We start from the raw sequence: 138,391 nt of genomic DNA on the forward strand, positions 1-138,391 counted from the left end.
TTTTCATCCGTGTTTGCCTCTTGTCCTTGAGTTGGGCCATGAGTCTAAGAGATTCACTGAGGCCCGTCTCCTGCGTCTCCTCAGGCTGACCCATGCAGGCCGAGGAAGCCCGAGCTTGTGCCAAGCTAGAAACACACTACGGGCAGGGCAGAGGGAGTCCAGGTGGAAGGAGGCCAAGCTACCTTTTGGGCCGGGCACTGTACATGTTCTTATTTAAAATCTAACCATCCCCCCATGCAAGTTGCAGGACCCCCGGTTAACAGCTGGGGGAGACTGAGGCTCAGGGAAGTCCAGCAGAGTGCCCTTGATCACAGAGCTTAGAAGTGCAGGCCGTGGGCACTCGAGTCTGAGTCCAGCCACTCTGAGGGCCTCGTCTGTGCCGGCCTGGCCTCGCCCAGATGCCTGGCACAGAAGGGAGATGGAAGGAGAGAGAAGCCTTCACTGACCCCAACAACCCCCCATCCAAGTGACCTTCTGTGAAGCCTCCAGATGCAAGCGTGTCTGACAGCGGGGCGGTGGGGGAGGGACACATTGACTGTCATTTCGCCTGTATGGAAGGTCATGGGGGCCTTGTGTCTGAGCTGACACAAGATTTATTATTTATTATTTAAAGATTTATTTATTTATTTGAGAGAGAGAGCAAGAAGGGGGAGCAGAGGGAGAGAGAGAAGCAGACTTCCCACTGAGCCCGACACGGGGCTCAATCCCAGGACCCTGGGACCGTGACCTGAGCCAAAGGCAGACGCTGAACTGACCCTACCAGCCAGGTGTCCCTAAGCTGACACTTAAAAGGACATTCCTGGGGCAAGGTTTCTAGCTGTCTGAGTACAAGAAGCCCAGATCCCTAACAAAATGGTGCATAAAGGGGGCTCCTAGAGAGGGAGACGCTCAGCCCCTCCTCACTCCCACCTCTGGTGCCCAGGAGAGGCCCGCCCCCTGGCCCAAGGGGAGGGGTGTCCAAGGGGCCGACGCAGGGCTAGCCTCATCCCACACAGAGAGCCCCTGGGCCACCAACCAGGGAGGGCCTCCAGCTTCCAGCCTCCCAAGGGGCCGGTACGGGGGACCTCCTGTCATCTAAGGCAGCACATTCCTGCTAGATTTCTGGAGCCTCAGTAAGATGAGGGCACCCTATGTGGGCTCCGTGGCCTGAGTCTGGGGAAGGACACCCCCCCCCTGCCACCATGCTGGCAGCAGCAGGAGAGCAAGAGGCTCTCCTTTGCCCCCCTCTCTTTTGTTGTGGGCTCTTGTCCGGGTCCCCCTCCTGCCGGCTCCACCCCCTCCCCTGCTCCCCTGCCCAGGCCCGGTAATTGCTGAGTGAGTGGCTTTGAGGAGCTGTTAAGAGGCCCGGAGCCGGAGCAGTCGCCTGATTGCCTGGCGGCCTGGTGGGGCTGCCCGTGAAAGGTCCCCTTTGTGCTGGGCCGGTTACTGGGAAGCTGCATTCAATTACCGAGGCCCGCGTGAGAGCTGAAAGCCAGAATGGGCGCCCCGGGTCCCCCCTCGCCTGCTTTCTTCCCTTCTCACCCCACCCCCACGCAGAAAAGAAACAGATGTTCGAGGAGGTGGAGGAAGAAGAGCAGTCGCTGAGGCAGACGCCCCCCTTCTGGCTTCAGAGAGCAGGGGGTGGGGCAGGCCCACCTCTAACCCCCCCCCCCCCCACGCTCCTCCTGCTGCAGCTCTGCCTCTGGGGCTCCCAGCTCTTCCTTCCATGGCTTTTCCAGGCCCATCCGGAAAGCCACCCCACAGTGTCCAGCACACAGTAGGTGCTCAGCAGTTGGTAACCGTCAGACGGTGATGATGTGCGTGAATGGGCTTTGGGGTCTGGACCCCCTGGGAGGGCCAGAGAGGCCCATCCCCACTCTCTTGATGCTTTACTTTGGGGGCAGAGCTGACCGTCCTTCCCCTTTCCCAGCCGCCTGAACAGAGTCACCCTCCGTGACCCCAGCTCCTTCTGCGGCCCTCCTGGGGTGGGGGCTTCCAGTAGTTTTCCACCCTGTGAACTGCAGACATCTACCCATTTTACAGACAGGGATGCTGAGGCTGGTGGTGGCCAGGTGATGGGTCTGAACTTCACCTAGCTAGCCAGGGACGGAGTGGGGATTTGGCCGCACCACAGGAAGTGACCTAAATGCTCATTCACTCTGGGATGGGGCCGCGGTGATGGACTCGCCTGCAGGGCTAGCCGAAGTTCTAGAACCTTTAGCAACGATGCTAGCAACCCTTCAGGCCAGTTGGTGGAGGCCCTTCTGGAAAGACCTGACCCTAGGCAGAACTGTGGGGTGGCCCTCTCCCACGCCTCGCACTTACAGATCCTCACTGCTCCGGGACCAGCCTCCCCCCAGCCCCGGCCCCTTGCCGCATGGCTCCCATCACAGCCTGCTCAGACTTCCTCTGCCTCTGGGCCGCCCCCGTGCAGCCCCAGGCCTCAGGTGCCCAGCCCTCAGCCCCCTCCCCACTCTTGGCATATGGAGCCCCTGTTTGTAGGGCCCCTTTGTTCGCTCCTGGGCCGGCAGCTGGGCAGTAGCAAAGAGAGGGGCTCGCATTGTGCTGCTCTGCGTCAGGGGGAGAGCTAGGGACTTTCCATTGTCTCCGGCTGCCAAGAGGACTGAGGTCCTGGGAGGGTGTGCAGGGAGGTGGTAAGGAGAGCAGCCAGGACTGTGGAGGGGTGAGGCGGAGGAGGGGAGGGGCCAGACAGAAATTTGCAGATCGAGGAGGGAGTATGTAATCCCAGCTGGGAGAGTAGAAGGGCTCTTGTTCCCAACTCCCGGCAGGAAGGGGGTCGTTCAGAGCATGTGTGGGCTTTGGAAAATCCGCAGATCCAAACCCCCCAGCTCTTTGTGTCTCGGGGCGAGCTGTCACCCTCTCCACACTGGGGTTCCCAGCACTCACAGAGCGGTAGCGTCCACAGCACCGAGGTGTGAAAGTTAACAACAGTCTCCTGCCGCCTGGCAAAGTGCCTGTTCCCCCGCTGGCAGTGCTGGAGCTCAGTACCTTGGGGCTCTTTCCCAAGAGGGGCTAGATGCCCTATGGGTCTCTGGGCTCCTGGGGCAGGTGCACCTTGCACTCCCCTGTAGCTCAGACACTTTGCAGCAAGGTCACCAACTCTCTGTTCGCCCTCCCTGCCGAGCGGGACACAGCTGATCATTGCAAACGAACGTGTCTGCACTGGGCTCACTGGGTTTTCTTGCTGCGGTTTTTATCCCAAGTAGTTTGACCAAATGTACTGACTCCCGTCAATTCGGGTGGGGACGCCGTAACCAAAGTGAGGCATTTATTCGGGTGGGGACGCCGTAACCAAAGTGAGGCATTTAGAGCTGCGTTGCACTGAGAGTGTACTGCTCACTCAAATCAGAGCATGTCTCTTCCAGAGCGTTCTAAGGGTGCTCCCATCTGTCCTCTTCTTGGTTCTCAAAACAGTGCTGGGAGCTGGGCATGGGGGAGGGGCGCACAATATTTTTAGCTCGACGACTCAGATCCAAACCAACGAGCGAATGCTGCTTTACTTCACAACCCAGCCTAACTCTTGTCTCCTGCTGATTCCCCCATGGGCAGATGAAGCAACGGTGGGACACCGAAGTAGCGACAATTTTAGGAATAATTTAATATTTTGCATTTACGAGAAAAAGCCACAGGGCCACTGTCGTGTGAAATTCAGACCTTCTGTTGATATTTTTCTCATGCTTCTTTATAACTGAGTGTCGCCTTTATTCTGGGTCACGCGTGGGTGGGCACCATCATCCCCTTTCGGTGCCAGGAGCCTCCGCAGGTCTGGCCCTGGCCCCGTCCCCAGTCACACCGTAAGTCAGAGATAGACCAAGGCTGGAACTTGGTATGTCAGGCGGGAACATTCTGCTCTAAAATGTAGGTTTTGCTACGATCCGGGTATGGCCAGGCCAGTGGATCAGGGGATGACTGCCCTTGAAAAATGGAATTACTCACAGTTCTCAAGAAGAAGGGGACGCATCACACCATACAGGGCCGTTTCGGGGAAGCACCAGGGTCCCCGGGAATGGTTCCCTGTGCCCAGGAGGGACACGTAGGGAGGAGCCTTCATTGTGGGAGCAAGCTGGGGTTTATTTGCATAAATTCAGTGAGCCCTGGGGTGGAGGGGCTGTCCCTGGTTGTCTGGTACCCAGCCCTAGGGTGACGAGGGACAGGAGAGAGTGAGGCAGCGTGATAGGAAAAGGCATCACTAGCTGCAAGGATTGACCTGCCCTGGGAGCCCGTCACCACTCGGAGTCAGTGAGGCCCCAGGGGTCCGAGCATCAGAACTACAACAGATGGAAAGGCAGGATGAAGTCAGCCTCGAAAACATGCTAAGTGAAGGAAGCCAGCGCCCCACGCCCCCTTTTCTGTGGCCCTCCCTGTATGGTAGGTAGATCCACAGAAACAGCAGGTCGGTGGTCGCTCGCAGTGGGGGCGGGGGAGGGAACGGGGAACGGCCACGGGGGTGGGGGGAACGACAGAAAAAAAAAGAAAAAAAGGATTAGAACTCAGGTCTTCCGAGTTCCAGTTCGCTCCAGGTGCCCACAGGCTGTGTGCCAGCCCCACGGTGGGCGCTCCGTCCCCACGATCTGCTCCGACGGCCGGGGAGGTGGGCATCATGACCGGGCGGCGGGCCCCCTTGGTGGTGAGTGGGGGCGTGGCGGTGGCCCCCCGTCCGGGGCTTGGGAGCTTCAGACCGGGTCACCTGCCGCCTTCCAGCCTCCAAGCACGCGGACCTGGCCCCCGGGGGCCCCTGACTCCCCGATTCTCCGTCCTCCCAGGGAAGCGACAGCGAGTACGAGGCCGACCAGACCCACCAGAAGGCCCACTCTTTTGTCAACCACTACATCAGCGACCCCACGTACTACAACTCGTGGCGGCGGCAGCAGAAAGGCATCTCGCGGGCCCAGGCGTACAGCTACACGGAGAGCGACTCAGGCGAGCCGGACCACGGCCCCGGGGCCAACAGCGGCAGCGCCCCGCAGGGCAGCCTCTTCCGGCCCAAGGCCAGTCGGACCCCAACGCCCCAGAACCCCCCAAACCCCCCGAGTCAGCAGAGCACCCTCTACCGCCCCCCCAGCAGCCTCACCCCCGGCTCCCGGGCTCCTATAGCAGGATTTTCCTCGTTCGTTTGACGTCGGAAGGGGGCAAAGAGAAAAAAAAAACCGGCACCAAATTCCCCGTCCGCCCCTCCCCGCACTGCCTGCCAGAAAACAAAAACACCAAGAAACCAAGTCAACTTTTCACCTCCTGAGTTTATTTTTCCAGAGATTCCAGGGCCAGCAAAACCGGTGTTGAGAAGGAAGAAAAGGAAGCCGTGAGGGGGGCCGTGCGGGGCCGGCGGTGGGGCGGCTCCAGACTGTGGGGTCCGCCGCTCCCTTTGCAGACTGTGTTCCGAGTCGGGGCTGCTGGGCCGGGCCTGAGAGAGGTGGGGGCTGCGAGAAAGCTGAGGCCTGGAGAGTTGTAGGGCAGCGTGCCATGCTGAGGGGATGAGAATCTTCTGGAAGTCCTGACAGCTGCCCCTTCTGCGTGTGCTGGGGCCACTGCTGGCCGCTGGTGTGCAAGGCTGCCGCGCAAGGGTACACCGCCCCGGGGGGCAAAGCTCACCTTCTCTATCGGCACCCGCCCATCCCTACCAGTGCGTCGCTGGCAGGCCTCGGACGGAAGGACGGATGGATGGACAGACGGTCTGGTCCCCTGGCCTGCTCATCACACTTTGCTCTCCCCTCCCTGGCTCAACGTCTCCACCAAGCATTGGGTTTCTTTAGAAAAAGGAAAATAACGGAGGGCTGAGAGTCTGCCTAGCTGGCTCTTTGTTTCTTATACATTCTTTTTATGGTGAATCCAAGGAAGAGGGGGGGCCCCTAGGGCCCCACAGCACCGCTGAACCCAGCCATGGCTTTACTTGAATTCATTTTCCCGGGCACAGACCAGGAGAGGTGAACCGGGGGGGGGCAGAGGGACAGCGCACTAGCCAGGCATCACTGGGGTGATAAGGCAGGAAATCAGAACGTAAAAAAGAAGCTTGACTTCTCTCCTTCTTCTCTCCTGATAGGAAGCTGCTTAGACAAGAAAGTTCAGGGGGAACAGAACTGGGGAGCTCAGCAGGGCGAGGAATGACGGTCGAGGCAGACACACCCCGTCCCTGGATAGACCTCTTCCTCCTGAGACACACGCACAAGTCCCCCATGCACTTGCAAGGAAGGTTCAGCCAAGTGGGGGCCTCTCCCCTGCCCCAGGGGTCTAGAGAGCCTCTCCAAGACAAATCCCTTTGGGTCCTTGCCAGACGGGACACTCACTCCCAGATACGTGGTGCCTCTCACTCTCAAGCCAGAGCGAGCCACATCTAAAACACGTCCCTCCCACACACACCCCCGGGCAAGCACAGGGGTACAGAAGCCCAGACGGGTGAGCCAAGCCCCTAGTCCAGAAGCCGGAGCTCCCAGAATCTGCCAGGTCAGCCCAGCCCCACGTTTACAAAGACTCAGAGACCCAACCCCCAGTCATGTGTTCGCTGGCCAGGGCTCGGAGCAAGGTGGGGGGGCCCCGTCCGAACTGGACCCGGCTCCGAGATGCGCGGCCAGGCTGGAGGCACAGGTCAGATGGGACCAAGGCCCAGAATAGCTGATGGGAAGCAAAGGTTTACACACAATCTGCTCCAAGGAATGTGCTTTAAAGAAGCCACTTGTGGTAGCCTGAAGCTTCCCGTCAGCCCCCGGATGAAGGGATTGAGGGTCGAATTCCCCTAGTGCCCCGGGGTCGGGCCAGCCCCATGGGTCTGGGTGGACTTTTTCAGTTCAGAGGAGCCCCTTCGTGAGTCGGGGCTTTCTGGGGGTGCCGCACACAGGCCCCATCTCCGGGGTGCAGGAACAGTTAGGGGATGCCTGAGAGAGGGATTTGGGGAGCAAGCCAAGGAAAGTGAAGGTCTGCAAGGAGCCCCACGGGGGTCCCCCGGCATCCCTGGTGGGGGATGGGAGCCCGGCCAGGAGTCTGCGGGAAGGACGCAGCTCCCCCAGCCCTCAGCCCCTCCGGGATGCCGGCATAGGTCTCCACAGCCAGACCCAGACATCGGCTTCTCCGCGAGGGGCTCTGGGGGAGATGCACACTGGCCCTGGCCGTGAGGACACGGGCCCCAGTCCTGCCCTGTACACAGCTGGTGTCTCCTTAGCAGCCCGTCTGCCGGAGGCCTCCTGTAGTCTCCCGCACCCTCCTCCCTTTTCATCTCTTTTTTTTTTTTAACACCCTCATCCTTTCCTTGTCGGCAGTGTGTGTAGCCGTTTATGGAAGCTCCCAGCTTGCGTTAGGGAATGAGTCGAGCCCAGCGCAGGGAGGGCTCTGGGTGTGTGTGGGGAGGGGGGGAGTGCGGGACGTGTGAGGCCGTGTGTGCGTGTGCGCACACGTGTGTACGGCACGTGAGGCCGGATTTCCTTTGCCTTTCGTGAACCGCCTGGGGCACTGCCCCTGCACGCCCCCGCGGACACACCCATGCACACTTGGCACGGTGCCCGTGCACGCCGGGGCTCACGCACACACATGCACACGTATGCGCAGAACACGCATCCGGGTGTGTATTCGCAGAGAGGCTTCTGGTTCCTTCTGATGGCCAAAGCTGGCTGTCCCCCGTGAGGCCCGGGCAGCCGGGGTCCCTCTCACCGGAAGGCAGTTGGGATCTGTTGTCTCAGGGGCAAGGATACTGCACCAGCCGGAAGGCGGGCGGGGCCCAAGGTGAAAGTTCAGCCCTTAGTCAATATCCACCCACCCCTGCCCCAACCTCATCTGGAAGACCAGGTGTCCAGCCATGGAGCTCTAGGTTTCTTAGAGGACACCCCTGCCCTCGTTTACATATCTGCTGGGGCAGTGGGGGCTCCCGGCCCCCCACACAGACTCCCAGCCGCATTAGAATGATCTGCTGGGCACTGCCTGTGGGTAACGGGGAATCTCCCTGGGCCAGTGATGCAGGGGCCTGTCTGCGTGATCACCTGAAGCCGGTTCGTAGCAGGACACCTCTGTGTCCTTTGGCTCTGCTTCATGGTGCCCCGGGGAAATCTGGTGTTGCACCCAAAGGCCTGTGCTTGGCACCCCAGCACTGCCCAACCCCCCGCGGCCACGCCTCCGGCGTGCACAGCAGCTCGGCACCCAGACTGCCAAGACGAACCAAAAAGTGGCTCTGGTCCCAGGGCCCCAGGTAGCTTGCAAACCCAGGCTTCCCTTCCCATCCTCTCACCTGACACTGCCGTGACTCAGAAGAAACAAGGACACTTCTGGCTGCCCCTCCCAGAGCACCGCTGCCTCGAGGCCTTCTGTCTCTGCCCGCACCTCCCTGGGCAGAGCTTCTAAAGGTGCCAGAGCCTCCCAGAGCCCACTTTGGGCAGGGGCTCCCCTCACCTTCCCATGGTGCCCATGGCGTGAGGGGCCGGAGGGCAGGAAGGGGGACCACCCCCCACTCCCCCGAGCAGCAGCCGCCGCCCAATCCGAGTGCCTCTGTATGGTCCTGCCCAGTGGCAAACCTGGCCACCCACCCCGGAGCACAGATGACCTCTCTTGGGACCACTCCCTTCTCTTTGTTTCTGTAAGAATAACCAAAAGCATTCAAATGTGTTACCTTTCTTTACACATAGAGACTCCAAAAACAAAAACCAACACAAATCTTTATTTTTTGATTTAAAAGATATAATGAAAAATTATGAGGAGAGTATTCATTGTGGCAGGTGTCTATCTATGAGAAAAAAAATATATCTATATGTCCTATAGCTTGTTAGCAGGTTTATTTTTTAAATGAAAGGTAAGAAAGAAATTGATTTGAAATATATACCACGAGATGTCCCATGGCCTGTCAAACTTGTCAGTATTTTATAAATAAACTTTTTTTTTTTTTTGGAGTTCTGAAACGACATTTTTTTCTTCTCCTCCCTGGAAGGTAAGTGGGGACCGCTACCCTCGCATCAGGCTGAAGCCATCTTCTCCTCCAACATCCATTGTCAGCCAGGCTGTGTCCTTGCAGCGACAAAAGTCCCACTCACTTGCCTTCTTAATTCATCGGTGAGTGGACGTCCGTGCCTTCAAGGGAAGTGCGCTATTTTACTTTATGCTTTTAGGGTAAGAGTCACTCAGATGACCCCAAATTAGAGGCAAAATGGCCCTGATTCGTAACGATGGCTCACACGTGTGCTGTTTACCCGCGGCCAGATGCTGTTCTCACCACTTTACGTTCATTAACTCGGGGAGTCCTGCGAGAACACCTTCAGGAGGGAAACTGAATTGGGGAGCATTTAAGTGGCATGCCGTTCGACGGCTGGAAAAGCCGGGGTTTGTACCAAAGCGGCCTGGCTCCAGAGATGTGCGCTGCCTCTGCGATGTTTTGAGGCACGTTCCTCGCCCGTGTTCATCTTCATTCCTTCCAAGCCAGCCCCGCTGACCTTAGTGTGGGTCGGGTAAGAGGCACCGCGGTGCTTGGTGGAACTAATCTAGCTCGTCCTCCCGGGCGAGAGGGAGGGCTTGGATGGCTGAGTTTATGAGGACCGTGGTGTGGCAGGATCCCACATTTCTCCCGCGTGCAGTCAGATTCAAACAGGAAAGGAGCAAAGAACAAATGACGTGGGCAGCCCACGGAAGACCACTCGATGAGCACCTTTACTCTACAAAGTCAATGGTGTAATGTATATCAGACACTCCTACGGGGGCTACTCAACTAATCCAAACAATGAAAGCAGGGGATTTTTAAAAATCTACATACATAAACCCTTATATACTATTTTTTTCTTAAAACACACATGTAAATTCATTCGCCAATCTGTTCATGTTGGGCCATAGCTTTTTTTCTTTTCCCAAGAATGGGCTCTGTGGATACAGTCTTTGTTGCTTTTCTTGCATAAATCACCTCTGTCATGGGTTGTCAGTGAGTTCTAGTCTATTTCTTTAAAATAAAGCAAAAATGTGTAGAAATCATGGATCGAGGACTTGCAGTGTCCAGTTAGGTCTACGTGCAGCGTGCTTGGAAGCGCCCACTCCGTCTTCACCAGTGAAAAGTCCAGCAAACTAAAGAAGCAACAGCAATTCACAGATCCATGAGAGACGGGAAGTCACGGGGCACCTGAGTGGCTCCATCAGTGAAGCGTCTGCATTGGGCTCAGGTTGGGATCCCGGGGTCCTGGGATCGAGCCCCAAGTCAGGCTCTTTGCTCAGTGGGGAGCCTGCTACCCCCTCTCCCTCTGTGGCTCCCCCTGCCTGTGTGCTCTTGCTCTCTTGCCCTCTCTGTCAAATAAATAAATAAAATCTTTATTTAAAAAAAAAAAAAAGGGAGCGAGAGAGAGACAGGATCTCATAGGGCAAACTGCTGTGCCCAAAACACATGGGCACCTATGGAGAATCTATGGTAGAAACTGGATTGCTGTAACAGCAGAATCCTGTATTTTATTATTTCCCTAATTTTTCTACAGGGCTCGTCCATGACCAATACAACATGCCCTTTCATTTTTGCCACTCATTGATCGAAGCATTCAGTGGAATTTTCAAAAAAATATTCTTTTGCACTCTTACCCATGACATCATATTGAATTAAATTATGTAATTACTATAAAGAGTACAACTGGCAAAAGCAAGTTTGGGAACAGTGATAATTGAATCTTTATAAACATACAACTTGATTCAGTAGAGCAGAAATAATACGGGCCTCAGAAAGCAGCCCGTTACTAGCCTTCAGGATTCAGGAGACTACGGACAGCTTCACGGTTGCAGAGAAAATACAGAGAAGCATTAAGGCTGGTGGGCTGAGCGGAAGTCAGAGGAGAGGGCTTCCGTGCACGTGACAGTACAAACCGTGCATCCTGAACTTGACTGATTTTCAAGGTGATGAGGGGGTTTTCAAGGGTAATTTGAACAATACTTAGTCTTTATCTCACACCGAATTTGGAGCCCAACCCCCACATTACATGCAACTCCACTCCAACTGATTGGAGAATGCTGGGGTGCCGGGTCCTAACCCAGAAGGTACTCTAGAAACTGGATTCAGAAGAGTGGGCTCGGGTTCTAGAACAGGCACTTGCAAACTAAGTGCTTCTTAGCTTTCTCAGGGGGAACGAGATCTACCAGCAATTTGATCAATGAAAAGATCAAAGAAAATAATGGGACTTGAAAGGTTTTGAACACTGAAAGGCGTATCTTTCTGGTGGAACGTTTGTTCTACACCCAGGAGACGTCTCATTGTAATTTTTTTTTTTTTTTTCCATTGTCATCTTTAATTCCAAAGTTCTTCCTCATTCCTTTCTAATCCCAGACTGGCTCCTCCCCTCACTGCAGCTGGCGACCAAGGACTTGGGCGGCCTCCAGCTCCATTACCCGAAACAGTGTCTGCCCCTCCAAAATGAGAAAAGTGAATCTGCTAAGAAAGAAGGGAGGACAGGAGGGAAGACGCTCTCCAAAGCTGAGGAGGCGTGGTGGGAGGGCATATTCTGGTTTGGATTAGACACAGCACTCTTTCCTAGGTAACCTCACCTGGAAAACACCAGGAAAAGCCTCTCAGAATCCAGTGACCCTCCTTTCCTTAAACTTCCCAGAGTGACTAACTGGGAAAAGCACTCTGGATCGGGGAGGGTCACCGAAGAGAGCACGAGTTCCACAGACCTCGGTTCTCACAAATTTCCGCTTACCCTGGAACTTGAACTCAACCTTTACCAGCCTCTGCTACCTCATCTGTGGAATGGTATGGTACAACTTCTGCCTCTTCCGACATCAGACTCCTGCAACGAAGTGTAGGGAAATAACCTGTTCAAGAGAGGGGACCTCCAGAGAAACCCCCACCCCCACCAACCTTCCACTCCCAACCAGCCCCCCAGCCCTGCTCCTCTGTCCCGAACTATCACAGGAACTTCTTTTTTTGATTTCCCCATCTTGCTGGCAAAAGCCCTTTGGCCATGAGGCTTGGCTACAGTCAGCAGGTGGAGAAAGTAGCTACTCTTTTTCTTTCCAGCATTCTAGTGTCTGTCAGGGAAGAGGTACTGAAGCCTGGAGGTTACGGGCTGGGAAGTGGGTTCTGTTAAGGCGCAGCGCAGGAAGGTAGGAGGGAAAAGAGACTTGGGTCAGCCTAAGCCGACTGGCTCCATCCGACCCAAGATGGGCTGCTGCACCACCTATCCCAAGCCTCCCACCACCTGTCACAACCGCCTTTCTCCAGCGCTGGCCCTGACGGGCTCCAGGAAACCCGGGAGACCTTACCAATTCCCGCTTGGGGGCTGTGGGGCTCTAGCGAGCCAACTGCTCGGAAGCCAAGCAGTGACACGGGACAGACAATCATGTTTCCTCCCGACATTGACCATCCAAGTCAACCAGGCTCTTTGCGTTGGGGTTTATCACTACTCAGCTAGAGCTGCCACCAGGGCCAGAGTTACCCCAGATAACACAGGGTTCAAACCCAAAAAAACATGATCCCTTGCTTTAAGGGGATCTGGATGCCGTGGCATCCTCAGTATGACCCTTCTGGAATTTGCTATCCTGGATGCTGGTTGCACGAACATGGGCCCAGTATAGCACCAGCCTGACTCTGGACTGACCAAGGAGGCTTCTGCTCATGGCCTTCATTTCACACGCAGCTCGGGCCGTGGGACTGCAAGGTCGTGGGGGGCTTCTCGCTGCCCCTTCCCCTCTCCTCCACCTGCTCTCAGCAACATGGCCTTGAAAGGGTTGGGAGCAGCTCCTGTGGGGCCCAGATAAAGGGGCTGATCCATAGGGTCACCCTAGGTCCTGTTTTACACATATTGTCCTGATGTGATTACTAGTAATGCCCCCCTTTCACTTCGTTTCTTAGTCATCTGTCCTCCCCCGACCTCCCATTGATGAGTGATACTGGACAGCTGGGCAGGGTCTAGCCTCCAGCCCCTCCAACAGTTGGGCCCTTGGACTGCCAAGTTGAAGGTCTGGGAGAACAGAAGGGACCATCTCCTGGACACGAGCTGGGTTTTGGGATGAGGGAGATGGCACTGAAAACCAGCGAGTCGGGTTTCCTCCGGGGCTGTATCTCCTGCTCAGTTCCACCGCACCCAGGATGGGACACTGTGACCCCAGATTCAGAGGGAATCTCATCCCTCCTGTTGTCTCAGACCCTATGTCCTGACTCTTGAAGGTCTGTGCTGTCCTCTCTCCGGATCTCCCAACCTTGGCTCTGGGACACAGGCATTGATGTCTGGGGGACACGGCTCTGCCTAGATTGTTCTGACCCAGCAGTCTTGCCAACAGTTGCCTAAGAGACAAGAAACACATCCTCCTTGGATAGGGCCCTCCCCACCATCTCTACTCCCACTCCCCCAGCCTGACGGATGATTTGTGACATTGGGTAGGGCCGCTGGATAGAGGGCAACCCCCCAGATTTGTTTTTATCCCATGCAACATTATTTGTTGTGACCTGAACTTCCAAGTTAACTGGGCGTCCTCTATTTTTATTTGCTATGTCACCCACCTGGCTCAAATCCTGACTCCATACCAGAGGCAGGTACTCATACAAAATTTTAGAACCTCAGTGTCCTTTTCCAGAAAGTGGGAGATGCCAGAAATGGCTCTGTCTTCCCCACTGGAAGGTGTGTGGGTATTAGAAGTAGGATTACATGGGAACCTAATTTGTAAGCTGTACACCACTCAACACATGTAAGAGATCACTGCTATTGTTCACAGATAACATGACACTCGTGGGGAATCATCCAAGAGCTTCTGGCTTTGGGCACAATTCCGGCTCAATCTGTCGTGACTTCCAATCCCTTAACAAACCGTGTTCTACCTGCCTCAGGACCCATCCTAGCTGGAAATCGCATCCATAGAAAACTCCTGAATTGTGGACATAGGGTAGAGGCGGGTGTCCCTGGGAGGAGAGTGAAGCCCGCCTTTCAGAGTGTTATCAGTCGTGCTGGAAACCAAGAGTACACTAAAATTAGGACTGTTTAAGGAAAATGTCACAAAGTTGCAGCAGAGGAGCTCGAGGAAACCCATGAGACCCAAAGTTAAGAACTCCGGGTGCTATTACCCGCCCAAGCCTGCTGAGGACGGAAGAGGAAGTTACTGGAACCGGCAAACAGAGGAGGCTGGATGGAGAGAGAGATGCCACCCAGGGGCCGTTTCCCAGTCTGGGCCTGGCTCTCCTTCTGTCTGTCCTCCAGTCTCCTGTCCAGGCTTCTTATGATCCAAATTCAGCAGGAACTCGGCACTGGGATGCAGTCCGTGCGGGCCGGCCTCCCCCGGGGGGCCCAGAGCAAGGTGGACAGGAATGTCACACGGGGGCTGGTGGGCCCACAGCAGCGCTTCTGGGTGTCTCCCGACTGCTGATGTCCCCGTGGAAAGTTCTAGGCTTCCACCCAATTCTTTTACTTTTTCTTGAAGTTGATGAAGAGTGGAATTAGACCTGAATAGGCTTGCTGGGAGCTTCTGCCAGAGTAGGTGGGATTTTCTGGTGCATTCGGGAATTGAAAAGGTCTTTGACGTTCAGTTGGTTGCAGTCCCCTGTGCCAGCCGGGGCAGCAGGACAATGACAGTAGCTGACCTTTGCTGACCACATACCACACCCGGCACTGTGCTGAAGGTCCCTTTCTGCCCTTCGCTGATGCTCACAGCGGCCCCATGACGCAGGAATTCGCCTCTGCCCTTTTACCAGGGAAGGACACCCAGACGGGGAAGCCAGGTAAGTGCGAGAGCCAGGACTGGACCCCAGGCCTGGCTGGCTTCACTGTGCACGACACCCCCCACCCCCACCCCCACCACTGCCCCTTAACCACCAAGCTTCCTCCAGCCAGGGGTCAGACCCTGCTCAACCTGGACTTGTGAGGAGGCCTCCGCATTCTGGATGGATCCAGGCCAGGCAGGAAACATTGTTTCAGGATAGCGACATTCACAGGGGTGAACATTCACGTTTTTCCTAAAGGGCCAAGTGGTCAATATTTCAGGCTTTTCCAGCCCCGTAGTCCCTGTCCTAGCAAGGAAGCAGCCACAGATGATATATAGTGAATGGGTAGCTATATTCTGATCAAGTTTTATTTAGGGACATGGAAATTGGAATTTTCTATACTTCTGACGTGTACTGCCATATCATTCTGGTTTGTATTTTTTCTGAATCATTTAAAAATGTAAAAATTCTTAGCGCACGGGTCATATAAAAACAAGTGGAGTTTGCTGACCCCAGCTCTAAAGTAGCTTCCGGTCAAGTTCATGTTTGCTAGAACCTCTATGGCGTGACCCCCAGGTAAGGGAGTCAAAGGTGCTATAGTAGGTTGACTCATGTCCCCCTGAAATCCACGTCCACCCGGAACCTCAGAATGTGACCTTATCTGGAAGTAGGGTCTTTGCAAATACAATTATTTAAGGTGAGGTCACACCGGAGTAGGGTGGGCCTTAAATCCAATGACGGGTGTCCTTATAAGAGGAGCGGACACAGAGAGACACACAACGCAGGAAAGGCCATGTGAACACAGGTGGGAATGGCACTTCTGCAAACCAAGAACGCCAAGGACTACAGGAGCCACCAGAAGCTGGAGGAAGCCAGGAAGGAGCCTCCCCTAGAAACTTCGGAGCGAGTGTGGTCCTGTGGACACCTTGATTTTGGACCTCCAGCCATCAGAACAGGAGAGAATAAAATTGTGTTGGTCTCAGCCACCCCCCCATCTATAGTCCTTTGTTACCATGGCCCCAGGGAACGTGCCATCGGCTCTCCTTGGAGCTCCAATGTGTGTCTTTTATCTTGGAGGGTTTAGGTTCAACAGACTTGCACAGGCAGCCTGGCCTCCTTCCCAGGACCAGGCACTTCCCAGACCTCACGCCTCCCTCCTGCTCCCTCCCCCGGCTGTCTTAGCTTTCTGTACAAAAGCACCAGCCAGCCCTGAATGAAATTGGCAACTATGGGATGCTTGTTTTCCTGTTTCTCCCCAACCTCCCCCTTCTTAAATTGTTTCCACCTCTCAGTAAGAGCCAAATAATAGTCATTCCCTGAGGTCAGGAAAAACCCTCACCCACCACCAATCTGCAAAATATTAATCACAGATGCCCGTGACCAGAACTCAGGCAGTGGGGGGAGGCCCTCTCTCCCTCTGTGGCCATTGCTAAGTGCAGAGGGAGTGGCCGGACCTACCTGGTTGTTTGGGTCTGGCACAGTGCCTGGTACATGGGGACACCTCACAGCCTCACAAAGCAAGGCTCCACATTCCCCATCTTTTGCTAGAACACAACAGTACATCACTAGATGGAAGACACCCAGGTGCGGTCAAGGACATGGGTACACAGGAGCAAGAGCTCACCCTTGGCCGAATGCTTTCCTAGCCGCTTTGCATAAATTAACTCATTTTTTCTCACAAAGGCAGGAACTGAAACACAGAGAGGCCAAGGAACCTGCCTGAAGTACAGGGCCTGGGTCCTCAGGGATACCCCCGATGCCTGGGGACTGCCCCAGCCAAAATACCCCGGGTTCCAGCTAGGAGAGAGCTCCTGGGGGTGAAGGGAGCTGCCTGAGACCCTGAGACACTCCTGCCTGAGACACTCCTGCCTGACACCCAGAGCTGGAGCCTCTCCTCTGACTCCCAGTGCTGGACTGCTTCCCATCCGAGGTCTCTCCTGCCAAGAAAATTACTGCTCTAGTTCAAGGCTCCCAGGATGACATTGAACTACAGCTGGCAATCTTGGATTGTTTACTTTAGTGGCATGAGTTGTAAAGGGGTTTGGCCAATAGCAGGGAACATCCGGAGGGTTCTAGAAAACGGATGGGAATGGTGGGAAGTCAGAGAAGCCATCTCAGAAGTGGCCCCCACGTCACTTCTTGGAAGGAAATAGGCGGGGGCGGGGCCGACCTTGGGGGCGGGGCCGGCCCTAGGGGCGGGGCCGGAGGGAATATGACCACATCTGTTTGCAGTTTTCCAGCTCACCTCCCCACTCCTCCTCACCCTGCCCTCTGTAATCAGCCAGCCGTCTGAGCTTGTCCAGCCTTGTCCTCCTGTCTAGACCCGTCCTGCATACACTGGGCCCTGAATCAGAAGCCGGCTCCTTTCCGTGGCCCTCTTGTCAGCTCTTGGGGTGGGGGGGCAGTGGTTTCTGTCATGACACCGGCCGCTTCTCCTGAGGGGGCAGTTCTTGGGGTCCTGCCCCAGGGAGCTTCCTCTGCACAGCCTGGACCATTGAACAGGACACCCTCCACTGCCCCGGGAGTGGGCCGCAAGGCCATACAGGAGAGAAGCAGGCTGAGTGTAAGGGACGCACAGCGATGCACAGTGACGAGATGACAGCTGACACTGGGCCTCAGAGAAGGGAGCTCAGGAAGCGGGTCAAGCTGAAGAAACCGCTGCCTCCTGAAAGGGGCAGCTCTCCCTGACTGCTGCTACTGGGAGGGGGGGAGGCAGGGTGAGAGCCCCATGTTCCAGGCTTTTCTGATTCTTCAAGACCCAGAAACCCATATTTTATGTAAATCTCCTTAAGCCTAAATGTTAGCAACCACATACATAAATATATATATATATATATAGAGAGAGAGAGAGAGAGAGAGAGAGCAAGCTTTGTTGTGGCAGATCATATCTTCCCCAAATGATTGTAGTAGGTCTCCCATCACATGTGCTCTTCTTATAATGTAACTCTGATACCCTTCTCCCCAAAGGTGGAGCCCAGGTCCCTCCCCTTGAACCTGGGTGGGAAGGGCATAGGACTACAGTAGAAGTGAGGCTATTTGAACTTTTAAAAAATATTTTATTTATTTATTTGACTGAGAGAGAGCGAGAGAGAGCAAGCGAGCGCACAAGCAGGGGGAGCAGCAGGCAGAGGGAGAGGGAGAAGCAGACTCCCCCCTGAGCAGAGAGCCTGATGTGGGACCAGGACCCTGAGAGCATGACCTGAGCCAAAGGCAGACGCTTAACCAACTGAGCCACCCAGGCGTCCTGCTATGTGACTTGGAAGATCATTGTCATGGGATGAGCTGTGACACCCCGAAAGATGTCCAAGTCCTAACCCACAGGACCCGTGAATGTGACCTTCTTTTAAAATAGAGTCTTTATAGATCATCAGGTTAAGAGGAGGTAGGTTCTGATCCAAGATGATAGGCATCCTTATAAAAAGGGGAAACTGGACACAGAGACAGATAGGCACCGAAGGAAGACAGTGTGGAGATGCAGGAAGAGGGCCAAGGGAAGACAGAGGATTAGGATGACGGGTCTACAAGCCAAGGGATGCCCAAGTCCACCAGAAGCTGAGAGGGAGCATGGAGCAGCTTCTCCCTTGTAGCCTCAGAAGAAACCAACTGAGTTGATAGCTTGATTTTGAACTTGATTTTGATTTTGAATTCTCTATGAGAATTAATTTCTGTTAAGTCACCACACTGTATAGTTTGTTATGACAGCCCTAAGAGACCAATACAGTCATAAAAGATCATATAGTTTCTGCCCGGTTCTCTTAGGATGCTTGAGCTGGACACTTGGCCGCCATCTTGTGAGGAAGCCCAAACCACCCCATGTGGAAAAGCCATAGGGAGGAGTTCTGGCTGACAGCCAGGAGTAACCACCGGAGTGAAGGTGAGCCAGTCTGAGTCCAGCCCCCAACCACTGAGTCACACCACCCACACCCACCCACTTCTACCTGCCCGCCTCCAACCCTGTCTTCATTCAGTCTTCCCAGCGGAGACCGCTTACATCATGAAACAGAGACAAGCCATTCATTCTGTCCTTAGTCTCCATTCCTAGGACCCATAGACTCTAGAAGCATGATGAAATGACTGCATGGAAGGAGTCTGTTTTGCAGTGATAGTAACCAGAACAGCTGTGCATGCAAATGGACTACATCTTCAGGTGCATCCAACCCACAGGCCACTAGTTTGCCTTTGGATCAGATCACACGGTTGTCGTGGGCTCTGCAAGCCTACAGAGTTGCCCGAGCTGGAGCCATGCCTTCTCCACACCTGTGGGGAGAGGGGGCCATGACATGACATGAAAATGGGAAGGAAAGACAGGAATGAGCTGGGTTGCTAGGACAGGATCGTCCACGTGGGGACAGAGTGCATGTGTGCAAGAAATCACCCTCAACTAACAACGATCCCATGTCAAGATCCCAGTTTCCGAGAGATGCTGCCTGCCAGGATGTGTAGAAGACAGAGCTCTGCAAAGCACCTGCAGCCCCCATCAGGGTACCCGCTCACAGGGCTTTCTGGAGATCCAACGATCTAATATACGCAAAAGCCCCAGAGAAGTGCCTGCAACCTTGTGGAAACGGAGCTGTCCTGAGGGCTTACTATCGTTAGGACTGATGGTGTAAATTTCAGTGTCCCAATGCCTTGGGATCTCCCAGAAGACCTTCCAGAGCTAAAGCAGGTGGGGCTCTGGGAGCCTCACCCCACTGCAAATTCAGTAGGAGGACCACCTTGATCTGTTTTAGATCATGTACAGTTTCACTTGAGGTGTAGAGAGAAGGAGTCCCTACTTAAGAAAATAAAATCTTTGGGGCACCTGGGTGGCTCAGTGGGTTAAAGCCTCTGCCTTCGGCTCAGGTCATGGTCCCAGTGTCCTGGGATCGAGCCCCACATCGGGCTCTCTGCTCTGTAGGGAGCCTGCTTCCACTTCTCTCTCTATCTGTCTGCCTCTCTGCCTACTTGTGATCTCCGTCTGTCAAATAAATAAATAAAATCTTTAAAAAAAAAAAAGAAAGAAAGAAAAGAAAATCTTTGAAAACTACCCATGCAGCAGGACAAGTGCTGGCCCAGGGTTAGAAGAACTCATGTATCCCCCCAGGTTCTGCTATTAGAGGGCTGTGTGACCTTAGAAAATTCACTTCACCTCTCTGGATTTTATTTTCTGTTCTGTAAAGTGGGAGGCCTGGGTGATTGCTAGCGTTCTAACCATTAGCCCTAAGCAGCCAAACTACGTACTGGGGTAGAAGGGGAAAATATTCTCTCGTGCAAATTTCCATGCAATTAATTTATTATAGATTTAATTATAAAGCTCGTATGCCTCCTCATCCTGCTCTCTCTTTCTGTTGTCTTCGGGCGCCCCTCCATGAGCAAAGTTTGCTTTTCTAGAGGAATCCCTGCTTACCACTCAGACAAGACTTTATCCGTTACCCAGAAACTCCACTGGTCTGGGCCTGGGCAATCAGCAGCTTGAAACTGAGTCCTCATTGCTGGCTTACCTAACCTGTCCGCTGTCTTCAGCCACAGCTGGCTTGTGAAGGGGACAGAGGACTTGGGGAGAGGAGAAAGCTAGCGTCCTGTGGCATCAAGTCATCAAGCCAGGAAGTGTAAATTAGCCTTGACATCAGGCTGAGTTATTGTTATGACTCAAAGGTTTTGCAGGACCCGAGGAAGGACACACACACGCACACATGCACGTGCAAACACACAGAGACATGCACACACAAACACACACACACACACACACACACACATGCAAGACAATACTTACAGGAAACAGAAAACTCTAGAGAAAACCAACCCTGTAGACACAACGAGGGACTTTGACAATTACACCCAGCCTAGAAACACGTTTCCCGGCACCTCTGCCTTATTCTCCCCACAAGAGTAAGGGACACCGAAATGCCAGACCCTTTCCCATCCTTGTGGCTTCTTTGCAGTCACTGGCTGAAGACACAATCACATCGGCTTGAATGTGGGAAGAGACTGCAGAGGAGAGACAGATGTCTCTTAGAACCTGTTTGTTCTAGAGGAACCTCCCTCTGGGTGCCCAGCGGGGCTAGGAAAGCATAGGGAAATCCTGGCGTCAGACAGAAGTACCCAGGCCTTAGGTCAGCCCAAGGATCTGGGATCTGGGGGCCTCAGTGCAAAGGGAGGGAAGGAGGTAAGAGTGATCCCAAACGAAAGGCACAGGCACAAAGACCTCCTGATTTGAGGGGGTTGTTCCTTTAAGCCCTTGGAACATGTGGGTCCATGTGTCACAGCACATTGGGACAGAGAGGATGGTGAGTGATGCCTTTGGCTTTAAGCACCCTCCTCTTCACCCCTGGGCCATGTGCTGAGCTCCAGGAAGGAATTTAACTGGAGTGTTTGGTGTGGGCTGGTAGAGACAGGGTGATAGAAGGGAGGAGGACAGGTGTAGGTTCCCTAAGAACTGCCTGGAGGCAGGGTGCGTAAGTCCTCCTTTAACTTGTAGAACCCTCCTGGGCTTGATAAGGTCGTGTGTCTGCTTGATAGGATGGGTGTCCAGTCTCCCCTAGCAACTTTCCCTTGCCTACCGTGGCCAAGTATAGAAACAAGATCATTCATGCTTCAGCTGGAATCAGTTTCCTTTCCTGCCATCTTGTGGTTTTGTGGCTGGGACCGTGGGCTCCAAGGCTTGATGGCTCTGGCTTTTTTTCAGTCCAGGATCTGGACTTGCTAGCCGTGGAATCTTGGGCAGGGTACTTAGCCTTTTCTGTCTTTAATCTGGTACCTGGGAGTAAAAGCAACTGGAACAGAGAGTAAAGTATTTTCAACAGCTGACAGCGGCCTCGCCTTCTCCAAGTGCCCCTTTTAGGCCAATATACCTCTGATTTGGGCTTTTGGGGAGGAAACAAGCCTTTTCCGGGTGTGGACAAAAGCTCTTTCTTTCCCCCTGGTTGCTTTTCTTTCCATCTTTTCGGGGGCCCAGGAGTGTTTCTGGTTATCAAGGGCTGCCTCCAGCAGAGCTGGGTGTCTGCCCACCCCTCTCCAGAGACAATGGCAGAAGGCTCTGGGCGAGCCCCCTCCAGGGCCACCTGGAGCCCAACAGACTCCTTTATCAGAAGTCCAAGACTGCCTCTTACAGATAATGGCATTTGTTCTTTTTCTGTTAGCTCGATTCGGGGAAACACCGATGAGAATGGGCCCCCTCTCTGCCCAAGTGGGGGGATGCTCAGGAACAAACGTGTTCCCAGAGGTCTAATGTGAGCCCTTCATTCAGAGACCAGCCGGCGACCACATCAGGAGCCCTCGTGGGGCCCCAGCCTGAGGCTGAAGGCTGGCCTGCGTTTTCTACCAACCTCCCCCCACCTCCGTGAGGTAGGGACCCACGTGCCCTCCATTTACTGATGAGCACACTGAGCCCCCCCCCACCCCCCGCCAGGAACCCAAGTGACTTCTTTCAGGCCATACAGTGACAGTTGGGATCTGAACCCAGATTGGCCTCAGGCATCTGAGTTCTCAATGGAGAGCGGCAGGCCCTTGGAGCACCAAGAGGAGCCCAGAGCTGGGCTTTCTTGCTTTTCCCCAGTGTGTATGTGTGTGTGTGTGTGGGGGGGGTGGTCACTTGGTGGTTGAAGCTTGGGGCTTCAGAAATCTGGACACCACATGAAACATTCCTTCCAGAATCCATGTTTCTGAGACTCACTATCTTTAGCTGAAGTCTATGCTAATTTTCTGAGGAACCCAGAACCCTGACTGTATCTTTTCCTCCCATCCTTTTCTCCCTCCCAGATAAACAAGGTTTTTCATACCATCTCCCACCTCCCTGGAAATGTCCCAGCTCAGTGGTCAGGAGAAGCATGTTAATAATGGGACAATGCACAGTGACCCAGAACCTCTAGTTGGTGGGGGCAGGGGGCGGGGTGTCTGTCTTTTCCCCTGGCAGAAGGATAGAGGAGGGAACCCAGAAGCTAAAGTCTGACTTAACAATGATAACAGAAACCAGAAACCTTACTTTGGACTTGACAGTTCACAAAACAAGGTCACGTGCTTTATCTCCTTCCATCCTCCTGATAACCTCCTAAGGTTGTTTGTTACTGTCCCCTTCTTACAGATATGACTCAAAGAGACTGAGTGACTCCCCCAAGGTCACACAGCCCAGATGTTCTGACCCCACATCTGGACTCATTTCTAGTAAATTCCATGGCCTCTCTGTTCTGTCTGCCAGCCCTTGACCCACCTTATCACCTTCTTTGGGTCCTGCTCAAGCTGACTGCTTACCTCCTGTCTCCAGAGAACCCCAGCCTGGTGAGCAGCCTGTCTCCCTTGCCAAGGAGGGCCAGGGGGCCTCTGAGACACAGCGCCTCCCTCAGCCCCTTGAGAGCCTTGGGACCTGCCATCCTGGGAGGATCCCTAACCCTGTAGATGGCCCAGCAAGGTCACTGTCACCAGACAGAGCTCAGTTTGACGCTGGAGCTACAAGTAGGAGAAGAGGGTGTACAGGGCTCTGGACTTTGCTCATTCATTCATCTGCTCAATGCACGTATGCCGGCGCACACTGGAGACTCCAGTGCCCATCAGACATCGTCCCGTCCCCAAGAGCCTGTGGGGATGAACTGCTGTTTTACTCTCTGGGTTCACTGGCTGTCCCAATGCCCTGATGTGGGTTAAATCCCTCAGAAGCAAAAGAGCCCCCACCCCAGAGGTGGACTTTCCCCCATGGTGGGGGGCCTTGCCCTGGGGATCTTCCCAGGGTGCCCAGCAGAGCTTCCCTCTGCCCTGTGAAAGGGCTCCAGGTGGTTCCCTAGAGTGGGGAGCAAACAGGAAAGAGCGCACAGGGTGGGCAAGAATAGCCAGGGGCGGGGGCAGGGCCTCAGATCACCAAGGCTCCAGGCTGTGCAGACTTCAGGCCCTGGTGATGTGCTGAGGTTTCCATCCTGGACCACCTTGGCTAACCCCGGGGCGGGGAGGGATGGTGAAGGGACTCAGAATAGATGGGAAGCCATAGGTCAGGTCCCTCCAGAAAGTAAAATGACCTGCCCAGAGTCCTACTTGATGGCAAACCTGGTTATAGCAACTTACTGGAGTGGGCTCTCTACACAGACACAGGATTAAGCCACCCACTGTCATGGACCGCCTTCAAGCTGGGGCAAAACAATAGGAACTAAGACGCCCAGAACCCAATGTTAACAAAGGAGGAAGGTGTGTGTTTGGGATGGGTGGGGGCCTTGGGAAGCAGGGGGTGGGGCAGTTTAAGGATCAAATAAACCCAAACCCTCAGGGCAGGCCCCAGCAGCTCCAACAGGCGGAGACACACGCCCAGGCCTAAAAGCTTATAGGTCAAGTTACAGCAGAGGTGCCGTTAAGACCTCAAATCCCTCTCCAACGTCAGGGGCTTAGAGCTTGCCAGAAATTTCAAGGTAGCTCTTCGAGCTTCAAGTTCCTCATTTTGTTAACTTCCTCTGATCATCTGTAGACAGGTCTGAAAATTCGGAGCAAAACTTACCCAGAGTAGATACGTAGGAGGCAAAGGTCCCTAGAAATTCACAGGTCTGGGATTCCAAACATCAGGGACAAGTGACACTGTCTTTCAATGAAGCCTCCCCACCAGGGTCCTAGCAGTGCCATGGGGACCAGTGTCCAGCATCACCTACTGAGCTCCCTGGGGAGCCAGCCGCGGTGCACCTCCTGAAGGCAGGGTTGAGTTTTACACATCTTTGCCCCAAAGGCAAACCATAATGAATGGAGCCTCCCTCGCAGAGCCCTGAATTCGGATAAGGAGCGGCAGAATTACACAGGGGTGAAGACTTTGTCCTGGAGGTATGCTTAATTGCTGTGTAATCTAACTGGGAAGGCCAAGCCCCAGACACCTGTAAAAAGGAGAACAAACTGCTGAACAGCTGGCCCTAAAAGACAAAATCATGCGTTAAAAATGGAGGCAAGGAGGGAGCGTAGGCAGCGCCCCAGCCAATCAGGTAAGTTTTCACGGGACCGTTAAGACTAAGCTGTGGTTTCAGGACCGCCAGTAATGGGGGGAAGAGCTTCCAGCTGGCAGCAAAGTGGGGTAAAGCACCAGCCCAAAGGGACCTCCTGTAGGGTCCCACAAAAAGCCACCTGCGTTGGAACACACACCATCTCCAGGCTTTATTTTTATTTTTTTTTTAAGATTTTATTTGTTTGATTTTATTTATTTGTTTGACAGAGAGAGACACAGCGAGAGAGGGAACACAAGCAGGGGGAGGGGGAGAGGGAAAAGCAGACCAGGCCTGTTCCTCTGGGGCTTGGGAGTTCATCGTCCCAGAGGTTCACTCGGAGCAGAACTTGAACGTAGTCTCCGCGGATACTTAAGCGGCACAGGACTCGGGCCTCCGGAAAGCTGGCCGATCAAAGCCAGGTCACCCCGCCCAAACCCCCCTCTTGCGCCCGCTCGGGGCTGGCCTCGCTCCGGCCCCTCCCCGCCCCTCTCGATCCCAGGAAGGGTCCGGGACGGAATCCACTGGCCTAGCAGCGCAGACCCACGGGCTCCCGTCTCCCGTGGGTGCCGGGCCGGGAGGCAGGGGTCCGGGAATATTGGTTCCTGGACACCGCCGGGGCTCCCCGGGACCCCAGCGCCCCAGCTCCCGGCCGGCCTCCCCACATGGAGCTCCGACGGTCTCACACCGGCAGATTTGAACCGAGGAGGCCAAGCGGCCGGGCGGGGGTTCGCAGCCGCCATTGGCTGCGGCGGCGCCGTGACTTCAGCGCGGAGGGCGCGGGCGGGAGGGCGCGGGAGGAGCCTGGAAGGGGAGTGTCCGGGAGGCTCGCCGCCCAGAAAGCCGGAGAGCCAGAGGGAAACCGACGCCGGCGCTGACATGGGCCTCCAGCCCCGGTGCCGCTCGGAGCCCACGGAGGGGACAGCGCAGCCACGCCGGCCCGGCGCTCGCGTCTCTGGGGACCCAGGTAGGCGACAGCCGCCTGCGCCCTGCGAGGCCTGGGTGGGCTCGAGGCCCCCAGAGGGGCGGAGAGGATGGAAAACGCCTGGAGAGGATGCCGAGGGGCGGGGAGGAGGGCCCAGAGACCCCCACTCCTGTGCCCGCCCCCGGGTGGAAGGGCTGGGCCGGGGCGCGTGCGGGGCGGCCCGGGTGTTGGGACCCGGAGCCGCGCACCCGCTGTCCGAGCCGATCGGGCTTTGGGGAGGAGGGGCGGCCGAGAGCCGGGGAAGCCGCGCTCCGCCTCGATTTCCTTTCCCCAGACTGGGATTCGGCGTCCGGCCCAGGGCGCTGCTGGGGCGGGGGAGACGGGGGTTCCCGGCTTTAAAGGTCCATCCGCGGGCGGGGAAGTGGGGCGTGCGCCGGAGCGGGCAGGGGCACCACAACCGCCGCGCGCTGCCCGCCGTCTCCGCGAGGGGGCGTGTGTGCGCCCGGAGTTCTCCGTGGACAAGAGCCGAATTCTTCGCCTGTAGTGGCGGAGGCGTGCACACACGCGCTCGCTCTCGTACACACACTGCAGCACACGCCACCCAGTGTCCCCGGGCCGGGGAGGAAAGAGGGAAGGAGCTGCCTAGAAGGGACCGGCCGGGGAAACAAACACTGCTCTCCCCAACCCCCGCCGGGCTCCCGCCCCGCCCCGCCCGCCGCCTCAGAAGACCTGGAGGCCGCGGCGGGGGAGGCCCGGGCGGGAGAGGCCGCGGCGCCTCCGGGCGGGGTGGGGCACAGCCGAGCCCGCGGCCCCGCGGAGGAACTACGCGCGGGGTCGGAGCGCCGAGTGCGCCCCGGGCCAAGCGCTGCTGGCGGGGCCGACGGCCGCCAGCGCTCGGTTAATAATTTAATCACCCGCTTGGGGCGGTGGAGCCGCGGTCGCAGCCGTCGGTGGCTCCGCCCCCTCCCCGGAGCGCCCCCAGCCGGCGGGTACAAAACTGTCCCTGTCGCCGGTGCGTACCCCGTCAGCTGCCCTGCGGGCTGGGCCGCCGCGGGTGAGTTCGGGACTGGGGGAGCCGGGCGAGAAGCGGGAGCCGGGGCTGGAGGGCTGTAGCTGGGCGGGTTCCTGGGAGAGGACTGAGCGGGAGCACTATGAGCGTGTGTGTGTGTGTGTGTGTGTGCGCGCGCGCGTGTGGCTTGGGGGGGAGGGGTGCTCTGCTAACTCAAACCAGATTCCTGGTGTTTCCCGTAGAGATACTGCAGCCCGGGCTTTGGAAGTTTTCTTTCTGTCGCTAGGAGAATGGAGGGGAAATACAATGCTTTCTCTTTTCTTGTCGCCCTTTGCAATCTGACTGGCTCCCACGCCCTCCGCTGCGGCCGCGGCGCCTATTCTTGGCCGGTGTGTATCCGCGCGGTTGTATGGGGAAAGGGTCCCCTAGCCGCTGCAGCCTCCTGCTTCTCTCTAGAGGGTTTGTGGTGCTGGAGGGAGGCTCTCCCTCATCCTCACCCCCGGCGGCCATCTGGACCAGGGGGAGCTTTCCCCCTGCAGCCAGCGTAAACAATGAGGGACCCCGGCGCAGGAGGGCCCCCTTGTAATGCAACTTCTTGGAACAGTCAGGGTTTCTAATAACTCCCCGCCGCCTCCGCCCCCTTTCCGAGGCTGGGGTGGAGGAGGGGACCACCAGCAGGACGGACTGAATTTTAAGAGAACAAAGAACAGGGCACAAAGGAAGGGGAAGCCGAGCTGTGGGTTTCCCCCAGAAATGGGGAGTTTGCTGGCCCAAGGCTGGGCCCATCCAGGCCTCTAGGTGGCTCCCAGGCTCCCGGAGCTGTAATGGGCCGTTCTCTGGAGTCTTGGGAGGCTCGCTGCCTGTGAGGTAGCTAGGACCCACCAGTGTGGGGGTGCCATGTGGTCTTCGGTTTTCACCAGTTGGCCTGTGTGAGCTGCCCATGTGACTGATTAGGGTGTTTATCTCCTCCAAGTGTGGACTTCGCCCCTCTCCTCCTTGAGTACAGCTGCTACTTCCCACAATGGGGGCTTCCGTGAACCTAGGGGAGATAGCCCAGTGGGTTCTGGTCTTCCCACCCGGGTCCTGGCAACCCACGCAGGGACTGGGAGCGGGCTGGTGTGATCAGGTGTGTCTTTTCCCAAGAGGTGGCAGTTTGGGGTGAATCCCAGCCCTTCTGATGTCTCTCTCCTGAGCTCACAGACCCCTGCTCATTGTCGAGCCAGGGTTCATATAAAACCCTTCGCTCAGGCCTCCGCTTGGAACATTCCGTTATCTGGGGTTTCTGCCATTTTTTCTCTTGACCCCTCTTTTTCGCTTTCATTGCTGTCTTACACATGCCCACCCACCAGTGCTCATCCCAGTCAGGTGTGCGGACCCCAACTGACTTCTGTTCTCCTGCCCCTTAGATACTGACTGTCCAGCCTTCCCAGGACTGGAGTCCACCGAGTCCTAAGCGAAGGAGAGTCTTAATTACAAAGTGGGCCGGCTCTCCCACCCCCAGCCCCAGCAGATGTTGACCTGGGAGAGGAATCTTAGACCCTTCTTGATAAGTCAGGCGCTTTCCCGGAAGGGCCCCAGATTGGCTCTGGTTCAAGGATTCCAGCCCCCTCCACCTTTGGAGCGGCTGATTGATTTCTGTGGCTGGGACAGGCTGTGCCCAGGTGTGGCAGGCAAGGTGTTTGATATTGGCCAGGCTCGCGCGTCAGCTTTCTCTTTCTCCCTCTCCCCCCTCCCACACTCTCCCACCCTATCTTTCTTCCCTTATCTGGTTTGGGTCGGTGGGAGTGGAGAGCCAACAACTCCTGCTGGGCAGTGTCTCCAGCTTGGTTCTGCTGGGCTGGACGTCCCACAGGCTCAGAGCAGCTTGGCCCTAGGTGGGGAGGGAGGAGTCTGTCCCTCGGAGGAACAGGATCTGGGTTGATGCCAGAGATAAGGCCTGGGGGCGGAGGGATGGGGCTTACGCAATCTTGCCCTGGATGCTGAGAGAGGGCTGACCCAAGCTTAGGTCTTCTGACCTACGTCCTGGAGGCTTTTCCTCAACCTTGGGAAAAGGAACCAAACTCTGGAGCCAGCTGGCAGAGTCCTGAAGGCCTGCTCTGGAGAGGACTTCTGGGGTGCTCAGGGGAGGGCAGACCCGTGCCAGCCTTCTCCAGACAGGGAGGTGGATGGTGGCTCCGGGAGGGACTGGTATGGGGCTGGATGTGGCACTTGTCTGTTCGCCGTGCGTGACAAAGGAAGTTGAAGCTATTAGTTTCCCACATTCCCACTTGGCGTGTCCTCGAAGCTCAGGTTTAAAATACGCTGCTTGTGGAGCCTTGGGCTCCCTTCCAGAAACGTACATCAGCGTCTCCCCCAGGCACTGCCAGCTTGCAGCTTGGGGCTCCGTGCCAGGGTGGCAAGCCCTGGCATCCAGACCCCTCCACCTTCTCCAGGAACGGGGGCACTGGAAATCTCTACTCAGCCTCCCAGGCTGAGGAACGGGCTCCCTTTTGGGCCCGGCAAGGGCAGTGTGGGGCGTGTTCATGGAGGCAGGCTTAGGGAGCGGCAGGGAGGGGGTGGGGGGGCACATCTGCAAGACAGCAGTGTCAGGCAAGAACCATCCCTGAGTGTGTACTCAGGAACAGCCTCTCTTGCTCACCCCTGTTGGCTCAGGCTGCTGTCTTCTGCCCTGGCCATGGGGGGCTGGAGGGACCTGGGAGAGCCTCCAGGTTCTCCATACACCCGTGTCTGTGCCGTTCTTGGGGTGACTGAAGGTGAGCTGCCGACCCCAGCTTCAATCTTCCCGGAGTGGCTGCGCAGCCAGGATCTGCGCTCCACCTTCTGCTCTTGCCCCTCCTTCATACCCTCAGACCCGCTCCCTGCAACCCTTCTTTATTCCTTACAGCATTGCCCTTGACCCTGAAGCAGCAGAAGGGGACTAGTGCCCTTGGCCCCGGAGGACACAAAAGGAGCCTTTTCTGGGCTCCACTGTAGCCTCTACATGTCTGTTGAGAGCTGGATTAGGTCCTATGGACCAAGCAGTGTTTTATTGGGGGGAGGGGTGGAGAGTGTGGAGGGTTTGCGCCTTATCAGTTGCTGGTAGCCCCCAGAGCGCCCCCAGATTCCTGAGTTATCCAGCCCTCATCCTAGAGAGTAAGGGCAGGGAGCTATTTTATCCCACCTTTGTCTCATCTCTCCCCACCCCCCATCAAGCTGAAATCAGAAAGAGTGTTAAGTCCTGTCTGAGAAGCCAGGCTCTTCCCTCCTGCAACACGAAAGATCGGGAAGGTGGAAATCAGGTGGGCAGGGAAACCAGGTGTCAGGTTGCTGGATCTGTGGCTGGGGGAAACTAGAGTCCCCCACGCCGGGCCTCAGAAGCTTGGAGTTTCCGTCTCGCTGCAATGCCTCATCCCGGGGACCCTCCAAGGACTTCGAAAAGGGTCAGCCCTGGAGCCTTTTGGATGGGGTATTGTCAGATGACACTGAGGTAGGTGTCCCGGGTTCATCACGTGTCCTTCTGAACTTGGCCAGAGCGTCGGTCACTGGGGGTGCTGGAGTTTTCCTCCTGCTTCTCCAGATACAGACACGGGGTATGCACTGAGAGGGAGAGAGAACACGTCACAGCACCTCCACGGCACACAGGTGAGCGCTCACCTCCTCGGCGGTGACACTGGGAGGTCCGTGCTGTCATGGATCAGATCACTTGGAAAGCTATAAGCTAGTGCGGAGCAGGCGCCCCATGTGGCCAGGCCGGGAGGCACCTGGCTCCCGGGTCCATGCTCTTTGCCTCTACCCTGCACGCACCCTGGCAAGGCCAAGACCCATTCGCAGCCTGCTCTGGAGCGAGTATAGATCCATTTGTCCCCTCCAAGAGCCAAGAGCCGGGAGTGTTCTCTCCATTGTCCCCACTCCTCCGCTGAGCACTGTACACTCAGGAGAAGGGAAGTGAAACCGAACAGGGCTTGGCATATTTGATTTCAAGCCCAGCCGCGTTCTTTCTGAGGCAGGAGCTCTGGGCGGGAGGGAGGAGCAAGGGGGCCCCTCCCAGGTGAGGGAGACCTGCCCTGCGCTGGGGCTGCTGATCCGGAGCCCCCCACCACCCCCCTGGCACCTCTTCCTCTCTCCCAGCTCTTCCTCTGTGATGGCAACCCGGTGCTTGTATCCATCCGTCTGTCCCGGGACAGGCTGGGGGAAACACATCTCCAGGAAGAGCGCCTCCACTAGCCGAGTTGCTGAATGCCCTTGAGTCACTGGCTCTTCATCTTGACTCCCTTGTAGCTTCCTGTCCACCCCCGCCAAGGGGTCATGGGTCATGCCTTCTCTTTTTTTCCAGAGCTGTTTTAACTCCCAGGTGGTGAGGAGGCTTTCTCCCTCCCGCTCCCAGTGCCTTCCCTGCCTCCCTCCCCTGGCCCAGATTAGGAGGGAGTTGGATACAGGGATAAAGGTGAAGGAGCTGGAGGGCAGAGTGGCTTGTTCCCAGCCCTGCAGGAGCAGGGCAAGGCTTCTGGTAGCTGGCTGTGGTCTGTGTTTCCCAGGATTTATCTGCACTTTTCCCTGGAGTGGCGTGCCCAGACTAGAGACATTTTAACCTGAAATGCTGTGTAGCACTATGTATCCTGGGACACCTGGGTGGCTTGGGTGGTTAAGCGACTGTCTTTGGCTCAGGTCATGATCTGGCTCAGTGGGGAGTTTGCTTCTCCCGCTCCTTCCGCCTCTCCCTCCTCCTGCTCGTGATCTCTCTCTCTCTGTCAAATGAATAAATAAATTTTTCTAAAAATGCGTATCCTGTGGGTGTTCGTGCATCCAGAACCTTCAGGGGCCCCAGCATGGCTTCTGACCCGCCCTGGTGCCCCTTCTGGTGGAGGGGGGAAAGCCCAGGGTTCAAAATCAGGCAGATCTCAAGACCCTTCTCTCTGCTCTGTCCCTAGCAAGTGTCTGTGGCCTGGGGACTCAAGGCAATCTCTTAGCCTCAGTTTTCTTATCTGCGAAATGGGGTGGTGATAACTCAATGGGATTGTGGGAAAGAAAACAGGATGGTGTTATTACTTTTATTTATTATTATTATTATTATTATTTTGAAGATTTTATTTATTTACTTGACAGAGATCACAAGTAGGCAGAGAGGCAGGCAGAGAGAGAGAGAGGAGGAAGCAGGCTCCATGCTGAGCAGAGAGCCTGATGTGAGGCTTGATCCCAGGACCCTGGGATCATGACCTGAGCCGAAGGCAGAGGCTTTAACCCACTGAGCCACCCAGGCGCACCTATTTATTATTTTTTTTAAAGGCAGTGTGTAGTCAGGATAAAGCAGCTGCTTGGTGCGGAATGAAAGCTCAGGGAATGTGATTTCTGTTTCTCGTATTTGCGGTGACCCATGGTCCAGGAAGGGCCTATCTATCTGAGATCCACAGGTCGGGGCTAGGATATCCCTGCCCAGAGTGGCTTCCTAGGCACCGGCCTGAGAGCCGCCACAGGCCAGTCTGGGAAATGTTATTCCACAGTTCCCTTGATTACAAGTCACTGTCTGAGCGAGGTAGGACAGCTGCTTCTGTGTTTTCCAGCCATTAAAGGGTAAATTAAGCTATAGCACATTTTCCCTACTACAACTGAGCCTGGCTGAGTTACTGGCTTCATTTGTTCATGAACTGTAAGAGCTGTAAGTTCTCTGAAATGAACAGGAATGTCTCTGAATCCAGTGGTGAGCATCATGGTTCGCAGAGATCCTTCTAGAACAGCACTGCCTGTGGAGTACCACGCTAGCCACATAGGTAGCCTTCCGTCCTCTGATAGCCACATTTTAAAAACTAAAGACCGATGAGATTAATTTTAATGTTTTATTTAACATAGTACATATCTAAAAGATTGCCATTTCACCTCATAGTCATAAACAATGAGCGAGATGTTACATTATTTTATCGTAGAAAGTCTTCAAAAAATCCAGTGTGTATTTCGCTCCTGTAGCACATCCTCACTTGGATGCTAAATTTCACAGATACTTAATCTGAATTTGAATCTCCTGAAGTTCGGGGCCAAAAAAGCAGATTCATTTACGCAAGTATGTTTTAACATAAGTTTTCCCAAAACTGCATCTAGCATCAATTTTTAAGTTTAAATATTTAAAATAAAGGATTGTGTGACCAGCAGTTACTTTATTGATTGCCGGAAGTTGAGAATATTACTGTCGAGCGCCAAGAATAGGTGCTTCCTGTCAGCAGTGTTATTCGATGTTACATTGGCAATTGTAGCAGATGTAATAAGATAAGAATAAAGAATGGAGGAGACAGAATTATTACTAGTTGCAGATGATGGGCTTGTCTAGTTGCAGGGCCCAAAAGGTCCAACCCTAACGTTGATTGCCTGTGTGCTAGACAGTCCAAGTTTAGTAGGGTGGACATTAAATATGTATAAATCAAGATTGTAGCTTCCCCATTTACCAGCTATGATGGTCAGAACCTATAGCTGTGGAAAAGCAGCAGGAGGCAGAACCCACTTAGAACAATAAGAGGGCATTAAATGACCCAGAATAAACATGACCAGGACCGTGTACGACTTGTAGGCAGAAAACCCACCACATTTCATGGAGGGTATCCAGAAGACTTGAGTCAATGGCCTGAAGATTTGATGTGGCAATCAAGTCTATTCTTCTCCAAGTTTATTTCTTATTTCCTTTCTGTTCAACATAATCCCACCAGGATTTCTTTGGGGATTTACGTTTTTAAAGTCCATCTGGAAGAGTAACAACATTAGAAAAAAAAACAAGAGCATTTTAGAAAAAAAAAAAAGTTAAGTAGGGATGTTACCCTACTAGATGCTCAAACACGTTTTACAGAGCAGCAGTGTAGACCTGGTTTAGAAATCAACAGATCTGTGAACACAAAGGGGAGTCTGGAAATACAGTTGTGAGTAGGAGGTATCTGTATATAAAGAATTGTATAATACTTTTTTAAAAAGTCCTACAAATCCATTGGAAAAGGTAAAACCCTTCCCCAGAAAAATGGGCAAATGATTTCAACAACCCATTCCCAAGAGAAAGGATACAGAAGCCAATGATAACAGGTTTTAAATGCTCACCCTCCTCAATAGTGAAAGAAGTACAAATTACAAGTTTGCAGGTGTGCTGGTTACTGTTTGTTTTTTTGTTTTGTTTTTTTATTTTATTATTTATTTGACAGAGAGATCACAGGTAGGCAGAGAGGCAGCAGAGAGAGGGGGGGGAAGGAGGCTCCCTGCTGAGCAGAGAGCATGATGCGGGGCTCGATCTCAGGACCCTGAGACCATGACCTGAGCTGTTAGTGGCTTAACCCACTGAGCCACCCAGGCGCCCCTTGTTTTTGTTTCTAACTAAAGAAGGTGTAACACCTAGTACTGGATACCATCATCCTGTGCTGGTAGAACTGTAACTTTCCGGTAAACTGTAACTGTAACTAGAACCTTCTGGAAAACAAGTTAACAGTAAGAAACAAAAAGTTACTTAACTCACTTATATGTATCCTCTGGAATAAGGACTTGTGCCAACTTAGCTAGGAAGGATTTTTGTTACAGAGTCAGACAAAATGGAAATAACCCAGCATTCCTTAGTGGCCCACTGGGTATATAATTCAGGAATTTAGTACTGAATTTAAAATAACTTAGTTTAAAATTTGTTAACGTGTCAATATTTTCACCCAAATGTGAACAGTGGATCTCTATTTATCTACCTGCCATGGAAGGTTCTGTAAGTTTCATATATCATTTCCACTTTTAATAACTACATTTTAAAAAGTAAGAAGAGATAAGTGAGATTAATATATTAGCCCAACACATTCAGAGTATTGGTTTTTTTTTTTGAGGCGGTGGTGAGGGAATGAATGGTGCAGGGCAGGCAGAGACAGAGGGAGTGGGGAGAGGGAGAAAGAGAATCCCAAGCAGGCTCCACACCCAGCACAGAGCCCTGTATGGGGCTCGATTCCACAACCCTGAGATCATGACCTGAGCCAGAATCAAGACTCTCAACCAACTGAACCAGCCAGGTACCCCAAAATGTTATCATCTTAACATGTAATCAATAGCAAAATGTAATGAGCTGTTTTGTATTTTTTTTTTCATTCCAAATCTTTGAAGTCTTGTTGTATGTTTCACCCCTTAGCACATGTCCGTTTGGACCCCCCACATTTCAGATGCTCTGTAGCCGCATAAGGCTGGTGCTGTCCCATTGGACAGTGTAGCTATAAATTATTTAATAACCCCTAGAGAAGCAGCAGAAGGCAGAAGTCACTGAGAAGGCATGGTACAGAGTATGTGGAGTGAGCCCTGCTCTGGCAAGAGCCTGGTGTCCTGAGGAGCTGGGCCGGGCCACCCTGCTTCCCACTCCCCCAGCAGGGATCCCCGGGGGGACGCAGGTATTGGAACTGGGCCTCGTTCACTTTTGCTTTCTTCCAGGAAGCAGGGAGTATCCATCTCCAGGAGATGGGATCTGCCTAAGCGTGGCTGGGCAGTGGCACCCTTGGGTCAGGGAGCCTGGTCGGGATGGGCATGCAGGCGGGTGGCCGAGCGAGCACAGGGCACCCAGCCTGGTCAAGGCTCTGGTCTTCCTTCTTGGCAGGGGAAGGCCCATGAAACACACAATGGGGCCTAGAGTAGGGCAGACCTGAGAAATGTTGGAGGCAGGGCCTCGTGCTGAGCCCACTCCTAAATGTGCTAGGGGAGTCCTGCTCCAGTGGGTCCTCCCCACCCCCCACATCTCCCCTCCCAGGGAATCCAAACATGGGGAGGTTGCTCTGAGCAGGAGGCTGAAGTGAGATCCTAAGTAAGGAGAAGCCCATTTGAGCCATCCCTGAGAGCAGGTCTCTGATGGGAAACCCATCCAAGAGAGTCCTGGTTCCAGGGGTCTTCAAGAACCAGCCTCCCCAGTGCCATCCCACCCCCATCTTCCATGGGGACATTCTTGGCTGGGGACATCTGAATGGGCCAGGAGGCCTCATCTCATTCAGGAAACCGTGTATCTGAGGTCAGCCGGAAGTGAGCTTAAGTCACCATTTAGTAGCTGTGAGAGTGATCTGTGTGGGGTGAGGCCGACGCCATCTGAGCCTCAGTTTCCCTTTCTGTAAAATGGGGGCAATCTTGACACCCTACTTGCAGGGAGAGGGGCATGAGTTTCCCCTTTCCTAGCACAACACCTGGCATGTGGCAGACACCGGTAAATGATAGTATTGCTCTGTCCGCACAAGACGTGATGGTTGGCTAGTTGTGGGAGCACTGTGAGTGCTGGTGGTCCTGTGGGACCCCAGCCTTTTTCTCTGCTCCCTCGAAGCCTCCCGATGAGCTGAGCTAGGGCTGTGGAAGCAGCAGAGGCAGAACCTGCCCAGGGCATCTTGGCTAGGATCCTGCTGTGGGATCACCCACGTGGGAGGCTGGTCTCCAACTTGGAGCTTTAGTGGCACTGGAAATTGGCCAGTCTCAGGTGACGGTGTAGAGGGGATGATCGTTATCTTTCTTCTCCTGCTTAGTCAAAGAGGCTCAAGCATCAGGAAGCAGCTGTTGGGGAGCGAGTTCTTTCGGGGGAGTCCTAATCTCCGTGTCTCCCCTTGGTTCAGGTTGCTGTAGATTGCCCCCTTCCTCCTCCCACAGGACTTGGAATAAATGCATCCTTCCAGCTTGGGGGCAGGGAGGGAGGGACAACAGACATCCCTGGTGGGGGTGGGGGTACATATTGGCGCAAAGAGAGCGAACCCAAGACCCGAGACCCAAGCTCGGGGCCTTGTACTGAGCCTGAGAACCAGCCCCTTCTGAGATGGTGTTGAAATGAACATCTTTCTCTTAAGCCTTTGATGCTTCGGGATATTATTATTATTACTGGTGTTGTTATGAAAATAGCATTGCCACATTAAAGGAAACAAACAAAATGCCTATGTCCTCTCGAGCTTGACGTAACTCCTTTAAGCCTCTGTTGGTGTAGGCTTGGATCACTCTGTGTAGACCAGGGTAAGCCCTGCCTGTTTCTCCCTCCTCCCATGTGATGGCCCATGGTCATCAGTGGCCCATGTGGCAGCCCAGTCTTCGTGATCGCCCTCCTCCTCGTGGCTGCGTGTCAGTCGGTTAACAGCCAGTTCCTTATTCCGGGCTGTTAGGTGGTTTCCGGCCTTTTGAGATTATAAAGAAGGCTTCTGTGCATATCTGGGTATGTGACTTTCCCCTCTGCTTTTTGAAATCGTTCCATAGGGTAGGGCTCCCATTGGAGAAGTGGCTGAATCATACTCATTTTCAAGCCGTTATTTAGGGAAACCACAGTAGTGGCCAGAGTCCTGGTGTGGTGACAAAGGCTTGGCTCCTGTCCATGACCTCGGCGGGTCCCTTAATGTGGCTTCACCGTCTCTGAGAGACTGGTTGCTCCATTCCCAGGATCTTAAGGAGATACTTGACACAGAAACGCAGGTGGTACAGTGAGGGGTCACGAAAGACCATGTTCCCATTCTGAGCTTTTTTTTTTTTTTTTAAAAAGACTGTTCAGGCTCAAAGACCGGTGCTTCTTAATCTCCCGGTGCAGATAGCACACTTTCAAATCTGAGGGCTTTTGCAGGGCACGTGAAGGAAGTAAAAGATTCCAAATAGTACCAAAGTCAGCTAAAAGGATACCACAGCCCCCGTGGAGGTTCCTCCCGCCCGCCCTTTGTAACAGTGTGGATCGAAGTGTCCCCAGCTCGCTCCCATTCACGGCAGCCCTTGTCTCATGGCTAGAGGGAAGCTCTCTCTGGCCTTCGGCTGGCACGTCTTCTCTTGTCAGGCTAAGGCTGCCAAGTGTTCCAGAAAGCACCGACTCTCTCTCTGGCCACACAGGCCAGAGCCCGTAACCTCTTCTGGGGTCCAGCGGCCCATGTCTCCCCACGCTGCTCGCATGAGCCCTTCTCTGTGTGGCTCCAGAGGGCAGTCGCCGTGTGGCAGATGCCTCCCCGCCTCGTTCTGGCCAAATGAACCTCTCCCTGGTGGTGGCATGTCAGTTGCATACCTGGCAGAAGGGTCCGTAGCCCACTGGGTGAGACCTGGCACCGCAGAAGGCCTGTGGCGCTTGGCATGGGGCCTGGAAGGCCTGGAGTCCCCTTTGATTCTGCCTTTTCTCTCTTCCCCCCTTTTGGCCCTCGGCAGTTCCTAGCGTTCCTACCTTCAGAACGTGCCCTGAATACGCCCCCCCCCCCCGGTCCACCTCCTCACCATGTCCATCTCCTGGCCCTCATTCTCTTTGCCGTGAGCCTCTGCTTGCCCTCCATGCCTGCAGAGCCAGCCGCTGTGGAAAGCTCCAGATGCACCGATTGGATGACTTCCCTGCTCAGGAACTACCTGTTGGTTTCCTTTCATACCTAGAACACCATCTGAGCTCCTGCCAGGCCGGTGGCCCCTGGGTTTTCATTCTGTTCCTCGAACTCCACCAGCTTCTTCCCACTTCTGGGTGTTTGCAGGGGCTGTGCTATCGCCCGGTGGCCCTTGACCTGCCTGGTTCCTTCCCATCTTCCCGTTCCTCAGCCCACAGAGCCCCTTCCTCAGAGGGCCCACCCCCACCCCGTCCTGTAACACCCACATTGGCTCCCGTTTCCTCATTTCCTTCCCTCTGGGCACCGAGGACTGCGAGAGACTGTCTTAGTTGGGTCCGTAGGGCCCTGTTCCCCTGCCCAGCCGCATTCACAGTACACACTTGCCCCAGGAAGGCCGGGGGCCTATCCAGCTTGTGATTCTCACTGTCCTTCCGCCTTCAGGGAAATTGACGGGTTGCAGGAATTTGATGAATGAATGAATGAGTGAATGAATGAAGCCTCCTGTAGCCATTCGCAGCCACGACAGGTCGTCCTTTACCACGTACTCCCTTCTGTTCAGGCATGTTGCTCAGGGCTGGCCCCGGATGGGCGTTAGGACAGCTCGGCGGAGCCGATGGAGGGACAGCCACCCAGGGGCGATGCGGTGGGCGTTGAAGCGTGTGTCCTCTGAGGTAGGGTGACCCGCAGGACAGCTGCAGAAGTGGGGAGCTTGCCCCTCTGCCACCGGAGAGCTTAGTTCTATCTCCTGCCTCCGTCGGGCTGCCAGCAGCTGGCCAGGGCCTGGGTGTTTGGGAGCTGTGGATTCGTCTAGTCTGTCCTTCTGTCTGTCTAGCGGCTGCTGGACTGGCTGATCTGGGAGGCCGGTGCTCTGTGTGTGACGGGCCAGGAAGGATGGGGGAGGGGTCCAGGCGAGAGCTGTCCTCTGGAGTCCCAGGAGCAGAACTGAGCCGTGGGTGTGGTCGGGGTAAACCAACCCAGGGGCCTGGCCTTCCAGGAAGGGCTCCCTGCTCCTGCCTTAAAGGAATGTTCTGTGGTTGGTGGGGTCAAGGGTAGGGGAGTCTAGTCCCATCAGATGCTGGGGAGAGTGAGGGAGAGCTGTGAATTCCTGCTAGGGTTTTCCTTTGCCAGGAAAGTGGGATGTGGCTTCCGGGCTGGGGTGAGGGGTGCCCTGCCCTGGGCAGGCTGTGGGGAGTGGCCGCCCTGTCATCGGGCAGCCTATTTTAGCCACTTCCCCAGAGCTGAGTCATCTCACTTAGCAACGCCCCCTGCCAGAGACACAGCCAGCTCTCTCTGGCACGATCCCCTTCCTGGTGGGCTCTTAGGTGTCCTGACCGCCCCCTGACCTGCCCGGCCACCTGCTGGTCCTTAATCTCAGTATTCCTCACCCCCACATTGTTCTGTGTTCAGAGCTTAGGGTTCTCCACCAGCCCTGAAGCCTGGCAGGTCGGGTCTGACTGAGCTCTAGGATTCCAGAGACCCAGACCTGGCCCAGATTCCAGGATTCCTAGCTAGGCAATGGGACAGGTAGGTGACTCGTACAGGCCCCAGCTCTCTTGAGACTTTTTCACGCTGGGTATTGGAGATGCTTTGGTTTTTTATGAGCCAAAAACCCTCCTTCCCACCCCCAGAGAGTGAGACCACAAGCAGAAGATAGCATTGGCCAGACTTTCGCTTTCTTTCTGGGGCGTAGGGCCGAGCCAGGTGCTAGGGGCTGACCCTCGGGTGTCCCTGCTGGCCTCTCTCACCTGTTCTCCTGTTTTTGCCCACCAGGATAGAAGTGGGGGCTGATGGGACCCTCCTGTCCCATAGTCACGATGGCCAGAGTACCAGGCCCCTGTGAGTGGCCACAGAGCTCTTTACCAGGTCTGCTGAGGCCCTGGCTGCTGGGTCCTGTGGTTTGTCTTTTTCTCTGTGAGGAGGAGCACTTCAGAAGGGAAGTGGCTTCAGAAGGGGCTGGCTGCTCACTGGGTCTGGGGATTCCTGCCATTGCCTTGAAACCCTTCCCGCAATTCTGCAAGTTCATGTCTGTGTTCCCACGATTCTAGCCCTTCATGCCCCCTGCCCTGCCTCTCCTCTTTCTGTGTGTGTGTACGTGGTGAATAGCAGAAGTTTTAATTCCATAGCTGTGTTCAGAACTGTTTGCGCCCCCCATCCCGGGGACATTTGGCAAGCCTGGAGATGCTGGAGACATTTGAGGAAGCATCCAGACTCCTCCTCTCTCTGGGCTCCCCTGGCCCGGAAGCAGGCGGGGTGGGGGGCATTCTGTGGGTCATGGTAACTGATGAGGGGCGCTACCCACCAAAGGCCAGAGAAAGGTCTGGAGCAGAGTAGAGAGAGCACTAGACCAGGAGACCAGCCTCTCGCCCAGCTCCACCCTCTGGGGCACAAACCTGGATAAGTCACTTGGCTTCAGTACGCCTATATTCTGGGGCTACCCTGGGTGTCCCTTCCCTCCCAGGTCTCTGAAATCCCAGGACTCTGTGATTAGAGGCAGACAGGTTCATGAGCCCTCTCCATTCTTGCTTGGTGGGTGGCCGTGGAATCCTGAGGGGTTCCCTAGTGTTAGAGTGTCCCTGGAAACCTGGTTTGGTTTCCTTCCGTTCCTACCAAGTCTGAAGCCAACTGCAGACTCCCTTTCTCTTTTTTAGCCACAGAGAGTTTTCCCCCAAAGGTTGGCCTGAGAGCCCATGGCTGGCCCAGAGGGTCACATAGGGTGACCCTCTTCTGAGCAGTGGTGAGGGGATGACCCTGAGGCCAGTACTTTCCATGAGTTTAAGAGTCCACAGACTATGGCCCATGGGCCAGATTTGGCCCACAGCTTGTTTTTATATATAAAATTTTATGGGGACACAGCCATATGCTTTGTTTACATACGGTCTGTTGCTGCTTTCTTGCTATAAAGACAGTATCTTCCACAAAGCCAAAAATCTCGAATCTCTGACCCTTTATAAAAAACATTGGCCAGTTGGTCTAGCTGACGCACGTCTAATTGTTCAGAGGTTAGATCCCAGGACGTGGGCTGGAGGGACGGTTCAGGTTAGGGGTGAAGGAAGCTAACTCGCCTGAGGATTTGGTGGGGAGAAGGAGGAACAAGAGGAGGGAGAGCTGACGGCCAGAGTGGGTCATCTCAAGGCCATCCAGGAAAGTCCTTCCTTGGCTCGGAGCCCAGCCCAGGTCACCTGTGTGGCAGGTCTGCGCCGGTGCCTGGCTCCCACCGCACATCCTACAGGACTTTGTTTGCCGGAGTGACAAGCGTAGGACTGCCCGGGGCTGGCACGGGGTTGGGAGGGGTGGCACTTGCTTGGGGGAGGGAGCCGTCAGACTGGGCGTCAGCAGCTGGACCAGGAGCGAGGACACCAGGGGAGGGGGTGGTTGGAGGACAGAGAGGTCCGGCCGGGAACCCCGGAGCGGTCTGTAGGCAGGACAGAGGTGTTGCCTTCGGTGGGTCCGCTCAGTGGGCGTCAGCGGTGAGCAGGTCCATCAGACTCGCTCTGGAAGCTTGTGTCCAGTGGGCAGGTTACAGCCAGGTGGGCGGGAGTAGAAGGAGGGAGCCGAGTCTGCGGGAGCGGGGATGTCCAGAGTGCTGGGAGGCCAGAGGAGAGGTGGCCGAGAGGGCGTTTCCCAGAAGTGACGTGTCATCTGAGCCCTGAGGGTGTTGGGTGAGGCAGGTGACAGGGTATTCTACCAGGGACCTGCATTTGTCCAGTCCTGGAGTCCAGGAGGCAGCCGCCCAGGGGCAGGGGGCCCAGGGCAGAGGTAGAGGACAGCAAGGAATGGCATTGAGGAGGGACGGAGGCGAGGACTGGTGGCAGATCCAGGGGTCTGCGCTAGGGAGTCCTGGAGGGGTTTTGTTTTAGATAAAAGGTGACGAATGGTCTGGAGAGGGGCAGAAGGGGAAAAATGGGCATCTTCCGGGCTCGTGTCAGGGGTCAGGTGGGATGTGGGGGGCAGCGTTGGGGAGGAGGAGGAAACCAGTGGGGTACCTACGTGGTTGTTCTTTGCGGTGGGAAGGGTAGGGCTGCCATGAAGGTAGAGTTGAGAACTGTTGGCAAGACTGGGGGGCAACAACCCATCTCCCCACCCTTCTCAGCCCTACACTACCAGCTTTAGCATTTGGAGCCGGTTGCTCTGGAGGACAAGGGGACCGTTTGGCTCCAACACAGGACCTCATTTTGGTGCTTGCCAGGAGCTATGTGGGTGGTTCCTCTAGCTTTCAGATGGCCCAGCCTCTGCTGGGGGTCTGAGGATCTCGGGGCCCAATCATCTGGACCCTGTCCGCCCCCCACCCCGATGGTTAAAGAAATCAGGCGCAGTTGTCTTCATCTCCAAGAGGCACAGAGTGAGTCTTCGGCAAAGAGCTTGGCCCCACGGTGGAGAGGTCGCAGGCGGGTTCCTCATTTATGAGACACCCAGCAAGGACTAGGAGGCTGGGGAGCTGGTCCTGTGGGTCCCGGCAGCCCCACCCCAGTTCTGATTCAGAAAGTGAGCCTGGCCGCCCACACACGGGGAGGAGGTGTGTCCGGCAGCGTCTCTCTGGGGCCTGTCCTGTCGGCTCCCTCCTCGGAGGACTGTGTCTCAGGTTGAAGTGTCCCCTGACTGCAGGGATTGAGGTCAGACAGCAGGAAGGACTTACAGCATGTGTCCAGCCCTGGACTGCCACGTGGACTCGCCTGTGTACCTCCATCTCCTCCAGTGTGGTCGCGTTCGCTCCGGTGGCACCCTGGCTTGGGGGCAGACGTCGTTCTCGTGGGTTCAGGGGGAGTATGTCTGACCTCCCCCCGGCTTTGTAAAAAGCGCTCCCCTGACCCGAGTGCCTGGGCAGGGCTAGGGCAGGTAAGGCAGGGTTGAGATGCCCATTGCTGATGGCCGCCTTATTTCACAGGAGCTGGTTTTGGTGGGAGGGTTGAGGTTTGAGTAGCAGCCTCTCTGGGTCACTGGGCTTTTTGGTGCTGTGTGGCCAGTGGGGGTTAACCCTTTGTCTGCTGTTCTCTCCTTACAGCCCTATGATCTCCTCCACGTCACCCCCTCTACCCGCCGGACTTGAGATCTGACCCCCCAGCCGCCTGCTGTGCCCCCGGGAGCTCCCCCGTCATCCCCCGAGCAAGATGCCTATCCTCAAGCAGCTCGTGTCCAGCTCGGTGCACTCCAAGCGCCGCTCCCGCGTGGACCTCACGGCCGAGATGATCAGCGCCCCCCTGGGCGACTTCCGGCACACCATGCACGTGGGCCGGGCCGGGGACGCCTTCGGGGACACCTCCTTCCTCAACAGCAAGGCCGGCGAGCTGGACGGTGAGTCCCTGGACGAGCAGGCCGCCTCCTCGTCCTCCAAACGCAGCCTCCTATCCCGGAAGTTCCGGGGCAGCAAGCGGTCGCAGTCGGTGACCAGGGGGGACCGGGAGCAGAGGGACATGCTGGGCTCCCTGCGGGACTCGGCTCTGTTCGTCAAGAATGCCATGTCCCTGCCCCAGCTGAACGAGAAGGAGGCGGCCGAGAAGGGCTCTGGCAAGCTGCCCAAGAGCCTGTCGTCCAGCCCCGTGAAGAAGGCGAGCTCCGGGGAGGGCGGCCAGGAGGAGGTGGGCGAGGGGGAGCTTGGGCCCCGGCGGAACGGGGCGGCCGCCCCCCACTCCCCGGACCCCCTCCTGGACGAGCAGGCCTTCGGGGACCTGACAGAGCTGCCCATCGTGCCCAAGGCTGGCTTGGGGCTCAAGCACGCCGAGTCCATCATGTCCTTCCACATTGACCTGGGACCCTCCATGCTGGGCGACGTCCTCAGCATCATGGACAAAGAGGAGTGGGAACAGGAGGAGGAGGATGGCGGTTACCATGACGACGGGGACGCAGCACCACACAGCACCCTGCAGGCTCCCCTGACTGCGGCGGCGGCAGAGGCGGTGGCGGCGGCGGCGGCAGTGGCCCCCCCAAGGGCCAGGCAGGAGGGCGCGGCCGGCCCGGACCTGCCCCAGGACGAGGGGTGGGCGGCGGCCCCCAGCCCCAGCTCGGCCCGCAGTGAAGGCAGCCACACCACGCGGGACAGCAGCTCCCTGTCCAGCTGCACCTCGGGCGTCCTGGACGAGCGCAGCCCAGTCCCCCGGGGCCCCGAGAGGGCCCGGGCCCCACTGTCCCGGCAGCCCGACAAGGAGTTCTCCTTCATGGACGAGGAGGAGGATGAGGAGATCCGCGTGTGAGGGGCTCCCTGCCTCCCTGCCCCCAAGCCACCACCCCCCTTCCCTGCCCCGTCCCCTGTGCAGGGCAGCCAAGAGCCCGGCTTAGGTCGCAGACCCTGGACCTCCCGGACGAGAGGCGCTGGTGGGGGCCGTGGGGAGCTGGCCAGGGCTGCAGGGAGCACCCAGCCCTTCTGAGCACTGTGGGACAGGCGGGGGCTGACAGAAGGAACCGGCTGACCCTTTCCTCTCCTCGCATTCCTCCTGTGACCGGTGGCTTGTGGCAGGAGGAATGGTGGTCCCAGGCCCCCAGCACCCCCCTGTCCCTCATCCCAGGTTCATGCACCACAAGCCTGGAGCCCCTCGGAGCAAAGCCGGACCGAATGTGTGCACTAAACGCAGTCCCTTCTAGGGGAAGAGAACAGGATGGGGAACGAAAGGAGGCCTCAGGCTTCTGGAATTTTCTAGAAGGGGCTCTTCCAGGAAGACACTAGAAATAGGTTGGGCACTGGCTTCAACATTGATTTGTTTGTTCTTGTCAGGTTTAAATCCTTCCAGAGTGGTATCTGGAACAGTGTTGTTGTTAGGTCTGCTGCCAGAAGGAAAATCAAATCCTTTTTAGAAAACCTTTAAACTAAGTGCTTCCAAACTTTATTTAGAACCTGTGGGGCGGGTGTCCGCACTCGTCTGTCCCTCCTCCTGCCCCATAGCTATTAACAGTTGAAGGCAGCCAGTATAGAAAGTTCCTGGAAAATGACTTTTTAAAAAATAATATATCATTCCTATGGAGGGATAAAAGCTTTTTTGACTGGATCTCCCCCCCCCCCCCCCCCCCACGCACACACTACTTCCCCTTCCTTCAGGCCTTTGTGCGGGCAGAAACCCTCCCCCACTTTGGAGGGCCCTAAGGGTATATAGAGTTGCCAGATGTAGCAACAGAACAAAACTAGAATGCTGAGATAAATTAGAACATCAGGCATACAAAGGAAAATTTTTTAGTATAAGTATGCCCCCTCTGTGTTTGATACATACGCTAAAGAAAAAGACGATTTGTTCTTTTGAAATTCAAATTTCTCTCTGGTCCTCGTCACCCTGCCCCAGGGAATCCAGTGGGAGTTTGGGTGTATGGCCCAGGGTTAACGGGTGATTTTCCGGTCCTGGGAACAAGCTAACCTACCCTCTCCTGTCCCCTCCCAGCTGGTGTGAGGAGGGGGACCGACAGACGTACCACAGGACCCAGCCTGGGGCCAGCGGGCGTAGCTGCTCTAGTCTTCTGTGTTTTGTCAGATCCTGATCCAGACACTAACTTAAATTCCTGATTTCCGGCCCCGTCGGTGCTGTTTCCAGTAGCGTGGCTCCCACTAGGGGAGGAATCAGAACGGGCTGTGCGGCCCCCGCCAGCTACCCCTCAAAACCCATCCAGACTCAGCGGTCAGCTCCAGATTCTAAACTGTATATTTTTTTCATGGTATTGTTAAAACAGTGAGGAAACATTAAAAAAAAAAAAAAAGAAAGAAAGCCCTTAGGCACACCAGGTGTCTGCCTCTGCTTCTGGGGAGAGCTGTTTCAGGATATGGTGGGGGGAGGGGTGGGGGTGCAGACGGGGTTCCTGGGGCTGCCTGTGCTCCCACAGCGCTCAGGGCCTGAGGACACTTCTCTCCCTGTTCCTTTGGGGTCCTCCCCTGCCCTGCTCCCCAGCCTCTGGAGACCTGCCTGGGCGGGCGGACTTGGGGGCTCTGGACTGTAGTGCCCCACCTGCCACTTCCCAGCTGGGGGCCCTTGGTCATTGGTCACGTAGTTACTTGGCTGCTGCCCTGTGACGCAGGAATCCTGCTGCTCTTGCAGGGCGGGCTGCACACAGGGTCACTGTCATGGTGTTGGCAAAGTTACTTCTAAGCTGCCCGCCCCCCAGCCCAAGCTCCCAGGGGCCCAGATATGTGGGAGCGGTCACCACCGGGACCCAGCGGGCGCCGTGTCGGGGAAAGGGGTTGCCATCCCTTCTTTCCTGGCCTCCTGCTGCCTGGCCTGGAGAACACCTTTCCAGGCAGCCCATTCTCTGTCCAGCCTCATGGCCTGTGAGGTGGGCTGGTGTCCCTGTTTTATGGAAGGAATGTGCTCTAGAGGCCACGGGGTTGTCTTCCCCAAGTCACGAAGTAGTAGAATCAGAACATCATGGACTTAGAGCCCTGTACCGCGAAGGTGCTCAAAGCTTCGTTCCTTCGGGAAGGGAGGTTGGAGAGTGGGTCTGTCCTGGGTGGGGACCTCATGAGCCCTCCGGCCTGCTGGCCCAGCTCCTACCTCACCGCCTTCCCTTGTCCACAGCCACGGTCCCCTTGGCATGGGTGTCTCAGAGTGTCAGCCCAGGCAGGGCCGGCAGCTCTGTGAGCTGAAGCCCCTCGCACAGCCTCCTACCCGCCTGGATGCTGGTGCGGCTGAGTTTCTGGAACCCTGCCCCTCGCCTCGAGCCACCCAAGAGATCTGGTCTTGTGCTCATCCTCCCTGGGAAGCAATTAGAAGCATAATTAAAATGTCTCCCAGGTCCCTCTGCCCCTTCAGGGGCTCATTCCCAGCTAATGAGGGATGTGGCTAAGGGTGGGAGTTAGAAGCAGGGTGTGGTGGCCCCAAGGGGTGGAGGGAGATGAGGTGGGGTGGGGGGACGGTCCCTGGGGGCTGCATCAACACAAGCCCACCCAGCCCTGGCCACCACTGGGGTATCTCCCCTCCCTCCCCCCACCCCCACTCCCACCGCTGCCCCGCAGTGCTGGGCTCTCATGCTTCTTCAGCACACGCCGTTCTGTCCCATTACTGTGGTAAGGGCTGGGTGTCAGCCCTTAGGACCACCCTGTGCCTGGCACAGCCCTTTGTATTGGCCTCGTTTATCCTCATGACCACTCAGGGAGCCCCAAACTGTTCTGCTACCCCCATTCTACAGACGAGGACACTAAGACAACTGGCCCCGCCCCACTGAGCTGGGAAATGGAGGAGCTGGGCACAGACCCAGCCACAGGCTCCAAAGCCCTTCCACAGGCTCCCCACCCCTGTCCCAACCTGGTGATTTGCAATTCAGGGCCCGGAATGACCAGCGGGGCCAGTGTTCTGGCTGAGCAGAGCGGCGCAGAGAGAGGCCGAGCTGGTCAGGGTGTGCCTGGCTCACCTGGGCTGTGTGCCCACGGGAAAGGGGGTGCTGCCTGCTGCCAGGTTAGGCGCTGGTGGCTGCTGATTCACGTCGTCCAGAGGGCCCGCCAGGAAGTGCAAAGGTCCTTCCTGGAGTCCCCCCAGGCCTGGCCTCTGTCTCTGCTGAGCATGACCAGGCCTCACCAGCCTGCAGCCTTGGGCTTGTGTTCCTGCTGGCGTCCAAACTCACCTTTGACTCTGTTCTCCCATGCACACAAGCCATTCCCCACTACACCCGGTGGCACCATGTTTCCAGAACAAAGAAAGTGGACAAAAGGAATAGAGTGTGTCAACACAAGAGGGAGAGGTTCTTAGGATCTTTGAATTTAAGGACCTGGTTTACCTTACCCGCCCCCTCCCACTGCCCATTTTAGAGATGGGCAGACAGAGGCTGAGGGGAAGAAAGCTCTGGCTGCGTCCCGTGAGCAGAGCAGAGACTGAGGTGGACCGGACTGGCTCCGGCTCTGACATGTCAGAAGAAGGGCGAGCCAAGCCCGTGTGCCGAGTGGGGCACAGGGGCTCCCAGAGCCCGGAGTGTGTTAGTGGTCAGGGTGACTGGTGGGGGTGGGGGTTTGAAGTTTTCAGGTGTAGGTGGCACCCCCCACCCATCCCTGGCTCACCCCCATCCTCCAAACAGCCTCCCAAAGGGCCTCGCCTTTGCATACTGGGGCAGGTCCTCCCCACCCCCACGCCACCCCTGCATACACTCAGCGGCAGTGATAGCCACCGGCAGAGTATCCGGGACCCTAAAGACCCGGACGGAAGATGTGGGAAAGGCAAGTTAGGAATAGTGACCGGAGAGCTTGTCTAGCTGTTTCCCCTTGGCAACAGCCAGATGGGAGATTGGGAAGAACGTTTGGGGGAGGGGAAGGTATTTGTGGGCAGATGGGTATCAGCGGCTTTCCCTCTAAGACCTGTTGCTCTAACCCACCAAACTGCTGTTCTCCAAGAATGGAGACTCCCAGGAGGGGACCAGCGGGGCCAGGGATAGCCGCCTTCCCTGGCAGGACTCTAGCCTTGAAATGACCCCTTGGCACGTTATAAAATACCCGCCAAGGCCACAGGGCTCTGCTGAATTTTGTTTTGTTTTTCTGCCCCGCTTTGTTGCCAAAAGGATCAGAGGCAGCTTACAAAAATATGGAAAATACAATAGGATAAAAATAGATCAGCACGAAAACAGGGCTGGAACAAACAGTACAGTGAACCAAGACGGTGGTATGCAGAAATGTGCTCCGGGTGGGCCTCCCCAGTTCTCAAAGAGGGCCTCCCCAGTTCTCAAAGATGGGCTGCAAATTGGACCCCGAGCTTCCCGTCAGTCAAAGTGAAAAGGGAAATCCGCCCGTTACAAAACACACAAGTCTGCAGGGATACAACGATCCCAGAAACAACTCCTGCTTTTTCTAGGGTCTGAGAGGGGTGCTTGTGAGGTCGTTGAAGGAGCCGGGAACGGGATCTCAGGCAGTGTTCTCACCAACAGCCTCCTAACCCATGCACTCACACCAACCCCATCAGGCAGACTTTCTGCTCAGTGTCAGTTGAGTGCTTGAGGCCGAGGTGCAGATCTGTAAAATCAAGTCTATGGAGAGGGCCAGACCTGAGTGACCGAGTCACTCATCCAAGACATGTCATTGAGATTCTTCCAAAGCAGGGTTTCTCAGCCTCAGTACTATCGACATCTGGGGACTGATCGTTCTTTGTTATTAGGATCTGTCCTGTAGGAGGCTGAGTGACACCCCTGGCCTCCACCGCCTAGATGCCAGCAGCATCCCCCCAGCTATGTCAATCCAAAATGTCCCCAGACATTACCACGTGTCCCATTGGAGGCCAAAAACCCCTGCTTCTACAAGGAGTGCTGAGACACCTTTTTTTTTTCCCCAATAAGGGCCAATTTAAGACGAAAGTGTTTTCAGGTCACGTGTTTTTTATTCAACATGGAAAAAGGTTTATAGAGTCCCACGGGGAATAAAATGTATCTTCTTTTTTTTTTTTTTTAAGATTTTATTTATTTATTTGACAGACAGAGATCACAAGTAGGCAGAGAAGCAGGCAGAGAGAGAGGAGGAAGCAGGCTCCCCGCTGAGCAGAGAGCCCGATGCAGGGCTCGATCCCAGGACTCTGGGATCATGACCTGAGCCAAAAGCAGAGGCTTTAACCCACTGAGCCACCCAGCTGCCCCCAAAATGTATCTTCTTGCATCTTAAATTAGCCACTTTCCTGAGCGAACTGGCAGGTCTCTAGCCAGCAGAACGGTACTCAGAAGGCACTGAGAAGTACCGCACAGCTTTCTGATCCCCACCCCCACCCCCGTGGGGCCAGACTGAGCAATGCACTGAGAAGGTGGTACCTCCCAGCTTGACTTGGAAGATGCTCCTTCGGTGTCATTTCTTGCAACGGGGGCTCCATCCCGGCCCCCAGAAAGTGACATCAGGGCTGCCTACAAGTTTGGGGTAGTGTTCTCTGAAGACGGAAATGGGCAGCACGGATTCACCTGGTGATTGTTGAGCACCTGCTGTGTGTCTCGCTCTTTGAGTTGCTTAGCGACGGTGAGAGTACGCAAGGCAGTGGACAAATCAGACACAGCCCCAGGGCAGCGCTGTGGCTTTCCTGGGCTTCTCCTCCGTAGAGATGGTTTGAATTAGGTTTATGACCGTGCTGGGAAAAAGGTGCATGCATTAAGATTGTAGATTAAAACTACTTTCTTTGGCCTAAGAGCTTTTCACAGATTTTCTTCTGATTTTAAGGAAATTAAAACATGTTCATGGGCCTCTGGAAGTCCTGAGGGGCCCGGGCACCGCACCTGCTGGGTCTGATGGGGAAATCCCACAGTGGGAACGTGGGCTTGGGGTGAGGCAGGGGGAGAGGGGGAAAAAGAGCATCAGCAAGCAAGAAGATGAGCCCAACACTGCACTTGGCACCAAGGGCTTTGCAGGGAGAAACTGGTGGGTGCTGAGACGGGCGTTGACCTGGTTCTCACTTTAGAGAAGGCCGTTAGGGCAGGCTCCCTGAGAGAGCAGAGCTCGAATCAGACCCAGGGATGAGAGGAATCCATGATGTGAGGAGTGGGAGCTGCACGTTTGGGGAAGTGAGGACATGCCTCGCTTTGGCCTGAGCGTCTGGTGATGGTGATGTTCCTGAGAGGAGATGGAGAGGGGCACCAATCTCAGGAAAGCTAGGGTTGGTCTCAGACATATGGAAGCCATTTTAAGTGGAAACGGCGAGAAGAAGGCTGTGGGGGCGGGGGGTGCCACGGATAGAATGTTGGTGACCCCATGTCAATGGTGACATTGAAGTCCTACCCGCCCCCTCCCGGTGTGCTGGTCTTAGGAGGGGGTGACCAGGGTTAGATAAGGTCATGCACGTGCGCCCTCCCACAATGGGATTAATGTCCTGATAGGAAGAGGAAGAGAGACCAGAGCACTCTCTCTCCACTGTGTGAGCACACGGCCACAGAGCCGGCTCTTGCCAGGAACCGAATCTGCCTGCGCCCTGATCTCGGACTTCCAGCCTCCAGAAACTGGGAGAAATGAAAGCCTCATGTTTCAGCCCAAGCTGACTGAGATGGTAGGCAACCCCCCATGTGTCAGCAGCTGCTGGCCTAGACGGAGTCGTGGCCCAGAGCTGCAATCCAAAGCCAAACCAAGAAGTGAGACCAAGGACAGAGCTATGGGTTGGAAGAACCCCAGACCGGAGGCAAGGTCAGGACTGCTGAGCTTCTCCCCTCCAGTACCACCGAGTCTCCCAGCAGCCCCCGCACCCAGGGGTGGGCTGGTTCGTCCAGGCTGGGAAGAGACAGGGCTGCCCTCTGCTTGGCTGCTCCTGTCCCCCACACCCGCTGGGCTTGGCTTGGACACCAAGTGAGCACCATCGACTCCCCATCAATTGTTGGGGCCTGGAGGGTTTTTCCATCCGTAATCTGTCTGTCTGCCTTGTGACCCTAGAATCATTTAGAAGTAACAGACTGGAGGGCAGTTGCTGGGATGGAAATGGAGTTTTGCTTCCAGACTCAATTGACCCAGAGGCAGATCAAACTCGTGACCTTGGCCCCCAATCCATCAAAGTAAGTGCCCCAGGCCGTGGCTGGGAGAATTAATGCATCATGGTGTCAGCAGTCAGCTGGCAGTTCTGTGTCCTAGAGAGACCTTCCTCTCCCTCCTGCAAGTGGGGGGTAAGGGGGAGTTGGCGCATACACCCCAGGAGGTGCACAGAACCATCTCCCGGGCTGCAGGGATAGATATGAGAACTTCGCTAATAATTATGGTTGATCCTGACCTTGGATGTTTTTCTCCCTTACAAAGCATGGTCGGCTTTAGGGCTGTGGGGAAGAGGAACCCATTTCCTGGGATTGCTGGATTCTGGCATACGAGCTGCCTCAAGGCCTCTTCTGGCTGCCCTTGGAGAATGGCCTCAGAGCTTTGCAGCCAGGGGCTGTTCCTAAAATCAGACCGGGGCGCCTGACTGGCTCAGGGGTTAAGTGTCTGCCTTCGGCTCAGGTCATATGATCCCAGGATCCTTGGGATCAAGTCCCCTATCGGGCTCCCTGCTCAGCAGGGAGTCTGCTTCTCCCTCTCTCCCTCTGTTGCTCCCCCAGCTTGTGCTCGCTCTCTCTCTCTGACAGATAAATGAATTTTAAAACTAACTAAATAAATCTTTTTAAAAATCTATTAAAAATAATTGTGACAAATGAAAGAGTGAATAAATACATACAATGCAGGTCAGACCCAAGGCTGTAAGGCTGACTCCAGTGACCTCCCCGAGGCTGGGCTCCACACTGTCCCCTACTGCCTGATGGTGCCCTGCCTGTCCCCAGCTTTGTGGCACATCCTCCTTGAACCCTTTCCTTGCACGCACCAGAGAGCTAGGTGTTCCTGTGGAAGTTTTGCAAATGCCTTGCTTCCCACCCGGTAGCATTCTGCTCCTTATTTATGGGTGACTTCTCCCTGTCTTCCTGTCCTTATTGGTGTACCATACTGCTACGAATTTAGTAGCTTAAATTGCCACACGTTGACTCTCTTACAATCCTGGCGGTCCGAAGGCGGAGGTAGCTTTCAACTGGACTAAAACCAAGGTGTCAGCAAGTCTGCATTTCTCCCGAAGGGACAAGGAGAGAATCCATTTCCACACATCTTCCAGCTTCCAGAGGCCACCGGCCCTCCTTGGCTCGTGCCTTCCTCTGTCCTCAAAGCCAGCAGAGTAACATCCTTCATTTTCAAACCTCTCTTTCTCCTTTCCTCCCTCCCTCTGGCTCTCCTGCCTCCCACTTGGAAGGCCCCGGTGATGTCACTGGGCCTGCCCAGAGAATCCAGGATAATCTCCCCATTTCAGGATACTTAACCACCTCCCCAAGGTCCCCTTTGCCGCGTAAGTAACACGTCCACAGGGTTCAGAGATTAGGACATGGGCATCTTTGGGGGCCGTTATTCTGCTTGCTAGAACAATGAGAAAAGCTGTGTCTTGTTCATTCTGTATCCTTCGGCATGAAGGGAAGTTCAAAGATACTTTTGCGTGAGCTCGTGAGTGAATGAATGGCTCCCTAGAGGCCAGGTGGGGGCAGAAGCCATTGAGTGAAGCTGGGAGGAGGCGGGAGAAACCAGAGTGTAGCCTGAGCTGGGCCCCTTCGTGCCTCTTCTGCTAACTCACTTTTGCTGTTGGTCTGGGCCTCTGCTCAGCCTGGAGGGGCTCTGGGCACAGAAGCAGAGGGCCGGATGGCCTGAAGACCAGGACACATGAAGGCGGCAACAGTGGAGGAGGAAAGCTTTCAGGAACCCCCTGGACCCCAAATGTCCTGTGTCCTTGACTCTCAGACCAAAAGTGCAGCCCCTATGTCCCCTCCGTGGCCTGAGCATGATCTCATCTTTCCAGCCCTGGGGAGTGGGTGCTTTCCCGCACTGCGGCTGGTGGGCTGGCTGTGGGATCCTGCAGACAGAGCCTGTGATCTTTGGGAAGCTCCTGTAAGTAAGCCTGAGAGCCTCGGTTTTCCTTTCTTTGAAGATTTTATTTCTTTATTTGAGAGAGAGAGAGAGAGAGCACAAGTATACAGAGTAGTAGGCAGAGTAAGAGAGAGGAGAAGGCTCTCCACTGAGCAGGGAGCCCGGTGTGGGGCTCGATCCCAGGACCCTGGGATCATGACCTAAGTCAAAGGCAGACGCTTAACTGACTGAGCCACCCAGGCACCCCGAGCCTCAGTTTTCTTAACTGTAGAAGATAATAATAATAATAATAATAATAATAACTGCTCTCTTTCTGGGGTTTTGTGGGAATTAGAGAAAAGATGGTGTACACAGTGAACCACAACCAGTTCAGTCCTAGGAACTATTAGTGAAGGTCGGGAGTCTCGGCCCCCATTCCAATGTCTACCGGCTCAGTAGACTTGGGCCGTCCTTCACCCCTCTCAGCCTTGGTTTCTTAATCTGTTAAATGGGTAGAAGCAACTCAAATATTTGCAGGGGTGGATGGGAGGAGGCCCTGATGAGAAGTGTGGGTGGGTCGTTAGTCCCGTTACTGTACCCAGGCCCCTGCGGGAGAGAGGTGTCTTCCCCAGAATAGCATTCCCAGAACTGTCAGACTCGCAGAGACCCAGCTCTCGGACAAGGACGCCGCAGGACCGTCCTGGCTGCTTGACCTCCCTGCTCTGCACTCCAAGTGGCTATTGTGAGGCCAACAGCTGTCTCTGCCAAGTGGCATCTCTGGGGCACAAAGAGGAGTGGAGAGGGCAGGGCACACTGGCTCATTGTCCTTGGGGCTGAGCAGCCGCAGCTGGGGATCCCCGGGGGTTCCTCGGACCTCCACACCATGGCTGTCCAGGCTCCCGGCCCATCCTACAGACTTCGAGCAGCCCTCCAGCAGCACCTGAGCAGCACAGAGCCTCTGTCTCCTACAGCGCCTTTTATTGGGGGCCCCTAGCAACAGTAAGCTTAAGGAGGGTGATCTTGGACCTGGAGACAGGATGCTGGTCCTCATTCCTCATGGCACCGACCCATTGGGAGGACAACTCTGATACAGCCGCCCCCTGGTATCAGGCACCCACATGTGCTTCCCACGGCCAGCACTCCAGGTGAGGTCACGCTGGGGGTCCTGTTTCACTGGTGCAGAATCTGGGACTCACAGGGTTGACTAAATGGCCCAGGATCACAGGCTGGGGACCAGCAAAGTTCAGACTTGAACCCTGCCTCCCTGGCTTGCTCAATGTCAGTCTATACCCTTTGCATGAACTCAGAGCACCTGAGTGGGCGTGGGGCTGATGTACAGACACCAGGGAGGAGGGCCTGGGCACACTCAGCCCAGAAAAACACGGGCTGCCATTGACCAAAGACCAGGGGGACAGGCACGAGGACCTCCCCCCAGTTCCCAGCAGCCCGAAAATTCTAGAGCTCCCCGCGCTCCCGCTTTTCAGAGAAGTACATTTATAGAGGAAAAGGGGCAGAGTGATGGTAATTCAGGACATCTGCAGCCAGAGTTAAATGAGCGTCTCATAATGATGGTGATTTAAAAATTAACGGGCGCCTGGGTGGCTCAGTTGGTTAAGCGACTGCCTTTGGCTCAGGTCATGATCCGGGAGTCCCGGGACTGAGTCCTACATCAGGCTCCCTGTTGAGCGGGGAGTCTGCTTCTCCCTCTGACCTCTCCCCTCTCATGCTCTCTCTCTTTCTCTCATAAATTAGAAAAAAAAAAACCAAACACACCACTGTTTGCAGAGCGATGCACGACCACTTCGCGGCCATGACTGAATGAGTCGATGGAAACACAGGTGCTGGGGATACGCTTCAGGGCACAGAGAACTAGGAGTTTTGAGAGGGGACACCCCCCCCCCTCGAACTGGGGCACCCAGCTCCCCACTCCAGCCCCTTCTCTGGGGCATCACCAGGGCTTCTCTGGCCTGGGGCTTGTGCTCTCTCTTTGCACAGTGGGGGTGCTGGCCCACTTGGGGAGCCTTGAGGTGGTTGTGTACATGGGGGCCAACCCCCTGGTCGGCCTGACAAGAAGAGGAGGAAAGGGCTTACGGGGTGGGAGACCCAGACCGCTCCCTGTTGACACCGAACGGCTGTGGGGCCTTGGCAGTGACCTACTTCCGCGTGCGTTCGTTTGCTCGTCTGTGACGGGAGGGAGGGTCCCGTGTCCACGTGGGAGGAAGTCCGAGTCTGCCGGGGCCGCCATAGCAAATCCCCACAGAGATGGCGCCTTGAGACAATGGACACACACTCTCCCGGTCCGAGAAGGTGGTGTGGGCCGGGCAGCCTCCTTCGGGAGCCTCGGAGGGAGAATTGTCCCCCGCCTCCGTCTGGGCCTCTGGGGGTGGCTGGCCAACCTCGGTGCCCCATGGCCGCCACCCAAATCCCGCCTCTCTGCCCTCTCTGCGTGTCCCCAACCCCGTCTCATCTCCTGTGAGGACCCTAATTGCAGGCTGATCTTGTTGGGATCCGGCTGCAAAGATCCAATTTCTAAATCAGGTCACATTCACAGGGACCAGGGGTTAGGACTTGGTCTACCCTTTGCGGGGGGGGGGGGGACAATTCAACCCGCCCCAGAAGGTATTTTGGGGACGCAAAAGTCATGAATGCCAGGTGTTGTCATTCACGTGCCAAGTCGAGGATGGTGCACGGTGGGGAGGTGTGGGGGGCACTCATCTTCGTCTTCGCAGCATCGTCGGTGCACCCCCTGCCGGCCAGGCACACGGGGGTGCCACAGGGAGTCCAGATGGAGGGCGGGACCTTGACCCCAAGAAGAGGGGAGGCTGGTGGTGGATAGAGGGAGGAGTCTGCACTGGGGTCTCCTCCACATGTGGCTCTTGCCAGCGAACCCCTTCCAACCACCAGAGAGCGGGGAAATCTCCAGGGCTCTAATTACTATTTTTATCCTCCCTTACATAGCGGCCTGCCCGGTCTTTCCTCCTCAGTCTAGTCTTCGGGGGGACCTTGTGTGGCTCTCCCAGCCCTTCCGGGGGCACTCTGCTGGTGTCATGAGAGAAAACCAAGCCCCAAAAGACACTCGAGTTTCAAGTCCTGCTTTCTCCTATCTTGTCACCCACACCCTCTGCCAGAAGGTCTAACTGAACCTTGACCACCACCCACCCCCTGCCATGTCACCCCATGCCCTGTGCTTTCACATGGCTGGTCTCCCTTCTGGAACATTCCTTTGTGCCCCTCCCTGCCCCTGCTTAGCACCCCCCCCTTTAGCATTTATCCCTCTGTGATCCCCTCTCATTCCCCTGGACCATAGTGTACTCTGCACTTGACTGGGAGGTCCCTGAGGGCAGGAGGACAGTCTCACCCCCGAGTACCCAGATGCCATCTGGATGTTCAGGGAAGGAAATCATCTAGAGACCCGGGTTTGAATTCCCTCGTCACCGTCTTCCCAAGTGAGTGCCCTTGGCTTCACCAGCCAGCTGAAGCTTGATGTCCTCGTTTGCCTCCCTGGCCGGCCTGGTTGGTCTGTTGACAGACGAATGGGTTTCTGGGACTCCTAATCGATGCACAGGACTAGGGCGTCTACCCCCAGGGGCCCCTGTGATCCAGCCTCCCCCAGCCCGCAGCTCAGCACCCAGCCTCCCGGGGATTGAAGTTGGAGGGAGGCCCGGGCTTCTGCAAACTCTTGGATGCCCTCCCCACCCCTCCCCTGCCCCACCTCAGCTCCAGGTGTCTCTCTCTCCAGCTATTTTCTTTTCGGATCCAGAGTTTAAAAGAACAAGGCGAGCGAGAGCCCTGGGAAAACAAAAGCCAGCAGGCTCCTTCTTGCAGGCCAGCTCGGGCCTGTAGGGTGCTGCCCACGTCTCCCTGCTCTGTCCGGGAAGGAGGGCGTTGGGTTCTGTGGGTTCCACTGCGACTGGGAAAACATCAGCTCCAGTGGGAGGGAAGGCCAGTGCAGGGGCCCAGGCGGAGGGGCGGGGCAGGGGGGTGGGGGGGCAGCCTGACCTAGTTAGAGCCTTAAAGGGCTCCACTGAAAGCCCTTTCAGATGTCCCCCAGGCCTGGGTGCAGGGTGGCCTAATAATAATAAAACAACATTTGCATGGAGATTTCGTTTACAAAGCACTTTCTCAGGGGTGGGAGGCGCTCGGGTGGCCTGTGGCATCCTGGCGGGGAGGCTGAGGCCTCTGGTTGGTTCCACCCCCCAGCCGAGCTCCGAGCTCGCGGTTGTGTGCGCGTGAACAAAGCGCTATTCATCCGACTATTTCCGATTCCTCTGGATTTCGTTCTTTTTTTCCCTCTCCCATGAAGAGCTCACTCAGGGCTTGTCACTCAGGCCAGAAAAGGGGTGTCAGCTGTCCCAGAGGGAGGGGTTGGCTGGGACCTGATTGGAGGGAGGCACCCCTGCCCCGCGGCGCCCCCCCCACCCTTTGGCCCCCCCAAGCTCCTGGGAATGGGAGCAGCCTCACTGTGGTAAGTTGGTGGAACTCTTCCCAAAGCTGACCTGTGGCTTTGTCTTCACGGTGAAAGAGTGAGCACAGGTGTGGTCATGTCTGCGCGTTTTTTGTGTGTATGTCTGAGGACACCGCACAGAGATGAGCAGTGTGGGGAGGGGCTTGGCTAATTCTTCCCCAGCAGTCTGCATGGTGAGCGGGTGTGGGGGCGTGGGGCCCTGGGGGGAGCATGAGGCCCCAGGGTGTCTGCACCTGCGTCAGGTGGGCGTGGTGAGACATTCGTGGGGAGAGAGTCACGTGGCCGTCTCCTGGCCCCTGGCACCCAGGGATGAGGGACGCAGCATCAGACCCGGGCCCCTTAAGGGCCTCCCATGAGCTATATAGGGTCCACCTGCAGGGGCTGAAGCAGGTTTTAGCAGCCCTGGCAGGAGACTGAAGATGCAAGAGGTCATTGCTGGGCTGGAGCAGTTGAACTTCACCTTCGAGAACGATGTAGAGATGCAGAAGGGCACTGGCCTCCTGCCTTTCCAGGGGATGGACAGTGAGTGAGGCCAGGGTGTCGGCTGCCCCTCTGGAGGAACCTTGAGCGATGGCCCCTCTCCCAGCCCTCTCTGGAGTCCTCTCTGCTCGGCTCACCAGGGAGACTGAGTTGGGGGTGGGGCTGGAACCGATCATCTTCGAGCCCCAGCTCAGTCCCTCCCTTCTTAGGGGCTCAGGTCCCCCCTCTTACATCTTCTCCAGACTCCAGGAAAATGGGGCTGACTTCCAGGCAGTCCATTTCCCAGACTGGAAAAGCAGAGAGACCCAGAAGGTGAATTGTGAGAAGCCAGGAATGTCCACACGGGCCCCCTGAGCTCCTCTGCGGCCCTCCATCTCCTCTGTTTCAGAGCTGGGGGTTTAGGTGTTGCGGTCTGGAGGCTGGTTCTGAAAGCCAGCAGCCAAAAAACCAGGAGCCTGGGGGCCCCCAGGCTCAAGCATCAGGGAAGTTCGGGGTGGGGGGCACTTCCTGAGAAGGAAAAGCCCCTCCGGCAGCTGCAGCCGCTGAAGAAGCTACCTTCCTTCTTCCCCTTCTAGAATTGGGCTCGGCTGTGTGCAACTTCTTCGCTAAAGGGCTCTGTGACAAAGGTGGGTCAGCAGGAGAACCTGGCGGGGGAGGGGGTCTAGACCAGTCTATACTGTGGTGGGTTCCCCTTGGCCTGGAATAAGGTGTCAAATCTGCACCTGGGGAGGGGAGGTTGGAATGGAGTCGAATTTGTCTTATAAGGAGGCAAAGGGCAGGAGAGCAGGTACGTCCCTCAGGAAGCCCTCCCCTGCCCTCAAAGGATTTCACTGGCCCAGCAGCATTGATCAGGGTTACCCAGGGCTACCCGGAAGGGGACAGTCCCTTCTTTCCGCCTTGCTGGGGGTGGGAGTGTTTCCGGAGTTTCAGCCTGTGTGCTCCCAGGAGGCCCCGGGGGTCTTGAGTTTCCTCCCCGCCAGGAAAGCTGCACCCTTCTCCCCAGTCCCCCCAACTTCTCATCCTCTGAATCAACATAGGACCTGGTCAGCTCTTCTATGTAGTCTTTATGTCCTAAGACAGCTCTGTCTTTCTGTCTCTGAAATGCTACCCATAAATGTCCCCTGTTTTTCCCCCACCCCAACTTGGATCAAGCAAGCCCCTCTCCCCTAATACAGGCAACCGACTCCAGCCAGGGGTTCCCAACCTCTGGCTCATGAACTACTCACAGCCTCTTCCTATAGCAATACACAGTTGCCCCCAAAAGTCTTGCCTCCAATCCGGGGGTTCCCAGTCCCCCTATAGATCCAGGTTCAGTAACCCTGCTAATGTGAATGAGTTCAGGACCAGTTTTTTGGATCCAAGCAGTCCTGTTCTTGGGAAGCCAGGAGGCTGGGGGGTGTTCTAGGGCGTAATTGCCACGCACCTCGCACCTCCTTTGTCCTGTCAACCCTGGACGACGGGGTGAGTGGGGGAACCAGCATTGCTCACTCGAGGCTCAGCACTGAGATGCCACCTCAAGTCCTGTCTCCAAAGCAGTGGTTCACAGTGACATCTTTTTGCAGAGAAACATCACTGCCCTGGCCAGAGGTCACACCAGAGCAAGTTCCGGGCCGGGTGATGGGAGAGCTATTTACAAAGAAGCCCTTCCCGGTTTCCCTCCCCTTCTATCAGACAGTCAGCCAAGCACGAGCCCGGCCCTGCTCAGGAACTTAGGAACTGGGATGTCCTTCCTGCTGATGCTAATACCCCAGGAAGAAGAACAAAGAGTTACCTTGAACATTTCCACTTCCTTCTATGTTGTTACAAAGCTGGCTTGTTGGTTAGCACCTTAGGTCTCTGCACTCAGGAAACGTAACCTTTGTGGGAGTTTTTAGGACCTGATTTTAACAGGCCCTTCAGGAGCACTGGATGCCCCCAGACCGTGCTGCGGGGGCGGGGGGGGAGTCCAGGGCTGGAACCACGGCTCTGCTCTCTGGTAGGGGTCCACTGCCATGAGCCCGGAGGAGAGGGGGTGCCTGAGAGCTGCTCTGACCTCCTGGGGCTCCCTGGGGTTTGAGAAGGGCGAGGGCAGGTCCGGCAGGGCAGAGGGTTTGGGCAGAGGGGTGGTCGTGCGAACAGCCGCGTGTCCGGACTACTACACCTCCTTCATGTTGCCTCCGGCCCCTGATTCTAGCTCCAGGGGGGTCAGGGGATGGGAGCGAGGGAGGGCAGTGGGGATCTGAGCCCCAGCCTCTCCTGGGGAATTCCTTCCCGGCTGAGCCGGGTCCACGCTGTCAGCAGCTGGGTGCTCCGGTGTCCCCAGGGAAGCTCTGCCCGTTCCGGCACAACCAGGGGGAGAAGATGGTGGTGTGTAAACACTGGCTCCGTGGCCTGTGTAAGAAGGGCGACCAGTGCGGTTTCCTGCACCAGTACGATGTCACCAGGATGCCCAAGTGCTACTTCTACTCCAAGTTCGGTAATGTCCCGTCCTGGCTCCAGGCCTTGCCCGGGAGGTTGGCAGTGGGGACTGTGAGAGGGGCGGAAGTTTTGAGAGGGGCACGTGGAGGAGGCTGTGCATGCCTCGGGGGCCAGACCACCCTCTCTGAGCCTTGGGTGCCTGCTTCTTCAGCCCCCTAGACACAGAAGGTTCCCGTTTTACTCCCTCTGGGGTCCCTGTTTTACTGCCCCGCAGGCACACACGGGTCCCTCTGAGGGAAGGGGAGGGTGTGGCTGGAATCAGAGGCTGAACAGTTCCCCCGACCGTCCTGCCTAATCACATACCCAGACTGACTGTCCGGGAACAAGCCTGAAAAAAGTGATCTCTCTGTCCTGGGGTGGGTCTGGGCCAGGGAGCCCCAAACAAGCATTTGGAAGCCACTTTCCCAGTGCTTGCCCAACACACAGAACACCTGTTCTGCTGGCTGGTATCATTGTCTACTCTCTCCACTCTCTTGCTATTATTATGTCTTATTTTAGAAGGAAACTTGACATCGTTTCCGTAAGTAGAAAACGAGCATCTCTTACAGGCAGTGTGAGGTAACTGTAAGCATACAGTCGTGAGGCTCAGACGCCCTAGCCGAGATCTCCAGTTATCTTGTGTGGTCAGGTCTGGACCAGTGTCCTCCCGCCCTCTGGCCTCAGGACCACCTTTTGTCATCCACGGGGCTGCAGAGGGGGAAGCCACAGCCACATGTCCTCTCCTTTAAGAAGGGTCTGCGAATGTGTTTCAGATCTCATAAAATATCTTCCCAATACAATTCTACAGCTCCGTTCTTTCCGGAGCTGGAAGGAGCCCTACGGATTATGTAGTCTAGCGCTTTTCAGACTGTGTTCCAAAAGAGTGACCTGGGAGGGGAGAGCTGGCCCAGTCTCCAGGGACCTCTCTGACTGAGACAGCTGCAGGGGTCGCTGTCCCTCATTAGTGCCAGCGGCCCCCCGGCGCGGTAGGGGGAGTCTCGGGTATGTGGGAGGAAGGCAAAGCATCCTCGAAGAGCTCCTCCCAGGCCAGAAGTCCATGGCCTGTGTGCTCAGAGCTGGGGTTCAGCTGCCGACGTGTGTTCTTTGAAAGGAAGGACAAAGTTTACCTGGAGCCCGGCTCCCCTTAGTCACCGCCTAAACCTCTTTCTTTTAAAAATGCCATTTATTCATTCCTTCAGGAAAACTTGGTTCTGTTTTCTTTTGGGACTTGGATGCTGTCCTGGGGATGGGCACAGGGATAGGACCAGGTTCCCTTCTGTCCCCCAGTACCTCTCACAGTGAGGGGGCATCCTTGTAAATCATTAACGGTAGTTCCTAACCTCTGTTTCTGCTCTTAGAGTAAACGAGTATCTCTAATAGCCTATCAAAGCGATTCTCGTTCTTCTTGCAAGGAAGTTGTTTTGTTTAGAGCCTTAGGTTGGGAGGTGTAGGAGCGCGGTATGAAGGGGGCCAGGGTCTTTGGGCACATCTGTTGGCCGGGGAAAGGCAGAGTGGAGGGTGGGGTTTGGGTGCCACCTGCTGGCCGTCAGGGGAGAGCGGCGACGTGCATCGGGGAGGGGGGACAGAAAGGGAGCCCTGCGCAGGTGACTTCCCACCGCCTGACCAGTCAAATGCTCACCAGCCCTGGACGGGGGCGAGGAGGGGATATGTCACTTCCATTCCTCTGGAGGCTGGAGCCGGGAGTCCGCGCTCTGCCAAGGGCTGCACACAGACGACAAGCACGGAAACCCATCGTCAGTGCAAGGAAGGCTGGTGATGGTGGCCACGGCATTTCCCCTCTCTGAGCCCTGGTGTCCTCGTTCGTGAGACGGCAGGACCTGGAAGGAATGGTGGTTTAAAGCTCTTTGGCATCCGTGGCCCTCTTCTCCAGGTGAAAGCCAATGGTGTGAACATCGTGAAGTTCCTTTTGGTTCTGAGAAGCACCAAGGTGTAGATTTTTAGGGAGGATGAGATTGGAAGCCTTCACTGCTTCTCTACTCAAATGAAGTAAAAAATGAGCCGAATCTTCCCCAAGGCTCCTTTCAAGCTCCTGGCCCCTAAGAGAAACCTAAAAGGGTTCTTTCCACAACTCTCAAGTAGTCTGTCCGACAGGGCTGGTCCCTTTTAGGGAACCTGAGTCCTGGTCCATCTACAGACCAAGGACAGTGCAGATGTCGTGAAACTACAGGTATCCCTCTGTGTCTTGTCTGGCATCATCCCAGTGCCCACTTGGGGGCACAACTCTGCTCTTCTTGGCATTTCCACTAAAAAGGACTGTTCCTTGGTTCTGGAAGCACCATGGGTCTCCTAGCGATGAAGGCATGAGGGTTTAATCAGATTGTATCCACGATGTGTCTTCTTGGATCGTTAGCTGCTTACTCTGGGTCTCCCCTCCCCACCTCTCCTCTAGTTCCTTCCTCTCTGGTGGCCTCCAAATGCCTTCCGTTCCAGCCCCTCCTTCGGGATCTCTGGCCCTGCCTCAACACTTCCAGATGCGCTTATTCCTACCTGAGCCCTGCTGGGCACATAGTACTGGGATCCATCCTCCTTAGATTGTTGGAAGGATCAGGAAAATCTTTCTGTGGCTGGTGGCAGACAGCAGGCAAGCGGCTTCTGTGCAAGGGGCAAGGTCCGTCCAGTCTGGGGAGGGTGGAAAGAACACTAAAGATGAGCCTGCTTTTAAAGAATGCTGGACTTTTCAGGTGATTGCAACAAGAAGGAATGTTCCTTTCTCCACGTGAAGCCAGCTTTCCGGACCCGGGACTGTCCTTGGTATGACCAAGGTTTCTGCAAGGATGGTGAGGCCCCGATAGAAAGGGAACACTAGGTGATCAGGATGGGGGAGGGGCAGTCCCTGGAAGGGGAAGGAGGCATATTCCTGATGAGGCCCCGGGGGGCCTTCCCAAGAGAAGGTCCTTCCATCGTCCTCCCCAGGCCCGCTCTGTGACACTGTAACGTTCAGCCAGCGATGGGAGGACCTGGCACAGGACTGGCTTCTTGTAGCAGGCTTACCTGGGTTCTAATCCCCGTGACTTCAGAATGCATCAGCTGTGTGACCTTGAACGAACTGCCGAACTCTCCTCATTTATGGAAAGGGGAAACCCCTCCCTCCTAGGGGCGGACCCCCAGGAGACTGTTCATCTACAGTCTCGTCTTTTCCCACCCCCCCCACCCATGTGCTGTTGCTGAAGCTTGCTCTGCCTACCCCATTAAGAGGCAGGTTCCCCCCATCCTCGTCCCTGTGCTCTGAGGCCCACATGCTTTGTTTTCCTTTGCCTCCAGGAGCATTGCTCTGAGGCCTCAGCTGAGTTGGTTTTGGGGGATTTTAGGGGAGGAAAAGTAAGCTGTGGGGTGAGCCTTTCCTCAGTCGTACCTTCTGGAGCTAAGTCAAGATGGCATGTGACTATGTACAATCATGTCATTCTGCCCAAACGCAGTGTGTTAGGAACGCTTCCGGCCCCCTTGTTCAGGACCTACCCCAACATATTCCGAGGTCGCCTTTCCCCTCAGTCACATGGTTAGGAAGCAGGTGCTTTAGGCAGTCTGGAAGGGAGAGATTTCTACACCCCGTGAAGTGGAGAGCCTGTGACTGCCTACCCTCCGGGTGAGCTTTGTCATGTGTCTTTCTGGCTGTTCTTTGCCCAGCAGGTCCCCTCTGTAAACACCGCCATGTTCCTAAGACAATGTGTGCTAACTACTTAGTGGGCTTCTGCCCCGAGGGCCCCCACTGTCAATTTGCACAGTGAGTATGACCCCTGGATCAGCAACTCCCACCTAGCACGGCTGTTCTCTGGCTTCTAGATCTGGATCCTTCTCTACCTTCACTGGCCCAAGGTGGGAAATGAAGTGTCTGGTGAGCATCTGCCCAGTGTTTTCCTTGCTGGCTTACCCTGCACACCCACACCCCCTCTGCAGTTCTCCCTCATCCCCTGGCTGGGGTCTGGGCTCCTTCCCCACAGGGTTCAGAAATGCGAAATCTGCAGCAGGCTGACACCGAGCATGCTAATGAGCCGGGGGTGGGGGTGGGGCTGGAGCCAGACGGTAATCGTCTCTCTCTCTCTAATTCCCTCAGTCCCAAGATGGATCTTTTATTCAACTCGAGCTACACGAAGGTGAGAGCAGGCAGGAAGGGGGCAGGTGTGTCTGGTTCTCTTTACTGGGCATGCTCCCTGGGAAGCGGTCTCTCTCTCTCTCTCTCTCTCTGGTATCGCCCTATGCCCAGCTGCCCTCACTCTCTCATGATCTGCTCCAAGTACCCACTCCGGGAAAGGCACACGCCAACACCCAAACCTCCTCCAACCCCTTTAGGAAGGACTGCTCAGCTTAACTGCTCAGCTTATGGGCCTCTGAGGCTTTCCTTCTCCTTAGCTGGAGAGAGAGAGAGAGAGAGAGAGAGAGAGAGAGAGAGAGAGTGTGTGTGTGTGTGTGTGTGTGATATCTCTATGCCCAACATGGGGTTTGAACTCATAACCCAAAGGTTAAGAGTTGCATGTTCTACCAACTGAGACAATCAGGCGCCCCATGGATGAGGTTTTTAAATAAAGAACGAGGGGCCCAGCTCCGGATTTGTGGTCTAAAGATGTCGTTCGGGATCCGGGCTGTCCTGCTTGTGCCCAGTCCCTAGGGAAACATACAGTCTTCTGATTGCTACCAAGCACTGATGAGCACCTCCACACATCAGGGGTCAGGGAACTAATCCAAATCTGGCCCCTGCCTGTCTTTGCACAGCCTGGCACCTGAGAATGATGTTTTAAAAAGCACGTAGGAAAAAAGGCAAACCAAAAAATATATACTGTTAACACGGGAGAATGAAAATGAAAATGTCTTTTCTCGAAGTTTTGCTGGATCAGGGCAAACTCATGGCTTCCGTATCCTCCAGAGCGGGTCTCAGGCCTACGCGGCAGGGCTGAGCGGCTGCCACCGAGCCCACGTGGCCTGCAGAGCCAAACCGCTTTCTGTCTGGTCTTCTACAGAAAGCCTTGGCTGACCCCTGGCCTGGGTGGCTCTGGAAGACGTCAAAGCGGGCGTGGGAACAGGGCTCTCGGCTCGCTCTGTTCCTCAGGGCCCCGCATCCGGTCCCTCAGCCCCAGGAAAGGCTGGCGCCGGCTCAGGAGGGCGCCCCCTGCTGCCCCTGAGTGGGATCTCGGCTGGAAGGTGGGAAGCCGCCTCCATCCGTGACTGTTGGCCAATTCCCAAGCCCATGTGTAACGGTCAGCAGGAGGCATGTTTTGGCAATTACAGTTGTCACCAAAGGCGTCTTGAAACCTGGTTTCCGCTGAAAGACCTGGCCAGAGCTTTTGCCCCTGGTCTAAAGCCACCATGTCTACGCAGAGTGGATGTCTGCAGTGTTTTCTCCTGACCTTACCTGCAGCTTGTCCACGGGCCACGGCGTTCAGCACCTCCTGCTTCCACCTGGGAGCGTCACAAGCCCCCTTCCACGACCACGGAGTGCCGGCTTCTCCACCCTCTCAGGCAGCCCCAGGAGCCCCTGCTCTCCTGCCGCTCGGGGCTCAGGGCACTGGAGCAGGGCCCGTGCTACACGGTGAGTGGCCGCAGACAGACCCGGCCATAGCCCGGGGGAGGGCGGGGGTGGGAGTGGCTTCAGTCAGTCAGGTAAGAACAACACACTGGGGGGCAGGAGTGATGAATGGGGGTGTGGGGGGCCACCGGTAACCCCAATGTTTCTGCTAAGTCTCCACGACCTCAACTGACTTATATCTCCCGCCAGACAAGAATTTCTTTATTAAAATCTAGTCAATTAAACAGCTCTCGCCTCTCCTCCTTCGCTGCCTATGAATTCGGAGTTCACACCTAATGTCCTCAAGAATTGGGGGGGGGCAGGATTTGGTAAGGAAAGGAACGTAGCACGTTGTTTTTCTGATTTTGTTGATTTTGCTATTTTCTGGCTTATCAGGAAGAAACATAACTTCATGAGATAACATCTACACTGTCCCGTGCTCCTGATCCTCTGTACTGAAAGCTCCAGTGGGGACAGGGAAGGGCACAGAGCTCTTGCCTTTCTCGTATGTTTGATTTTGGGGCCTTTGAACATCTGGATCCCTGTTCTCTGGGATAGCGATGCTGGCTTGAAGGTCTCAAGGTCTTTCAGGCCCAAGATGAAGCTTCGTTTAAGAGAGAATCCATCAAACTCCTTAGAATGACAGCTAACTAGCTCTCAGGGTTCCCTAGACGGGTTAGGGCATTTCTCCTGGGATCCAAATTTACAAAAAGTGACATCGGTCATCTTTTTCTTTTAGTGTCGTAACATGGGCCATTATGCCAGCCAGAGCAGTAAGACTCCAACAGGTAGGAGTTATCAAAAAGTAACCCCAGGTCGGTGGGCTAACTGACGACCATCCAGCGAAGAAACCCAACGGCCACTCTGTGGGATCCTCTGGTCCCCATGCCCAGGGCGCCCTCGTGTTGGCCCCCACTGGGCTGGAGACGCGGAAGTAGTGGCCTGGTGCACGGGGGCTTGTTCCCTCTAATCCTGTAAGGGAGCCGCTGGTAGAAATATGCCAGGACTGGAGGCAGATGGGACTGTGGTAGGGCGCGGTATCACAAAGTGGGGGAGCAGGATGTACGTACACTCAGAGCTCGGGTTTGTGGGACATGCATGGGTCCTGCTCCGCATGGCTCTTGCACCACAGCCAAGCTCGGGCCGTGCACGGCAGTGCTGTTCACATGGCCTCGCCTGCTGCTGGGAACTTATTAAACCCAACGGTTTTCTTCAGCATGACAGCTGCCTCCCTGCGTGGCTTCCTTCAGTTTGAGGCTCTGTTCTGTGAATGCTTTAGGCGTTACAGGCAGGGGATGGTGCAAACAAAGGTTGTCTCTGGGAGGGGAGGGAGTGACGCGCACCATCTAAGGCCACACGAAGTCAAAGGCCATTGTGATTTAACCTGCAGGGAGAGAGGTGCGGGTAGGCTAAGCCAAGCTTTTTGGGGAAAGTAGGTGTGTGGTGGGAGCAGGTGTACCGGCCCCCGCTTTGGCAGATGGAGACGGCTGCCTGGCCAGCCCGGAGCTGGAGGGAAAGGGGACAGGGCCTTCCCCCGCCCACCCCCGGGGCTGCTGAGACCAACGCCAGGCAGCCGTGGAGGCAAACTGCCTCACGTCAGGCCTCTGCTTCCTGGTGCTGAAAAACGAAGGTGGCACCTGCCTCAACGGGTGGTCGGAAGGCTAGACCGAGAGCGTGCAGGTCAAGAACTTGGCACAGCACTTGGCTTTGATCGCAGAGTAGGCACTCACACGGCAGCCAGGCTTTTGTGTGAATTGTGGTGGGGTCTTTCTTGCTTGGTTCAAGGTTAGAATCTGAACACGGGATGGTGCCACTGAGATTTCGGAAGAGCTGTTGTGATTGAAGGCCTGCTACGCGTCGGCCTCTGCTGGAACTGACCGATGAGGGACTTCTCATCTCACCCAATCTCTGCAAAGCATGTATCATCCTCCCCACCTTATAGTTCAGACCGTCCTGAGAGGCTCCAGTAAGTTAGACAACCTGCTCGGGGCCACACCCACCCAACTCAAAGATGATGGTCTGGAAGAGGCTCATAATAAGAGGGGAAGTAAAAATACATTTAAAAATGTGCTCTTTCTGAAAGGTGGTGGTAATCCCACAGAGTAGCACAGGATGCAGGCTGATTAGGATCATCTGTAAATCAGGACAAACAAGGACTAGGAACAGTGGCAGCAGACAGGGTTTCCCATAGGAGTAACACACCCCATTGCTAACAGAACACGATGATCTTTAAGAACTAAATACTTGAATGTGTATTAGACAAAAGTACTTTCCCCCGTCCACTCAGCTTTTCAGATATTCCCACTCAGGCCTCAACTCCGGTAGCTGACGCCGGGGTAACCCACCCTACAGAGCACAAGGGCGCAGCCAGGCAATGGGGCGGGCCCTTGAGGATTTCTGGCCTTCCAGAACGGGGCCCTCCTTGCAAGTCTTCTCACAGGTGGAGCAGAGCCTGCCCATCCCAGAAACGCCTCCACGGGAGGGACGGGAAGGCGGGTGGGGACTGTTTGTATGGATTCTCTGCCCGCTGCTGAACCGGAAGCAAAACCTAAGCACTGTTGCTCACCCAAGGAGAGCTCCTGCCAGGCCCGTGGAAGGTGCGGAGCATCGTTTTGGGAGACCAAATCAAGGAGGCTGTTTAACACGGCTCAGCAAGCTACGAGCATTCCTGACTTCTTTTTCTTGGCTTTGTGAAGAGCAGTTACTCGTGCCTCACGTCTGCAGGATGCTGGCTTCTGGCAGCTCAGGCTCACGCGTCTGCATTTCCAGTTTGGAAAAGAATCTCTGGTCTTGCGGGAGGAAGCCTTGCATCCGCCACGTCACATGCAGGACTGGGGCAGGCTGTGCAAATGAACTTGTGCGGATATCTGCAGGCACGAGTAGTAAATCTGGCCTCACAAACCAGACTCACAGTACTCGTGTAAGCGGGAGCTATGAAGTGTATTCCCTCTGTCACTCAGAGTTGGGCTCGACCTCAATCGGCAGGTGTCCGCTGACCTCAACGACTCAGACTACTGGGAAATGTTCACCCAGAACCAGGCCTGTCCACAGTCAAAAAATGGACTTCCTCTGTAACCATTTTAGATTCCAATAATTTTATTCTTTTCACTCCCTCTCCCCCAAACCATCTTCAATGGTTAAATGTTCGCTGCTGGTGTCCCAGTGTACGCCCCCTGCGGGCTCCAGGCTTCCATCCTATGTCCCGGTCACCACTTCCGCCAGCGCTGCAGCTCTTTGGATAAATAGAGAGAAGCATAAGGACCCAAGAGGCCACTTCTTTTTCTTTTTTAAAGATTTTATTTATTTATTTGACAGACAGATCACAAGTAGGCAGAGAGGCAGGCAGAGAGAAAGGGGGAGGAAGGCAGAGAGAAAGGGGGAAGCAGACTCCTGGCTGAGCACAGAGCCCGATGCGGGACTTGATCCCAGGACCCTGAGATCATGACCAGAGCTGAAGGCAGAAGCTTTAACCCACCGAGCCACCCAGTCCCCCTGCCAAGAAGCCACTTCTAAAGACGGTCTGTCTCCTGCGTGTGCAGATCATTCCATTCCCCTTTTGTTTTACAGATTCAGAAATAAAGTCTTAGGGGCAATCAGAAATTTCTGCTTCACTTTCTTCAAAGATGTGAAAAACAAACCTCAGGTATCAACCACCTGAGCCCTTTCAGACAGGTAAGCCTTTAACGGGGGGCTTGTCCCTGAGAAAGAAGTGTAAGTGAGGTGTCTGGGAGTCTCCATGAACACAGAGCTGATGAGAAAGGAACTCCTCTTCCTAATCAACGGACTGGCGGACTGCACATTTACCAGTGCCCCACCAGCGGTGTGCAGGAAATTTACCGCAGTCCTGTTTCTGCTGCTTGATCTGCTCTCCCACTTACTAGACACCCAATCAGTCAGAAAATCCAATTAGAGTCAAGTCCCCCCACCTTTTTTTAAAGTAGGCTCCACGCCCAAAGTGGCGCTTGAACTCACGACCTCGGGATCAAGAGTCACATGGTTTACCAACGGAGCCAGCAGGCACCCCAAGTCCTATTAAGCATTTGTGAATTACACTGTTATTAATGGCTGTCTTGTACCTTTACACCAGAAGTTTTCAGAAAGCATCTGGGCTTTTTTTAATCGTGGAAAAATACTGGGCTTTTTTGGATATTCTTTTACATACTTTGTCTTTTAAACATTTTAACTATAAAAACATATTTTTATAAAGCAGGACTTTAAAAAAATGAGATAAGTCATCTTGGGACTAAAAGAGAAATGAAGTTCAGACACTCTTCCTCCTGGTAAGATCTGATGCAAGCTGAAGTCCCAACTAGAAGGATGGTTTTGTTTTACATGGTGAAGGTAATGTTTAAGATTTCTGAGACCCTCAGACACATGAGTGAGAGCTGTATTGTTTCTCCCTCGCTCTCGGGGGTATAGAGCTGTTCCGTTTCAACGATAAAAAGAAGTTCTAAGGCAGGAATGAAGAAGGGTGCTGATCTGGCAAACAAACGACTTTCAGAGGAGAGAGCACAAGACCACCCGATCTCTAGCCACCTCACGTCCCTAGAGCACAGGTGCAATTATGTCAATTCTAGTCAAATCTTATAAAGTTCATTTTAACCATAACCTTTAATTAAAAAAAAACCCTAAAGCCGCAGGCAGTGGCTCACTCACGAGGGTATGTCAGATAAAGCAGCACAATCATTAAAAAGCAATTCACAGGACGCCCCCCCCCACAAGCCCCCCGGAGGTCCCGTAATGGGACGTGACCTGTGATTTCGGTTAAAAATATCAAAAAAGCTTACTCAGATGCCTGAAGCTCCAGCCACACCACAGGACAAAGTAGCCGGTAAAGAGCATGGTGATGCCCCCGACGCCGCTTCTCACCGTGGTACTGCACCTGACCCAGCCTATTTAAAAAGAAACACGTCGGTTGCTATGGTGAACGGCAACCAGGGGCGGTGACCTGCCAATTACTCAAGTTCTCCCGGTCAGCGTGGGCATGGGGCTTGTAATGCACAGCATTTACATATCCCTCCCCCGCCCAACCCCACCAGAGGTAATTTTTTAAACAGATGAAAAGGCTCAAATCTGGAAGACCTTCAATTTTAATACATTTAGTTACTGCTGCTTTGAGAGTTTGGTCAAAATCTTGAGTGGAGAGGTTACTACGACTGGTTCACTCGAGGCGCAGGGTCCTCCTGGCTCTGGGACGATCAAGGTGGGCAAGGGAGAGATGGGGGTAGGTGACGGGGGTGGGGGGCAGTACAGAAACCAACTCTAATCCGTAAGTGGCAGCTGCCACTCTGCCAGGTTTGCTGCTCTCGATTCTGTCCACTTCTGGGGCAGAAACCAACCAAGAGGAGAGAAGGAAGCCTACGCACTCGTCTCTTTATCTCTTTCCCTTCGCCCTGCTGTACCAGCCACGGGCACAGGAAGAGAAACTTCTCCAAATGCCTGGAACCAGCAACACAACCCAGCAGACCGTGACTCCAGCTCACCTTTCTGGACAGCTCCCAAGAGCCGCATCAGAGACAAGTTGGAGGATGCAAGTCTGGTCGGGGGCTCCAAACTCCTGAGAGCGGTCGAGCTTCTTTCCCACAAAGGAACTACGGTTCCAAACAGAAGGCACTGTGATCGTTCACCAGGATTCAGGCTCCTTCCCGACACTCCGTGCCCACGCCTCCCAGGGCCAGGCTGCAGCCCCTGGGGATCAGGACCCGCAGACGTTTTGGATCCGATGAGCGGACTGCGCAGCGGGTCCAGTACACGTGCTCCGTGCAATGAACGGTCTACAATTCCCACCAGTGCCAAACATCTGAGCAGAACTTTCTACTATTACAGGATCTACTGTTCCGTGTCACTCAATGTACTAGAATCAACACGTGTGCCCTATTCGCCCACTGCTATTACTGACCAGCCATTTCTCACTTCTGTTGAACCAAAAATGTAGAACCAGAAAGAAGGCTGTAAGGCTACCTATTTACAGCTTTCCGGCACCTGTTTTTCTGTTTAATGACAGGCAGGGAATCTCTACTGTTGCTGGTCCTTCGGTCTTGGTGGGGTTCATCGGGATAAAGGATAAATGAAGCAAATATTTACGACAAGTTTAGCAGAGAGGTAAAAGTTGCTATGGATGTAAAAATGCTATCCAAATACTTGTTACGTTAAGGAACAAGGAGAAAAGCCATACTGGCTTCCAAGAAGTTACACCGAAATAATTATTTTGCAAGGTGAAGACTAAAAATCCTTAAAATAAAGGATGACATGACCCATTCTTGGAAAAGATGGGAAGAAACACTTTTGTGTTAACTCCGATGGTAGAACCAATTCCCCTGCCGTGGCAGAACAGGGGTGCCCCCCCGACTGTTCCTTCTCCAACCAGCAGCCACCTTCATTAAGCGTTCACAGTGGGTATAAAAGAACCCAGGGCCCGGGAGAGGCCAGCTCAGAACCCACAGAAGTCCCGTTAGACCGTCTCCAGTGTCATCCTTCCTGCTACTCAGGGACCCTGAACTCTGATCTCCATCCCTTTTGGCTGGGTTGCGGGCCCAGGAACTGCTAACACCCAAGGCCATCTCCTCTAGATGTTGTCCTCGACCTGCCAGTGCTGACATCCTTACATCCCAAACCTAGCGACAATAGCTCCGCTCTCTCATAGAAATGCTGGAGCCGTCCCTACCTTGTGTACCTCTAACACTTCCTATCACCCCTCCGGTCTGGCTGGAACTCCAGAAATGTGACTGCCTCACCTCTCATGCCTCTCTGGCTATTGTAAAACCTCCCCTCTCACGGCCTCCTCTGGCTACCAGCTGACCTCATCCTGGCTTGTACTCCTCCTGCCCTGCTCAGCTGCTTCCCCACATATGCCCTGTCTCAAACATCTCACCAGGGCAATGCTACTGGATGATGAGAGAATGGCCTTTAAAAACCCATGACCCAGGGGCACCTGGGTGGCTCAGTGGGTTAAGCCTCTGCCTTCAGCTCAGGTCATGATCTCAGGGTCCTGGGATCGAGCCCCGCATCGGGCTCTCTGCTCAGCGGGGAGCCTGCTTCCCTCTCTCTCTCTCTGCCTGCCTCTCTGCCTACTTGTGATCTTTAAAAAAAAAAAAAAAAACAAAAAACCCATGACCCAGGGCACCTGGGTAGCGCAGTTGTCGGTTTTGGCTCAGGTTGTGATCTTAGGGTTGTGGGATCAAGCTCTGCATGGGGCTCTGCACTCAGCTTGAGACTCTCTCTCTAAAATAAATAAATCTTAATAATAATCAAAAACCCCTCAAACCCATGGTCCTGTAAGGTCTCCTCATTCTTTTTTAAAAAACATTTTATTTCCTCATTAGACAGGAAACACAAGCAGGAAGTGCAGTAGGCAGAGGGAAAGGGGGAAGCAGGCTCCCCGTGGAGTAAGAAGCCCGGATGCAGGGCTTGATCCCAGGACCCTGGGATCATGACCAGAGCTGAAGGCAGACGCTTAACTGACTGAGCTACCCAGGCGCCCCAGGTTTCCTCATTTTACCTTCTGCTATCCCCACCAGCCAAGTTTTGCTTTCTGTAGTTCAATGAACGGTGTTTTTTCCAAACCACTCCCTCCCTTCCCCCCATCTGTCCACACCCCATCCCCTGTGCTGGGTCTGAGGCTCCCCGCTCTGGCAGCCTCCCAATACCAAGGGTACTTTAAAGCTTGGCTGCTCTGCAGAAACACTGTTTGAAAACAGGATTCTTAGACCTTATTTCAGGATCAGTCTCTGGGGATGAGGTCCAACTGTCAGTTGTCCAGATGTGGGACCCAAAGACCTAGATCTCTTCAGCTGGAGTCCTGAGAGCCCAGGCACCTGAATTCAGCCATGGCTCAGCCAAGCATCCCCGGCTAAGCACGCACCAAGCTTTCCTTTGAAAAAAGGAAGCCGATTCCATTGCTGAGGGCTCTTAAGACCCTTGTATTTGCGGAGTCTCCAGGGATTTAAATCCTGAACTTCTAAAATCTACTTTGGCTAATGCTGGGAGAACTACTTTTTGGGTAGTAAGTCTGTGAAAATCCTTCTTATTAAACCTCACGAGACACTCCTAATGCTGTCGAGTTCCATAAGCCTAATTCTCGTTCCCGAGTTACTGAACCCTGATGTTAGGGTCCGTAATCAAAGAAGCGAGACTGATACAAAGCGAAGGTCAAGCAAAGCTTTATTTCGCGCCAAGCATCGAGAATCAAACTGACCGGTCAGGGCCGTCTCTTACAAAGAGGCGATGCGTAATCCTTTGATTACGGATCCTAACACTGACTCTGTGGTGTCCTCAGAACGATCAGTCTGCTGAGCTATGCCCAGTACTGCAGACTGTGACCAATGAAAGAGAACAGAAGCACTTAGAACCTGGGTGCCTGGGCAGCTCAGTGGGTTAAGCGTCTGACTCTTGATTTCAGCACGGAGCCTACTTCGGATTCTCTCTTTGACTGCCACTCACTGTGTGAACATGGGCACGTCACTTGACACTTCGGGGGCTCAGATTCCTCAACGATAAAGGAAGTGGGACAGCGCCTTCAGCGACAGTCATCTGAGTCATCATGAGGGCTGAATGAGGTCATAATGCAACATACCAGGCGGTGTCTGATATAGTCATCCCCTGACCAACATTAGTCCCCTCCCTTTTCCCTCTGAAATGAAAAGTGCCTGTATCAGAGACACTCTTCAGCACTATCAAAGGTAGTACAGGAAATAACTAAGTCCCGCTTGCCAGAGAGATTCGCACGGGCCACCGCAAACCACAGAGAAGCAGAGATCTGACAACCACCTGTGTTTCTAGTTAGGGTGCACTTTCTGCAAGGCGGTTTAGTGGAAAGGGCGAAATGTGGTCTGAAGAGACTGTTCTACCTGCTGCTTTACCATCTACTGGCAACATGACCTTGAACCAATCACTTCTCCTCTCTGCCTGTTTCTTCACCTGCCAAACACAGAGAAATCACTGCCCCCCTCTCAGCGCGGAGACGCTGAAATAATAGATGGAAGCGCTCTGAAAACAAAGCAACACAGGTGTTAACAGTAATTCTAGGTCAGCATGGGGAAAGGGCTGCGGGCCTCAACTTTGACCTTGAGACGGACTACAAGTCTGTAAAGAGGGCCTAGAGGTTAGGTCTGTTTGTAGGAAAACCAGTAACCACTAAAGTAGTCGACGATGTACCTGTAGCTAGCAACACTGTCCAGTCACTACACTTCTGTTTTGACAGCTTTAGAAAGACTTAATTACCGTATCAGGGAAAAAAAAAAAATGCTTGTTGTCAGACTAGATGACTTGGGGTTTAGTGAATATATAATAATTTATAAAATATACCAGAGAGAGAAAATATGTCCCTTTTAAAAAGAGATGTTACAAGTTTTTCAGGTGCAAAGCTATTCTGAGTTGCTACAGGTCTCCTGTTGAAGCTAAAAGTACTAGTAAATGCTACACACACACACACACACACACACACACACACGAGATCTAAATGCTACATTAAACTAATGTGCTTCTAGAAAACCTTAAAAGAGAAAAATCTAAAGCTTCCTGGTGAGGAAAATGAAGAAACTTTATGTATTGTTAACTAGATTAGAGATCGTCCAATAACTGAAGGTCAAGTTGTGCAGGAGAAAAGGGAGGATTCCCTGAAATTCCAGGGACTTCCTGACTTGACCCATTCTAGGCACTGGCAAGGAGCTTCCGGAGGGCTTCTGAGGAGACGGCCTCACAGCCTGTCCGTTTCTTTCCAGGACTCCTTACTGGATCTCTCAAGACAGCTTGAACAGCTGCCCAACATCCGCCGGCCACGCCCCCACCCCCTCCTGCTGCGGAAATGCAAGTGATCAATGTCACTGGCTGACCTGGCCTAGACAGGCCTCAACTGGCCTCAACTCTGCGTGGAGGGTAAGGGAGAATGGTAAACCACTGGTACTAATTCTGGAGCAAGAATTGATGTTTTCAGAACAACTGTAAGTCTGGTATACTGGAGTGCCTAGGTAAAAAAGTCAAATGAGCAAAAACAGGAGTATTCTGAACCTTATTAATTCAAAAGGCACAGAGCTGTATGGATGGGCTGGATGGCCCGTGAAAATGCGCATGTTTACCTTTTGAGAGTCTCTCCCCCTGGGGACTGGTGGGCTGAGGCTTTTGGGCCATTGCATTCCAATACTGGGGCTTCCCTGGCAATACTCCTAGTCCAAGATAACCAGGATAGAGCTCTGGAAACCACTCCAGGCCCAGGGAGCTTGAAAGGGTCTTCCTATCAGCAATGCCAATCTGATGGAAGGGGCCGTAAGAGGTGTGAGGCAGGACTGAATGTAAGGTTTGCTGGCAGCCGAGGTGTGACACTGGGGGCCCACGGCCAGAGCTGGGCTGCAGAGAAGCTCCTTCACCACTCTCTGTTAACGCCTCCACTTCAGGGACTCCGTGAGGCCGGCAGGCTCCTGCTTTCTCTTCTTGGAAAAATCTGACAGCCAGAGAAGCAAGGCTTTGATTATGCGGCTGTGACACAGAAAGCAGCTCACTGTAGGCCGTCTCTCTTGGAGTGAACAAATTTGAACTGGGACCTTCATGTGGACCTTTATTCTCTGTGGCTGAATCATCACTACTGATGTTCTTTGCATCACCGATCACAGAAGCCCATTCCGGGATTTCTGCTACAGATACACTTTTCTCTGCATTTCCTCTGCTGCCGTGTGCCTCTGTTCCAAGGTACAGTCCTTTTCCCTGGTTCTCCCTGACTTGGATGTCACCTACTGGGCTAACTTTAAAATTTAAAAATTGTGATTCCATGTTCTTTTCTTGAGTCTCAGAGTCTCTAACGTCAGAAGAGACTTCTGAGAGGTGGTCCCTGGCCTTAGACTGTCTCTCGTTGTTTGACAATGATGTTCTTACTCCTTCAACCCCGTAACTGAGATTCAGGGGAGAACTGTGATGAGGTTTATCTGGTAAATTTACTAGAAGCTTCCATCTTAGGGGATCAATTTTGTCCAATCTGAAATTAGTAGAAGTGATCTGTACATCATTGGGTAAGGCAGAAGAGTATTTTCTATCTTGATCTGATGAAGAAGGTTCTACTGGGCCAAGAGGTAAAGATGTTTCAGTTTCTGAAAGGTTACTTCTACCTTCCCCTGATGTAGGCAAATATTTGGCAAGTTCCCTCCTAGGAGTGGTGTTCTCTGATGCGTGAAACCGACCCTTCGCTTCTCCCTGGAAAGTTATCTTTGGTTCAGTATTTTTTAGTGTTTTGATAGAGCACTGACCTTGATTCTGGATGTCTTTATTTGCCTTTGTATTACTTGATCTTTCCAAACCAACAGCCAGGGGTGGAAAAGACTTCGTAGCCTGTTCTGGTTTGTCCTTTACCAAGTTGGTATTTCTCTTCTTACTCGCCATCTCCAACTTTTTCTCTTTAGTGTTATTTAAGTCGGCGACTGGCCCTTTCATTTTTTTAGCGTGTGGAGCTGGCTTGGACTGACAAGCTTTCTGATCAGCAGGTACAGTCGGTCCTATCATCTTACAATACGGCAAGTGGGATTTTAATCGTTTAAATGGCTTTTTACAGTAAGGACACACTTCCATCCTGGGTGAGTATCGCTCTCCTATTCCTGAAAAATGCAAATGGGAGATTATGAGGGGCACATAGCTGGTAAATCACTAACATTTCATTTACGTGTGTACCTTTCATTTGGAAGGACCTAGGTTGAAGGAAGTTTAAAAAAATGTGTTTTGACTTATTCTTTTCCTTACAGAGGTAGAAAACAGAAAACATGGTTGCTTTTAAGATAAATATCGTTGGCTTCACTTCTGTTTGGCATTTCACATTTCTTAAAGTCTTCCAAGAATCAACTGTTGGTAAAAAAACAACCAAAGTGGTTTTCCACAACCCTAATTAGTAGATGAGGAAAGTCAAAAGACTTAAATCTAATATATTAATGGTTAAATTAATGGAAGAAAAAGTTGTACAAAATACAGGTCAGAGAGGCGCCTGGGTGGCTCAGTCGGTTAAGCATCTGCCTTCAGCTCAGGTCATGATCCCAGGATCCTGGGATCCAGTCCCATGTGGGGCTCCTTACTTAGCAGGGAGTCTGCTTCTCCCTCCGGCCCTCCCCCTGCTTGTGCTCTCTCTCCCGCCTTAAATAAATAAATAAAATCTTCAAAATACCAATCAGATTAAAATGTTTGCTGTTTAAGGTTACAGCAAGTCAACTGGTTACTACGTGAGTGTAAAGAAACTGTTAAAATCCCTTAAACACATCATTTAAGGAAAGAATGGCGAAGAGTAAAAACTCAGGCCACGATCTGAAGGCTGCTGCTTAGAATCATGGTGTTTGAAGTGGTATACGGAAGATCTACTACAGTGCAACAAGAAAATATTAGACCTTCCATCATTTCAGCATGAGAAACGAAGCTCTAACACTGTATTAGTAACATATGTATACACACATACACGTTTATGTGAAAGTGTTTACAATGCACAAATGGTATATACACGTGGTGGGGACACAGTCCTCATTTTTAATTTACAGTTTGCAGTACAACGGACAACCGGCAAATTCATTCAGCATGAAATCTTTGTGATATTCATACCACGCAAAAACATGGAAAAAAACAGTACCATGTATCACTTGTACTTCTTTGAGCACTAAGCCTGGCACATAATAGTTGTTGAATGAACTCCTTTTCTGGACATAAACATGCAAACGCTATTATCACAGATGACTATGGCTGTGAAAACCTTCTGACCACTGAACACGGAGACTAAAACCATTTACACAAAACAGATACATGGAATCCTGGCCAATCCATTTAGGATCCTATATAAACTCAGGCAAAACAAAACTGTTTCCAGCCAAAGAGCTTCAATTTTTCTTACTTTGGAGGTACCCCCTTGACAATATAATCAAAGTAAATACCCACAACTGAAGCCAGTCCACGGGCCTTGGACTGATAACTCTGGAAGGGGCTAGGGATCTCTTGGATGTGTCTGCCTCTACATTCCTCCACTACCCTTAAACCTACTGGAAAGATCCTGCACCCTCACGTGGTAACGTCTCACCGTGGGTGGGTGACTACTTACTGACTGGAGCTTCTCCAGAAGGATGCTAACTTGGGGACTGTTTCTCCCGGCTCTCCATGCCTCACGATCGCAGTCCCCGAGTCCGGCAGAACAAACTCGGTTTGAATTGTCAGCCTGCGCGAGACACAATCAGAAACGTAACTCGTTAGCACACCCAGCGAATGGCTGTGGGGCGGCGCTGGGCCAAATACAATCTAACCGCGTTATTGGCAGGGCAGGTCCCCTGGGCGCACCGGGAAGCAAACAGTTAAGGCCGCGCCCGCCTCCCCGGCGCAGGGCCCGTGGGACTCCTGCCAAACACCTCCCTCAACCCCTACCCCGCCGCGGCCGCGGTACCCGGCCCGCCCTCCTCCCGGCTCCCGCACTTTTTCCGGAAGCGGAGCCGCAGCTTCCCGCTGAGTGGGCGGGGCCCTCCTCCCCAGCAGCCCCAACCGGAGACTCCGGAACCGCGCGGATGCTGAAGGGGGCTCGTCCTGCCGCCCCGGGAAGCTCCCCCCACCCCCATGGCTGGCCCGCCATCCGATCAACTCCCTCTCCTCCCGGGAAACACTCCCCCATCTCTGACACACGGCGTGATCCACCGGACACAGCACGACTGGCCGCAACTGACCCAGACCAGCATCCTCACCTCGCCAGGCGAGGAAGTTCCGGAAGCCCCCGCGACAAGCCCCCCGGCGCAGCCCCTCGAGCGGCTTCCCAACTCCCGGGCAGGCACCCGCCGCAGGCCGTCTGCGCCACTGCCTGATGCTGCTCAGCTGTGTTTTAAAAAACTGTTACCACACAGGGGCCTAACTCAAATACTTGTTTCGTATTATGATGCCATAATTTAAGTTAATTCAAACCTGGCTGGACTTTTATGCCGTTCCCCGGTAGGCTGCGAACAGGCAAAAGCTTAGGCCGCCTCTCCTGAGGTCCTCTCTCCCAGAATCTCCCAGTCGCTCCGCCCCACTCCGAGCCCGCCTCTTCCCGTGGGCGGGGTTACCGGTCGGCGCGGCCGGGGTCGCGCCACTGCGCAGCCGCGAGAGGGCGGTACCACGGCGGCTGCGACATGGGGGGGCGCGGAGCAGACGCCGGAAGTAGCGGTGGTACGGGTCCCACCGAAGGGTACTCACAGCCGGCAGCGTCCACCCGCGCCGCGGCTAGAGCCAAGGCCCGAGGGGGTGGGCGTGGCGGCCGCCAGAACACAACACCCTCTGTTCCCTCTTCTCGCGGAGCCGCGCCGCGTCGCTCCCCTCCACCGGCTGCCATGAGCGAGCGCCTCCGCCCCAGGTGAGACCACAGAGACCCCCTTCGTTCCCAACCCCTCGGCGGGGCTGGAGCCAAAAGGGCGCGCCAAGCGGGGGTCCGAGCAAGCGTGGGCCCTCCGGGTCTCCTTCTGGGCGCTCTGCGGCCCCGGGGGAAGAGGGAGAGGGATGCGCAAGTACCTGGTCCCTGAGGTGCTAGGAGGAGTGACTCGTTGGGTCCACGTCTCCCCCCACCCGCACCCCGTCTTTTTTTCCCCTAGTCTTTCCCTACTTGGAATGCAGTCTGAACGGTCCCGGAAGAGAGACAGTGGCCCTAAAGCTTCCCTGTCCTAAATTTAGGAGGGTGGGGGGATGGGAGGGATGTCTGATCTTTGAGAGGGAGTCCCTAGGACGTCTTTGAGGGGCAGTGGCGGGGAGCAGCCGTCTCCCCAAGGTCAGAAAGGATTGGGTTGAACTCTGCAGCAGGGAAGGATGGGGCTAGATGGAAGAATTTGTGCCCTCGGACGGTTGTGAACATAGAAGGGCAGACGACCAAAGTGACTTGGGGCATTGACAGGCAGGATTCTAAACTGTTTGGATACGGAGCCGTTTGACTCCGAAGGCGGGAGGTAGGGCTTGTATCGCGATGCTCTACTTTCCACAAAGCGTGGCCTCAGGACCCGGGTCTTCACCTAGGGGTGCTGTTCTTGCTTGCCGTGTGCAGAATAGAGTCGGATCAAGCTGCCTGCTTGCTTTCTTTTCTCGTTTCCTCCTGTAAGGGGGTGGGGAGGAGAAAGTTGGGATTGGGTACCCCAAATGAAGAGGAGCAACTTTACTTCAAATTAGAAAAATCCCTCGTGGGATTTGAAGTGAAAAACCTATAGATCGCCAAGTCCAACACTATCCCTTTTTTTTTTTTTTTAAAGATTTTATTTATTTGTCAGAGAGAGAGAGGGAGAGAGCGAGCACAGGCAGACAGAATGGCAGGCAGAGGCAGAGGGAGAAGCAGGCTCCCCGCCAAGCAAGGAGCCCGATGCGGGACTCGATCCCAGGACGCTGGGATCATGACCTGAGCCGAAGGCAGCTGCTTAACCAACTGAGCCACCCAGGCGTCCCAACACTATCCCTTTTCTGATGAGGAAACACTTAGAGACCTCAGCTGGTTTACGCGAGTCTTTCCAGGTTCACCAATCTTTCGTTATTTCCCCGGAGTCTCAGTAAAGCTCAAGAGAATAAAATAGGTTTGCCTTGGTAGATTATGCTGAATCTTGTTGTTCATATTTTCATTGGCTCTGAATGTAATTGACAGTCTTCCCACAAAGGTCTTGCTCTGGAGGATGGTTAATTAAGGGAAAGCATCCTGAGGTTATTTGGTCCAATAGGTCCAAAGATCTAGGTTGGCCCATACTTCTGCACTGGATTATTGATTTCGGTATATAGTGAGTGGGGCATAAAGCCTGCTTGTATAGAAAGTAAGAGTGGACTAGATTTGAACTTGGGGGCCGACTTGCTATTGGAATTAGGAACAAGTTCCTTAGGCAAGTTAAGCCAGATCCGTCATTGTTTTCCTTCCCAAACCCAGTTTATACTTCTGATAGTCTCTTGTGATGTCTCCTATCTGAAAAAGTCTAAATATTTCCTACAGAAATACTCCTTTTATCTCTCACTGGATAAGCAAACCTGAATGTGCTTATACTGGTAGCAGATGCCTTTTATCTAGTACACAAATAACCTCAACATGTTTATACTGGTGATTTCATTGCTATAAAAAAACCACGTGATTTGGACAGGGGTTTCTTACCTGCTTTTCACCCCATGTTTCATGGAGTATGATGGACCAGCCCTGCCAGCTCCTGTTGTCATAATATCTCCAAGTCGGATCTGTTTCCTCAACTTTAAGATGAGGGTTTGGTCTGAGATGGTAATTTTTCAGGCTGTTATAAAATATACTGAGATAACCATAGAGGAGTAGATGTATGTCAGGGAAACCCCTACTTTAACCAAAACAAGTCCTTTATTTCATATATATGTTGAATGATTTTTTTTTCCCTGATAGAAAGGTTTCTGTTACTATATTAAAAAAAAAAAGTTTGAAAAACACTAGTCTCCATACTCTTAAGATTTCTTTTATGCTCAGTGTCTAGGAGATGACTAGAAGACTGGAAAGAAATGAAATGAGCAGTGATGTAATCGGCCGTCCTTAAAAGTAACAGATGCTAAACAACAATCTGTAACTAGATGCCTGGGGAGAACATAATCAATTATATGGTGGCGGCTGAAATTATAACCTGGTCTGTGGCATTAATGTGGAAGGCTATAATCTGACTTTGTGGATACGGTTGAACATGAAACTGTAATCTTGGCAGAGGCATTAACAATATTGTTGAAAGAAGAATGTTTCGAGGATGGAATCTATAAAGAGCTTAGAAAAAGGAGAAAGAAGAACAGGAAGGCTCATTCTTAATCCATACCATCCAAAGGAGAGGGCCTCCTACGGGGTGATTGGGGTACCGTGAGAAAGCTGCTGCTGATGAGGCAGGGGTATTTCATGGGACTTTTCCCAGAGTTTAGTTGAAATCTGCAGAACCGGCCCATCCTCTCTGTACTCACATCCTTTTTGTCCGACAGCCTCCTTGACGTTCATTTTCTTGTCACTGCAAAGATAGGCCATGGATTATAAGTGAGGAAATTGGGCAGTTGGGGTCAGGCTCATAAGTGGTTAGAGTGGCTCAGCCGCCCAGAGCACAGTCAGCTGCTGGCATATTGATAAGGGAAGAGTTTGGGGACCAGCATTTGGTGAGTTTCCCTGGGGTGGCATGTGACATCTGTCAGATCTTGTTCTGTTAACTGCATCTCTTTTCCAAAAAGATTCTCTGGCCATATTAGGGTGAAAATAATTATTTGGTTCAAATCTGTGGTAATAGCACATCCATTTAAATGAGTATCAAACCTGCTTTTCACCTGGTTTTTAACCCCCACATACTTAAGAGTAATGTGCGGTTAAGATCCAGTGACCTGAGAGAAGGGTTAGGGAGCAGAAATGATGATCTTAGAAACAACTGAGTCTTAGAATGAGGTCACCAGAGCCCTTTGCAGGTTGGTAAGGCTTGATCAGAACCACCCACTCACAGTGTATTGTTCCAAGCCTGAGCTGGGTCTGCACTCGTTAACAGATGTATTCAGCGTACAGGAGTATCGCCAGATACAGGGCGTTGAGCTAAGGGTGATAACTTAGATGTTCTCCAGTATCAAGACTTCAACTCAAAACCTTGAGGATATGGGCCTGCCCTACCATGCCACACTACTGGCATAGAAAGTGTATGACTGTACAGAAGATACTCAGTGCTCAAATAAATACTTTGCTCAAATTCAGTACCTGCCCGAGAGCGGTCTTTCCTCTAGCTATAGAAACTTGAATCTTTCAGAGTTTTCCTTATAGTAGATTATGCTGCTTTGTATAAATTGGCCTCTTGCCCGTGCTGCCAGTGACTCTTTCTGTAGTGACGGGAATGCCCTGTGACTGTGCTGTCCAGTACAGTTGCCCCTAACTACCTGTGGCCTTTGAACACAGAAAATGTAGCTAGTGTGACTAAGGAACTGGATATTAAATTAAGCGTAAGTAACCTCATGTGGCTAGTGGCTGCCATATTGGATAGCACAGTTCCGGGCAGTTTGCCTTCAAATGATACCTCCTCTAATTTATTTCTATTTTCTGTCTCCTAAACGGGGCCGTAGACATCCTTCCAGGAGCAATTAATTCTTTCATTGAATACATACACATTTTGTCTCTTGCACATCTGAGAACACTGAGGTAAATGTGTGGATTTTCCTTAAACCTGAAAATTTTGAGCAGCTTATGCTGCAAACTCTAATAATTTGGTGACATAACATACAGTACTAGGTGGTGCGGAGAGAATAATGGAGTTAACGTGTGGCAGAGCAGCCTTTCCAGTGACAGTTGGGAAGAGTGATCTAATGCTTTAGGGGCACTGAGCTTTTGTTGCATGTAATAACTGGGGGGAAATCAGGGATGAAAAAAAGCTGCAGATCAGAGACCGCACGAATCTCTGATTCTATCTCTGTGTAGCACCATTTTTGTGAGGATTTTAGGGGTACGCGGGCAGAGACAGCCACTCCTGACTTACATACTGTCCTGTGGAAGGGAGTAAGATGAGGTAATCTGAAATGGTTATTTCAGGAAACACAGAGGGAAGATAACCTCAATTAGGTGGAATCTGGAAGCTTAGTCATTAGCGTCCCCCCGCACCTGCTTGTTCCCAGTAGGCATTTAAGTCGCCAGGCTTCTTTTTAGAAATCAGTTGCACTCATTTAAGCTTGCCCCGACTGCTGCTATTTCGTATTTTCGGTCTTCGTGCCCAATGATGGTGTACTTCTAACTTTTTACCTATTGGGATAGTGCGTATGATGAATTCTGTTTTCTCAGGTAAGAGGGCAAATTTGTTGTCATGATTTACAGTTTTAAGTGTCTAAAAGATCAATTGTTGGATTTTTCTTTTTTCCCTCCCTGTGATTTAATTTCAGGAAAAGGAGAAGGAATGGCAATGAAGAAGACCATCATCTTCCCCCCCAGACCAAAAGGAGTAGTAGAAATCCGGTCTTTCACGATTCCTGGGACACAGAGGTAGGAAGTGTGGTCAGAGTTTCTGCTGTTTTCATTGACTTGAGCTAAATAACCCAGTTTCTTCTCGTAATTAAAATTATTCTTCGAATAAATAAAAGTCATCTTACTTGATGGCGGTGGTTTCAACTTTTTTTGAGTCATGGCCCCTTAGAGGAAGCTGTGCACCTTCTCCCCAGCAAGGTGGCATATGTCTGCATATAGTAGTACACACACACAGCCCAGAACTTGTTAGAAGTTCCATGGACCTTTGAAAACTCATCTTTGAGCTGTCTAGTTGAATTTCAGGAACCAATTATTTTCTAGTAATTTAGGAGCCATTAATTATATATATACACACACACATATATATATGTATATATAATGTATGTATATGCACAGCACATATATATTTTGTTGCTGTCATGCACACGTCTTTATGACAGACTGTGTAAACATTCAGAGTAGGTAACGTCTGTGCACACATAATCCTATTTTTAAGTGTTACTGCTTTTTTTTTGCTTTTCTTCTTCTTTTTTATCATGTTGTTCTAAAAGAGCTCCTGTGGGAGGCAGGGTGGAGGGGAGTGAGTGGGAAGAGAGGGAAAGAGCTCCTGAAGTTCTGGTTTCCTGAAAAGAGAGCTTCAGTGTGGCACCTGTGGCAGAGTTTCTATGTGCACCCCAAGGGCTGCCCTTCAGGGGTCAAGGAGGCTAACATTCAAATGACGTCTCTGTTACCGCAAAATTGTGACCCTTAACAAGTCGTCACCGTGACTGAGAAGCTCCTCACTGGCAGAGATCCCCAAGCCCAAGTCTCGTAACTTAGAGCAGACCTCTGTGCATCACAGAACTCTACGTACCATAGTTTTTGCACAACCAAAATAATTTGTACTTTAATTAGTTCTCGATAATAGGATTTGACCTACATCCAGTCTTTACGGGAAATCCAAAGTTACTCCCCCCAGGGGGGGAAGAAATCCGTTAATGTGTAGGTCGTGCACATTCGGGGGCAGTAAATGAGCAAGTGCAGATTAGCTCCTTCGGTGTGGAGACTTGAGTTCCTGTAACTCCTGTCCCCCTTTTAAAAGTCTGCTCTCCTGCTTTCTTTTTCTTATGTTTTGAAAAACGATTAACAGAAAAGCAGTTGAGCTTTTGTTTAATGTGACAATCAGAGGATGAAAGAAAAGCAGAGATTAGAGGCTTCCCTGAGCATCCAGTGGTAAAACTGTGACAACAATTGAGTTTCCATTATTCTTTTGGATTATAAGTCTGTGAAAAGAGTGTGCAGGGATTACTTTCACCGCATCAGTGTTCCTTTACTTGTGTCTCTGTGCAAATCCTGCCAGTGGTGTTTACATTAGTTCAGAGGTACTGTCGGTCTAACTCTTTTGTATTGATCATTTGTGCTGTTTACGGTTGTGATGCCTGAGAGCAGGATTATAAATTGTCATTTAAAAAAAAAGGAAACACTTCTGATCTCGTATTTTCAGTAAGACTCTTAGTAGTTTTGTTTTAATTGCTGTTTATAGAAAATGGTCTTTACTCCCTGTCTAAAACCTGTAGCATTGATATCACAGAAGCAAACCATGTATTGTTTTTCAATGTTTTGGTTCATGTGTCTTGTTCTTACTTGTTCAAAGAAATGGAGCGGCTAAACCACTCTGTAATCATTAGTCTGAAAGATGGACTAGCTTGCCTTTGTTAGAATTAACAGGGCACGCAGGCATTTTTTATTTGTTGTGATATCTGAACTCACGGGTAGACCCCGTGTGGACGGTTATGGCCGTCCCCTGCAGCCCTGTTGACTGACCGGTCACCAGCGCTCTGAATGTGTGGCCACTAGTGCTGTGCTTGTCCAGGGGTGGAATTAACCAGTAGTGAGGCTGAGTCAACCCAGGGAAGGCTAGAGAAGCAAAAAGCAGGAGAAAACCTTTAAAATGGAAAGTTAAACCCTGAATAATTGAATCTGCACCATTGGAATAGATTGTTACGTTTATAACACAAAAATATCAGGTTTAGGGGCACTTGGCTGCTTTTTGATAATTGTATACGAATACGAAAATAATAAAATGATTCATTATGAGTGGATTGTTAGTTTTGTCAATTTATGTCATCAAAGGTTAATGAAAATGTTTTTATTTTTTTATTTTTAAAGATTTTATTTATTTGTCAGAGAGAGAGCAAGAGTGAGAGAGTGAGAGAGCACAAGCAGGGGAAGCAGCAGGCAGAGGGAGAAGCAGGCTTCCTGCTGAGCAGGGAGCCCGATGCGGGACTCGATCCCAGGACCCTGGGATCATGACCTGAACCGAAGGCAGATGCTTAACCGACTGAGCCACCCAGGGGCCCCAAAAAAGTTATTTTTAAATTCTAAGGTGGGGCCAGTGAGATAGTTTCCTTAAGCCTAACTGAGTGAAGAGAAACTGTTTCTTGTGTCTTTCCTGAAATACTTAAGTAATTTTAGAATTCTTTTTCTTGTGACTTGAAGAGCTTTCATTTGGAAGGAGTTTGCTTTAATTCTGAGAGGATTAAATTAAAGTTGTTTTTATAATTAATTGCCAAGGTTACGTTTTTCTCCTAAATGTAATAATATTGTCAAGTACTGGGGAAAAAGGTGTTTGAATTATATGTTGCAGGTAAATCACAGTTATCTGTAAAATGGAGATAGTATATACCTCTTTCCCTAGATACTGTTGAAGGGGAAGAATGTGAACTGACTTGCCAGATTAGTTACATAAACAAACTTTTAATCTACTTGTGCATTTTCTTCTTGACATTTTTGTAGGCGGTATTCTCTCTGCTTTTCAGATGGGAAAATTGGGGCACAGAAAAGTAAAGTAGTTTGCCGAAAGATACCCAGTTAATAAGAGGCAGAGTCGGTGAGCCCAGAGTTTGCCTGGTGAGCCCCTTTGCTCCTGACCGTGGTATGTGCTGTTGTACGGAATATGGGACGGAAATTCTGAGAGATTTTACTAAATATATTCAGAGGCAGCTCAGTCCTAGACTTCTCTCACATCATGGGAACAGAGAAGGGTAATTTTCCTCCTCCTGTCTTAGCTGGAAAATATTTTTCCACGTAAATGTTACGATACAGTATTAGCTTGAAAGCAGTTTTAGATCGTTAGCTAGAAAAAGTGAAGAAATTGGGGCCTGAAGGTTTTTTTCAAAACTCTTAATCTTAACTTCAGTGACTTGTATTTAATGACTTGTGAGCCTTAGGATGCTATTTTAAAGTTGAGATATAATTTACTGGTATGGGAACAAATTTTTTTGTAACACCATGCTAGATGAATGTATAAGTCAGGCCATTTTTCTCTTTATTGAGCAAAAAATGAAATCATTTATCAATCTGTGTCTCATGCTGGGTCCTGTACGAAGGCAGTGACATTCCCTGATCTTGGACAGTTATTTGGATGGGTAAAAACTAGCAAGATTTAACTTTATTTAAATTTGTTCTCTTAGGGATGGTCTTATTGGTTTGAATTTTATCTTAATTTGTAGTAGAGGAATGCTTTTTTGCTTTCAGTTTTAATATCTTTATCTACAGTTTACCCTAGATGTTTCCACATAAACGTGGCTTCTTTCACAAAGGTGCACGCCTTGGAAAAGGTGCTGCTACCTGAGTAACTAGAAGCAGAAGATTTTTAAATGTTTGTGGGTTGTTTTTTTAAAGATCTTTAACCTACCAAGACCATTTTAATTTTTCAGATCACTGTAGAGTAACAAGGAAAGAGTGAGAGAATGTGGAGGAAAAACAGGGGTGGCTTACCTTGAGTAACCTCTGCCTTTATCTTTCCCTGCTAGGAGGGGAAAGTTTTCATGTCATAACCCTAAAATCCCACGGGTATTGTTAATGCAACTGCAGAGACCTGACCAAAAAGTAACAACCAGGGAACCCGTGTATCATTACAATTAGGGTTCTCTAAGTCCATTTATCTTAACTGCTAAGAATTAGCTGAATATCGGGTGATTTTTTTTAATATTGTGAATTTAGATGACAATGAGAATATTGAGTATAATTTCTTTAAAAGTGTCTTAAGGCTTTTAGTTTTTTGCCCATTCTTTCTTCTTCTTTTTTTTTTTTAAAGATTTTATTTATTTATTTGACAGAGAGAGATATCACAAGTAGGTGGAGAGGCAGAGAGAGAGAGAGAGAAGGAAGCAGGCTCCCTGCTGAGCAGAGGGCCTGATGCGGGGCTCGATCCCAGGACCCTGGGATCATGACCCGAGCAGAAGGCAGAGGCTTTAACCCACTGAGCCACCCAGGCGCCCCCCCCCTTCTTTTAAAGATTTTATTTATTTTTTTGTCGGAGAGAGTGAGTACAGGCAGACAGAGTGGCAGGCAGAGGCAGAGGGAGAAGCAGGCTCCCTCCTGAGCAAGGAGCCCGATGTGGGACTTGATCCCAGGACACTGGGATCATGACCCGAGCCGAAGGCAGCCGCTTAACCAACTGAGCCACCCAAATGAGCGTCCCTCTTTCTTTTTTAAATATTTTATTTATTTGACAGAGAGAGTGAGAGCAGGGGGTAGGGGCAGAGGGAGAAGCAGACTCCCCTCTGTACAGGGAGCCCAACGTGGGGCTGTATCCCAGGACCCTGAGATCATGAGCTGAGCCGAAGGCAGACACTTAACCAACTGAGCCTCCCCCGGTGCCCCAGTTTGTGCCCATTCTCATCTTCAGTCGGTTGTAGGGTAGTAGGTGCCTCCTAAGAGACAGAACTGTTTTTGGTGATGAAACTATTAGGGTATGTGTCGTGTTTAAAAACCCTGTAGTAAAGGAACTCTGAAATTCCCTTCTAAAATGGTCCATTCAAAGTGAAGAAACAGGCCTTTCCAAAATGAGTCTGGTTTTTGCATATGTTAAAGAAACCGTGCTCATGGTGTACGTCCTCGCGGTGTCAGTAATACGTCGCTTCAGCCCACAGCGTAGAAAGCTTCACCAGGTGGTTGGTTTGTAAAGAAATGAGTCTATGTACCCACATGTACGTGTTTCTCTACAGGTCGGGATTATTTTTTGGCCTGTTGGTTTTTAAAGAGTGAAGTGATTGATCATAGGACATTTTAGTTAGGAAGGACCTTAAAACATCATGCAGTTCTGCTTCAGCCTGTAAGGGAAACTGAGACGTAGAAAGGATAGGCTACTCCCTCAGGGACACAGAAGAGTGACCGCCTGCGTTGTCATTCCTTGTAGTCAGGCGTGGTAACAGTAGCCCACTGAACTCATTTGGAATCTTGCAGCCTCCCTGATGATAGCAGACCTGCAGCTCCCTGAAATTGTTGGCGCTTCGGAAGCACAGAATTTGCCGGTGGATGCTCTGACAGGCTTGGCTAGGGTCATCTCTTGCACTTTCTCCAGCCTCTGCCGCGGACTTACACGGCACTTGATCGTGACCCTAGGAAGGGCGTGTGGTGAGCCGGAGTTCTTCGGTCCTTTTAGGCTTACGTAAACATAAAAGCACCAGTGAATGGGGAGCTGGAAGGGACGGGAAGCTGGGGTTTGAGAGAAAATCAAATACACTGCCAGTCTGCTTTTCTAATTAAGAAGAAAAAGCTTCCAGCTCTAGGTAGTGAATAGACACATATATTCTGGCTCTCCTTTGATGAAGCAGAGAGACTCAGTAATTAATATTCCTGCCTGGAGGCCTTTCTAAAGATTATCAGCGGGAATCGTCTTTAGAGTTGTTTTGGGTATACACGGCTTGCCTCTTAAACTGATTTACCCCTTGGGAATATGGGACCGCTTGTAGGCCGAGAGTCCTGGACCTCTGCTGTCTAATTCGAGCCCTGTGGGCTGAGAACATGAGCTCGTCACTGTCCCTGTCCTCTGTGGCAGAGCTGGTCCAACACGTGCTTCTCCTCTCTGCTGAGGGAAGCGGCCCTCCGCCTTTCTTTGTCTACTCTGCCTCCTGGCTGAGGCCCCTGAAAGCCTGCCTTGTACACCTCCCTTCTCTTACATCCTCTCCAGCATGGTGTCCCCGGACACGAGCCCACGGAGGTATCTGTCCCTTCCTCGTGGGTCCCCTTGCCACTCCCCAGCCCGTCTGCAGGCTCTCCCCCGGCCTTTCCCAGCAGCTGGCCTGTCCCTTCAGCCCGGCTGGCTGGTGTCCCACCTGCCTCCCCTTCTTCCTTCCCTCTCTTGATCTTGTTTCCTTCCCAAAGCCCCTGAACTGTCCTCAAGACTCGCCGGTGCTCTCCCCATTCAGCAGACACGCACTGAGCACCCAGTCCTTGCCAGCTCACTTGTCTCCTTCATTTCCTTGCTCCCGTCTCCCTTTGGGCTGTGACACATCCCCTTTGACTTGCGTTGCTGAGGTCCTGCGGGGGGCCTGCTTTCCTGCTTGACGCGTGGAGCCCCCCTCCTGCGCAGAGCTCCCAACAGGTCTTAGGTGCGGACTTCAGGGCGCTTGATCGTCGAGCCGTAACCCCTCCTGGATATTTTGTCGGACTGACTGTGCCTTGGGTGGCCCGCCACACCACACTGTTAGCTTTACCTCCCCAAACACTCCTTCCTTCTGATTTGCCCTGTTGTGCTCTCGGTTTGCCATGGCCTGCTTGCTGAAATGCTTCCCCATTCTTCTAGGCCCGGTTCAGATACTTTTCATTTTACGGAGGCTCTCCTAGTTCTCTCAGCACCTGTTGCTAGATTGCCGTCACCGCAGTAGCGGTGACAGGAGGATTGTTCTCCATGGCTGGGCTGCCACCATAATCTCGGTTAAGCCCAGCACATTCCTGTTGAATGATTAAGCCGCCCTAGTGAAAATGCCATCTTGTACACAGCAGGCACGGGGACATTTGTGTGGACAGTGCTTGGCCTCCAGAACAGTCTGTGCACGCTCGAGCCAGGTTTTCCGGAGCCACGTGGGGCCCTGGCAGGTGCACGTTTTAAAACAGCGCACGGGTGATTCCCAAATAGACTGAGTCGTGATCGTTCTCTTCTCCGCCTGCCCCAGCATCTGCACTTACAGGGACACACTGGTCGAGTTCACGAGTGCGCAGGCTAACCTAGAGCCCTCGCTGTGCACGCAGATCATCTCCGCGGGCTGGCGGTTGCCTTGGTGTATTTAGAGAGACCCTGTTGGTTGGAATTGGCATAAGTTTAACTTCATTGTGCTGTACACGTAGAGGGCCAAGGGGTTTTTATTTCACAGAGTGTGACCTTAATTCTCTTTCGATTTGTGATGTCAGTCTGTCTTGAAAATACCTGGGTCAGATGTCAGCAGGAAGCCTAAACTGAAAGTCCAGAGGAAAGAGAAGGAGCTTTGTAACCACCCACCGGGACGCGTGGTATGCTGAGTGGTCTCCCTGAGGTGCAGGGACAGTTTGACGACTCTTTCTTAGTCCCCAAGTCTGATAAAAGAATTCTTAAGAACAGTATTAGTAACGAGGTAAATATTTCTGTCCCAGTTTAGCAGCTGTAATTTTTAAAAACCGTGTACTGTAAAGGGTGCCCCCTCCCAAGCAATGTGATACTAAAAAGATCCACTAAGTGAGGAAAATAGTTTCTCTTTTCATCTCAAGTTTTTTTTTGTTTGTTTTATAACAAAATGATCAACTTCTGTGCAGATCTTTTTTTTTTTTTTTCAGATTTTATTTTTATTTATTTATTTGACAGATCACAAGTAGGCAGAGAGGCAGGCAGAGAGAGAGGAGGAAGCAGGCTCCCCGCTGAGCAGAGAGCCCGATGTGGGGCTCGATCCCAGGACGCTGAGATTATGACCTGAGCCGAAGGCAGAGGCCTTAACCCACCGAGCCACCCAGGCGCCCCTTCTGTGCAGATCTTAAAACGTGGACAGAGACTTACTTTTTAGGGTTAGGAGAAAATAATGGTCTTTCTCTTGTCCCATAAAGTAGGCCTGACTGACAGTGTTCAGATGGACAATAACTTCCCAACTTTTTTGACCCTCTCCCACAGGAGTGTTTTATTTTGTGACCCAGCACACACTAAATATATTCATGAGCAATAAAACAAGTTTCACTGAATGGTTACCTTTTTCATGTTTCGCACTGTTTTCCTATGCTGGCTGCAGTTTCAAAACCCCTGGTTCATCCCTAGAGAGTGAGATACTCCTAAAAGCTTCCCTCGTAGTGGGAAGACTGGTCACAAGTGGCAGAGAATAGGAACCAAAGTGTCTTTTACAGAGATGTTTTGGTTTTACCTTTGATGGCAGTAGTGCGTAGGTAGCGTTTTGTAAAGGTTAAAATAACACATAAAGGCCATTAACCCTGATTCTTGGGTTCAGATAGTCCCTCTTCTATTAGTTTAAAAATAGCATCAGCCCGCTCAATGCAAGTGAATACAACTGAAGCAGTTTTAGAGATTCTTAAAGGAGGAAAAAAAGTCTTCTGCAAATCTTACTGACAACATCAGCGTACTTTTTAAGTCTCCGTCTTGAAGTTAGAAGTACCTGAAGATCCGATCTGCTTTGTAGCAACATTTAGTTCTCTTACTTGTGACCAATTTGCTTCCCACAGAAATCTTTTTTTGTAGAAGCTATAGAAAATAAAAATACTGTAAAAAATGGAAGGTCCAAATTCTGAATATTCTCGCATATATATCCTTCCAGGCTGTTTTTGGTGTACATAGATGTCTGTACTAAAGAAAAACATTTCAAAAGCCAGCTGGCATTCTGTACATACAGTTTTGCAACCTGTAAAAAAATGTTGGAGACTTCTTTCCTGGTATATATATATACATCTCTGTTATTGTTAATAGCTGAGTAGAGTTTCATTGTTAACAATTATAATTCATGGGGTATATTTTATATATATGTGTTATAACCAGTTTCTCTCTTGCTGGACATGGAGGTGATTCTCACTTTTTCACTGTTATAAACAAAGCCACGTTAAACATTTGTGTACCTGTCTTTGTAAAGTTGGTATAAACCATGTTTTTATGCGACGTTTTTAAAACGGACTAGAAATCACAGGTATGTCTTTTCACTTCACGGTATTGTAGAGAAATTTTTTCTAACCTGTTTATTTTAAAGAACTTTTACCTTTTCTCAGAATAGTGTCACTTTTGCTCTTGTAGTGTGAAGTAAATTTTGAGATGGAAACTTGACTTACTAGAAACTGATTCTAGTTCTTGCCTTAATTTTCAGACAGTACCTGTAACGAAAAACAATAAAGAAAACAGACTAAGAGGAAACAAAGTGTTCTGCGCGGTGGGTTTCATATTTAGTGTAGTAGCTGACTCGTTAACTGTTCACGACCTTACCAGGTGCAGGAGCTCCACACACAGGGGCTGCTGCCCTCTAGGTTAGGAGAAGCTTTTTTTTTTTTTTTTAAATTTCTTTCCTTTTTTTTTTTTTTAAAGATTTTATTTATTTATTAGAAAGAGAGAATAAGAGAGAGTAAGCATGAGAGGGGGACGGTCAGAGGGAGAAGCAGACCCCCTGCCGAGCAGGGTGCCCGATGTGGGGTGTCGATCCTGTGATTCGAGGATGATGACCTGAGCTGAAGGCAGTCGCTCAACCAACTGAGCCACCCAGGCACCCAGGAGAAGCTTTTATGGAAAACAGTTTTTAGTTTTGAATTGTTTTTGACTTTGAAAGTCTTTAAGTACATTTTTTAAATTTTTATTTATTTGAGAGAGAAAGCGTGCACTGGGAGGGGGAGGGAGAGGCAGAAGCAGACTGCCCGCTGAGCAGGATCCATCCCAGGACCCTGAGATCCTGACCTGGGCCAAAGGTAGTGACTTAGCCCACTGAGCCACCCAGGCACCCTGGTCTTTAATTGCGGCTGCTGCTGCTAATCCTGCCGTCTGACTCCATTCAGCCCGTCATAATGCTCTTCCTGTTTGTGTTTTTTTGTGGAAAGACATATAGGTGGTCTTTCACCACATGTGGGCAATGGGATGTGTAAGCTGTGAAGTAGCTCCAGATGACTTATGGGCCATGATGTTTCTCCTTTAAGTCTTATTAAGAACAGATACCCTTCAGGGACATTGCTTTCTCTCCTGGTTCAGACATGTTTCTGTACATATTGTTAGGTGCAACTTTTGCTCAAAAATGGATAAACTAGTATTTTAAAAAAATCACTTCTAAAGTATCTATCTGGAAACATTATTTATACATTTATTTTTATAGTAAAGAAACATAATAACCACATTGTAAGACTGTTACAGTAAAGGGTAGGAAAGCAAGAAGCAACTTAATCCCTCCATTTGAATACTATGGCCAGTTTTTTCCCAGTCTGTCTTATGTGTAGACTCTACAGAGTTGCATGCAGACTTTCCAAAACGAATGTCTTTATATAAGGGAGCACGAATTAGATAGATCAAAGGGTGAAGTTAAGAAAAGTGCGCACCAGATCATTAATTACTAGAATCCTAACTTTCTCATGCATTGATTCTTTCCAGTACGGTACCGGGCCGAGTTGTGAATGGAGGAAGGGCACTGTCGGTCATTTATTTGAAATGCAATACTTAAATTGTAAAATAAACCATCATTCTGAAAGGGATTCTTACCCTTTTGAGAACCCTAGTTTTTAGGGATCTCTGAGTAGCTTCTTCAAGACAACTAAAACACCGAATCATATTTGTTACACTAAAAAAAAGAAATAAGGCACACTCGTGCACACGTCAAACTCAGAATTGCCACTGTAACTTTAGAAGAAGTACGTTGTACTTTTTCAAGATAGGTGTTCTGCGTTCAGAGAATACCATTTTGTGTTCCTGAGATGAGAACCAGGAAATTGTCCCAGATGTTTTTACAACTTGTGGTCAGAAGCCATGTTGTGTTAATGACGCTTAAACCCTGTCCCCGTGATGGATACTTTTCCCTTGGAGGCGGAGAACTTCCGCCTTTGATTATTGGGAAGTTATTGGAATGAATGATGAGAGCAGGTAGAGAACATGTGGAAGCAATGAGGATGTGGTTGAAGAGCTCTGCAGTCAGAAGGCCTGAACCGGGACCCTGCCGCGTCCGGGGATGTGACGGGGATCCTGATCCCACTCAGCCTTACGAGGCAGTCACGGGGATGCAGTGAGGTAGAGGTGCGCGCACTTTGTCTAGCTGCAAAGCCCACTGCTTTTGGTGCCGCTGCTCCTCAAACGCAACAGGAAGGAGGCTCTTACACGGGGTATTGTAAATGACACCGCAGTGACGTTCTTAAGAAACCAAACAGCCTAACCGCCATCCTGTTTCTTTTTCCTCCCAGTCTTCAAGCAGCGACAGCGGTGGGAGCAGCAGCAGCAGCATCAACAGCCCGGACAGGGCGAGCGGGCCGGAGAGCAGCTCGAGCCACGTGGCTGCCGGGTCCGGCCCCAACACCCCTCAGCCTGTTCCCGAGCAGTCTGCACTGTGCCAAGGCCCTTACTTCCACATCAACCAGACCCTGAAGGAGGCCCACTTTCACAGCCTACAGCACCGAGGACGGCCTCCGACATGATGTGCCGGCAGTTTCTTGCCTTCTGTGAAGGGACAGTGCTGTGCAGATTTGATATTTCAACTTACGATGTTTTAAAAAATTGCACAAAAATATGCCTGTTGGCTTTTCAGTCTATATTTGAAATAACAGGTCAACAGGCCATTGTTTACTTGTTGGTTTTGCTGCACTATTGCAATTTCAAAGGGGCTTTGAAGCAATTTTTTATAGGATTCTTTTGAGGGTGGGTCTCAAATCCATGTCGAGGTAATGGTATGAGGAAATCTCATCTGCGTGTTGAATCCATAGTTTGTCCAGTTCAGACTGATTTCCAGATCTGTCAATTAGAAATTCTACTTTATGTAAAAAGGCCTTTTAAAAATGCGGGATCTTCAATTTTTTAAATTCAATAAACTAGTAAAGAGTATCTAGTTTCCATGAAAAAAACCTAAGTTGTTTTCCAAAATACAGAAAGCTTGATTCAGTCTTGCACTGAAACTAATTGCCATACTACCTCTTAGTATGTGGACGTCCTGTTGCAAGTACTCTCTCCTCTGTAACAGAACAATCAGATCCAAGTTAGACTGTGTCAGTGAAGCAGCCTTGCTAGTAACTATCTTCTCTCTTTGTTATGTATTTGTATTTCCAGAGAGAATGTCTTTCAGACTTGTATACCCGGCTCACTTCTGCTACCGTTACTCCTCCAAAGCCTCCATCTCAGACTTAGTAGGAAACAGGGCATAGTTCGGACAGTTGAGGAGTACGTAATGGCCTTTGTCTCACTCACTGACTTGTTTTATCAGCAGTTTCCGTGATCTTGCTGGGAATCCGCTTTGGGGTTCAAGAACTAAGGCGCTGGGGAATGCTGACCGACTAAGCTATCTGAACTGCTGTCTCAAGTCGCAAGTGTTGTGAAACCATTGGACAAGGAGTCACTGTATGCGTAAAGGAACCCCTAATGGTAACTGGGGGGCCACATTCCACCGCTGAAACTGGAAAGACTGGTGTGGCTTAGAAACAAACAAGCAGAGGCACCATTAGCAGAAATGATGTAGTATTTATTTAGAGAGAGACGGATATATCCCCGTGTTATTTAGTCATACTAGAGAGCCAACCTAGCTTGAACAACGAAGGCGTGGACGCGTCTTCTTCCTCACTGACCAGCTGTCGGAACAAGGAGCCAGGCTGTGCTGGGTCACCCGCTCGGGAGAGTGCCGGGGGGACAACCTGCTGTGCATGTAGAGGAAAGTGCCTTAGAGTCTACCCAGACCCTCCTGCCTGCTCACACCCGCCACGGCACGCGGAGTCCGCACGGCACACACAAGCGGATCTCAGAAGCACAGATAGCTCTAGTCAGGGGACTCTGTGTTTTGTCAACCCTGACAAAGGACATAGGGGACAAAATGAGGTCTTATGGGACAGAATGAACATTTGAAGAGGAGTACTATCCTAGGAAAAGGGTAAACATAGGTACCTCCTTCCTGTGGTCTGAGCCTCTCCTACGGACGGAACTTACAGGTCAGTTACTTGAAGCAGAGAGTCAGGGTTCCAGGGGAGCGCCGGCCGCTCCGGCCTGCGGAGGGGAGGGCCTGGGCGGGGAGCCTGTGCTTTTCACTATCGCCTCCCGTGTTGTACAACCAGATGTTTGAGGCGAAGTTTGGTCTTACTGGGTTTGATGGCAAGGAAGGTGGAAAGGACACATTGCTAGCATTCTGTCCCACGAGAAAGCAAACAGAACTAGATGCTGTGAGAAGACAAGCCGTCTGGGCTCAAGCACACGCGTACACGACACAACTCAGAAATACCCAGGAGGGCTCCTGCGGGCCTAATGGATGGCAGTCGACTGAAATAAAACGTGTATTAACAAAAAAATGTCAAACTCGAGAAAGCAAATTCCCTTTTATCCCACCCAACTGCAAGAAATAGGAAGATGAAACCACCACAAGTTTTTTTTTTTCCAAACAAGTACAGTGGTAGTGCGGGGTTAAGCGGTCACCTCTTCCACCCTGCGAACAGCAAGAAATAACTCCATCCTGTCCTGCTTGTTCTCTACAGCCCTCGCAGCCCGAGATAACGTCTCTGTTACGAGGCTACTTGATAGTATAAATGGGCATCGTTTAAAACTCCTCTCAGCTCAAGCTAGTGAAACCCTGTACTTCTATATTGTGCCGCCATTAAAAGCAGCATTAGTGCATTTTGTCCTTCGGTTCTTTATCGATTATTGAAAGGGGAGCTCATCGGGTGGTTTGGTGGGAGACAGGGACCGGATCCCCCGGGGAACGCCCCCTGCTCTCTGCACTTACCTGGGCTTTGGTTTCGATGTTTCTGCTGGTTGATTTGGCCTTTCGGGCACTTGTCATGCTCAGTGGAAGAAGGCCAAACCTCCAAGACAAGATGAAGAATTTCAGTGGCATGAACAGGAAGCTCCGGGGCCCCCACACAAGCTCTCTGAATCCTTACCTGATCTGACTCGACGCCAGGGGCAGTATGTTATGGGGTTCTTGCGAGTTGAATGTGCAGCTCCGGGGGGTGAAAGGATTCTCTGTTCCAGTGACCAGTCCGAACAGAACCTGACAGACAGGAAATGGGGCACAGTGACAGGCTGGGCTTGTCCCTGTCCAATTAAAAGGAGAAAATCCCTTCTCTTGTTTCTCACTGTCCTTTTGGGGAATGTTCCTTGCAGCATGTTTACGCTTCAGAATTACCTTTTTCACTGCCCACAGGTCAGAATCCCAGAGTCACATCGCTCTTCTGTTTTATTCCTATTTCCAAGGCGAGGCCTCGATAAAACCTCGTTAATCCTTACCTACAGCTGGAGGGCTGAGATCACGGCTGCCTCTGCAGTGAGATTTTAATCTAATCCTCTTTCAGCCCTTCCAACTAAACTGAGCTATTTGCATCGCGGCCCCCTCCCGACGCTGCCAGCCAGAGTACTAAGGGCTGGAGCCGGTTCACGCTGCCGTCTGAGCCCACGGCTCTCTGTGACTTACAGAAGTTCGCTGCACCAGGCGGTTAAGGTTGCTGTTGAGGTGCGGCGTGAAAACATCCAGGTCAAATGGGTCAATGAGCGCCTCCAGATAGTCAGCCACTTTCTCAAGTCTGGAAAGAGGAGTATGATTATTCTTCACATTTTTTTTTTTAGGTCAAAACCCAGCCTTCTGGCATTTCAGTGCTCACAAAACCCCGTATTTGGATTTACTCTTACTTGCTGGCTTAGTAGCACTTGTCCCTGCCCATCGGGCTTGGGTAATCCTCAAGAGTTTTAACCTAAGATGTCTGAGTGAAGTCCTTTCCTTCCTCATGTGGTCAGCGACAGAGTCAGAGGCTCAAATTATACTCAAGAGTTGGTAGGCTGACTCAGAAGAGAGAGGCCTGAGATTCCGCCCACCGCACTTGACCGAGGCATTTATCCAGCAGGTGGTCATTACTGATCTAGCTGGTCATGCGAGCACTTCCTGGTTAAAGCCAACAGCTAATGCACCACGAGAGGCTGTCTCTTGGTGGCTTTCTGGAAAGGAGCCATGTGTCCTCGGCAGGGACGGCCCTGGCAGAGCCTGCTGGGGCACGCGTACCTGGAGTCTTGTCTGTTGCGGCCACTCTTCACCTCCTCACCCCTGGCCGTCAGAACAACACTGAGACAGCGCAGATCATAGAGCAGCTGCAGGGCCCGATTCTGGGTCATCGGGAAGGCGCCTTCTTTCTGCAAACGAATTTCCCGTCCCCACCCAAGAAGGGAGAGGATTTGCAACAGGAGCAGAGTAAACAGCTTCATGTTTTAGTTTGGGATACGGTTTGTTGCTTCAGAAGCACCAGCTTTGTGTACTCAACAAGGGCAGTTTGATGGCACAACAATGGGTTTTGTTCAAAACTTGGTCTTAAACCAAACTGAACCTTCAAACAAAGGCTCCGGGTGCTCCAGACTGCCCTTTTTGAAGAAAAAAATCTGTTGTATGAAGGAGAGGCATTTTGTGGAAGCTCAGGAGAGGAGACTTCCCTGAATTCTTTCCCAGATCAGGAGCTGGTGCTATCTTAAACGTATCACTAATGAAACGGAATATCCACCACAGGCAGAACATTCCAGGGAAGGGGCGAGGGCGGTGGGGGGCTGGGAGACAGGAGCTGCCTCAGGTGAGCGCCTCTGTGCGCCACATGCTGCCCCGGGCACAGTCAACCGCCACTCCTCCCAAGCAGTTCTCCAAGGGACCACACTTGACCCCAGAAAAACCGAGAAAGCTTCGTGATTGGTCCAAGGCTGCAGCACGTAGGCGGCAGTGCTGGGGCTGGACACCAGGCCTTTTCCCCTTCCCGCTGAACTGCCTTTTAGTACGGATCTGCTTGATGCTCGGGAGGGGGCACGATGAACTTGCAGAACGGGAAGCCACTACCGATTAGCCAATTAGCCGGCACTGAGTGTAGACACTTGGAATCCTTGCTGGGAACTGCCCAAACCCGAGGGAAAAAACATCGGGTCTTTAGAGGGAAAAAATTCAAACACCTACCTTCACCTGTTTTTCTTCTGCAAGTTTCTCATAGGCAGCCACCACTTGGACCATACAGCTTTTCAGCATCTCCTGCAGTGTCACTTTTGGCAAAGCGTGGCCTCCAACCCGATTAATTTCCTGGCAGAGGCTAAACAGGAAGGACTGGACGTACCAGGATGGCTACAAGAACAAAGGACTGTCGAGTCAGCGACCTGCTGCCACTGAATGAGACGCGGTAAAAGTGGGTCTATTTATCCTTACTAGGCTCATGCTCCAGGACCTGGACCTCCCAGGCTCCCCCTCCCAGCTGGCCAGTTAATAGATAAAAGTGACCATAGCTGTCACTGCTTGGGTGGCTGGGGGCTGGCCTGGCAGGTGGCACTATGTGTTATGCTGTTTTCACTTTGGTGCGAGCAGCTCTCCAATGAGCCGAGCCCAGGCTACACAGAAATGATCGTTAGCTGACTTTCCCTACTTGGCTCAATGTCTACTCTACGCATGGCAGAAAGTTACCAATACCACTTTTGGCTCTTTGAGGAAGCTGTATGTTGGCTGATTTTCCTGTCTTTTTCCTCTCTGCAGAGTGGGCTCTTTGGCCCAGTCCATCCCACAGGTGCTCTCCTGGGGGAACCCGCTCACCTGTACGGGGAGTCGGATTGTGGACGTGACACTGCTACCGGACTCGGCTTCCTCTTGGATTTCTAGTTCCTCCCAGCTGGTGGCTGTGGCCAGGACTGAGCCGGCATCATCCAAAAGTAACGACTGGGTGAATCCATGAGCCAAAACCTGGTAATAAAAGGCAGATAACCGACAGGCCACTCAGCTCCTTTACGGACTGTCTTAAACTACTTGAGTTCTCTTCAGCCCAGCTTCTGCTGCTTCGGTCACGTGCAGGGTGGCAAGTGGAAACGTCACTCTCAGGCTGATTACGTCAGCCTTGGGAATTTTGTTGTAACTACCTTACACATGTCAGGGGCCACCCGTTAAGACACCAGGGGAGACTGCGGGGAATAGGACATTTGGCTGGAAGAGTGGGGAATTTAGACCCTTGTCCAGGGAGGTCTCTCATTCTTATCAGATGGAAGGACAAAAAGCCAGAGTTTGTCTCTATACAATCTAGGCTAAACATTTAAATGGAAAAGGTTTTTACATCTGTGCTGTCTCACTACCCCAGAGAAGTGGAAGCAACTGAAATAAGAACTCTTACTCCCTTGAGCACGTGACGCAGTGAGCACTGGGCATTATGTAAGACTGATGAATTCCAGCCCTGTACCTCGGAAACCAGTAATACGTTTTATGTTCATTAACTGAATTTAAAGAAACAAATTAAAAAAAAAAAAAATAGAAGACTGGAAAGTCAAGCTATGCCAAAGCTACACATGCCATCTTTGTTACAACTGACATCTCCCTAGTTCAATACTTACAGGTACATCACAGAGATACAAAATAAAATAGGTTTTATTAAATTTTTCTCAAAAGAAAAAAAGAAAAGACCTCCCTGCAGCTGGCCAGCCTGGAACATGACGGAAGGGAGGCAGGATGGGGTTTCCCAGTGAGCACGGGAAGACGGTGTGCGTGTCACTCACCTTCACAACTGCTGAGCTCCAGACACGGTAGCCCATCACGCTCTGCTGGAGGAGGAGTTCCTTAACTTCCTGCCACTTGGTCTGCACAGGAATTATTTCCTGTGTTTTCCCCTTTCCTTGTTTTTTCAGAGCCCTGGGATCCCTTACAGGTTTCTCGGAGCTCCCTGACTTTCCCAAGATGCACTGCTTCAGATGGGGACACAGGTCTCCCAGAGACTGGCAGAGTCTGGCCATGAAGAGGACCGCAGGCAACTTGACGCCGCCGAGGACATCCTGCTGCCCCCACATGGCCCGCTCGGCGCCCCGCAGCTCCGCCTGGACGCGCTCCGTGATGTGCTTGATGCACGCCACCGAGTGGGTCTGCAGCGTCTCCCGCACGGTCCCGGCATCCGCATACCTGTCGAAGGCACAGCCCTTGGCAGGCCCGGGGGAGATGTCCTTGGGCAGGGACGCGTCTGCGGAGGGGAGGTAAGCCAGGAGGTCATCCAGCTCCACCTTCAGTTTAGAATCCAGGGCAGAGCAGAAGTTCTGGACACAAGGGCTGATGGCCTGCGCTTTCATGGAGAGCCCGCTGCTGGCCAAGTGCCCTCGGTGTGCCACGCTCACCCAGGCGGCGTCGGGAGGCAGGTCTTGGGGGCTCTCGGACCACAGGAAGAGAGACATGTTGTGCTCAAAGTGGATGTGCTTATTTGAACTGGAGCTGCTGGCGTTGCCCTCAAGCTCCTGCAGGGCCGAGATGAGCAGCTCCTTGGAGCTGGTGGAGATGGAGTCAAAGCCTTCTTTGGTCAGAGTCTGAAAGAAAGCGAGAGAGGAGTTCCAGTCAGGACTCCTGTCAGGAAATCTGCCCCAAGCGGCAGTCCGTCCTGGCACTCTGCGTGTTCTCCAGCATGCTCAGGAGGATGACACAGTGGTGGCAGAGAAAGGAGTCGTCACTGATGGCTACAGACACGTTCCCGATCAGGTGACAGAGGCGTGGTCTCATTCTGCACCAGAGTCTGGATCTCTGCTCCTATCTATGGTTCGTTTTTCCAGAAGAGCCATCCCTGAGTCAGTCAGCAGAGAAAGAGTACACTCAGGAGGTGACCCAAGTTCCCCCAGTCAAAAGCTTGTACTAGGACTGGCCAGGAGCACCCGGACCATGTGATCTCCTCACCTGTAATCGGTCAAGGAACAGCTGCTGCATCAGATCCTCCCAGAACAGGAGTGGCTTCTCGAGAAGCCGCTGACATATCACCTCCCAGCTGTGACTGGTGGATTCGTTGGTAAGTAGTTCCCATATGGCATCGCGGACCCCTGCGAGACCTTTCATGCTCTTCACGTACATAAGCAGGTTGGTGATCCCGTTTTTAATGTCTTCATTACACCTGCGACAAAACCATTTTTCTTGGATCTGATTAGATTCGTGGTTTTCACACCTTTATTAAGAAAAGCAGCAGGACTCCACTTGAAAACCCCTACCTGGGTCCCCACATTAGTACTTGTATCTCTCAGAGTTTTTATAAATATGCATAAACAGCATTTCTGGCTAGGTTTGGGGGTGAGGTCCCCCTCGCCTCCCTGAGGTATCTGTTTGGAAGGAAGTTTAGAGCCCCCTAGAATGGCTTCAAAAACCATTGCATTTATTTTTTTTTTTTTAATTTTTTTAATATTTTATTTAATTATTTGTCAGAGAGAGAGAGGGAGAGAGAGCAAGCAGAGGCAGACAGAATGGCAGGCAGAGGCAGAGGGAGAAGCAGGCTCCCCGATGAGCAAGGAGCCCGATGTGGGACTCGATCCCAGGACGCTGGGATCATGACCTGAGCCGAAGGCAGCTGCTTAACCAACTGAGCCACCCAGGCGTCCCAAAAACCATTGCATTTAAATAAAAACTTAAGAGTGGCCGAACTCTTACACAGAATATTAAATCCTGTAGATAATATCTGAAAGACGAATTCATTCTCAGTTCTTTCACAGTTGGGGCTAACCGGCCATGAAGGCAGTGTCCGCGGGCTGAGCCAGTGACTGGTATGACCCAGAGGGCAGCAGGCAGAGCACTGTCTGGATGACCAAGCCTCTCCCTCCTTTCTCAGTGGCCTCACTGGCCCTCGTGTGGCTGCATGGGCGGTCCCCGCCGGCCTCAGGAAAGTTCTGGCTACTCACATGTGGATCCATCTCTGCAGCGTGTCTTTCAGGTACTCCTGGCTGATGGGCTGCGCGAGCGTCCGGAGCGCCGGCTGGAACTGGACGACGGATGCCGGCAGGTGTCTGAACCAGCTGCAGAGTTTCATCTCCTGCAGAACGCCGGTGCCCTTTCCTAAGAGAAGGCCCAGTGACAAGTCATCGGGGCCGTCCTTTGAAAGGCATGTTAAAAAATGGACCTAGAAGCAACTTCCAAAAACCATCTAGTCTTCCTCTGGGCATGTCAGCCTGGACCCCTGGGATAGGAAAGTCTAGAATGTATGTTCATCAGGGAGCTGGCAGCTTCCCGCCAACTCTGGGCACCCCAGCAGAGAAGGGGAAGGACAGGGAGGAAGGAAGTGGGGACAGGGCAGGGAGGGAAAGCAGTAGTAAGCGCTCGATGCTCGGCCCTCGAAGCTGTCACAAAATACAAGGTGATAGTCTCTCTTTCCTCACCATCCTCCGGCCAGCGGGAGACCCCGCACTGGTTGGTGGGCTGCAGCACCTCAGAGGTGTCCTCCCAAGTAGGACACAGGCATCTGTGGGGCGACTCTGGGAGGCCCCTTCACTGTGTTCTGTGCGTGAGCGAGCACCTCCAGAGTTGGAAACACAGGGGTCCTTCTAGGGTCCTTTGCACTTGTCTTCCAAAGCCATGATAATTAGCCCATACTCACCTTGCACGAGGGGGTAAAGCATTAGGTGGAAGCACCCAGAGGGAAGCCAGGGCATAAGGAAGTGGCTCCCTCGTTGGAAGATAATGAAAGCCCAAGGAGAGGCTACATAATACATCTGTCTCTCTGAAAATGACCAGGTGGCTGTCGTCATGTTCTGCCTGTTTCTCTGCTACCCTTGGCTGGGCCTCCTCCGCCCGGCCTGTGTTCTGGAGCACCGAGGCACAGTCTTCTGCCATCCTTTCTTCTTCCTGATCATGTCCCCTCTCCCCAGAGCTTCAGACAACAGCCGTGTGCACAGATGTGTGTCTCCAGCTGGACCTCTTATTGCTGTTCTGGACCCACAGTCACCTGCCCACTCCTCATTCCCGTTCCAGGGGCTTAACTGTCCCCAAAGCAATATTTTCAAGAGTGAACTCATAATCAGCCCTTTCAAACCAGCTCTTTTTCTAGTAAGCCTGGACACCTCCTTTCCATACCCTCCCCACCAATCCACCAAATCCCCTGCTAAACAGATGTCTAAGTTGTCCAGTTGGCCCCCATCATCTGCCACCCAGGTAATGATGACAGCCTCCCAGGTGAGCTCTCGGCATCCACTCCAGACCCCATGGAGAACCACTGCCACGTAAAGCCAACTGTATTTAATTCCAGTTATGATAAATGCTATCAAATAAAAGCACAGGATGATGAGAACATATTATAGAAGACGAATAAGCCTGGAAGGTCCTCAAAAGCTATCCATTGTTCTCTGGATAAAGTCCAAATTCCCTAGCCTGATCCGCACAGCTCTGCATTATCTGTACACATCTAATAGACTGGCCATGTCTCTTCTCATGCTGTTCCTCCTCCCACCCAATACCCCTTAGCTTCACCTGCTTACTTGTAGTTTCTCAAGTATACGAACATCTTCCTTGCCTCAGGACCTTTGCACATCCCATCCCTGTTGCCTGGAACTCTTTCCCTTACCTTCTTCACCTAACTCTTACCAAACTTTCAGATTTTAAATATTCTCCAGGGTGCCTGGCTGGCTCAGCTGGTTAAGCGACTGCCTTCAGCTTAAGTCATGATCCAGGAGTACCAGGATCAAGTCCCCACATCAGGCTCCCAGCTCCACGGGGAGTCTGCTTCTCCCTCTGACCGTCTCCCCGCACAAGCTCTCTCTTTCTCTCTCAAATAAATAAATACAATCTTAAAAAAAAAAAAAAAATCATTCTCCAGGGAAAGCATCACTGGTGGGGTCCCTCCTTTTCAGTGTTCCCTAGTCAACTTGTACATTGACTTCATAGTAGTGGCCATTTTGTTATCCAACAGTAAGTATTTGTGAGTTCAGTATTTGCCTCTACCACTAGACCGTGGCCTCCATGAAGATGGGGTCCATATCTGTCCAGTGCACTGCTGTATCCCCAGAGCCCAGCGCAGTAGCAGCCACATGGAAGGTGCCAAGTCGATAACAGATGAATAACCTGAGAATAAGAAAGGTTGGTTAAGAGCTCACCGGGAGGATGCTGGCCTGTGATGGTCTCCAGAGTTGAGAAGAGCAAGCCACACGGCAGGGACGGATCTGGCAGCTGACCTTCTGGTAAAGTGTAGAAAAGAGCATGAGCTTGGTTCAGAGTGGTAGCCAACAGCTCCACTAACGAGCAAATCTGGGCCTTGATGCCGGCACCTACAAGAAGAAACCATCCTTCTGTAAATGGTTTTCTTTAGTAAAGTGAGAAACAGAGAACATTCTAGGTGCTTCAGTCTCCCCTCGGCTCCCCCTTCTCCATTCCCTTGTTTAAGGACTATATTTTTTTTTTTTTTAAAGATTTTATTTATTTATTTGACAGACAGAGATCACAAGTAGGCAGAGAGGCAGGCAGAGAGAGAGAGGAGGAAGCAGGCTCCCTGCAGAGCAGAGAGCCCGACGTGGGGCTCGATCCCAGGACCCTGGGATCATGACCTGAGCCGAAGGCAGAGGCTTAACCCACTGAGCCACCCAGGCACCCCTAAGGACTATATTTTGGAAAGAAGCCAAACCCACCATGGTGTGGCTGGTCAAGAAGTTTCTGAATAGCTGCCTTTCTGGCCAACAGGAAGTCTGTTAGGGCTTGGCGAGGAGAACTCTCTTCTAAGAGCATTATGGAGCACAGGGCCTCAGCTACAGCTTGGTCAGACACGGCTTGGCATTTGAGCAGCATCTTACTTTCATGCAGAATAGTTGACCTAGGAAGATGAGAAAAGAGAGCAACAGGGAATTTTTTACATCTTGGGAAGAAGGACCTTGGTACATCAGGATAGAAGACACATTCCATAAACTGGTAGTGGTGAAGTATGGCCGTCCCTAGAGCAGATCTTTTCACTGGATCCACGTACCGGAAGTGGCTGGCTGCCGCGACCTGCCGGATGAGTATGGGGAATCGTGAGAGGACAGGGCTGTATCGGGAACCAGAGGAATCCAGCTGGAGCAGGTTGTGAAGGTGGCAGCAGAGCAGGTAGAGCTGTGTGGCGTGGAGATACTGGGAGGCCTCCATTGAGCTCCAGATTTTCTCAGGAATTTCTAAGAGTAGCTTGATCTGGGCAGCCATGCTGTAGAACTTCTCCTGCGATGGCTGCTGGGGCTACAGGGGAAGGCACAGCACAAAGGCAGAACACACGAGTGCAAGGTCAGCGTCTGGCAGGCTTGTGGAGAAATGTGGGGGTACTGTAGGGTACAAAGCTTTTATTGTGCCCGAGTCCATGCCACTTGGTAAAGGTCTCAAAGTTAGGTGTTGTAGAATGACTCGAGTCAGGAGCGCTGTATAGCCCACCCAACCCTCCCAGTTGGGTGCACCTGGGCTCAGTCCCATGGAGACACAAACTTAATCTGGTCATCTCAGCCTGGTTATCCTTGACAGCATGGAGCCCTACAGCCCACCACTCAAGTGAGCTCTCTCCTTCTCTGTTCTGACGTTCAGCCTCCCTACACTTGCTCCTGCTTCTTTGAGTGTGTGAGGGCTCCTTTGTTACTCAACCATCAGATCTTCATCAGTGTAGTCCTCATGCCTCTCCCTGTCTCAGTCTGCCTTACTCCAGGACTCCTACCCTATAGCATCACCTCTTAGCAGAACACCACACCCACCTCTTTAGTCCTCACCACTCCCAAGTCCCACTGGAGCCTTTTCTGTTGCTGCCCTGCTAAGTTTCTCTGCCATTCCATAATCAGCATGTTCAAAACTAAATTCATCTCCCTACCAAAAATTTTAGTCATCTGACTTCCATATGTATCTTACCGTACCTAAGTACTCCACTCCCAAGTTCCCAGGAGATTTATATCCTTCCAATGGTTCTGATCTGAAGACATCAGGAGGGGGAAGAAGGGGACTATAGGTGTCTAGTGGGTTGAGGCCAGAGTTGCTTATAAACATCATAGAATGCACACAACCATCTACAACAAAGTGATCTAGCCCCAAATGTCAAAAGCACTAGGGCTGAAAACTCCTGCTTTAATCAAACTGAATACCCGTTCTTGTCTTTTCATACTCCAGACCTACATTCCAAATCTCATCTGCCATGAAGGCCCTCCTTACTGAGAAGGACTCAAGCCTGAAGTGACTTCCTTCGGAAATCTTACGGTAAATTACGTAATTATTTTCTAATCGATCACCCATTATCCTAAAGTGCTTTCTACTGTTACTCTGAATTATTCAGTTTTCTCATCAACTTTCCATGCATTTAATTCCTCGACTAGATTGTAAGCTCCTTCAGAGCAGGAATTAGATGGCTTCTGTTTCTTTGTGCCTGGACACACAGAAGGCACTCAAATTTTTGTGAGTCTGAGAATAACTCAGATATAACAACTATAAAAAATAAATACATTTCTAAAGTCAGGCACAGTTACCAGTTAGCTTTCTAATTAACCATGAAGCAATACTCAGCTATAGGAAAGGCTGGCCACCCAGGAGGAGGCAGGTATAAATGCACAGATTACAGAGGAGAGGGACAAGGTCTCTCATTTCAAAGGTTGTGTTGTGTGAGCCCTGCCCACTGACCCAGATTCTTCTAAAACACAGTTGTGTTAAAAAATTCCAAGAGGGAGAAGTTCTAAGTTGTATTTTGGAAGTTCTTCCATGTCCTATAGGGTTCTTCCCCTATAAGGGGTCATTAACAAATTCCCAGTTTATCTTTCTGACCCTCCCTACTCATTCACTTAGTCATTCCTAAGTCGATATTCTTTAGGAATGCAAAATGCTGTTCCAGTATTAGGATGTACTTAGGGCTGAATCGTTCCACGCCAGGTCTAATCTAATCATTAGCGTTTGAAGGAAAAAAAAAAAAACCCACTTAGGATAACTTGATTAGAATTTCCCTAAATTGAAAATGTTCCACTGTTGGAAGAAGGGGGCTTGACGGCTGGTACAGTCATTCAACGACTCCACCAAAGGTAGAATAGCTCTTTGGGTTTGGGGAGCTTATTCTCGGGAGTGAGGTGGGGGAAAGCCTGGGATGAGAAATAAACTATATGAGGGGAAGGTGGCAACATAAGGGAGAAATGGGTTGTGAGCATATCGGGAAAGGTTACCCAGGGAATGAGCTGGTCTAGCGAGAGACCCCTGGCGTTTTCATCGAAGGCTGGGGAATCCCAGCGAAGCCAAGAGACAGGTGAGGGAATCAGGGCCCGGAAGTCAGGGAAGGCTCCCGAATGGAGCTGCTGAATGAGCCGGGTCCGCAGACGGCGAAAGGACCTCCGGCGTTTTCCCCGGAGGAAGGGAGTCCAGAAATTCGCAGCAGGCTCTTCCCCGAGGCAGGTGAGGCTCGCGCGGGGACGGGGACTGACCGGCGGCCGCGGGAGGGCGGGAGGCGGGTCCCCAGGGGGGTGCGGGACCGGAGTGCGGGACCCGGCGTGAGGGGCTGACCTGCGGCTCTTGTGGGGGCCGGGGGACGGCCGAGCCAGCCTGGCGGAGACGGGCGCAGTACTGGTCGGTGGCCTTCACGGCGTCCACCAGCCCCTCGGCGCAGCGGCGCATCTGGCCGATGGTGTCGGCCGCCTCGATCAGGTCGCGGTACCGCTCGCCCACCATTTGCCGCAGCTCCTCTTTCTTGTGCTCGATCTCGGCCCGCACCTGGCGCTCCAACCCTCGGATTTCCTCCGCTCCATGTGTCTCGAAAAGCGCCGCGGGATCGCGCAGATCCAGCCGCTTCAGCGCGGGGGAAGCTGCCGCGGCCGCCATGATGGATCCGTCAGCGTGCCGACGGGTCATTTCCGCCCGGAGGCCCGCCCAGCGGCCATTTTGGGTGGGGGCGGAACCGCTTCCGCCCCACTGCGGGCTTTGCCTGTTCGGGGCTCATCCGGGCGGCAGAGGGGCGGGGCCGGGGTGAGACAGGCTGTGCTTCTGTTGTTTTTAGCGCAGGCGCGGGAGCTGGCCGTCGTTCTGCGCGCGCGTTGTGGCGGGGATCCAAACTTCCGCCCGGGGCAGGTGCCGCCCGGCCGCGTCCTAACTCTGCGTCCGCGGTCCGACGGCGCCGCCTGCTTGGGACGCGGAGAGCCACAGCCTCCCGAAGGCCCCGCACAGCTCGACTCCTCGGCTCGTCGCGGCGCCTCCTGGCACCGGGCGTGCGGCCTTCCGTGGCGTCCTTGTCATCGTTGTTCTCTGGGCCCCTGACCGAATGCAGTGCCCGGGTGGGGCAGGGGGCCGTTCGGGTTCATCTGCAGCTTCGCACTTCCGGACCGGCTCTTCCCTAAGGCGCGCGTCCTCTCGCTTTGCTTCGGTTTTTCTTTGATGTCCATCATTTGGGGGCTTTCGTTTCTACTTCAAGCCAGCGTTTCACCACGAAGGATGCTCTGGCACCCGCGTGGGGCGGAGGGTGGTGGGCCCAGAGAAGGGGGCCGAGAGCGCCTGGGGGTGCGGGGCGGGGAGCGGGGCCTTATTCTTTTAGGTACTTCCAAGACCCTTCGTTTTTAAAAAAAAACCATTTATTATGGAAGAGCTCATACTCACACTAACCTGGAGAGCGTGGTGTCCTGTGCCAACCCGCCAGGTTTACCGCTGTCTCATGCTCAGCCTTCTCTGTGTCCACCGTCCACCTCTGTTACTTTGAGGGAAATCCCGAACAGCAGATTTCAATTTGTAAATCAAGCCATTCATTTAAACCTCACCAAGTCCTGCGGCATAGGGGATATCCTCATTTTACAGCTGGATAACCTGGAACCCCAAGACACTAAAGGATTTACTCAGTGTAATTGTCAAAGCCTGTACACAAAGTTCACTGATTTGGTATACACATCAGCCGTACAAAGTAGGCAGGGATATTTCTATTCCGTGCAAAAACCCAGAGAAGCTTATTTGCCCACCTGAGTTGCTTAGCTAATAAGGGATGGGATCTCCCTTAGATTTAAAAATTCCTGGCGTGTGCCTTTTCTGCTTTGTCACACAACCTCCCACAGACTCAAAACACTCCATGGTGCTAGGTCTGCAATTTGCTGTCACGTCAGTTGCGTTCTGTAGGGGACGTTTTGTTGATGCTGTCTGCCCAGCATCTGTGGAATGTCTTTTCTGTATTTGGGGAAATCACCTCTGTGGGGCGAGATCTTTTCCAGGGACCCCTTACAGCTATGATGCAAGTCTGTGGGCCCGGGATTGGCTAATCAGACAACAGCCTGGGACTTTAGATGGAGAGCGAGAGATGTCAGGCGGCAGCAGGGACATTGAATCCAGCGGGAACTCCCAGCTGCCCATGCTGGCGGTGCTGCTGGTGGCAGCTGTGGGTGACCACAGTGAGGCCCTCTCAGAACTGATGGCCCAGTGGTATGCTTTGATTGGGTTCTGACTGTTTCCACTTCCCTTTGTTCCCATCTCTTGAGGCTGGTTCTCCAGCTTTCCCGGAGATTGTATGAGCTGCCCAGTTCTTACTGACACATTTCATTTCTTTGAAGATCAAAACCAGTTTGGTTGGTTGCCCTAGAGTCCCTAACTGATACACCCTTCCGAGTTTCCAGCTCCGTAAGAGTTTGGCTGATGCCCGTCTAACAGCAAGAGGGACGCCTGTTGAGGCCTCAGGTTTGGTGGGGGACTTGGGAGTTTGTATGAGAGGACTTGCACTGTGCACTCACCTATCATCTCAGGTAGAGAAAAGGCCAGCTGTCGGCAGGCATCTTCACTGCGGGGTTATGGTCTGAAAGCAGATCTTTCCTCTGCTTCCCCAGCCAAGTTCTGGCTGCCCTGAAGATGTCGCTGTTGCTCTTCTGCGTGCAGAACTGAGTGCCTTACTGAGGCTGTTGCCAAACCTTCCTGCCCTGGAAACCGGGCACTGGAGGTCCTGTGTCCATGACTTTGTCTCCTTTTCCTTTCCCTTCTGCATCAAGGTTCTGCGCCCCCTTCCTCTTCTGTGGCTTTTTTGTTTGTTTGTTTTTGGTTTGGTTTGGTTTGGCTTTTTGCTGTCTGGCGCTCTCCAAACCAGGATGAGGGTCAAGAGCTTACGCAGCCAGACAAGGAAGGTGCTGGGGACTGAGTGGCAGAGAGGAGAAACTAGTCTTTTTGTTTTTCTCAGGGGGTACGTGAGCAAAGGGCACTTACGAGTTTTATCACCATCATTTTGTTTTGGTTTAAGGAGGAGTGTGTGCCATGCCTTTCGTGTGCGGGGAAGGGAGGATGTCTTGGTGTCATTTTCTTCTTTGTACCTTAAATCTTTAAGGGGTGGAAGACATCCAGTGGTTACATTTAAGAGATTATGTTTAGATCATCCTGGGCTTCTGAATTGAAACCCAGGCATTCTGCTAATTATAATAGTTGTTATTTTGAGCCCCATCTGGGCACTTCACATATGTTACCTTTAATCCTAATAATAATCCTACAGCATAGGTGGTCTTATGCTTGTTTGCTAGATAAAGCCAGGTTCAGCAGAACCAAGTCACCTGCCCAAGGTTACACAGCTAGTCAGCAGCCAAGCCTGTCTACACAACCCGGTCAGCCTGACTCTAAAGTCCTTGATCTTTCTTTTGTCACATTATTATCTTCAAAGAAAATTTCAGAACATCAAGAGACAGATGAGCCAAACAATTATGAGCAACATTCAGATGGTGCCCACGCTGTTTCCTACCTTCTGCAGTTGTCTCAGCAGTTTGGGACCAGAGCTGGAGAGTGATTTGGGGTCACGTGGCACCTGCCAGTGTGGCCAGCCCTGTTTGCCCAGAGCCTGTATGCTGGAGGGCTTGCTTTCCTTTCTTTTCTTTCTTTCTTTCTTTTTTTTTTTTTTAAAGATTTTATTTATTTATTTAACAGACAGAGATCACAAGTAGGCAGAGAGGCAGGCAGAGAGAGAAGGGGAAGCAGGTTCCCTGCCCAGCAGAGAGCCCGATGTGGGGCTCGATCCCAGGATCCTGGGATCATGACCTGAGCCGAAGGCAGAGGCTTAACCCACTGAGCCATCCAGGCGCCCCTAGGGTTTTCTTTCAAAACTGGGAATTTGTCCTGACATGTTGGCTGTGTCTGGGCAGACTGGCATTGTGGTTTCATTCAGACTGTTGGGGGGACAGGTTTGTCCTTACTTTTTAATAGGAATACGGAAAGCAAGGCAGCATAATGCCTAAAATAGAAGGGTTCTTAACTGGTCTTTGCAGAGACCACAAGTTCGCCTTCCCTTATGCAATATGCTGTCTAGCATCTGGGAAAGGGTCCCGGAGACCTTGGATCCCAGGATGAGTCAATAAATATTTGCATGATGAGTGACTAGGGTCATGAATACATGTCACAGAATCACAGGGTACCGGTCCCAAGGCTGCATTGGGAAAAGAGAAAGGATTTTCTGCCGTCAATTACTTAATAGTCAAAGTACCATAGGCAATAAGACATTCTCACCCATTTCAGCCTCCTCACGTGCTTGTTTCAGTCCCTCTCCTTTGACAAATGGTGGCCGCAAGTCAGACAGGTCCATGTTCAGTCTGAAGAGCAAACCTGCAGAAGACTACCCGCCCCCCCAGCCCAGACCCCCCACCATGATGTCGGAGGGAGGGCCATCCCCCCACAGAGTTGGGATGTGAAGGGCGCCGGGCACACCCAGAGAAGAGAGAACAAGCAGAAGAAGCAAGCTTACCTGGGAACCTTAAAAATAGGTTCCCCTCTGGCTGCCCAAGAAGAGACAGAAAAGGTGAGAGAGAAAAAGGAAAGGGAGAGGCAGCAACAACAGATGAACAGGGAGGGGAGGAAAGATAGGGAATTTGATGCTGCAAAGGCAGCCCTTGTTGGCAAAAGGAATGCCAGGGGCCGGCCAGACGGAAGGCCGATGGGATTCAGACGCTGGGTGTTCTCTCTGGGCCAGGATGCTGGTGGGATAGAGCCTAACGCAGTCGTCTTGACGTCTCATCTTTAGAGCCCTGTTCACCAGCTGTGTTTGCGGGGCTGACGTTTGTGGTCGAAGAGGTGGTTATCTGACTTAACTGTTTGCAGATTCCTGACGCTCTGCCTTGTACAGATAGCCAGGCAGGCCTCACCCCCGATGAAAGGAGCCTGAACGTCTGGGCTGCACACATTCTCAATACCTTGGCTGGGGGGCGGAGGGGAAGGGTGGCGGAAAGGTGTTGCAGAGTTCATGCTGCGCACGTGACGTCCTTAATCAGTGTGGGATTGAACGTGTACCGTGTTCACTAGCTCTGCGCTAGGTGCCGTGGAGAATACAAAAGACATTTTTGTATTTTGATTAGCCGTTGGTGACTCTGTAACAGGCTCAGACTTCACGTCCTGTACGTTGTCTTTTCCCTTCCCTGCCCTTCCACCCTCGCTGCTGAGCCTTTCTGTATGGAAAAAATCCAAGTAATCAGACACAGATGTTCTCATGTGAAACCCGCCGCATCTGTCAGCCCGCTGGTGTATGTAGTTAGATTCTCTACGGGCTCTCTTGTTAGAGCAGTGTTCCTGCTCCCTTGACCTCTCCACTTGACCTCTGGATCTCACTCCCCACCTCTCAGAGGCTTCACTTCCTTCTCTCCACGGTCTAATTTTCTCCCACTCAGCCGGATCATTCCCATCACAGGCATCCCCCGCTTTTCAAAAGGTCACGTTAGGCTCCTTTGCTTTGAAGGAAGACCTCCATTGGTACCTATTTCTGCTAGCCAAAAGAAAGAGGATTTCACTTTGATGAAAAACAGGCGAAAAGCGCAAACAGCACCCAGCATCGGTTTTGCAGAAGCCCAGAGAGCACTGAGAGGGGCACCCAGCCCCTTGCCAGGAGCCCGCTCAACCGCCAGCATGTGTCCCCGAGCTCTGAACTGAGTCTGTGAGCCTCTGGGCTGTACCTCCACCAGTTCTGTGGGTGTGTTACTAAGACGTGTCCCAAAGTATCAGAAAAGGCTAAGAGAGGTGATTTTTTGGGTGTGAGAGCAATTTTTTTTTTCAATTTTCCCTGTATGAATTAATGGTAATTGCTTCTTTGAGCCATTCAGGCTATGGAAAGGTTCTGTAGGAACGCTCAGTTTTCAGATGGTGGGTAAAACCTGGATCTTAAAAATATTCTCTGGTAGCTCCCATGTTACAAACATGCTCTGTTGTCTGCATGCCCCCTGTCTGCCCCTGCCCATCTCTCCTCTCTGCATGAGGACAGGTTGTCTCCAGGCCCCTCTGATTCTCTTCTTCAGCTGCCCCCATCCAGGCTTCTCACATCCCCACCCTGTCCAGTAAAAGTGAGGAAGGCCATCTTGCCAGCTTCGGCTGCTTCTCAGTTTCAGCATATCTGACCTGCCCCTGTGGACACATTTCCTTTGGGCTCCTGAGACATGCCCCAAGGCCTTCCCTCCTACCTCGTGAAGCACTTCCCCATCATTTTTGCTGGTTCTTCTTCCCGTGCTTGACTTCTGATGCTGCATGGACCCAGGCTCAAGCCTTAGCACTGGTCCCTTCTTGGTCTGCGCTCCCTGTCCAGGTGATCCCCTCCTGCCCTGTGGCCCTGTGAGTTAGAGTGTCACTCTAGCAGTGGAAATGGAGAGCAAGGAATGGTGTCTGCAGGTGACGTGTCCATTTCTGACTCCAGCCTGAGCTCCTACAACACCCCAGGCTCATCTTAAGTTTCATACATCCAAAATAATGACTCTGCCTGCCACCCATCCTGCCCCCTCTCCTGGAGCATCTCCATCTCTGAAAATGGTACCACCCAGTGATTCATGGCTAGAGACCCAGAATCATCCTCGACCCCTCCCTCTCTCACCCTCCACACCCCACCTACTTACAAGTCCTACAGATTCTTTTTCCTCCAAAATAGGGGCTGATTAACTTTTGCTAGCAAGAACCAAAGTCAGTGGGCTTTGCACCCTCTACAGTCTCTGTCACTATCCAACAAGGCCACCATAGAGGGAATCAGGACTAGACAGGATGTAAATGAATTTGCATGGCCGTGTTCCAATAACGCTTTATATACAAAAGCAGGCAGAGGGGCCATCTTTGGTCCTCGGACCATAGCTTTCTGATCCCTGATCTACGATAGATCGCTGTCCTTCCTGTCCTTCCTAGCACATCCCCTGCTTCAAACCTCCCATGGTTTCCTGCCTGTTGGGGATAGAGGCAAAATACCATCAAAGACCACAAGTCCCTGCATGGCCTCACCTGTCCCAGCCCTCTACTACCTCACCTACCTTCCTTCTGTTTCATAAACAAGGTGTCGCTCATTTCTTCAATCTGGCTGTTTCTTTTCTTACCTTTTAAATTTATTTTAGCTTTTTTTTTTTTTTTAGAAAGACTATGGGCAAGGTGGAGGAGGGGCAGACGGAGAGGCAAAGAGAGAACCTCAAGCAAGCTTCACACTTAGCTCGGAGCCTGATATGGGGCTTGATCTCAGGCTTGACCCAGAGTTGGATGTTCAACTGACTGAACCACCCAGGCGCCCCCTCTGGCTGTTTCTTTTACCAGATTGCCACATGGGGGTCGCCACTTCTGAGAAGCCCACCTGGGTTGCCTCCATCTAAAATAGGAAGAGCTACCATTTATTGGGGGCTCGCTGCATGTCAGCCTCTGTTACAGACTCTGCATATGAACTAAGTACATTATTTCATGCTCACAGTTCGCTGAATTTACAAATCCCTCTGAACTAGGTCCTGTTCTTATTTTTACTTTATCAAGGAGGAAATTGGGGCTGAGGGAGATTATATGATTCGCCGCGAGTCTCTTAGGAAGTGGCAGAGCTGAGGTATAAACCAGACTGTCTGGCTCTGGGGTCTGTGTGCCTAACCACCTGTTTTCACTCTCCATGACCTCCATCAGGGCATCGGTCACTATTGAGGCTTCGTGTTCCCTCATTTGTTGTATTTGTTTCTTTTCTTTCTTTTTTTTTTTTTAAATATTTATTTATTTGACAGAGAGAGAGAGAGAGAGATCACAAGTAAGCAGAGAGGCAGGCTGAGAGAGAGAGGGAAGCAGGCTGCCTGCTGAGCAGAGAGCCTGATGTGGGACTCGATCCCAGGACCCTGAGACCATGACCTGAGCCGAAGTCACAGGCTTTAACCCACTGAGCCACCCAGGCGCCCCATGTTGTGTTTGTTTTTTGAGCATCTCCCTTACAACAAGGGAGGGAGCCTGGGTCTGTCTCTCATCTCGATGAATTCTCAGCTTCCAGAACAGTGTCTCACAACAAAGTAGACGCTCACTATGCTTTTAGCGCACGGATAATAATTTACCTTTGTAATCGATTAATTTACCGGTATGCTAACAATGTTAATCAGTAAATATTCAAAGTACACCTCACTTTAGAATTCCTATGAAAGAAAGAAAATAATCAGCTTTACTCGAATTTTGGAAGTGTGGAATGAAGTCACCTTCTGATCAGCCCTCCCCTCTCTCCCCAAAGGAGGTGAATTCTTTGCATTTTTGAAGGTTACTTGTGGAATTAGGAAAAAAAGAAAAAAAAGAACCAACCCCCAAACCTCCTGTCCATCTTCACCGTCTTGTTCCCTTATGTTGGTGCTTCGGGGCTGTGTGTGGAGTGAGGTCACACAGGCTGATATCCTGGACAGCGATACTGGGAGTCGGCAGAAGTTCAAAGACAGGTGGTCACTGCCGACCTGGGGGAGCGTCTTCAGCTTGAAGACGCAGATGGGTAAGAGAGGCTGTTGGGTTACACGGCCGCCACCCTCAGCTCACCTAGAGGAGAGCAGTAGCCTCCCAGGGGTGCACGGCTGCCCCCTGAGAATATTCGGCTGTGAGGGTACAGTTTGGTGGGATGATGTTTCCCTCCTGGCACACCTGAAGGAGTAGCTTGGGAAGAAGCAGTTTCTAGTCTGCCTTTCCTCGGGATGAGCCACTGGCAGGACCGCGCCCTGTCTTAGGGTGCTCTCCACCTAAAACTCTAAGTAGCGGCGGACGTCTACTGAGGACGGGTCCATTTCAGAGCCTGGGACCCAGGGAAAGCAGAGGTCTGCGGAAGCTGCAGGGCCATAGGAGGAGGAGCTGGCTTTGCAGGAAGCTGTGCTGGGCTCTCCCTTTGGAGGTGCGTGTTTGTGGGGTGTTTTGTTTACGTCCTGCCGGGTAAAGAGACATGTCAACCCTGCTTGGCCCAGTGCTGGATGATAGAAGACTCTGGATCTTTAGATCCAAGAAAATGTGAAGTTGGGGTGTTTGTACATATGGTTGGGGAACACATGCAACTGGTTAAAATGTGCTGAAGAGCCAGGTTGGTTTTTTCATGGGCTTTTGGTACAGATGGGAGTAGGGGAAGAGTATCCTACTCGACCTTGACACTTGAGAATTTGTGCGCCCAGGAAATGATGCCTTCCAAGGGGAGATCATATAATTGTATTCGGAAGCGTGAGTGCCCCAAGCGGAGTAGGGAACAGAGTTGGGAGCAGACCCGCCGGAATATTCTGTGGGTGGCACTCAAACCCTGGACCCCTTTTGCACCATCTAAGCCACCCGATGGTTATTTTCTGAAAATCCCATTTATCCTCTGGGAATTCGAGAGTGCCGCTGACACTGGAAGGCCCCCGCCGGGACCCCTCAGCTTCACCCCTACCTAAAGCGGCAGTATCCCTGAACTCCCTCTGGCTATGCCGGTAGAGAGTGGGCAGCTTTGAGAGTGCTGGGGTCCCGACACGGGGGCTGGGCCGTTCATGGGAGTGCTGGTGACGGTCCACATGCCTCCTCCTTGCCACCCTATCTGTGCTCTGGGCCTCTCCCTGCTGGGTTCCCTGAGGCAGGCCTCTGTGGACTGCCTCCCTTGGCTCTCTTCCCCTCCAGCTCGGGTCGAGCTGTGGAAGGAGATCAGAGGGGGTCCTCACTGACTCCGGCCCTGGCTGTGTGGCTTTACAGACACAGCTCCTATAGACGCACACCTTCCCTGTGGCTGCGGATCTCACTGGGCCCCAGTGACATCATCCCCTCCCTTGTCCCTCCAGCTGGAGGGCTGGTAAAGTTTTCCACCTGTCTGCAGTGTCCAGGAGCCTCATCCTTCTCTTGCTGTTGCCCTGACGCCCACCCACACCTCTGCACACAGCACCTTCATTACATTCATTTTAGTTAACCCCCTTGGAGTGTGCCATCTGTTTCCAGCTGGACCCAAAAGCGATACAGATGGTTACAGACCTGGGATTAGCGGCACGAGCCTCGCCTTCTGGCTAGCACCGGGCCGACCATGGTCTCACCCTGGAGGAAAAACCAGGAACAAACTCAGCAGTTTCCAACATGTCACGAATTGCTAAGTTTCTGGAATGTTTCGGGAAGAGGAGGCTCTGTTTGGGGCGGGCGGGGGGAGTTATATCCCTGGTCCATTCTGGAGGAGACCAAAGTTTAGTTAGGCTTGGCGGGGGAGGAAAGCCCCTTCTCCAGAAGGGAACACCCCATGTAGACAGAAAGTGTGGACACCTTATCAGCAGACACACAATGCATTTACTTTTCGGCCCTGGCCCAGCTTTTGTCTTGCGTCACGTGCCTGGTGCTGTCCGTGCCAGCTGAGCTCTCCGCTAATGGCAGGAGTAGGAGCCGTAGTTTAATATTAGCTGATTTGGAAAATGGTTTGTTGTTTAACAACCAAAAAGTTTCTGGTCCTTTTTTTTTTTTTTTTTTTTTTGCTGTGATTAAAGGTGAGGGAAACCTAATATTTTCTAGGTACCTCTTTGTGCCTGATAATGTGACACATTCTATAAAATATTTTCTTTCACCCGGGCTCTTACACAACTCCGTGAGGTTGGTCATGTTAGCCCTGTTTTGCAGACAGGGAAGCATAGGCTGGGGAAGGTCAGGCACAGCTCATGGGTAGAAGGGTGATGTGGCAGAGCAATTCAGAGCGCGGGCTTGGGTTAGGGACGCAAGTTCACCACGCCTCAGTTTCCTCGTCTGCCGAGCGGGCATCAGCTCCTGGGGGAACTGAGGAAGATGTCAAGTGTCCAGCATGGAGACTGGTCCACCGTGAGCACTCCAAATGTCAGCTCACTTTCTTTTCTGGTGTCAGGAGATCGGTAGCTAAGACCCTGTTTTTCAGCAGCTAGAAATTTTGTTGTGATTCTGAGTGAATGAAAAGAAGATGAGAAGGTGATAAAAAGTTCTTTTCCTTGACCTAATTTTAAAACACTTGAGATTTCCCTGGCCTCACTTTTGCCATCAGCTAGATGGGGCACATCCTCAGGGCACACTGAGGGCACCCCCTTCACCGCACGCTTTACCGTGACCTCGCCATGCTCTTCCAGCTCGGCTCCAGAATCTGGAAGCCATCACATCGGCTCGTTAAGGATCAGTCTGTGCACCAACTAGGACTCAGCAGTGGTTGTCTGTCTCAAAATCTTCTTTTCCTTTTGCTTCCAAATGATTGCTAAGACATGTAGAAAATGTCTTATAGGCTTTTCATGGGGCTTAGAGTTAAAAAAAAAAAAATCCTAAGGTTTCCAGTTTCAGTGTTTCGGGAAACCTGGAAAGTATGGGTTATCTCGTGACCTAGGACTGTGGCCCATTTTCCTGAACGTGTAGAGTCTTTTTCCGAGGTAGATGGGAGCAGAGGTGAGCTCACACAGGCAGACTAATAATGAGTAAACTTCAGCCCGAGTCCCTTCGGTAGAGAGTATGATTTCATGGGAAGGTAGTTTTTAGAGCAGTACACTTGCAAAAAAAAAAAAAAAAGCGAAGTCACTAAAAAGCAATGTTTGCTTCTTGCTTTCTAGCGTACACAGTCGATTATAACAGCAAAGATAGAGGCCAATTTATCTGACATACAGAGGAATGTACGCACTCACAGAGATAGTTAGAGCTTCTTGGAAGGCAAAGGCATTTTCAGCAATCTCATCTCAATACTGGGCATGCAGGAATGACACATTAAGAAGAATAACCACATTCACAATACCACAGGAGTAATAAAAATAGCTTGCGTGCCTACCTATTCCTGACATGATAAAACCGTCTATCACATCCATGGCATTGACACGGTTTTTGCAATAGGGGTTGCTAAATGCTTTTTTGGGTGTTCCCTGGTTTTCTTGTGTCCAGAGCATGGAAAGAGAAAGAAACCTCCATAAAGCCTTCACAGATGTGGTAGGAGGGGGCCCGGAGGCTCGGGTTTTGTGACCTCCACCACCTTCAGGAAGGGGGACGACGGCCACAATGTCCGCCCTGCTCAGACAGAGAGGAAGGGGTGAGATGCAGCGTGAGTGCCCACGGAGGACGAGCTTTCAGTCTCCTGTGAGAATGACTGAGGGACGGTTTGTAAAATCCCACCGTCGTTTCCTGGGAGCGACAGCCAGGGAGTGGCGGACAGAACGAGGGAACACGGGAAGATTCCATACACGTCAGACTGTCGTTGGACACGCTGTCAGAGCCAACTCCGTACCCTGTTCTTTCTAATTGACGTGATTCTCAGGCTGTTGGAAAGTGGAATGGAGATTTTTTTTTTTTCCTGGAGAAAAGGCTTCCTAATCATTCTGGAGAGTTGCGTGGCCTGCTTTTCCTGCCATCGGGTAGGAGGCTACTCATGGCGTTTGGTTGTGTGGCCGGGCTGGCTGGTCTCCTCCTCCACACAGACCGGAAAGCGGCCTCCATTATTGGGTTGTTCTAATCAGGGACGGGTCTCTCCTGGTCAGCTGTGTAGCGGACAGCTTCTGTCTGAGGCTGGGACCAAAAGCCAGGAGGGACGGGGACAGGAAAGAGGCCCGGGTTGGCGTCGTCCCCTCGTAAGATGAAATGCCCCCCCTGACTATGTCCCTCAAAAGCGCTCCTCACGTTCTCATTTTATGAAAACTAAGGGGTGCCTTTCTGTTGTTTAAAGGTGGGCATCGTGGACATGTCAAGAGTAGGTATTTTTAAAATTTCAATATAGGCATATATTTCAATAAACATGAGAGAACACTGATTTGGAAGACAGATGGAGGAAACTGCTAAAGGACCTGAACTCTGATGAGCTATTTTTACAGGGTCGGACTCCCCGTCTCCTTCGCTGACACTCCCCAAGTCCCTTGGGACCTCAGCTGACTTGGCGTTCTGGAAGGCGAAGCCCACCCCCAGCATTCGGGTTCGCTGGGGACGCAGTCTGCCTGCCACTTCAGTGCCTTGCTTCGGTGCTTCTCCAGCAATGAGTGTTGACCTCACTGGTCCTGGAAGCAGTGAAGGAAGCCATGAAATCCCAGATCCTCTAGAAACCCATTTCCACGCTGACCCAACAGCCCAGAACCACGTTGATGATGGCAAACCAGATTTTGCCTCCATTCCTTTGGACTAGAAGTGTTTTGTTTAAGGTTGAGGAGGGATGGGTTTCCTTGGCTGCAAAGACCGCCCACCCCCAGCAGAGGCCACATGCAGCACCGCTGAGGATACGATGCTGTCACCTTCTGCCCACGGGCCCCTTGGAGCGAGGACCATGCAAAAGGTGGCTGTGCGGAGGTGCAGAGGCAAGGAAACATGAACCGCCTGCGGTCTGTTGCCTTCTGGAGCAAGCATCATAAATACGACGGTGCCCATCCGCCTGGAAGTTAGGAAGAAAGATTCAGGGGACTATTTTAATCTGTTCAGAGGCGTTTAAGCTGCAGCCAAACAGGGTGAGCCTTTATGCAGTCCGAGTCTTTGCTCCCGAAGTGTCGGGATTACAGATGGGCGGCATAGCTGTCTTCCCCATCACATACCGGCAGGTACTCAGAAAGCACCAAAAAGGAGCTGACGTACATGTCCTGAAGCCCAGAAATGCCCTGTAGTGGGACGATGGACGGGGGAAGACTTCTTTTATGCTGGCGAGCCTCTTTGTGGAGGTACGTTCATGCCTGAGGGAGAGAACTGCGGTTCATTTTCTTGGAGGCCAACACCTCTGCTTCCCCCAAAGTGTGCAACTTCAGATTTGCATTAAGAAGCACAGGGGCACAAAGCTGTCCTAATAATCAGAACAGTACGGTAATGGCATAAAAACAGACCCAAAGGTCAGCAGAACAGCACAGAGACCGCACAGATAGACCCATGTCTATATGGTCAACTAACCTATGACAAAAGAGCCAAGAACAGACAACGAGGAAAGGACAGTCTCTTCAATACATGGTGCTTGGAAAACTGGAGAGCCACATGCAAAAAAAAAAAAAAAAAAATTGGACCTCTGCCTTACACCACATACAAAAATCAACTCAAAATAGATTAAAGACCTAAAAGTAAAACCTGACATCATACAAGTCCTAGAAGAAAACATAGGCGGTCAGCTCCTTGATGTTGGTCTTGGCAATGATTTTTTTAAAAAGATTTTATTTATTTATTTGAGGGGGAGGAAGAGAGAGAGCACAAGAGCAGGGGGAGGGAGAACCAGACTCCGCACTGAGCAAGGAGCCTGATATGGAGCTTAACCCTAGGACCCTGGGATCATGATTCAAGCTGAAGGCAGACGCTTAATGACTGAGGCACCCAGGCACCTCTTGGCAATGATTTTTTGGGTTTGTCACCCAAAGCAAAAGCAACAAAAGCAAAAGTCAACAAGTGGAACTACATGAAGCTGAAAATCTGCTGCGAAGAACAAAATGAAACAGCAGCCTACTGACTGTGAGAAGATATCTACAAATCATATATTGGATAAGAGGTTAGTGTCCAAAATATATAAAGAACTCATACAACTTACTAACAACAAAAATCTGGTTAAAAGGGCGCCTGGGTGGCTCAGTGGGTTAAAGCTTCTGCCTTTGGCTCAGGTCATGATTCCAGGGTCCTGGAATCGGGCCCTGCATCGGGCTCTCTGCTCAGGGGAGGCTGCTTACCCGCCCCCCCGCCCCCGCCTGCCTCTCTGCCTACTTGTGATCTCTGTCTGTCAAATAAACAAATACAATCTTTAAAAAAAATCTGGTAAAAAGTGGGCAGAGGATCTGAACAGATATTTCTCCAAGGAAGACATGCAGAAACCAGCAGAACATGGGAAGGTGCTCAGTATCACTCATCATCTGGGAAAGCCAATCAAAACGCCAATGAGAGGTATCACCTCACACCTGTCAGAACAGCTGTGATCCAAAAGACAAGAAAGAAATGTTGGCGAGAATGTGGAGAAAAGAGAACTCTTCTGCCCCGTCGGTAGGAATGTCAGTTGGGGACAGTCCCTTGGAAAACAGTATGGTGGTTCCTCAAAACATGAAAGACAGAACTACCCCATGATCCAGATGTCCCACTTCTGGGCATTTATTCACCCAAAGGAAATGAAAACAGGATCTTAAGGAGGTATCTGCTCCCCCATGTCCATGGCGGCATTATTTATGATAGCCAAGACGTGGAAGCAACCTCAGTGACTATCAGTGGATGAATGGATCAAGACAATGTGATACACACACACACACACACACACACACACGGATATTATCAATCTATAATAACAGAATGAAGTCTTGCCATTTGCGACAACGTGGATGGATCTTGAGGGCATTATGCTAAGTGAAATCCATCAGAGAAAGATACATATGGTATGATTTCACTTATATGTGGACTCTAAAACAAAAAAACCCCACAAAACCAAGTTCATAGATACAGGGGATAGATTGGTGGTCACCAGAGGTGGGAAATGGAGGGTGGTGGGTGAAACGTTTGAAGGGGCTCAAAAAATATAGATTTCCAGTTACAAAGTGAGACAGTCAAGGGGAGGTAAGGTACAGCATGGCCGCTTGAGTTAATAATGCTGTATTGCCTATTTGGAAGTTGCTGAGAGTAAATCTTAAAGTTCTCATCACAAGAAAAAGAAAATTCTGGAACTACGTATGGTTAGGAATGTTCAGTGGACTTGCTGTGGCGACCTTCTCACAATGTGTGCAAATACCAAACCGTTATGTTGTACACCTGAAACGAATGTAGTATCTGTTGGTTAGACCTCAATAGGAAAAAAAAAAAAGGCAGCACGGGAACAGAAGAAATCCCTGTTAGGCCCTGTCCTCAGTGAGAACCGTTTGAAAATCATTTTGAGTGATTTTTCTCCAAAGAAATTGTGTGTTTTTTCTTATGCAAAACTATGACGGTTAGCAGAACGCGTGCTTCTCGTTGGGTCACTGGCTGGGATGATTTGTAGTTTTGCCAACTCTACCTTTTTTTTTTTTTTTTTAATTGAGGTGGCCTGTTATTCGCAGGGACAGACAGCAGGGGGGCTTCAGGAAGGCAGTCGATGATCAGGCACGGGGTATTTGGAGGGAAAAATTGGCTTATACACAACGTCCTCCTCCCCATAAAAAGGAAAAAAAGAAAAAGGAAAAGAAAGAGTGTATATCCCTAAACTTCAAGTGAGTTATTAAATTATAGTTCTGTCCCTTCCCTGAAAACCAGAGCATGTCTGCATGAACATCTCGCCTACAAGATCTAGAAGGCGTATCGTGTGTGAGCACACGTGCATCATGGCGTGTTCCATGCACACACGTGAATGTGTGTGCCACGCGTGTGCCCCGTGGTGTGTGTGCCCTGCATCGCGAGGGGTGCGTGTGCTTGGGAGCACAGAGCGTAGTGAGCTGTAGGAGAATGGCCCTTTGTCCTGAGAACTAGGGTGCTGGCGAATGTTGAGAAAACCAAAAAGTGTTGGTTAGGTAATAAGAGAACCACTTGGCTTTCTTGCTAAAAATAATACCCAGGAGGAAAAATTACCCACCCTCTCAGTAACGGCCACTGTCCCTCGCCTGGGGACGGGAACCTCCGTGGGAACTGGTACCCCAGCCATCCACGAGGAAGGAGGGGAAAACACGGCCCAGGAGTGGCACTGCCGCTCCTCCGAGGTGAGTCGCCGGGTGGTCCGGTAGAGCTGACCCTGGATGTCCTCTCGTGAGACTAGCATTTTCCCTCTGGGCCCCTGTTCTAGACGCTTTGCAATCTGACCTTTGTAAGGACCTGGGATGATGGTGTCTCTCCTGAGTCCAGGCCTAAAACTGTCTGACTGGGACCACAGCTCAGCTTCCTTTCTTTCCTGACTGCCCTACAAGGGACCCGCTCTGTGGCTTAAGTGACCAGAGGCCCCAGGCACTGAACAGTGGGAGTGGGCAAGGCTATGGGACGCCAGTTCAGGTTTCTTTGGGAGTACATCTTGCCTCACACTCATCCACAGGCTTTCCTACGAGGTGAGGCCCATTGTACATCTGACCAGTCCTCACAGGCCCCGGGGCGGAAGGGAGCCACCTCCCCTTCACCGGACACCGGTATCCTGGCAGAGAGGCCTTCTTCTCCCTTGCCTCTGTCCCCTCAGTAATGCCAGGAGAGAAGAGGGGTGAAAAGTGAAAGCATCCCCCCTTCCTCTCCACCCCCTGAGCTTGGGTCTGTGTGATCCGTCTCGTGCTGGAAATCTCCGTCCACTGGGAGGCAGAAGTCCACGGAATCCGGTGAGCGAACCGCTGCGTTCCATTTAATATGATATTCATTTTAAAATCAATACCTTTCTGTTCGGCTTGGTGGAGTCTTGGCTAATATTTAACTCTGTTTTGAAGCCCAGCCCAGATACGTACAACCTGACACATCTAAGGGGGGAAAACTAGTTGATCGGGCTGTGTCTGGTCACTGAGGAGCTAAAGGAAGCCTGGTGTCCAGTGGGGGGGGGGGGATGGGGGCGGGGGCACAAACACTTGTCCTGGAGCTGCTTTTCCTAGTCCTAACGGTCTGCTGACTCGGGTAATGGACACACGGAAGCTTTTCAGCTGTTAAGTGGAATATAATCCCCGGGGCCAACTTTCCAGATGAGCTGCTAGAAAAAAAAAATGAGACTCTGCCTATGGGAATGTTCCAAGAAATCCACATATTAAAAGGGGGACAACCCGTGTAGGTGAAGGTTTGTTCTGATAGAACATTGGATAGGAAATTCGGTATTTTTTGAATCCGGCAAATGTGGGGATCAGACAAGTAGCCCAATATAAATTATGACTTCTAAGCTCAAATGCTTGGCTAACCTCCTGTGGTGATTTATATTAGAGACCACATGGTCCAGAAAGACTAATGGGACCTTCCCAACCAAATATGGAGCCTTTCGGTGATTCTCTTGCCTCCTTCCTTCAACTAGGCCAAAGTTCACTTCTGCCTTCTGTCCTAACCAGCGGTCCTGATGCAGTCACACTGGGAGCTGATGAGGAACACGTATCCCGACAGACGTTCCTTCCTACCTCTCTCAACGACCAGACTGTACACTTTTCCAGCACAGGGCTCCCATCCAGCCACCAACACTTGTATTCCAACACGGAGGGGAGGTTAAATCTGTGTTAGCAAGTAGACTCCGGTTCCCGGCCGGCTCTGGAAGTCCCACGCACCAGCCCACATTTTCTTCTCTGCATACATTCGTGATAGATAAATAAATCCATGCAGAAATAAAAAGAGGTATAGTTTTAAAATGAGACTACAGGAAAAGCGACCCCACAGTACATGCATAATATCCCACACTCTTACGTCACGAAAGGTCGTCTGCAAGTTCCGCTCAGGACTTTCCTAGCAGCCACAGCCAACGAAGAGTAATGATTCCTCCTCCTCTTCCTCTTTGTCCTCTCCCTCCTCCTCCTCTGCTTCCTGCCTCCTCCTCCTCTTTCTTCTTCCAAAAACAAAGGAAGGAAATGCAGTGTCCTCCTATCCTCCAGTGTCCCTCTGCTTGTCCGCCTTGACTGTCCCAACCCGTGGCATGAACTCCACCAAAGTTTCAACTACATGTTCCATATCCACCACAAGCTAACGTCATTCAAGGGCCACAGCATCCCATTCTCTCTCCTGATACCTCTTTTGCCACATTCACCCAGATATAACTAGCTCTTGACTACCCACGCTAATGGGTAGGTTACAGAGTAGCTCGCATAATCCGAATGTTCAGCTGCCCTCAAATCAATGAGTGGCCTTGCTTTTTGGTTCTCTCCCAGCATCCAGCAGATTTATGTTCATAATTAAATGTTGAGTTGAGGCTCAGCTTACATTTCAGAATTAAAATCGTGTTAACGTTGAAATTAAAAGGTTTATTCCTTCTTTCGGAAGAATGAAGGCCACCAGAGAGCCAGCTATCCCTGAAAGAGATATTTCAAAAAGTGGAGATTTCCTTTTCAGAGCATAGCGTATCTGCTATTCAGAGCACAGCGTATCATAGCAATCTGCCTGCTAATTTGGACAGAAGTACAGCTTCAGTCTTAAAGGCCCCTTAGAACAGCCATCGTGCTGATGAGCCCTGACCTTAAACCTGGATAGGCATTCTGTTTGAAGACATCAGATGGCCTCCTTGGAGGCAGTGTCTGACTGCAGGGGCCTGAGGGCTACACGGTTAGTCCGTCTTTCCTGAAATTATTTCCATCAGTTCTTGGTCCCTTGGAATCACTTCCCTAAAGAAAAAAAAAATCAGCCTTTATTCAAAGACCCTGGAACATCTCATATTATTAGTAATGGTAATGTTGGGCTTAAAGCATTTCCTTCCAAATTTTTGCTTGTTTTTATGGCGGAGGAGGGAGAGGAGGAGGAGGAACCTTCTGTCTGTTGTGGCTGCTAGGAAGTCCTCAGCGGATCTTGTAGATGACCTTTCCTCCACAAGTAGTGGGAGATCTTACCACGGGCACGTCTGGGCCACAGCTTTGCTTAGAGTCGCATCTTCTAATTGTACCTCTTTTAATTTTTGCATGGATTTACTGATCTGTCATAATATCACCGAACACACTTCTCTAGGCCACAATAAGTACTTTTGAGAACGAGGTGGTGAGAATAGTATAGACAGGAGGAAGGCAGCCCATTCACAGTGACCGTCACCGGAGGAGTTCTTAGTCATTCATTCAAATGGCCCTTGCTCAGGGAGCCAGAAGAGGAGAGCTCATTTTTATGGTAAAACCTATATACGAGACACTAAGAGTGAGGCTTTCCGAGAAACCCAGAGGTGATGGCGCCCCCACAAACACACGAGTGTGTATTTGTTCAGACCCTGGCGATCGGTGAAATGGGGCATCATCTCATCTTACCATTTGTTGGTGAGCTCATCTACATTTCAGGGACAGAAAAATGTCATCGATGGTGTGAAGTGCCTGTCCGTTATGACTGTGCATGAGGAATAGCTCAGAGAGTGTGGAATTAAAGGTGGATATTCGGCGTGTCTACTGGGCGAGGAAGGTGGTACAGGTGTGCCTGTGAGAGACGGGACTCCTTCTGACATTCTTCCTTGTGCACCTGCTATGTGCTGGGCTGGTGCACGGGCTCATGTGTTAGGAACAGGGGCCTCAGGTCTTTAATGCACTGTGATTTATTTATTTATTTATTTATTTATTTATTTTAGTGCCTAGATTTCTATCAACTCCTTAAAAAAAAATAGAGGAGTCATTGAACTATATTTCCATTCTTTCATTAGGGATCCATGTCGGGCATTTTTAAAAAAAGGAATTTCATGCTTTCTTGTAAGATGTCATTTTGCTTTATTCTTACTCATTTATTTTCATGGTGGGGAAAAAAGCTTTCCCCGCAAGAATCACAGTCCCTTTTTTTTTTTGCCTTTCGTGTCAGTGATTTCCTCCACTCTCCTCTTCCATGGCTCCCTAAGAAAAACTAATACAAATAAAGGAGGAAAAAAATGCAATCTTATAAAAAAGCAGGCTTTGTTTTGATAAATCCAATAATTGGCGACCAGAACCATTTATGTGTCCTTCTGAGGAAATGAATAATTCTTTGACTATATCGAAGAAGAGAAAACACATGAATTTATGTTCTGGGCCCTCAACTCCCTTCTCCCTCTCCCTTCTTACTTTGATCTAACTTGCCTGAAATTAGGAAGGCCAATACCCAGGGATAGAGGTGGGTTTGAGAGACTGAAGCTTTAAGGAGACCTCTTTAAGAAAAAGAATACAAAAATATCTTCCTTTTACATTTTTTTTTTTTTCAAAAACATGTGGTCATGTGAAAACACTGCCCAAGCATGAGATATCCCTGAAGCTTAAACTTTATTGGCTTCATGGCAGATCCATTTCTGCGGGTACCATATTGGAATAAACGTCCACCTACACTAGGCACACTTCAATTACTACTCATGTACTTTGGAACACAGGAAACAGAGGTAATGACTATACAGGGGCTAGAGAGTAGTAGAAGAGATAAGAATAAATGTTAAGACCACAGGTTACATATTAGGTTTTAAACACGCAGATATACTTTTCTATTTTTCTTGAGCTTCACCATTTCTACAGATCACACCCAGGCATGATCTTGTCTTCTCCTGACTTGGAATTGTCTGCCTGCATTTAAATGTTCACTTTAAAGGGAAGAGGGGGGTGTCATCAATTTAATACATTATCTTTCACTCAGACAAGCCGACTCAAACACTATTCTCTGATTGGACTCATGCTGAGCAATTCCCTATTCTAGAAGCCAGGTGTGACGGATGGGAGGAAGGGAGGGGTGGGGGCAGGGAGCACATGCCACTTGGCAGAGCTTGGCGTATTATTTCTTTTTCAAGCCGTTCAGATAGTGGTCTGGAGGTCTCCATTGAGGAGGGTCCTCTGGGTCTCCGTGGTCTCATTCAGCCGGGATTTGTCCTGCTTACTGTCACTCCGTTCCCCGTCATCTGTGCCGCTCACCTTGACCAAGCAGAGGACATTCTGGAAGCTCTTCTTGAAGTTGTCAGACAAGAAGGCATACAGGATAGGGTTGGCACAGCTGTTAGCATAGGTGAGGACCACCACAAAGTCAAACATGCCTTTAAGGGCTGGGGTGGGACTGATGGCCACCGAGACAGAGGAGACATTGAAGATGTAGAAGGGAAGCCAGCAGAAAATGAATACTGCCACCACTATGGACACCATCCGCGTGACCTTCTTCTCAGACTTTTTCCTCTTGGAGGAACCCACTCGGATCCCAGAGGACTTCACCTTGATGATAATGAACAGGTAGCAAAGACAGATGATGGTGAGGGGCACCAGGAACCCCAAGATGAAGGTGTAGATAATGAACCCCGTGTACCATGCCCCAGATTCACCTGGCCAGTTGATGGTACAGCTGCTTCTTCCCCACTGGTTGCTCCGAAGCCCAGCATATATCATGATAGGCAAGATGACCAGCAGGGACACTCCCCACACGGCCACATTGATCATCTTGGCCGTTCGGGGTCTTCTCCACTTGGCCGACTTGATGGGGTGGACCACAGCCAGGTATCGATCTATGCTCATGACCGTCAAGCAGAAAATGCTGGTGAACTGATTGATGCCATCCACAGTCATGACCACCCGGCAAATGGCCTTGCCAAAGGGCCAGTGGACCAGAGCCACCTGCATGGCCAGGAAGGGCAGACCCAGCATAAAGAGCTCGTCTGCGATGGCCAGGTTGAGGATGTAAATGTTGGTGATGGTCTTCATCTTGGCATAGCGGAGGATGACATAAATGACAAGTGTGTTGCCACACAATCCAATGATGCAGACCACAAAATAGATGAATGTGAGGACTACATTGCTGGTCAGATCATAGTACGGCTCTGTCTGGTTGGAGCTGTTGGCCGCCACCACAGAGCCATCAAGGTCAAATGGAGGGGAAAGCCAAGTGCGGCTCTCATTGAGTAGCTCATATCCCATATCCATGGCTGCCTTACACTCTCAGGCTAGTTCCAGACAGCCAGAGATCGTATTCTCACCTTAATGTGTCCTGGAGGCAAAGGATCCACTGTGACATCTGCAAGGGAAAAAGGAAGATGGGGCCATCAGTCAGAGGCTACTTAAGCTCTCCCCAGCCTTCTGTGTTTCTGGTTTACCTTCTCAGACAGATTCTTCAGTTGAAAAGTGTGTTTTCTGTCTATTTGAGCATTAAAGCTACCGGCCCATTCTCATCAGTATGCAGACTTTTTGAGTTGTTTTTCCAACGGGAGGTGGGGGGAGGGGTTTGGGTTAAATCATCACAGTTTATCTCGTCATCTTTGGTGACGCACATGTGGGAGATGGCTGTGGCTGCAAAAAAACAAACAAACAATTCCCCCCCCCCAAAGAAAACCCCCAATACAAACCAAAAATAAAAAATAAAAAACAGAATTTGTCCTTTGATTCCTAAGAAGTTGACTGGAACAGACTGTAAAAAGGCAGAATGTGGAGTCCAGCCCCTGACTCAAAAAGATCTGACACCAGCATTCCCGGCCTGCTCCCCACGAGGACGTCTCCGCTTGCTGACTGCTTTGGAGTCTTTCCATTCTGGAAACCCCAGAGTGGAAAAACCCCAGACTTTAGAGGTAAAACAAACCAGGGTTCCACCAGGAAGCCCATATGACCTCGTGCCCGGCACCTAACCACTCTGACTCCCACTGGTGACAGTGGCGGCATCCGGAAGGTTGAGGCATGAGATCCCGTATGGAAGCACCTAGTGTTGTGCTGGGCTCATACTGGGGACTCAGCCAATCTTACCTGCCCCCGCTTTCTCCTTTGCCATCTCGTGTATCTGTAATCTGCGGAAAGCTGCCCACAGAATGACCAAATCTATGGTCCTAAATACTAAAAATGAAAGTCTGCTTGGCCTTTATATTAAAAATCTAGATTTAGTTTATTTTGATTCTTCTGTTTTCATTTCTCCAGTCCCCAGCGCTTGACCTCCACATGCCTCAGAGGGTCCCTCAGGGAAATGCTGCCCCAGAACGCTCCTCTTCTAGCACCCCAGAGGATTTGCCTGGGATCCCCCATGAAGGAGGAATACAGGAGCCAGGCATGAGGGAGGCAGGCTCATTCACAGAAGTGAATCCCAAACACCACAGTAGCTCATTCACACTCATTATCCCCTTGATCTTCCCAGTGGAAGTGGGATAACCATCCCCATTTTGCAGATGAGAAACTGAGGCTTAGGGAGTTGAAGTAATTTGCTTCCGTCCCCTGTATATAACAGGTAGAACTGAGATTTAAACATGGGACACCCGACCCTACTGCACTTTTTGCAGTATCCTATCCGCTGCTCAGTGGGCTGGAAAACTGAGTGACTGGTAATTGGGCTTTGGTTTAAAACAGCTGACTCCTGTTTTACCATCATGCTGGGAAAGTAATTGTAACACTACCGGCTTGGCTTAAGATCTGAAACAATAGCTTATCACTTAAGTAAAGGATTTATCTACCGCCAGAGCTGGGGGACGTCTTTGTTCTGCACACGGGGATACAGGCAGGAAAGAGCCGTGGCTGGTGACCTCCTGGAGGTCCCAATTTAGGAGGGGAGACAGGCAGAGGAAGCCCGCTCATCTAGGGTGTGAATTTTGTGGAGAAATGAACCCAGGGCTTGAGGATGCCCTCCTTTCCTGGAGAATTCAGAGAAGCCTTCATAAAAGGAGGGTTTGGGCTGGGTCTTGAGTATATGAAGAGTGAAGCAGGGAGGGCAGGAAGGAGGTCATTCCAGGAATAGAGAAGACGGTAAAGGGTGGCGTGCTCAGCACGTAGTGGGAATAATTCACTCGGAGGACACATTTCTCCTGAGCAGGGCACTCCCCCCCACCCCATGCCTGAGAGAAGATTGGAGATGGCTCCTTTATGTTGGGAGAGACTGCTAATTAGCTAGGGGGGCCTTCACCAGCAACAAGTACTCGAGGACCCTTGCCTACCTTTGCCTCTGCCTTGCCTACCTTTCATTCTGCACTGCCAGGTGCACTGTTTATCCTCTCTGTGCTCATTTCCCTACCAGAAGACTGTCTGTAAAGTGGGGTCTGGGCTTTGTGGCTGACCTTTCTGCTAAGTACTTTGGGGACCCAGGATATAATGTCTGCATTGGGTAAAAAGCAAAATCCGGCAGCTCTCAAAAAAAAAAAAAAAAAAAAGTTGTAAAGGGACCATTTTTGGTATCCCTTGATCAATTTGGGTTGTTTCCACCATTTTTCTGTCTTATGGGTACTTTAATTCTACAGACCCAGAATCCCACTGAAGCCGCCTGCACTGGACGGTACATCAACCACTAGCATTCCCAAGTGCTGTCTATGTAACGTGCAAGGTCACACTCCAAAGTCAGGGTGAGTCTGAAGACCCCTGGGTGGCAGAAACTCTGTCTAGAGCTTTGGGGATGGGGCTGATGATGGTGCAGGTGGGTGGGGGAGAGTCAGACGCTGACCTCCAGCCCTAATTCTGCCTTTTTGGCTGGAGTCTCGGTCAGTGGCTTGGAACTGCATGGGGTCAATGTTTTTCTAAGCAGGCTAGGAAGCAACCACAGACAGCGGGCAGAGCTCGGTGAAGGTGGGAGAGGAGGTAAGCTGGGGAGCCAGTCTAGAGTGGGGAGGCTCCTCCAAGGAAGGAATGAGTTTAAATCACAGTGACTCTGATTTCATTAACAGTGAAGCCTGCTGCCTCAGGTCTCCGAGTGACTTCTGCTTCATTTGGGTCCCAGTGAAAGTGGAGCCCCATGTCAGGCAATCACTACTTGTTGGATTGTGGCTCGATTAAATGCACAAGGAAGTTTGGGTTTCTGCTTGCTTTATTTTTCCAGCCCAAGAGTTACAGACCCTGGAAATGGCTGGTTGTTGGTTTTCTCTGAGACGGAGTCTGGGCTGCGCTGGAGAGGAGGGTGAGAATGGTCTGGAGCATCCCTTCCTTTTCCCAGAGCCTAAGAACTGAGCATGGGGATGGGGACTGGGCATCAGGAACCATGCTAAATCCTCTTCGCCTTTAGTTCTCCTTTCTCCCCAGCATTCCACCCCTGCAGCCCTCATCCACTCCATTCATTCCCCACCGCCACTTATCCAGTGGCCTGCTGAACCCAGTAGGTCTCACCACCCCCAGAGCCGAGCCCCACCGGAGGGAGAGACAATAGCCAGGTGCAGGCCACCATGGGGTGGGGGGTGGGGGCTCCAGTGCCTAAGAAAAGCCCAAGCAGCACTGGCGAAGGGCATGGGGGAGAGGTGAGACTCGGGACAGCCTGTTCCATTCTCAGGACTGGCACAGAAAATTCTCATCATCCAACTTGATGGCTCTAAGATCAAAGGGTTTCCTAAAGAATTCCCTGCTATTTCCAGGAGGATGATGGGGGAGATTAAAGACGGCTGCGCCAGCACCCCAGTTTCTAAACGCGGGGAGGGGGTGGCGAGACATCAGGGACCGCTGGGAGCGGGGGGGACAGCTGCCTGGGGACTTAGCCAGTGCCTCGGGGGCGCAGGCCACTCAGGGATTCATTCTTTCCAAACATAGGCAAACTGTCCTCTCCTTCTGAGCGCTGGGGGAGCAGACCCTAGACCGTTCGGCATCCGTCTCCCTGGGGGGAAAGAAAGGACGGAGAAGCGCTCCCTTTTCTCTGCTCCGCCGCCTGCCCCTCCCAGGCTTGGATCTCGGGATGCACGCCCGCAGAAGCCCCCAGAAGGGACAGACCCCTCTCCGCCCCAGCAGCCTGGCTCTCTTCGCGTGGAGGCTTCTTTGCAGGTGGCTGGGAGAGAAGTTGTCCCTGTCACAGCTACCTCCTGGAGCAGTCGGCTGGGGGACGAGGACTGGATAAGGGCGCATGCCAGGGGCACCAGCCTGTGGCGGTGTGAACACGTCCATTCCTGCACACATGACCCACAGCCCCCACTCATGGCGGGACAGCCGCTCTCCTTCCTTGCCACAAAAATCATCCTCCAAAAGGCACAGGGCAGAGAACCCCACACCGGGACCTACCCTCGGGCACACTGAGGTGCGAGCCACCATGCAGCGCAGATCCACCCAGGTGCCCAAGTGCGTCTCTCTCACACACAAAACACTCGCACGCACACACACATACACACACTCTCACACGCCTCACCTTTGATTTTCCGCTGCAATCCACTAGCTCAGCACCCAGCGACAGTCCCCAACCCAGCCGGTACCCAGGCGCGCAGCCGCTTGCCGGGCACCTGGAGCTCGGCGTCCTGCGCTGCCGGCTCCCGCCCGCCCCGTGCGCCGTCCGGAGCCCGAACGGCCCGCAGACCCCCAGCGCCGAGCGCGGACTGGGGCTGGGGCGCTGGTGGCCGAGCGATCGCTCGCGCACGGGTGGCTGCGTCGCCGGGACTGGCCCCGCGGAGCCCTGGCCCCTCGGCACATTTCCCCACGCCACCCCCCCCCGTTACGTCACAGCAGCCTCGCTCCGCCCTCCGGGCCGTAGGAGGACTGGTGCTGAGCCGCGGAGAATCCGTCGGGGGCTGCGGGCAGAGCTCACGGGTGCGGGGGCCGTGAAGGGTCCCTGATCTCCGCCTCGCGGCAGGGACACACGCTGCTTTCCCTCTTACCGCTTTCACGGAATCGGGTGTGTTTCACCCAGCAGATTCCAGGCAGCTGGGGTGGCGGCCCCGGGGATGCAGACTCGCGCGGGGACCCCTGCCATCTCTTCCGTCAGACAGGTTGGCAAAGCTGTGACTGCCTTGGGTCATCCCAGGCTCCAGGACTAGGGGGAGAGAAGGGAGGAAGTGGAGGAAGTGGGTTTGGGGGAAAACCCTTCTCCATGCAGTGGCCGGTACTCCTCCCCGCCCACCCAGTGACCGAGCCTGCACTTGGGTTCCAGAATTTGGTTCAAGGAGTGCCAGAGGCTCAGCGGAGCAGCGACTCCTACCCTCTCCCAGCTGTCCTTGCTCAGAGGGGCAGCGACCATACAGCCGGTCGCGGGGCTTTGTAAGCCTGTTGGTCAGCACCTGCTCGATGGACTCAGCTCAACTCCCCTGCTGCGTGCTGTGTGCGAGCAAAGGGGGACATGCAGGAAGTGGGAGCTGAATCGCCCCAGTTAAAGCGATCTCATTATTTACTGCAATGATTCAGCCTCTGTACCGATAGATTAATAAGTCATAATCCTGGGGCCTCTCCTTCCTCATCCTCCTCCAAGTACATGAATGCACTCCGCTAGCCTGGGTCCACTTTTAGAAGATGGGGAACCAGAAGCAAACAGCTATTACAGTATTCTCGATAGGCTGAGCTGCCTTGGACTATCCACCGTATTATCTGATGTCCAAGTTCACCAGTTAAAAGTGAAAGTCCAGACGCTGCTTAGCAGGGAGGGTGAGCCCTAGAGATGGGTGAGGGACCCAGGAAAGAAACTACCAGGGAAGGTAGCAGTCAGCGGCACATTTCTCTCTAGGCCATGCTGGGTCTTGGGATACCCTCTGCTGGAAGTGGGGATCAGGGCTTTTCGTTGACTTTGTCTCTTTCTAAGATGTTGGTTATGATGGGGCTCGCATCCCTCATCCTGGAGCTCAGGTGCTAGACAGAATTTGAGCCAGTGGCTGCCTCATGTTCCAAGCCATCTGGGAACCAGCTTCTCTTTAGATCTCTCTGTGTAGAGCAGAGGGGCTGGGGTGGGTCGCTCACTAGAGGGGTGTACCCCTGCTCATGGGCGGCTGAAAGATGGGGTGGTGAGAGTACCAGGAAGGCAGAGTGGAACTGGGCTCAGAACTCTGCAGCCTTAGGGTACAGGGTTACTGCTGCCATACCTGTTGTCATCTCGAGTGTAAAACCAGTGATCCACCCAGCTTCTAGGAAAAGCAAGACACTCAAAGTGCCCACTCCACTCTCAGATGTCTTTCCTTGTGATCGTGTTACCTTTTCAAAAGGCTTAGACATGTCTTTTTTTTTTCTTTTCTTTTTTAGTAAGCACAGTTTTGTAATCTACACAAGAAATGAACCACTGGCCTTTGACTCCCCAGTCCTCCTCCCCATGAAGTGACCCTGATGGGACAATGCTTGGTTTGTTTTTACTTCTATTTTAGCGTGATGAGTACGACAGATACCATCAAGAGCGGGCCGCTTCCGGAAGATCAAGATGTCTTCTTTCAAGGCTGCTTGGGTGGTTCTGTGGGCTTGCTGGTTTGCAACCTCGGAGTTCTCTGGGTGATATCTGAAACTGGTCCCTGTACACGGAGGACAGAAACAGGCAGGCCACTCTAGTGTGGTAGGTGGTGGTTTTAGGAAGCAACAGAATTTACTTAGGAGCTTTGTCTTAGGTACTGCAAGATGAGTACATCTCTGCACCTGTGGTGGAAAACCTTTTAGGTTTATATAGCGGCTTTAAAGGCCAGATGGCCTCCGATGACACATTATTCTCAAAGCTGCGTCCTCGAAGTGGCTCCTAGTACTGGAACAGTGGGTGGAATGTACATGCCAAGAACAGGGAAGGAGGTAATGGGCCTCC

General features: G+C 52.2%; 7 protein-coding genes across 13 annotated transcripts in view; 4 read left to right on the plus strand and 3 right to left on the minus strand.

The window, feature by feature from the left end:
- Positions 1-5,117, plus strand: part of LOC111158139 (sidekick cell adhesion molecule 2) — a 287,109-nt gene extending 281,992 nt beyond the window's left edge. Inside the window, 1 exon segment of the mRNA XM_022520020.1 lies at positions 4,764-5,117. Coding sequence (XP_022375728.1) covers positions 4,764-5,117 — 354 coding nt within the window.
- A 20,180-nt stretch (positions 5,118-25,297) lies between these two features.
- LOC111158205 (CDC42 effector protein 4) lies at positions 25,298-44,714 on the plus strand. 2 transcript variants are annotated; one of them, XM_022520124.1, is made up of 2 exons: positions 25,298-25,504; positions 42,729-44,714. In XM_022520124.1, exon 2 carries the CDS (start codon positions 42,835-42,837, stop codon positions 43,912-43,914), a length of 1,080 nt encoding a protein of 359 aa, XP_022375832.1. In that variant the 5' UTR covers positions 25,298-25,504; positions 42,729-42,834; the 3' UTR covers positions 43,915-44,714. The 2 variants fall into 2 exon arrangements, with proteins under 2 accessions (XP_022375832.1, XP_022375833.1); XM_022520125.1 differs by lacking the exon at positions 25,298-25,504 and adding an exon at positions 26,467-26,516.
- Positions 44,715-57,854: 13,140 nt separating this feature from the next.
- On the plus strand, positions 57,855-65,923 carry LOC111158047 (cleavage and polyadenylation specific factor 4 like). Its single transcript, XM_022519848.1, has 6 exons — positions 57,855-57,957; positions 58,491-58,541; positions 60,218-60,370; positions 63,054-63,149; positions 64,000-64,093; positions 65,824-65,923. Exons 1-6 carry the CDS (start codon positions 57,855-57,857, stop codon positions 65,921-65,923), a joined length of 597 nt encoding a protein of 198 aa, XP_022375556.1.
- A 3,024-nt stretch (positions 65,924-68,947) lies between these two features.
- Positions 68,948-79,589, minus strand: LOC111158175 (chromosome unknown C17orf80 homolog). 4 transcript variants are annotated; one of them, XM_022520075.1, is made up of 6 exons: positions 79,546-79,589; positions 78,918-79,031; positions 75,943-77,445; positions 71,353-71,460; positions 70,657-70,761; positions 68,948-69,101 (listed from the first exon to the last, which is right to left on the minus strand). In XM_022520075.1, the coding sequence occupies exons 3-6, from the start codon at positions 77,417-77,419 to the stop codon at positions 69,076-69,078; spliced, it is 1,716 nt and encodes a 571-aa protein (XP_022375783.1). In that variant the 5' UTR covers positions 77,420-77,445; positions 78,918-79,031; positions 79,546-79,589; the 3' UTR covers positions 68,948-69,075. The 4 variants fall into 4 exon arrangements, with proteins under 4 accessions (XP_022375783.1, XP_022375784.1, XP_022375785.1 ...); XM_022520076.1 differs by having other exon boundaries at positions 79,528-79,546; XM_022520077.1 differs by lacking the exon at positions 79,546-79,589 and having other exon boundaries at positions 77,101-77,445; positions 78,918-79,359.
- Positions 79,590-79,959: 370 nt separating this feature from the next.
- On the plus strand, positions 79,960-98,316 carry LOC111158033 (family with sequence similarity 104 member A). Of its 2 annotated transcripts, XM_022519826.1 has the most exons (4): positions 79,960-80,186; positions 84,683-84,782; positions 93,857-93,919; positions 95,916-98,316. In XM_022519826.1, exons 1-4 carry the CDS (start codon positions 79,966-79,968, stop codon positions 96,144-96,146), a joined length of 615 nt encoding a protein of 204 aa, XP_022375534.1. In that variant the 5' UTR covers positions 79,960-79,965; the 3' UTR covers positions 96,147-98,316. The 2 variants fall into 2 exon arrangements, with proteins under 2 accessions (XP_022375534.1, XP_022375535.1); XM_022519827.1 differs by lacking the exon at positions 93,857-93,919.
- LOC111158032 (component of oligomeric golgi complex 1) lies at positions 96,745-110,206 on the minus strand. Of its 2 annotated transcripts, none has more exons than XM_022519825.1 (14): positions 109,892-110,206; positions 107,373-107,617; positions 107,041-107,222; positions 106,513-106,683; positions 104,329-104,482; positions 103,343-103,553; positions 102,190-102,981; positions 101,243-101,389; positions 100,622-100,783; positions 99,695-99,822; positions 99,113-99,221; positions 98,583-98,692; positions 98,426-98,504; positions 96,745-97,349 (listed from the first exon to the last, which is right to left on the minus strand). In XM_022519825.1, exons 1-14 carry the CDS (start codon positions 110,204-110,206, stop codon positions 97,212-97,214), a joined length of 2,943 nt encoding a protein of 980 aa, XP_022375533.1. In that variant the 3' UTR covers positions 96,745-97,211. The 2 variants fall into 2 exon arrangements, with proteins under 2 accessions (XP_022375533.1, XP_022375532.1); XM_022519824.1 differs by having other exon boundaries at positions 96,745-97,352.
- Positions 110,207-130,209: 20,003 nt separating this feature from the next.
- On the minus strand, positions 130,210-131,980 carry LOC111158160 (somatostatin receptor 2). Its single transcript, XM_022520053.1, has one exon. The coding sequence runs from the start codon at positions 131,899-131,901 to the stop codon at positions 130,792-130,794; it is 1,110 nt and encodes a 369-aa protein (XP_022375761.1). The 5' UTR covers positions 131,902-131,980; the 3' UTR covers positions 130,210-130,791.
- Positions 131,981-138,391: the final 6,411 nt, after the last annotated feature.

Source organism: Enhydra lutris, unplaced genomic scaffold, assembly GCF_002288905.1.
Source record: "Enhydra lutris kenyoni isolate GAN:26980312 unplaced genomic scaffold, ASM228890v2 scaffoldscaffold57, whole genome shotgun sequence".
In the NCBI taxonomy this organism is placed as follows: domain Eukaryota; kingdom Metazoa; phylum Chordata; class Mammalia; order Carnivora; family Mustelidae; genus Enhydra; species Enhydra lutris.

Bases quoted from the DNA above. Each gene is read 5' to 3' on its own strand.
- LOC111158205 (XM_022520124.1), top strand. From the start codon at position 42,835: ATGCCTATCCTCAAGCAGCTCGTGTCCAGCTCGGTGCACTCCAAGCGC.
- LOC111158047 (XM_022519848.1), top strand. From the start codon at position 57,855: ATGCAAGAGGTCATTGCTGGGCTGGAGCAGTTGAACTTCACCTTCGAG. The intron at 58,542-60,217 runs GTGGGTCAGCAG...CGGTGTCCCCAG, and splicing joins TAAAGGGCTCTGTGACAAAG to GGAAGCTCTGCCCGTTCCGG. The intron at 64,094-65,823 runs GTGAGTATGACC...CCACCCTCTCAG, and splicing joins CCCCACTGTCAATTTGCACA to GCAGCCCCAGGAGCCCCTGC.
- LOC111158175 (XM_022520075.1), bottom strand. From the start codon at position 77,419: ATGGAAGTGTGTCCTTACTGTAAAAAGCCATTTAAACGATTAAAATCC. The intron at 71,461-75,942 runs GTAAACATGCGC...TTGGAACCGTAG, and splicing joins GGGGGAGAGACTCTCAAAAG to TTCCTTTGTGGGAAAGAAGC. The intron at 70,762-71,352 runs GTGAGCTGGAGT...CTTTTTAAATAG, and splicing joins CTTGGGAGCTGTCCAGAAAG to GCTGGGTCAGGTGCAGTACC.
- LOC111158033 (XM_022519826.1), top strand. From the start codon at position 79,966: ATGGGGGGGCGCGGAGCAGACGCCGGAAGTAGCGGTGGTACGGGTCCC. The intron at 80,187-84,682 runs GTGAGACCACAG...ATTTAATTTCAG, and splicing joins AGCGAGCGCCTCCGCCCCAG to GAAAAGGAGAAGGAATGGCA. The intron at 84,783-93,856 runs GTAGGAAGTGTG...CTTAATTTTCAG, and splicing joins ACGATTCCTGGGACACAGAG to ACAGTACCTGTAACGAAAAA.
- LOC111158032 (XM_022519824.1), bottom strand. From the start codon at position 110,206: ATGGCGGCCGCGGCAGCTTCCCCCGCGCTGAAGCGGCTGGATCTGCGC. The intron at 107,618-109,891 runs GTCAGCCCCTCA...CTTCCCCTGTAG, and splicing joins GGCCCCCACAAGAGCCGCAG to CCCCAGCAGCCATCGCAGGA. The intron at 103,554-104,328 runs GTGAGTAGCCAG...GTTTTGTCGCAG, and splicing joins CTGCAGAGATGGATCCACAT to GTGTAATGAAGACATTAAAA.
- LOC111158160 (XM_022520053.1), bottom strand. From the start codon at position 131,901: ATGGATATGGGATATGAGCTACTCAATGAGAGCCGCACTTGGCTTTCC.